The sequence below is a fragment of the Typha latifolia genome, chromosome 13 (assembly GCF_019914945.1).
Source record: "Typha latifolia isolate L0001 chromosome 13, TyphaL0001v2, whole genome shotgun sequence".
Classification (NCBI taxonomy): domain Eukaryota; kingdom Viridiplantae; phylum Streptophyta; class Magnoliopsida; order Poales; family Typhaceae; genus Typha; species Typha latifolia.
In genome coordinates, this window is record NC_133098.1 from 5,331,214 (window position 1) to 5,453,492 (window position 122,279).

At 36.4% G+C, this 122,279-nt stretch overlaps 4 protein-coding genes across 4 annotated transcripts; 3 read left to right on the forward strand and 1 right to left on the reverse strand.

Moving 5' to 3' along the window:
- Window positions 1-33,917: 33,917 nt before the first annotated feature.
- LOC140800450 (calmodulin-like protein 6) lies at window positions 33,918-34,941 on the forward strand. The gene has a single exon (XM_073155255.1). It carries the CDS (start codon window positions 33,993-33,995, stop codon window positions 34,665-34,667), a length of 675 nt encoding a protein of 224 aa, XP_073011356.1. The 5' UTR covers window positions 33,918-33,992; the 3' UTR covers window positions 34,668-34,941.
- Window positions 34,942-44,162: 9,221 nt separating this feature from the next.
- LOC140800412 (uncharacterized) lies at window positions 44,163-74,063 on the reverse strand. Its single transcript, XM_073155187.1, has 11 exons — window positions 73,666-74,063; window positions 71,912-71,980; window positions 68,107-68,199; window positions 67,765-67,883; window positions 63,375-63,570; window positions 62,555-62,730; window positions 57,550-57,679; window positions 53,882-54,042; window positions 53,064-53,155; window positions 52,714-52,810; window positions 44,163-44,670 (listed from the first exon to the last, which is right to left on the reverse strand). Exons 1-11 carry the CDS (start codon window positions 73,954-73,956, stop codon window positions 44,625-44,627), a joined length of 1,470 nt encoding a protein of 489 aa, XP_073011288.1. The 5' UTR covers window positions 73,957-74,063; the 3' UTR covers window positions 44,163-44,624.
- A 20,502-nt stretch (window positions 74,064-94,565) lies between these two features.
- Window positions 94,566-101,238, forward strand: LOC140800089 (serine/threonine-protein kinase PBL34-like). Its single transcript, XM_073154740.1, has 7 exons — window positions 94,566-94,917; window positions 96,896-97,215; window positions 97,286-97,421; window positions 98,817-98,950; window positions 99,034-99,157; window positions 100,526-100,876; window positions 100,955-101,238. Exons 1-7 carry the CDS (start codon window positions 94,794-94,796, stop codon window positions 100,969-100,971), a joined length of 1,206 nt encoding a protein of 401 aa, XP_073010841.1. The 5' UTR covers window positions 94,566-94,793; the 3' UTR covers window positions 100,972-101,238.
- Window positions 101,239-112,695: 11,457 nt separating this feature from the next.
- Window positions 112,696-113,866, forward strand: LOC140799882 (uncharacterized). Its single transcript, XM_073154401.1, has one exon. The coding sequence runs from the start codon at window positions 112,913-112,915 to the stop codon at window positions 113,669-113,671; it is 759 nt and encodes a 252-aa protein (XP_073010502.1). The 5' UTR covers window positions 112,696-112,912; the 3' UTR covers window positions 113,672-113,866.
- The last annotated feature ends 8,413 nt before the right edge of the window (window positions 113,867-122,279 follow it).

The following is a 122,279-nucleotide window of genomic DNA, read 5'->3' on the forward strand; positions in this document are numbered from 1 at the left end:
CCCCGCATGTGCCCCAATTTTTATTTGGATATGTTATAGAATTAAGTCATGTAAGCCTCTAAGGCAAGTCCTAGTTCGAGTCCTATAAGCCTTTAGAGTTAGTCTAAGGCAAGTCGTAGTTCGAGCCGTATAGGCCTTTAGGGTTAGTCCGAGTAGGATTCATTGTACCCCCACCTCTATATATAGAGGGGTAGGACTTATCTGTTATTCATCCAATAATCCAGGTATATACAAGCATTAAGAATTAATTGAGTTTAGTTATGTTCTTATTACTGCATTTACAGTTTTTATCATAATTGTTAGATCATCTTTATTTTCCTAGGACTAGATTTAAGTTAGAAACCTAACTTCTACCTCCAACACAGCCACTATCACCTCTAGCCATCAGCCTACTTGGCTGTCCGCCACTTTCTAACGACCGCCACAATATCAGATATTTACCGTTTTGCCTCGTTCTGACCTATCTCCACTGTTTTATTTATAACTTTTAATCTTGACCTCGAATTTAGATGAAACTAGAGTCATTAGAACCATAACTCATGAGGCTACAACACCTAAATTCTTATAATTTTCTTAAGTCCGAATTGGTCTAAATCTAGTTTGTAAAATTGATATCACAGCCAATATTCCTCGGACATCAGTGAACATGTGATCCAAAGCTACCCCAGGAGAGATCACGACCATGGAGGACCAAAAACTCATCTACATCCTTGCGGAGGTTTTCTCGGCACAATCAACAACAATCGATGGTAAGCTGTCGGCATGGGCGAAGGCAATTTTTAAAGAATTTTCCAATGATGTCGCTAGATCCATCGAGAAGAGCTCCGAAAGGATCGAGAAGGTTCTCCAAGCCTTGATGGGCAGCGGTTATATCTGCCTGAGGTCGCCTCCCCTCCGCGCATGCCGACGGTGGCGTGCGCAGGGTGGGGGAAGGGCTAGGCCTGCCCTCCTCCCCTCACCTTGGCCCGACAAAGGATTGCCTTTGTTAGGCCAAGACCTGCGAAGGGAGGGGATGTGAGGGTGGGCACGTGCTCCGCATGTGCCCCAATTTTTTTTTGGGTATGTTATAGCATGTGCTAAGACCTTGGCTCGAGCCACCCATAATTAGGACAGACTATATGGTGGGCCTTAAAGAAAAACCCACCACGGGCCCTTCCTCGTGGTAGACAAGACCGAGACGAAGATCGAGGACATAAACTTTAAGAGAGAAAGAAGGTTTGAAAACCACTATGGACACCTTGAGGACAAAGTAGTTGGAAGTATGGTGGGTTGATGGAAAATTGGTCAGATTGGAGCCTAGTTATCTTATCTGCTTATTTGCTTTAGTTGGAGTTTTATTAGGTTAGAATTTGTTAGTTAACTAATTCAGCTTTGCATAATTTTGGAAACATATTTAAAGGATATTCACAAACATCTGAATAATATCAAACTAGTTGCTCTAATTGGAGTCTTATTAGGTTAGAATTTGTTAGTTAACTAATTCAGCTCTGCACAGTTTAGGAAAAATATTTAAAGAATATTTTACAAAAGTTTGAATAATATCAAACAAGTTGGAGAAGATCGGTGACGTCCTCACCTATAACTTTCTTATTCAAGGTTACTCCAGATTCAGACTCTATCTATGGCAGAATGAAGAATCATTTTGAGAAGGATAAGAAAGGCAAATTTAGCTAAGTTATGTTTATCTCTTATGTAAGCACTTAAGGTAAGTCTAGTTAAGTCATGCAAGCCATTGAGGCAAATTCAATTAAGTCATGTAAGCCTCTAAGACAAGTCCTAGTTCGAGTCGTATAAACCTTTAGAGTTAGTCTAAGGCAAGTCCTAATTCGAGTCATATAAGCCTTTAGGACTAGTCCGAGTAGGACTCATTATACCCCACCTCTATATATAAATAATCAAAGTATATCTAAGCATTCAGAATTAATTAAGTTTAGTTATTTTCTTATTACCGCATTTACTGTTTTTATCATAGTTGTTAGATCGTTTTTATTTTCCTTAGAGTAGATTGATACACTTAGTTAAGATCTTTTCTTATTGCATTAGGTGTTTATTTTTATTAAAATAAAATTCTTTTAGGTCGCGTTCGAATGTCCTTGTGAACACCTTGCGAACGCCTGCGTTCGAATGCCTTGTGAACACCTTGTGAATGCCTATGTCGCGTACGCAAATCCAGAGAAGGGGCTTTTTGAGTGCATTCGAATGCGATCGGGTGCGTTCGAACGCGATCGATGGGAATCCTCTAGAATTAGAGTGTCATATTATTTTAGGACTTCTTGGCTAGCCTCTATAAATATGTGGATGACAGCAACTTCATTACAGAATTGGATTATTGATTTCTTGCCTCTTATCTTCTTTTTAGACTTCTCCCTTCTCCCTCTTCGCCATCCAACTTCATTATGTGGATGGCAGCAACCTCTATCGTTGGCTAGGTTTCTCCTAACTTCTAATCTCCTTCGATTGTTGAGCCACCCCTCCTCTTTGGGATCTCGACCACTTCGTTCCCTTCGTCTACATCCTTTAACCATTTCCAAAATCCACCTTCATCTCCATACCCATCCATAACCCTAATATCCACTCCACCCGTCACCACCACCATCACCCATGTTATTATGTATTTTCATCCCTGCTACAGTTTGAATCTGCGAAGGGCGTAAATACAAAAGTTGTAGATCAGGAAGTTACGTATTTAACTCAATTAGTTTCGTAATTGTATGACTACAAGAGAATATTTGACGAATATTTTTCCACGATCACGCATACTGATTCTGGTAATACATCCAGATCTTGAAGAAATCATTGCGTATTCTTTGGTATCGAAACTTATCAATTTTGGTATCAAAGCTTATCAAGTGGTATAAGAGCCTATCATAGATCTAAGTTAGAAACTCAAATTCTACCTCCAACAAATAGCCACCATCATCTCCAGCAGTCACTCTACTTTACGACAGTCCACTACTACCCTTGGTCGTCCACCAGCCTCTGACGACCGCCACAACGTCGGATATTACCGTTCTGCCTTGTTCTGACCTATCTCCACTATTTTACTTTTAACTTTTCATCCTAACCTTCTATTTTGGTGAAACTAGAGCTATTAGAACCCTAACTCATGAGACTACCATCATCTAAATTTTTATAATTTTCTTAATTCTAGATTAGTCTAGATCTGGTTTGTAACAAATTGCTTCTATTTATAATTTTTGTGTATTTTGGAGCTTGTTGTGGCCTATGCTATTATGGACTTCCTTCTGTTTTGTATTATTTGTGAAAATATGGACTTTTCTCTTGTTTATTATGTTGAAACATTGACCAATAGGTCATGTTGATTAGCATCATTTAGGTTTTTACCTTTCGAATTCATAAAGTAATTGAATAACTTAGAAAATGGCGGTTGGTAAGTTCTTATAGTGGAGCTACACTATTAAATCAAATATTTTGCTAGCTAATTATTTTTTTAGCATCGTGGAAGTAGGTGTGTGACTGTGTTAGAAAGAAAGAGTTCGGCATGTTGTCGTTCTTCCTTCATGTGTGGTGACTCATGTAGAAAATGATGTAAAGCTGCATGGTGAGGTCTAATCGTTGTTAAAAGGAATTAACAATGTTGCATTTACTAAACTTTATATGTGTCGTTATTAGGGGTTTCTCAATAGGGTATAGACCCTATTATGTTTTCAGTCTATTCTAATAATTAAGCAGGTCTAAATTACCTTACGTTAGTATAGTGAATGATTGTGGTTCGATGAGTAATTTAGCGCTCAAATTCTTGAGTTTTGATGTTAGAGATGTTAATCGTTCTATTCAGTATTGGCAATTGGCCCTTATTATACCTTAATGTGTTTAGTTCTTTAATTTTTATTTTAAAAAAATATTGTATATTCTCACGGATTGGCTTTTATGACAAGTGACTAAGTTGGTGCATTAGGTTTACCAAAATAGCTTATGTTGGCTAAGAGTGAGTTATTGACATTTAGAGGAGATCACCTTGGCGTAGGGCTTGCACTGGGTACCTGTCACCTACCTATTAATGAGTGTGTGTTCATTACCTTAGTTTTCAAAAGGTTTAGTCGCGTGATGATAAATGTCTAGATGTTAATTAAGTTTCTTTTACCTGCCTTTATTTACTAATAAGTATGTTAGACGAGTTGACTTCAAAATGTCAAGTATTAAATTAGGATTGCATAATTTCTACCGATAAGTGAAAGCTGACTCGCGATAAATTCAGACTTGTGGATGATATTAACTCTCTTGTTACTGAATATCCGAACTCTTGATTGTTGCCTCAAGTAAAATTTCTAGGTATTGCATCACGATGTTGTGTATTTGAGATGTTAGAACTTCTGCAAAATAAATTATGAGGGAGTGCAATTCAAGCTTATAGTCAATGTCTTTTCTTAATTAAATTTAAGTTTTGTGGAACATGCACCACCTCCACCTTCAAGTACTAATAATAGTGAAACCGTGAAGACCATCCAAACCGCGGCAACCATTCTTTCTCCGATTGCGGTGGAGCACCCTCTATCCTTGCAGATCGAGCCCTCCATCGTAGCAACACTGGAGCAGCCCCCAACAATAATCGTGATGTCGTCTTCCTCACCCACGGTGGAAGCTAGGGCCAAAAACTCTAACTTTCCATCGATGGTGATCCCAACACTTCCGGTCCAAGCCACCACCGTCAGCAACTTCCTTAGACCAGCTGCACCCGAGCCATGGCCTAAACCTCATGTGTAACACCCCAACACCGCCACGTGGCTCTCACGGGGCTTACCCGTCACGTGAGGGCCACATGGGGATTTAGAAGCTCGACAACACACCATCAAAATAAGGAATCCAAATAATTTAAGCGCAAAACAGAGAAGGACCTCCAGGCCACAACAAATCCATCCATAATACAATAGAAGGGTAAACGTCCCCGACGAGAGTATATGATCAAAGTAGCTACGTTTTATAAGTTCAAAATAAAACATGAAACTAAAAAAGGGGCCATCGCCTTACTAGCTGGCAGCTGCCAAGCCTCTCGCTTAGGGGTAAGTCAATCTACATCCAATGTCAACACGAAATAAGCCTAACACTCAGCAAGTGGTACTATCCCTAATTATTCATTAGCAATAATTATCACATCTGGCTCAAAATAAGATACAAGAAAGTGCACAATATAGGATGATATACATCGTAACATAGAGTATATATGTCAATAACTTGCAAGCATGGTCCAACATGATTACAATTAATTTATCCATTCTTTATGCATGGTACGCATCCTAACACAAGCCCTTAAGGGAGGGTAGACCTTAGCGGTAAAATCGCTTGCCCATAACCCGGTGAACAGCATGATCGGTTGTCCGCCCAACAAATTAAGGACCCCAATCGTAAGCCCACATCGAGATCGGTACTGCACATCGGTACGACCCCTCCAAGCTCACGGCTCCACATCATCGCACTATAGTGCGGAAATCTCATAAGCCGTCACTCACGGATGTCTTTATCCTACGTCATCGAACACTGCTAGGTCTACGTCATCCTACTCTTATTTTCTGGTTTAAGCACCCTTAATGAATGGATTCTCATCAATCGATAGTAAATCACTGATCGCTCGGCAAAACGGTTGCTTGATTGTCTCAGATCCACAGATTGAGACCTCAGGCGTAGGCCCTATTATATATACTATAAAATATCCTCCGTTCCTAACCCTGGCTGAGGAGGTGTTGGGTATTGCCGAGACGTAGAATCATCCCCTTTCGGGTCGTGTACACGTGCAGGTGTCATGACAAGGTAATTAAGTTTAGCATAATAGGATAGTAAACCTGGTTACCTAAGCATACGATACATCCCATTAAATAAATAACAAATTATGTCAAGCAACGTACTAATTAGATAGATTTTGCTAGAATGCAAAGACTAGCATGTCATATATGCTTATGCTATCAGATTAAATAATAAATCAAGAATGGATAGACTACTTGCCTAGATTCGCTAAAAGGTCCCTAGCAAAGAGCATTCCCCACTTGATCACGGCCGACCCTGAGTTGAGTGCTTATCACAGGGTGCTCTGCGATAGGATCACCAAGCCTAGCCCGGGATGGGCACAACGCACTCGAGCCAGCCCGAGGCAAGTGCCCCCTGGCTGGCCCAGCCCAGGGCAGGCACAACAAGCTCGGCGAGCTGGTCCAGCCCAGCCTATGGCAGGCGCGCTTGAGCACGCCTGCCACACAGGGGCTCGACCTGCCCTGCCCGAGCTTGGCACACTCGGGCTAGCGGGAGCTGCTTAAGGCAGGCACGCCTCGAGCATGCCTACATCACTCGGGCTTATCCAGGCTCATTACCACCGCCCTGCGCCACCACTGCCTTCAGCCAGGCTAATAAGAATGTTAGTGGAGATTGCTTCTTGTTGTTGAATTACTCCTTGGTTAATTCAAAGGGAATTGGCTTAAATTGTGGACTATTCTTTCATTTGCATTTGGATTTGATGATTATAAAGTAATTTAATAATTGGAAGCAGCATGATGTGGGTCCCTATGGAAGCTTCCTCGGGCACCACCACCACCAACCATCATCGTCGATGAACCACTCGTGTGGTAAAGGCGTTGGCAGAGTCCATGGAGACGTTAAAAGATTTATTGAAGTAGGCCAATAAATCTGCCATGGAGAACACTGAGAGGCTTGAAAAGATGATCCAAGCCTTGATAGAGGCTCTCGTGACCTAACACTATCACCCACCACACACCACTGCTAGCCATGGCAGAACCGTCGCCCTCATGATCACCATCTTCAATTCGTGAGGGAGGTGGAAAAAAGCCCCAAGCCACGGCCAAAACCCCTCATCTAGTAGCGATGGAGCCTCGGCCACCTCTGCAGTCTTTCCCTGTTGTAGCAACGACGATGGAGCAAGCCCAAGCGATGGCACCTGCACCCGCGTCGTCTTCCTCAACGTAGTGGAAGCTAAGGCCTGAAATCCTAATTTTCCATCGGTGGCAATACAAGCCCTCCCAGCCCAAACCACCACTACTAGTACCTTCCTCGGACCCTACACCCAAGCCATGCCCATGCAACCTATGTCGACGCCCCTAGGCCAAAATTAAATTTCAGGCCTAGGATTAGGGTTAAGGCATATAGTATAGGATATTAAGTGTATTTATCTTGAGGTGAGCTAAATTTTTTGCGAACTAGTTTGACCACCTCACGCGACTTAATTCTAGACTCATGAGCATGACTTGGAACTTGAGTCCCGAGGATGAACGGTGGAACGACCTAGTGGGCCTGCATCAACTAATTGAGCTAGACCTGCATACAGCCCGAGTATGACGTGTGCCAAACATGTAGTCCCACGAGGACAGTGTGAGCTAGAAGGTCCAACTCGTATACAAGTCACCTTGAGGACAAGGTGTCTATGATCCGACCATGGGGGTCAAGTTAGTTATATTAAGTCAAGTCGAGTTTAGTTGGTTGCTTTCACTTATTACTTTTAGATTTGAATTAAAGCAAATAATTTGTGTATGTAAGCCCAATAGAGCAAGTTGAATCCGACCCGCTATATTTCTACTCCTATAAACAAAAGTGATTATTGTTTATTTGTGATTATGAAATCATGCAATGAATACAGAGTTAGTTAATTTTATTATCTTTCTTTTACCATTTAATTGTAGTCGTCTACTTTCCTAGGAGTAGATCTTAACCTTAAAAACTCTACCAAGCTACAGAAACCTAATCCACACCTCCCCTGACGACCTAAGGCCATGCTCCACCATCCCTTGGTTGTCCACCTCCCTCTGACAACTGCAAATAACATGGATTTGAGGTGGTGTATGGATGCACGGCTCCGACGTTACGTGTTTATGATCCACTGGCATCGACAGATAGAACGAATGTGGATTTAGCGTTGATGGATAGAGACACCACATTGAGGAGGTTGTGTGCTCATCTTAAATTTGCTCAAAACTGCATGAAGTAAGTTTATGATCGTAGCCATAAGGAGCAAGAGTTTGACATCAGCACTTGAGTGTTTGTGATGGTGCAGCCGTATCGGCAAGTGACCTTGCGTCTGATGCGTAACCAAAAGTTAGCACATTGCTACTTTGGTCTGTTTTGGGTGTTGGAGCGTATTGGTTCGGTTGCATATCGTTTGGAGCTGCCGGAGTGGTCGAGAGTGCATCCTGTCTTCCATGTTTCATTGCTGAGAGAGCGGATTGGAGATCACGAGGTCGTTGGATCAGTTCTACCGAAGCCATTGGAGGAGATAAAGATTGTAAAGCCAATTTGTGTACTTGCTAAGCGCCGACAACGACATGGTACCAGATTGGAGATGGAGATTCTAGTTGAGTGACTTAGCAAGCCATCTGATGAGGCGACATAGGAGTTGAAGACTGATATCTTGGAGCGTTTCCCTAACTTTTCACCTTGAGAATAAGGTGGGGGAAGCGTGGCGGGCTGATACATTTAGTTAGGATTTTTTTTCTTATTGCATTAGGTGTTTATTTTTATTAAAATAAAATTCTTGTACGAATGCAGAAGGGGTCACGTTCGAACGCCCTTGTGAACATCTGCATTAGGTTCGCACATATAGAGAACGCATATTGCGCCTTTGAACGCGGTCGGGCGAGTTCGAACGCCCGCGTTCGAACGCCTGCATCGCGTTCGCACATCCCTAGATGGAACTTTTTGAGTGCATTCGAACGCGATCGACGGTAATCCTCTAGAATTAGGGTTTCATATTATTTTTAGGACTTATTGGCTAGCCTCTATAAATATGTGGATGGCAGCCAACTTCATTATGCTATTGGATTATTTATTTTTTGCCTCCTATCTTCTATCTAGACTTCTCCCTCCTCCCTCTTCACCATCCTTCCACCTCTACAGTTGGCAAAGTTTTTCCTAACTTCTAATCTTTCTCGACTGTCGAGCCACCCACTTTTTTGAGATCTTGACCACTTCGTTCCCTTCGTCTACTTCCATTAATCACATCCACAATCCACCCTCATCTCCATATCCATCCATAACCCTAACATCCACTCCACCCGTCACCACCACCATCACCCACACTATTCCGTGTTTTTGTCTTTGCTACAGTTTGAATCTGTGAAGGGCATAAATATGAAAGTTGTAGATCAGGAAGTTATGGACCTAACACAATTGGTTTCGTAATTTGTTGACTACTGGAGAACATCTGACAAATATTTTTCCATAGTTGCGCGGACTGATTCCTGTAATACATTCAGATCTTGAAGGAATCATTGCGTAACCTATCTTTAGTTCTAGATCTTATCAATCTGGTATCAGAACTTATCAAATTGGTATCAGAGTTTATCAGAAACTTTGGAGAAAACTCCAAATCACTAACACAAATTTTAAATTAAACTTACCTAATGAGGGAGGGAGCTCTGGTGCTTCGATCCCCAGGGTCGGTGAGCTCGACGGTGCTCTGGCCCGATGGTATCCTCTAAGAGGAAAAAAGGAGCTAGCGGGGAAAAGGAAGAAAAGAAGGAAGAAAGAAGAAGAGAGAGGGAGGGAAAGAGGAAAAGGGCGCACGTGCTCCGCACATGCTCGCCCTTAAATTCAGGGCACATGCCGAGCACGTGCGCACCCTTTTTTTTGGGTGTTACAACACTCCCACCAAAAGAAAAATTTTGTCCTCGAAATTGAAATATAACTCACAACTAGAGCAAGATTGAATGACAGATCCAAAAATAAAAGTCTTAAAGGTTAACATCCTGAGTTAAAGGTCTTAACCAACTTACCAAGATTAATCATCGATTAGGAGGAACATTGACGACAAAATTAAATATACTAAGAACTTACTCTTATACTATAGGCGACTACAAAGATACAACACATAATAAAATTCCTCAAAATAAGACCAAAACTGAAAGTTACCGATAACTGGTCATTATAGTGCACGCCCTAGCTTGGGATACTACACCACCAATCCTTAGACTAACTTTAGACATTAGATCCAACTCAAACTCTGCTAACGAAGTGTACCTTATCATTGTCTATGGATAAAATCTACGATTCCAGAGTACCAAACCAACTAGACACCATAAGGAATTGTAGTCACTCGGTATCAACCAAAACTAAAAGTCATCAAACTCATCCTAATAAGATCAAAATATACATCTCTTCTAGATTGAAGTGATCCAATAATTTGCAAACCTTTATTTCCACTTTCTAGCTTGTTTCTATCTATCAGTCTACCAACACATTAATTTACTAACACTATGTCATCAATAATTTGAATCTTTTAGATAACTATCTACTAAACTTTCTACAAAGGAAGATTCATACCACACCAATGAATTAAGATAAAGCGCACACGCTAATAATCAAATGATAAACTTAGATTATGACAAGACCGACAACAAACACTAAGCTCACAGAGTCTCACTTCACCCAAGGTAAGGGCATGATAATACTCCAATAATTTATGTATTCTCAAAATTAGCAAATCTAAATGAAACAATTTTCTATTAAGTCTTTCATATATCATCATTTCTCAATGCTTATAGTACCATCAGATGATACTATAATAAGTTAAGTATTCACGAAACTAGTAATCTAAATGTATCAATTCTCCAATAAGATCTTCATGTCAACTACTATAAGTCATTAGCTCCACAGAAATCATAAGGTAACTCTTTTCACCAATAACAAACTGGATATTCACTCGCAACCACATAACTCTCAAATAACTCTACCTTTAAAAGAAAGATCACACTCCTGATATCATTCCTCATTCACCCCACGACTATTTTACTAATTACACAGAATTTTCAGAGTTTAATTACTCCATCCAATCATGATTAGTTATCAGTCATCAACCAATTGAGATTCAAACCTCACTAATCAAATTAATGATTATCACAACTGCCAACTGAAAATTGATAAACTAAACTCAATATTCATTCCACATTTTCATAATCCCAAATAAATAATAACTACTCCTATTTATAAGAATAGACACATAGTAGGACGAATCCAACTCACCCTACTGGGCTTACATACGCAGATTATCCGCTTTAATTCAAATCTAAAAACAGAGCAAAAGCAACCAATTAATCTCGACTCGACTCAACCTAACTGACTCGACTCCCATAGTCGGATCGTAAAATAGTCTTTTGGTTCTCAAAATGAGCTTTCTAGATCTGGGAAATGTTGAGCCTCTCTCTTTTTGTAGAGTAATAACCAGGAGAGGAGGGCTAAGGTTTCGATTAGCTTTAGCGGGGCTTTGGCCTTTGAATCCTAGCTCCATACATTCCCCAGTAGCTCTATAATTCATCTTGAGTGTACTGGATCTGATCATGACCCTCTTATGCTTAAATTGTTTTCTAAAAGACCTCGGTTTATGAAATATTTTCGATTTAAAATTTTTTCACACTACTACCCTTATTAGAAGAAATAATTGTGTTAGCTGTCTTTTTATGGGAAATGGTGATACAATTAATAATTGGAATGCTTTTGTGAACTATTTTAAAGATTTGGGCAAATTACTCTTTATCCTATGTGGTTTGGCTTAATTGTAAGTAACATTTATATATTTTTTTAATTAAGCACTTAATCCCACGTGGTTCAATCCAAAGTGCAACCGTTATCTTTTCCATCCATATTTAACGGCACCAATTATTGACTGTACCAAGATCATTGACGCCAACTTCTCCTGTCAAAAAAAAAATTGAAATGACCAAATACCCCTCTATTGTTAAGTTATGAGTTAATATGTAGGGGCAAAAATATTATTTCACATTTTCGTTAAAGGCAGACTAACGGTTGCACTTTGGCCTAAATCTCGAAGCTAAGGTAAAACTCATATTACTTTAATCCCCAACTCTTAACCCTTCCATGGTTAATGATTGGCTTAAATGTCGTTAACAGAAGCACTAAAATATTACCTTTCTATCCCTTTATAGTTGGAGAAAAATATTAGGATTTATCAGTTGAAAATATAAGTTTACCTATCTACCCTTACTTACCACCAACTCACATCACCAGTTGAGAGAAGAGAGAACAAGAGAAACCATCTTCTCTTCTCATCCCATCTTCTTCTCTTCTTCCTCCCTTCTTCCCCTCTTCTTCTTTGCTTCTACAAAATCGAATAATAACTTTGAGAGTCATTTATAGACGGTACATATTATGTTTACATATTTATGTTTTGCTCCTTGGGTTGCAGGAAGCCTAATTTGATGAAGTCCTTTCTTTTTGTATATAACAAGAGATAAATTTAGAGGTGCAGATTTAACTAAAAAATGCTTGGGAGAAAATGACATGGGAAAGAAGAGGGGAAGTATAAGAAAGAAGATGAGAGCAAAATTGTCTTGAAATTATTTTTTTGGCCTTCATAAGGGTAATTTAGTCTATCTGAAAATAATATATTATTCATGTGTTTGACACATGAGTTTTAACTCATGGAAGGCTAACATATGAGTTTAGTTATAGTATTTCAAAAGTATAGGGAGTATTTGTACGCTTTTATAGTACACGGGGGTAAAGTGATACATGATCAAATTACAGGGGGGGTAAAATATAATTAAGCCTTAATGATTTTAGACCTATCTCCCTGTGTAATGTCATGTATAGACTATTAGAAAAAAATTTGGTTAACCGTACAAAGGCTTTATTGGCCAATTTGGTGAGCACCAAGTAGTCTGCATTTGTGACAGGTAAATCCATCATGAATAATACGATCCTTGCCCAACAGATTGTGTATTCTATGCAAAAGAGGAATATAAACCATCCGTATATGCTTGTTAAGTTGGACATAAAAAAAAATTATGATAGGATTAACTAGAAACTGATCTTTGAGGTCATGCAAAGAATGGGTTTCTTTGATATTTAGATTTCTTAGATCTGTGCTTGTGTTGAATCGCCTGCTTTTGCCTTCTGTAGTGTCCCCCTTAGATTGCTTCGACAAGCGGAAGCCCTTTCATCTTATTTGTTTATTTTATGCGCTCAAGTCTGAATGATGAGATGAACAATAGCATGTTGGAAGATTTTTAGATTATTGAACCATGTAATGTATGACGAGGGTATCCTTATTATGACCAAACCTGATAGCATAAATTGTGATATTCCCAATATTTTATTTTTGATAATTACCATGTTTTAACAAATCAACATGTAAATAGGAGCAAATCCGCTTTTTTACCTCCCTGACTTAGGTTCACCCTTCTCTTGGTTCGTCTTTGGCTGAGTTGCTCAGCGAGGTTGATCATTCTTGCTATGGTTTCTCCTTCCTTCCATTTAAGTTTTTTCATTCTCTTCTTTTTCCCATGACAATTAAACACACATGAATTAATCAAGTGGGAAATAATGTAATTATTTTGTGATGCTTCTTTCTCCTTAAATTTATTGGTAATAAGGGATGGTTAGAATTATTGCATAGGTTGCATATTTTACGACAGTTAGATGCTTTTATTTTGTTCTCTGCTGAAGCTTTCTTCAGCACAGAAAAAAAAGAAGGAAAAATAATATGATTATTTCCTTTTGTGGGTTCTTTTGCATGTATATCAATCTAAGATCCCTTATATATATATATATATATATGTATACCTTCTAAAATTGATATTTATATATATATATATATATCATATTAGTAATTTGATTAGTGGGCTTATATGTTTAATAAAATGTATATGGCCTGCTATTTTATGTTAAGCCCACTTAAGCGATCTATAAGTTTAAATTTATTTTTGACTTTAGAAATATAATTAAGTTGATATGGTTTCAAATGTGTAGAAGCCATGTCATAATTAATGGGCTTGTGACGATAAATATTTAAATGGGAGCACTAAAATAAGGAATATGGTATTTAAGAAAAGTATCAACTTTATTATTATAGACACTTCTATTGATATAAAGGTTGATATTATCATTGTAGTAAATTCAGATAATGTAGTGAACTTAAACACTATTGTGCTACCTTTAACCTAGTTGGAGGAAACATCCACTCAGGTTGAAGAATCACCTTCAGTGATAGCATCTCAATCACTTCAAACAGTAGTGCCTTTAAGGAGATCTACTAGAGAAAGGAGATCAACAATTTCTAATAATTATGTTGTCTTTCTCCAAAAGCATGAATTTGATACAGGATTGGAAGATGATCCTACATCTTTCAATCAAGCCAAACTATGTGCTAACTCTGAAAAATGGATCGAAGCCATGAAAGAAGAGATGAAATCTATGAAAGATAATGACATTTGGGACCTTGTAGAATTGCTTGAAGGTACGAAACCGATTGGTTGTAAATGTGTTTTCAAAACCAAACGGATTTTAAAAAACAATCCCAAAAGGTATAAAGCACATCTTGTTGCCAAATGCTTCACTCAGAATGAAGACATTGATTACAAAGAGACTTTCTCACCTATTTCAATGAAAGATTCTTTTAAAGTAATCATAGCACTCATGGCTACATCAAATGGATGTAAAGACTGTGTTTCTCAATAGAGACATTGACGAGATAATTTATATGGTGCAATTAGAGAACTTTGAATATAAGAATTCAAAGCACCTACGTATGTAAACTAAAGAAGTCCATTTATGGTTTAAAACATGCATCCCGTCGGTGGTACCGAAAATTTGATCAAGTGATTAGTTTTTTTAATTTTTAGGAGAACACTATTGATCAATGTATATATCTCAAGTTTAGTGAGAGAAAATTTTATCCTAGTGCTTTATGTAGATGGCATACTATTAGCAAACAATAATAATGCCTTATTGCATGACACCAAGAAATTTCTATTCAGTCATTTTGAAATGAAGAATCTTAGCGACTTTTATGATGGCTATACAGATTCATTGTAATCGTTCAAGGTGTATACTTAGGTTATCACAAAAGACCTATATTCAAAATGTGTTTAGTAGATATGGCATGCAAAACTATGCACCTAGGGATACACCAGTGCCAAAGGGTGATAAATTTAGTTCACAACAGTGCCCTAAAATTGAATTTGAGATAAAAGAAATAGAGAATTTATGCTTCTGTTATAGAGAGTCTCATGCATGTTCAAGTATATATGCTTCCGAATATAATGTACATAGTAGGGATGTTGGGTAGATATCTGAGTAACCCTAGATTGGATCATTGGGAAATAGCAAAACGAGTTATGCAGTATTTGCAAAGAACAAAAGATTTTATGCTCACATATTAGAGATCTGATCATTTGGAGATTGTTGGTTATTTGGACTCCGACTTTGCTAGGTGTTTGGATAGCAGAAGATCCACTTCAAGCTATGTTTTCATGCTAGTAAGAGAAGTTATTTCTTAGAAAAATGTCAAATAGACACTTAAAGCCACTTCTACCATGAAAGTAGAATTTATAGCTTGCTATGAAGCATCCTACCATGGAATATGGCTGCTGAACTTTATCACCAGGCTATAAATTATTGATGGTATTAAGAAACCATTGAGGATCAATTGTGATAATAAAGTTGCTGAGTTCCAAGAAAAATCGTAGCTCGTCAAAGTTTAAGCACATTGACATCAAGTTCTTAGCTATGAAAGAAAGAGTTCAGAGTCTTCAGGTGTCAATTGAATATATCAGCACAAATTTTATGATAGCTGACCCACTCACGAAGGGTTTATCACCCAAAGTGTTTCATGAGCACGTGAGTCGTACGAGAGTTCTCTGTTTGGACGATATTCCAAATTAGTGGGAGCTTGTATTGCTTTTATGTTTTAATTATTTGACATTTTTTTAACATTAAGATATTTTTTGTTTATTATATGTACTAAAGTTCAAGAATAATCTATATGTTCATCTTGACAACTATGACATAAAAATCATGATTTACTATTGTTGTTTAGCGTATGGTGCTTGTAAATATGATCATTAGACCTTTTGAGTCATGAAAAGGATCAGTTGGATATGGGCATGTACAGATCATTTTTTTATGTAATTTTTATGCTACACATCCATATTTGATCTATGTCATTAATTGCATTAGTATTGATTTGGCATTGTTACAAATATAGTACAAGACCACTTTAGTCCTATACTTATTTAGTTAATGGACCAGATTTGTTTAAAGGATATTTCTACAGTTATCTTTACCATGTGCATTATCAGGTGACATATGCAGCCCAAGTGGGAGATTGTTAGTAATTTGATTAGTGGGCTCATATGTTTAATAAAATGTTATGAACCAAATCTAAAATGATCCGTCCAGAGGATGATAATGAAAATTTAGGTGAAGGTAGCTTCGTGAGTTAGGGTTCTAATGGCTCTTGTTTCACCTAAATGGATGTTGCGATGAAAAGATAAAAATAAAATAGTGAAAATAGGTCAAGGAGGGTAGAACGGTAATTTTTGACGTTGTGGCGGTCGTCAGAGAGTGGTGGATGACCAAGAGTGGTGGTAGATGGCCGTACAGTAGGGTAGCTATTGGAGGTAGGAGGTGACTAGGGTTTAGATGCTTGAAAGGGATCTACGGTTATGATCTACTCTTATGAAGATAAGACAATCTAACGGCAAAGGTAAAAAGATAAGGAAGAAAATAATAACTGGCTAAACTAGATTTCTCTCCAATCAATTCCATGATCATTATCAACCATGTCCACCCCTATTTATAGGAGTAAAATTTCTAGCAGATCGGATCAACATGCGAATTATTCGATTTATTTAAAATTCAAAACAGAAAGATAAAGCTAAGTAACTAATTTGACTCGACTCGACTTGACTCGACTTAACCCATGTGGTCAAATCGTAACATAAAATGTATATAGGCTAGCATTTTATGTTAAGCCCACTTAAGTGATCTATAAGTTTAATTTATTTTGAGCTTTAGAAATACAATTAAGTTGATATGATTCCAAATGTGTAGAAGCCTCACAATTAATGGGTTTGTGACGATAAAAGCTTATTGGGTTGTGATTCCTAAGGGTGATTTTAATAAATACTCGATCAATTCCTATTCCCGAATATGTGTGAAACTGAAAGGTATGAAAACTCATCCTTAGAAGTTCCTAACTATCTCCTTCATCTTCCTTCTGGCATCAATAGCAATGACTATCGATTCAGGTAATTTTTTAAATTATTTTAATATCTCTAGAATTATATCTACATGATTCAACTAATCCTATTTGGATTTTAGAAATTTCTTTCATACCACTCAAAACACTCCATTCACTTGTGAAATAAGAATAAGCCTTGTTATTATGGTATAGTATCTAAATAACAACTTAACTTCTAGTATACTAATTTATCATTCTCTTTGAAACATCCATCTCTAAATACACGTGCCCCTCACGTGAGTAGAACTCACGTTATTTTCACGTGACTTGTTAATCAATATTTTTACATAACATATAGAATAAAAACCCAATATTTTCACCAATTAATACAATCTTATTATTGTATAGTAACTAAACAACAACTTTTTTGGTAATTTTATTCCATATATAGTAACTAATTTTATCATTCTCTCTCCTCTTATTCCATACAGCCCTTTAAAAATCAATTTAATAATAATATGAAATTATTATTTTGCCCCTCAATTAGATAACACCTAATTACTACTATATTTTTACATTTAATCAAGAGTGTCTTCATCATTTGGTTTAAAATATCACCAATTTCTAATACAACTTCACTATTATTTATTATTTTAATATCAATTTTATGTCACATCAAATATAATTATTACTCCTTATACTAATATTCAACTAAATAATATAATAGTTTATACTTCTTCTAGAATTGACCTTATTTGAAAGGGCCGTTTTTTTGTATGAAACCTTTTAAAACACTTGTTTTTGTATAAAGTTAATCAACCGATAAATTTTGATCTATTCTTTTTTGCATACATTGCTCTCAATGAGGGAGTTCTCTGTCATCTCATCTATTAAATGCTTCAGATTTTAACATATAGTTATAAAGAAGTAACTACATCCACGCAAATACAGTAGATTTTGAAGAGTATTCACGCAAATTAGAAATGTAGAAGGCTAGAAGAGCAAATAAGAATATTTTGAAGGGTATACGTGCAAAAAAACAATTTCCTCCGAAGCCAAATGAAGAAGGGTGGTTTAAATCTAAGAATAGAAACAATAATTCATTTAGAAGTACAGGATTAGTACAAATAAGAATTTATTCTTAGGATAGAACATTTTCCCAGCTTTTTATCAGAGATCGATATAACTCTTAACTATTTCTAGATGATTTTATCATCTATGGATGGTTCCCAGCTTGGAGAATTAGATACTTGGCACTACAACCACAAATAATTTGCAACAAGAATGGCATATCAAGTAAGGTGAGGATGCATGACTAGGAATGGATAGGAACCTACCTTTTGTTATTCTGTCAATGTGTAGGCAGCTCCTCAACCAGAAAGCTCTGTGAGATAACCTTGTCATCCTTTTTAGCTAAAATTATGATATCGAAAAGCAATTCAAAAAATAATTACCACTGACTTGGATTAGCATGAATAATTAATATATTGCTAATAGGAACAACAAGAATTATAATGGGGATACAGGTTTCAATAAATCCAAAAGGAAAGACACTGCCAATAGTGAATTATTTAACACTGCACATTAGCCAAATTCGCATGATATAATTGAGAAACAGAACTAAATGGTAAGCAACACATATATCCAAAAAATTAAGAATTTTTCTGGTATGGATAATTTATATTTATATCTTATTATTATTTTTCTAAAAAATTAAAAAAATTTCTGTATTTTAAAAATTATTTAAAATTATAGGCCAATACTGTCGATACTGCTGATACCGTCGATACCGCCGATACGTATTGTTTTTATAGATAGCCAATCCCAATTCCGATACTTAGAATCTTAGGAAGGACCACAACGTCAAAGGATTTATACCAGATGAATCACAGGAATGTAACTTTAAGTTTGCAAACTTGTTGCAGTAAACAAAGACTAAACTAAGCTATATGCAGATTGCAGAAATATCAGAAAACAACCTTTTATCATAGGCCACAATCAGCAGACTGAGTTTGTGAAATGTTGCTACAAAAGTTCATCATTTGGGCTCTCTATGATACTCTCCTTGATTAAAATCAGAACAGCGACCAGCACTGGTAGGGACACCATTAAGAGAGCTTGCAATATATTAGGTCTTGTTATATCCGGAAATAATATGCTTCCGTACTTTACTGCTGATGCACCACCAACTGATCCAGCTGCTAATTTCCATAAGTAACTCGTATCATCCTGTTTTAACCGCAAAAAGGACTCATATAAGAAACAAAGCGGAAAATTTTCTTGCACAAAACTAAGGCTGGGTGAACAGCAGAAGATTCTTAAGAAAAAGAGTATTAAAAGCTCTAAAGATCAGACTACAACTGGAAAATTGTTTCCTGAACTCAAAAATCAAAGCTTACGGTCCTTATAATATTTAGCTAGGAAATCAGTTAATTGCAAAGTTGCAATAAGTAGGTGGAAATGAGGGAGATGCACAAGATTCATCCCTATAATTATTCACCACTGTGTCTTTCACCAACAGTTTGGAATATGATGTTCAAATAAAAGAAAATTCTTAGCTGTTGCATCACAGATATAGTAAACTGAGGCATGAGAATTCCATCGAAAGATATTGCAGTGTGAACATATCACTCTCAGCAAGAGAGGCAAATGCGTACATGTTGAATAATACTAAACTAAGGCTCACAAGCATGTTATAGGTGGGCAACACAAAGTACCTATGTAAGCAAGTGCATATGGGCATGCTCATATGTGGTCCTTGTAAAATTGGTGTCTTAGCGGATTCTAATCCCATAATACAAAGTCTAAGGAGGTGAGACATATACATTCTTACACTAGTCAAACACCACAAAAATATTGTAGATATGATAGAAATGAAAGAATATGCAATAAATAGAATGACACAGGTAAAGAATCAAGAATATAAACCCCCCTCTATAGTAGGATATTGTAAGTTGACAAATATTAGTTGACAGTTCGAGTGACCAAATGCAAGCAAAACTGAATGACATAATCAAAAATAAAATCCCAAGAATTTAAGCAGCTAGTTCTTTAATTCTATGCTCAACCCACTTGGATCTACCTATGAAGAAGGAAAAACTGGTGAGCAAAGGTGAATAATTATATTTGGAAAGAAGGGAAAGGAAAGGAAGACAAAAAATGGCAAAGAGGACAGTTGCTTGCACTTTTTCTAGAACATATCTGTCTTACAGTGCCATACTGCCATCATGATTCATTTGGAATCATCAAGAACTTGATTAAGCGCAAAACAAGACAATTTGCAACCTCAAATTTTGAGTTTCTGCAAGGACATAAAAATTAGGTTTTCAATATATGGCACCTGAAACTTGTATCTATATGGACTATATTCTTAAAAGAGTTGGATACAAACTTTATGTTGACTTCAAAAAAGTTCAGCAGTTAGTTTCCACTAAGAACATCTTGAGATTCAAAAAAAAAATCCACCTCAAGATGAAAAAAGTTGAGAGTACTTCTTTCTCTCCATCTTGGGATTGGTTCTTCACAATCCTAAGGAAAAATCTACTGCTTAAAAGGTCCATTTTACTTATATATGTTCCATTCAGGTTTAAATCTCATAAATCTTTAAAGGACATAAAAATGTCTTCATCTTGTCTTCATCCTCCCTCTTATATCCCATCCAATCACATGGATCCCAAATATCCGACCTTCTTTTCTCACCAGCCTTGGTTACTATCCTCTTACCAATGCTCACTGAATCTCCCTTTTGCTGCCAAAGGGATCTCCAAAATCATATAAAACAATTGACTATATATCTAAACACACTATCATTTAACTATCGCTCACTATTAGTTACGAATTAAATGCGGGTATGGTGGAGAGGCCAGATAAAGTGAAAGCACAGAGCAAAGGCAATTGCAGGAATTCAAAGAGTCTCAATGAAAATTATTCATAGAAGTCTAAGTTGCAAGAAGAGATTGTTTTTGGTCACACGATAAAGAAGCAATATTAAATGATTCTTCTAGAATGAAATTATTTATGCTCAAGTGTATAGCTTGGATTAATACTTCATTGACTATGTTCACATTGAAATCATAAATTATAAGCTGCAAACTTGACCAATCTGGTTTCAAAACCAAAAATTATTTAACCTTACAAAAAGTGCATGGAAAAAATTAAAGCTTGTAGGTGAACAAATATGTCCCGATATTGAACCCATATGCAGTAACTCCCCATTTCGTTAGATGGGTCCAAGTCAAATTCCAAGCACAGACATTGAATCAATAAGTATATATAAATATAGATGTGACAAATTCAGTAACACCCAAATAGATTTCCCTTCTTTCTGGGAACTTTCCCAGGTGACTTCTTTCATAGCTTCACAGTAAATCATCAAGAAATTCACCAGAAGACTATGAACATAAACATATACCACAAACTGAAAAGAAAAGAAAAAGGAATTTTGAAGAAGGAAAAGGAGAACTGGATGCTGACCGAAGAGAGGAGCGAATCGTTGCTGGTTTCCCCTGATTGCTCGTCGCGCTTCAAGGAGAAGGATACGCTTGTCGTCATATTTCTCTTAGAAAATCTAAGGAAAGAGCGGCTTACGGGATTGAAATCGAAGCTGCGCGGATTCCTTAAGTGAGGGCGGGAACGCGAGTGAGCAGAGGACGAGAAGACCGCGATTGCTCCAGTGCAAGCAGCTGCCATTGCTCTCGATTCAAGCGTTGGGTGTGGTTTCCAGCTTCGAGTAAGAGGGGACACAGCCACATAAGGTAAAGGGTAGGTAGGGAAGTCTAGGGGTGTAAACGAGTTTGAAACAATTTTGGGCCCAACCAGGCTTTGGGCCTTCGCGTGATCAGGCTTTCCTCTTCTTCTTTTTCTTTCTTTTTTCTAGAGTTAAATGCATTTACCTCTCGTGTACTTATGTCAAAGTCACTTTATCCCCCTTATACTTTAAATAGTCTCAAAAGTAAAACCGTTAGATATCAAAATGACCAAGATGCCCCTATCATGTTTGTTAAAGAAGACATACAGATTTTGAGTAATGCAGCAAAAATACCAAAATAGTTATAATACTCAGTTAAATTTAATAAAAAAATTAATAGTCTCACTTTAGTTATAAATATAGCGAATGGTTTGAAACTCTTTAAAGTATAGGGAGGTAAAATAATTTTGAGCAGAGGTAAACTATATTTAACCTTTTTTTATTTTTTTCCTATCTTTTTTTTTCTTTTTTAACTTTGTTGTCATTTGTTAGAAGATATATCGATGGCGATATAGCATTCTATTCGATTAATGTGATAGATGAGAATTGGTCCCGAGTTGCTTCTTGTTAGGGCTGTCAAAATAATCGAGTTCGGCTCGATAATGCTCGATCAAGCTTAGCTCAAAAATATGCTGAGCCGAGCTTGATTATTAAAGCTAGGCTTGAAATTAAATTCGAGCCAAGCTTGATCTCGACCCGGCTTGATCGAGCCGGCTCGATAAGGCTCAAATATATATATATATATATATATATATATAATATGAGTAATATCAAACTAATATGAACCATCAGATCAAAACTCTTTTACCCATTTAAAATTTCAGCCATTATTTTCTGACACAATTATCTTTATTGTTTGTAATTTATATTTTGGTTGCTTGTAGTTTTTTTGACACAATTATCTTTGTTATTTATAATTTATATTTTTGTTCCTTGTAGTTTTCTAACCCATTTATCTTTATTGCTTGTAATTTATATTTTGGTAATATTTATATCTTTATAGTTGAATTAGGTTTTATTTCAAGCTTGATTCAAGCCTAAATTAATTCAAGCTTGCTCAGGCTCGAAAATGGTTTAAAATTGATAAGGCTTGAAATTATTAATTGAGCAGCTCATTTAAGCTCGTTTAAGCTCGAAATTGGCTCGAGTTTGAAATTGGCTCGGATTGAAATTATTTTAATTCAAGCTTGATCACAAAGACAAGCTCGAAATTAATTTCAATCCAAGCTTGATTAGAGCCAGGCTTGATCAAGCTCGGCTTTTTTACACCACTACTTCTTGGCAACTAAACAAGATTTTTTTTTTTCATTCTTGAAAATTCGAGAATCAATAATGATGACTAAAGAGGAGGAAGGAGAAAAAAAAGAGAATGTATAAGATCGTTAAACCCTACCCTCTGCTTAGGTAGGGTATAATAATTATAGTCTCATGCAAACCACTAAGCTATAAGCAACAAAGCAGCTAATGGGACCTATGATTTGGAACTAAATAGGAACTCGAATTCCACCACACAAATTTTTCTTTTTTTTTCTATGTAGATTAGGAAAAGCTTAAACGTGATAGACCATACCTATTTATTATTAAATTAGGAAAAGCTGATTTTTGCTTTTTTTCGATCATATTTGGCCATACCATAGGTTGAATTTGAGGATAATTTTATAGACAAAATTGTAGATGATTAAATAAGCTTTTCAACGTATCTAAAATAATATCAATTATATTTTGGATGACAAAGACATAATAAAAATATCTATCTGCTCAAAGTATTTGATATATCTTTATTATATAAAATCTAATTTGTATTATATTTTAGATGGTCTGGAAAGCTCATTCAATCTTTATAAATTTTTCTCTAATGGGGATCTTCAAATTTGATTTTTAATTTAGTTTGATATATTGAAAAAAGTTTAATAGTTGCAATTTGTCTAGACTGCAATGTAGGGGTGTCAAGCTTGTTGAGCAGCTTGGGCTCGGCTTGACTAGAGCTCGAGTCCAGCTCGGCTCGGTCAGAGCTGAGCCAAGCTCGAGTCACTGAAAGAGGCTCGAAATTAATATCGAGCTGAGCCTGAGCTGAAGCCGGCTCGCTTAGGCTCGGCTCGATCGGCTCGATATAAAACTAAATTATAAAATCTTAATCCCCAAATCTAAGTCCCACATCCCCTCCCCGTGCCAGTCGTCTCCTCTAAGCTCCGCCTCACCTTCCTTCTCCAAGCCGCCGCCACCACGTCGTCCTCCTCCCACGGCAGTGGTCTCCTCTAAGCTCTGCCTCACATTCCTTCTCTAAGCCATCGCCGCCGCGTCATCCTCCTCCTACGGCAGTCGTCTCCTCTAACCTCTGCCTCACCTTCCTTCTCCAAGCCGCCGTCGTCGCGTCGTCCTCCTCCCGCAGCAGTGGTCTCCTCTAAGCTCCGCCTCACCTTCCTTCTCCAAGCCGTCGCCGCCGCGTCATCCTACTCCTGCGACGGTCGTCTCCTCTAAGCTCTGCCTCACCTTCCTTCTCCAAGCCGCCGTCGCCGCGTCGTCCTCCTCCATCGGTCGGCAAGAGGTATCTTCTATCGTCCTCCTCCATTAGAGTAATTTTTTCTTAGAGTATTTTTTCTTTAGAATATTTTTTCCTGTTTCTGGTGGTATCAAAATCCCTACTTATTGACTTGTTTTTTATATTTACAATCATTGATTTGAACTAGATAATATCTAAGGTACAAAAAATAGGGTCCAGTGAAGAGGGCATGGTGAGAAGAAAGATAGATAACTCTGCATGAGTTAGGCTTCCATTTTTTTTCCCACATATTGAACAGGGTCTATGGTAGAACAGTGGCTTTAATTGTAGAACAGTGGCTTTAATTTGTCATGTTTATTAGAATAGAGTTTTCAATTGCCTATTAAATTGCTTTGCTTATTTCCTTTAAATGCAGATATTAATTTGTTGCCCGAAGTCTTAGAGCCATAGACAATTCCCATTTTGCCTCGTGCCACCAAAAATTTAATATGCCAGTTTGTTGCATTAACTATATAAGCAAGCATCGTAAACATGTAATGAATATTAGTTTGCCTCCATGTACAGCTGATTGACAAGATAGCTAAACACTTTGTACTATTTTTGCCACTTTTTGGTTGTTTCCTTTCTCAAAATCAGTGATGGTTCATTAAGTTCAGAATACAATTGCACAGATAAACCAATCCGTCCCTGAATGAGTACACCTTATTTACATTGTTTTTTCTTATTTCTAGCCTGCATTAGGTTGTTGCACCATAACAAGCTGTCCTTGTAGATGATCTGATATGCTGTTTCCCTTGGCGATTAACTATATCTGTCATATCTATTTTTGTTTTGTACTAATTAAGTATTATAAAAATTTAAGCAGTACTTTTGTTTTTGTTTTTTATTTTTTTATGTAGATGTCAGAGTTAGTAACTAAGAATCTTTCCAATGCTGTTAGTGAAAATGAACCTATTGAAATTGATATTGGTGAAGAGAATAATAAAACTAACAAGGAAGAAGAAAGTAATAGTCAAAAGAAAGGGAGAAGAAGAACTTCTAATGTATGGTTGTATGTCAAGCGGGTTAAGGTGAAAGAAAATGGAGAAGAGGTAGAAAAGTATCGGTGTAATAATTGCCCGTCATTATTTAATGTTCCTAAGCAAGGCACCACTTCACACATAAAAAGACATGAAATTTTGCACTAGTTTGGTAGGCAAAGGACAAAAAAAATTTCCTTTTGCTTCTGCATCTAGTATTACTGGGGTTTCAACTATAGAAGAAAATTATCTCAAAACTATTTAATCAGAATACAACCAAAATGTGGTGAGAGAAATAATGGCAAAAATGATGATGGTACATGAGTATCCTTTTAATATGGTTGAGCATACATGGTTCAATATTCTTCTGAAGGTTCTTAATCCACGTTATGAACGGATTTCTAGAAACACAATGAGAAGTGATGTCATAAAAGTATATGAATCTGCAAATGAAGAAGTGAAATTGCTTTTGAAAGGAACTAATAGAATTAGTTTGACTTCAGATTTGTGGACCTCAAATCAAAATATTGGGTATATGTCTTTGACTGCTCATTTTGTTGATTCTGATTGGAATTTACAAAAACGCATTATCAACTTTTGTCAATTGGAACCTCCACACACTGGAGTTGTTATTTCAGATGCTATTATTGATTGTTTAATTGCTTGGGGAATAAAGGATAAAGTATCAACTATTACCTTAGACAATGCCTTCGCCAATAATGTTGATGTTAAGTCTATTATGAATAACTTTCAAGTTAGAGATAAATTGTGTTTCAAGGGGCTTATTTTTCATGTTAGATGTTGTGCTCACATTTTAAATCTAGTTGTTCAAGATGGGATCCATGTCATTCAAGATGTCATTGAAAATGTTAGATGCAGTGTTACTTAAAAAAGAGTTCTTCACGTATGTATAAGTTTGGTGAAATTGTAAGATAACTCTCTGTTCCTATTTCTAAGGGTTTAACTTTGGATGTTGCAACTTATTGAAATTTTACATATGTTATATTAGAGCATGCTTTTGTGTACCAAAAAGTTTTTGAACAATATGCAACGATAGATGCAAATTATAAATGGCTACCTTCAGAAGATGATTGGTTTAAAGCTACAAAAGTCTGTAAAGTTTTGAAAAAAATTTAAGATGTTACTCAAATTATATCAGGAAGTTCATATCCTACTGCAAATATATTTTTGATTGATTTATGGAAAGTAAAAGAAGCTTTAAATAAATGATTTGAAAGTGAATTCTACTTTTTGAAGGACATGGTTATAGAAATGAGAAAGAAATTTGATAAGTATTATGGAGAATGTGATATAATGTTGGCAGTGGCAGCAGTATTAGATCCCCGATACAAAATGAAGCTGTTAGTCTCTAATACCAATTGTTAGGCTCTGATACTAATTTGATAAGATCTAGAACCAAAGATAGGCTATGCTAAGATTCCTTCAAGATCTGAATTTATTATAGAAATCAATCTGCGCAATTGAGAAAAAATATTCGTCAGATATTCTCCGGTAGTCATAAAATTACGAAACAAATTGGGTTAGATGTATAACTTCCTGATCTACAACTTTCATATTTATGCCCTTCACAGATTCGAACTGTAGTAGGGACGAAAATACGGAATAACGTGGGTGATGGTGGTGGTGATGGGTGGAGTGGGTGTTAGGGTTATGGATGGGTATGGAGATGAGGGTGGATTGTGGAAGTGATTAAGGAAAATAGACAAAGGGAACGAAGTGGTCGAGATCCCAAAGAAGTGGGATGATTCGACAGACGAGGGAAATTAGAAGCGAGGAGAAACCTTGCTAACGGTAGAGGTGGAAGAATGGTGAAGAGGGAGGAGGGAGGAGTCTAGAGAGATATAGGAGGCAAGAAATCAAGAATCCAATTCACTTATGAAGTTGGTTGCCATCCACATATTTATAGAGGCTAGCCAACAAGTTCTAAAATAATATGAAACCCTAATTCTAGAGAATTCCCGTCGATCGCGTTTGAATGCGCCCGATCACGTTTGAATGCACTAAAAAAGGTCCTTCTCTGGATTTACGAACGCGACACAGACGTTCACAAGTCGTTCGAACGCGGGCGTTCACAAATGCATTCACAAGGCATTGACAAACGGGGACGTTCACAAGGCGTTCACAAGCGTTCACAAGGTGTTCACAAGGGTTACAAGCGTTCGCAAGGTGTTCACAAGGGTTACAAGCGTTCGCAAGGTGTTCACAAGGGTTCACAAGCATTCGAACGTGGCCTATAGGAATTTTATTTTAATGAAAATAAATACCTAATGCAATAAGAAAAGATCTTAACTAAGTGTATTAGAAGCTTATTAACTTTTGTTTTCTAAAAATATATTACTTTGCAGAAGCTCAAATAAACATGCAAAAGGTCAATAGAGTGTTGTATACTATTTTTGAATTATATGAACTTGAGAATGCATCAGGTGAAAATAATGGAATGAATGATAGATCTCAACTTGATAAGAGTGATGAGTTGATTGGTGCTAAAGGATCAGAAGGTCAAGCAGAGTTTAAAATTTTTTTGGAATCAACAAATGTAGTTGAACCTCTAAAATCTGAATTAGAAATATACTTAGAGAAGCATACTACAAGTTTGATTGACAAGTTTGATGCTCTAGAATGGTGGAGACTAAACATATTGAAATTTCCTATTATTTCTAAGATGGCTTGAGATATCCTTTCAGTTCCTGTTGCCACTATTGCATTTGAATCAGCTTTTAGCGCTGGCAGTAGAGTTCTAAATGATTTTCGAAGCTCTTTGTCTTCCGAGACAATGGAGGCTTTGATATGTGGAGGAAATTGGATTAGAGAATCATCAAAAAAATAAATCAGCTCCTCTAGGGTATGTGTTCTATACTTCTCATAATAAATTTTTCTCATTTTATGCTTTTATAAACTATTGCTAACTCTTTTTTTCCCATAATAAATGTGTTTGTGAAAATTTCAAATGTAGTTTGATCTTTAGGTATCATACATTGTATGTCTTTTCCATTTATATAGCATTTTCATTTGCATAGATGATAGAAGAGGCAAAGATATATTAAAAATGTTGTGAATTGAGAGCAATGATGTTTAAGTTAATTAACAACTGAATTTTCTAAATTTTCCCATCATTGTTTGTTTATACTGGTTGCAATGATGTTTAAGCTGCAATTAACTTGTTTCTTTTTTTTGCAGTTATAGGATAAAGCTTCTTTGTGGTATTGAGACTTGAGAGTGCCAAATAAATTTAGTTATAATATTTGGCATGCTATCAGATTTTATTGTAATGTTTGGCAAGATATAAGTTAAGTACTTTATATTGTAATATTTAGCGAGTGATAGACTTATGATTTGGATGTCAAAATTTGGATTTGCTTTGAGCCAAATTTTGATGAATGGTACTATGTTAATATTTTGCAATTGGTGTGATAATTTGATTGGCTTTAGTAAAGTTTTGTATAATTTAAGTTAAGTTTATTTGGTTGGCTTTTGTTATATTTACTGGTAAAATTTTTAAAATTGGTGTGATTGCTTTGAGCCAAATTTTGATGAATGGTACTATGTTAATATTTTACAATTGGTATGATAATTTGGTTGGCTTTAGTAAGGTTTTCTATAATTTAAGTTAAGTTCATTTGGTTGGCTTTTATTATATTTACTAGTAAAATTTTTGAAATTGGTGTGATTGCTAATCACTGATTAATTTTAAATTTTATAGTCAATTTGGTTGGCTTTTATTTTATTTATAGATTAAATTTGTTATTCAATTTCAGTTTTTTTTCACTTTAAATAGGTTGTGGCTCAGCTTGAGCTCGAATTGGCTCGGTCCAGCTCAGCTCGAATGAGGCTTGATAATAGGCTCGCTTAGGCTTAGCTCGTTTACACCACTACTGCAATGGAGTAAATTGACACAGATAAAATAATATGAGGTGAAGTAAATTTAGGCCTAATCATCGGGTAATCCTGCTCAAGGATATAGTACTTTAAATTTTTTTTTTAAATTTATTAATTTCCATTTATTTTCAATAAAAATTTATAATCTTACGATGTGATCTGAACCTGATGGGGTCACATTAGGGGATATTGGGTTCACTGATCGAACTTGTTTATCTTAGTTGATTTCTAGAGGACTACTAGAGGTTTAAATGTCCGAACCACAGGCCAGATAGTCCTCCAAAAATCAACTAAGATAAATAGATTTGACCTAGTAAACCTAATATCCTCAATGTGACCCCATTAATCTCGAATAACATCATTCCACTATGCTTCTGACCACCTTGTTCTCAAGGTGTCTATGGTAGTCTCGACACCTTCTATAGCTCTTGGAGATTTTCCTCCATCAAATCCTAGCCGTGTTGGAATTGTCTACAAGTGAGTAGCTTGGGCCCGATCAGGCTCGGCTTAGGCTCGGCTCGAGCTGAGGCGAGCTGAGCCTGAGCCCAATAAAGAAGCGTCGAATCACTCTCACTTCCGCTTGAATATCATGGTGGAGTCCACCAATGGAACTAATCTCGGTTATGACCCAAAATGAAAGTGTAACCCGACTCGAACCTAATGGATCTAAGAGCCAACCAAGGTCTAGATCCAACCAAGGTCTAGATCTAAAGTGAGCTCAATGGGATAGATCACAACTAATCTAAGCATCTTGAGTCCGTGTGGCTGTGTCCTTGGGCTAAGAGTGATTGACACCATCCTAGGAAGCGTTAGAGTAGTACTCAACTCAATGGAGATGGGGGACTAAGCTCGAACTCAACTAGTGAATTTGGTAAGCATGGGTGCAGTCAATTTGGATACAGATAGTGTCCAAGTGCTTTGATGCATTATGTGTCGAAGAAAGTGCATCCAAACCTCATAGTGGGATGATTAGAGTGGTAAGCCCCTTGGTAAGTGTTGGACTAGGGCTTGTCATGTCTAGACTTGGGCAAGACCCAAACACAAGAAGTTTTGCTTGGGATTGTAGGTGTGCGTGCAGGTTGGTTTGAGTCGGTTGGACCAATGATACATCCGAGGCTTTTCCAAAGGTGTGTCTAGGGTGAGGAGATGGTCGGTCATGCTGGTGAAGACCCTATGAGGAAGACACGACTCTATGGTAGGGCCATTAAGGCGCCAAATCATCGTATTCTTCCTAATCTTCGATTCGTCGATTTGTGATTGGTGGCAATTGTCGGCTGTTTCGGAACACCTTATTGCTAAGTGGGCAGTAAGGGCTCCCTTGGTAGTGGTGTACACCTTAATAACCCTCCACCTTGTGAAAGAGATGGTGGAGGTATGGGTGAAAATGGGTCGGATATGAATCGGATAATGCTCAATCCACATTTGGATTCATATTTTTTGGTACAAAGATGGATTCGAATATGGATTTTTGATGGATAGAAAAAAAATTAAAACCATATTTTTGATGGATAAGAAAAATTAAAACCATATTTTTTACGGATAAGACAAATTAAAACTATATTTTTGACGGATAAAAAAAAGTTGAAACCATATCCTAACTAAATTGATATAGATAATTTTTTTAATACGGATGAAATCTTAAACAGGTATGGCCTTCCATTTTCCAATCTTCTCTTTGCTCCTAATACTTGCATTTATGTTACTACTAACTACCAGACACAAACACTAATGCAATTAGAAGTCCCTCGTTACAAGTAGCACAATTTTCTTCTATTCTATACAAGTGATGGTGGCTAAAGATGACTTGCATGGAAGCTGCCATACTCCATGTTATAATCATACATAATACTAATAAGTTAGCAAGTTACTCATTAACAAACACAAATTCTGCCATAATTGGCCAACTTCAGCTACAACAAAGAGATTTAGATACCACTAGTGAATCATATCAACAACTAGGTCAACATTAATTAGCCAAAAAGAAAGAAGAATAAAAAACTTAAGAAGATTTTACACTTGGAAATTCAACCATAACAACCATAACAATTACATCTTGTATTATGAATCAGACTTACAATTACCAAAATAAAAGATTGGTGAATAACTACAGTAACACTATGAATAGATGAATAAATAGATGAACAATTACTCGAGGAGGGAGGACCGAAAGAGGAAGAGCTAAAGGTGACAGTAAGCTCGAGGAGGAAAGATCTGAGGAGGCGGAGCTTACTGACGATGAACTCGAGGGACTAGAGGAGTTGGAGTTTAGTGACACCAAGCTGGAGGAGGGATTGGAGGAGGTGGAGCTTAGTGATTGGTGATCAGTGATGGTTGATGGCGAGGTGAGATTTTAGAGTTGGGGTGGTGGGAGAGATGGAGAGGATCAAGTTAGGCTGTTTAGAATTAGTTGAGTTGGATATTTATATAAGTGGATAAACGGATATTCATTATTTAAATATGTATCCAATAATATTAATTATACTCATATCTGTATTCTAATCCGGATGTTTTCTTAATAGATTATCCGTATCTATATCCGAATTTGAACATTTTACTACATTCCTATCTATATCCGTATTCGAATTAGAATTAGATAAGATTTTTTTATCCGTATCCAATCCGATCCGACCCAGATCGGGTAGTGAGTTGGGTCGGACTTTATCCGACTAGTTTCACCCCTAAGTAAAGGGGTTTGATTGTAAGGGAGGGAGCTCCGCTGCTATGTGTGTCGCGACGAGCTAATAAATATACCCCTAGGATCGAAACATATTATTTGGTATTAGAGCTTGAATATGCCGGTCCATATCATCCTATAACTATTGTAAGATGGCCGGTCCATGTCATCTTATAACTATTGTAAGATGAAGTATTATAAGGGCCCCATTCAATTGATATTTTTGTCTAGGGCCTCCTGCCGTTATAAGCCGGCCCTGAGTGTCCCATCCAAAGATACTTCACCTTTTGAATTTCTTATAATAGACGCCAGTCCTTAAGTATCAAGGACATAAAAATAATAATCTTGAAGCCATTTGCCTAGTTATATATGTGACAAAACTAGAACTTAAGCTTAAAATATAAACTATAAACCCTGGATAAGTTTTGAAATCAGCTCATGCCTAGTTATATAATATACTCTCCCAAAAGGCAGCAATTCTGTCCTAAACTAATAGGTTTCACCTATGTTAAAAATTACAAAATGTGGATAATATTTTCTTCTAGAAAGCAATATTCTTTCCTAAAACTATGAACGTACACGTTTTTCTAATACGAGAATTTAGTTCTGATTCTTTTATTCTTTTGGGAGAAAAGAGAAGAAAAATCCAAAGAGACGAGGAGAGGAGGTAGAGAATAAGAGAAAGTAGAATTGAAAGAAAATGAGATAGAAAGAAGATAAGAGAAAATAACTTTCTCATTTTATTTAGATATAATTGATAGAAGAAGAACGAAAATATGTTTACTTTGTATAGTTTAAAAAGAAAATAAGAGAAAAAATAACATGTTTACCATTATACATTATATATAATATTTGATTATTAAAATAAGTCAATAAAATTAACATATACGAGCTGTATTATCCCCAAGCTATATATCTAATATTGATCATTCTCCTTTAAATTTGTTAATAGAATCTAAAAAATTTAAATAAATAGTATTATAAAATAGCATTATATTTGAAATGTTAAAATATAAAAGGAATATAAGTTTTTTTTTTCTTTCTTTCTTTCTCTCACTTTCTCACTAATTTTGGAGAGGAAAAAATGACTATTAGAGACTATATTTTTCTCTCTTCTTTTCTCTTCTTAAAACTCAATACAAACAAAAGAAAATTAATTATTTTCTCAATAAGAAGTTTTGCTGCACGCTAGAAGATTGCCTCTCTTTCTAAAGTAGCCACCAAAGAATCTCGGCGATGATTTTGGAACGCAGTCCGAGATTGTGGACCGAGGATTTTTCTTCTCATATCTTTATTCTCTCTTCTCATCTTAATTATTCCTTATTTGCTTTAGCGTTTCTCTAATTGGAAGGGAAAGTGGATGCTTGACAAAAGTCTTTCAACGCGTTAGATTCGATGTACTGAGGTCTATTAGTCCTACCCAGGCCTTCTAGATAAGAATAAAGTATTATCTTAAGTAGTCATAAGAAAATTAGATAATTATATCTAGACACCCATTTTTCACATAAGATCCTTTTAATTATGAATAATCTCAAAAATATCCTTTTAATTATGCGTTGGAAATCATTTTACTATAATTTTAGAGAAAAAAAAGTGATAAAAGTTGAGGGTAAGATATCATTTGATGTTAAAAATGGGCTATAATTCATAGAATTTAAGTGTAATTAACTGTATGTAAATTATGATAAAGATGACTCATTTATCACGGTTTATTATCACAACATAAGATCCCATATTTAATTATAATTTCTTGAATAAATAAGGAGTTATTTTATTTTAAAAAAAAATAATTTTAATTTAAACCTCCTAAACTAACACTATTTTTTAAATATACCTTCCAGAGTTTTTTCTATTACTCACATACACCCTCTAGATTAATAAAATTATTTATATTTAAGTAAATTTTTTTTTTAATTTTAACATAGTCATGCTGACATCTAGGGTGTCCTAATCATGGGTAGTATTTAAAATTTTTAAAACGAAGTTATAAAATATCCATGGTCTTTACTATACTATTTCTTTTTACTCTTTTTCTATAGTGTGCTGGCCACATAATTGACCGTTATTATAGTTTCACGCGGTTTTGTGGGACCAGCACGCGTTTTACCATCCCTTTCCCGTTGCCCTCTTTATTAATCCATCGCCTAACCACCATATGTTTCTTCTAAACAACTTCTTCTTCTTCTTCTTCTTCTTCTTCGCTGTCTCACTCTCTAACACTCACCATGACACCTCTCATCTTGTTTGCCATCTTCTTCACTTGCGGCCTCGTCATCAACTCCTACCTCCTCTTTCTCTTCCTATCTCCCTCGAAGCTTCTTGCATGGGTTTCCTCCCTCCTCTCCCTCTGCCCTCTCACGCGTAGCAAGGCAAAACTAGATCCCAAGACCTCCAAGAAAGAGAGCAAGGATAAAGCGGTCTCCACAGCGACAGCCAACGAGCTCCATCTTGAGACGGTCTTCTCCACCTTCGATCGCGACGGCGACGGCTTCGTCACCTCGGCGGAGCTCGAGGAGTCGTTGAAGAGGCTCGGGCTCTCCACCACGAGCGTCGAGGTCACGAGGATGATGGAGAAGGTCGACTCCAATGGCGACGGGCTCATCGACCTCGAGGAGTTCCGCGAGCTCTACGAGTTGTTTAGCAGTGGGAAGCAAGAAGGAGAGGAGGAGGGTGAAGAGATGCATTTGAAGGAAGCCTTTGATGTGTTTGATGACAATGGAGATGGGCTGATCACTGCCGAGGAGTTGGGGTTGGTATTGAGATCACTGGGGTTGAAGCAAGGAGGGTTGGTGGAGGATTGCCATGAGATGATAAGGAAGGTGGATAAGGATGGGGATGGAAAGGTCAACTTTGAGGAGTTTAAGAAGATGATGGTGTTGAAGGGTGGAAAGGTCTTTTGACATGATAAAATAATTACCTCGAAAATAGAGATCGATGTGGGTATCATGACAAGCTAACAACTCTTCTTCTTCTTCTTCTTTTAATCTTTTTCTTTTTACTTCTTGCATGGTGTTATTTTGTTTCATTTCAATTCCCAGCTTGATCTCCACCTTGTAAAAATATTTTCTTCTCCTGTTAATATGTAAGCTTGTTGAGGACGACAGGGTTATGTGTGTTTCACTTCTTCCTTTTTTGTGATAAATGGGTTCATATGAATTTAAAAGTTATTATGTCTGAGATTTTCTCAATAAAAACTAATTGATAAGTAATTAGATAGCCCTCTTTCTCAGATACACGTAATAAAACTTTCCTTATTTCTGTTCATTTTGTGTATGAATCTTTTCAATATAAAAATTTTACTCTTCTCTTTCATATCACTGCTGCCTGATGGAGTTTTAGGTTCAAATTAGTTATAAATCCAGGTATGCTATTAATCAATATATAATGAGATTGTGGTAGAGATGGTTAAATAAGGTAGCTCATCTTATATAAATATTTCTGAATTCAATTACAAGTGGCCGGCCACTCATTTAATACGGTCAAGTTTCTATTTCTCCTAAAGTAAAAATAAGGAGAAACTATATTTTACCCACTATAATTAAGTCTAAATTTGCTTCACTCTTCTATAGTTTTATTAGTATCACTTTACTCCCTTATATTCAAACTAAAACTATTATTTTCTTTATCATTTTGACGGATCTATAAGATGCACTTAAAGTACAGGTAAAGTTATAGATAGTTGAATAAATTTTTTAATACATTTAAAATATTATCGATTAAATTTTGGATGATAAAAATATAATAAATATTTTAAACATACATATATTTCTGTAATATTTTTATATAGAAAAGTAGAGATTTTAGTCAATTTATGTCTAACCATATGGAAGTAAAATATAATTTTCTCTAAAAGTAAAAATGAAACCAGACTAAAGCTGGGTAGTGTTACTGTATTTAAAAAAGGGCTAAATTAGGAGAAATCAGATTAAACAGTGAAGGGTGTGTTTTGGTCAAAATAGAATAATGATATTGTAAGATGTGAAATAGAAAGTCTTCTCTAACTAAATGTTTTCGTTATTAGATGAAGCATTGCTTCAAAATACGTTTTCAAACTGTTTAGTTGATTGTCCTCTCAATAGAAAACTGACTCTGAAAACAGTCTCCTTTTAATGCATTAACACTTGCCATCAAAATATAAAGGCATGGATTGCTTGCTTCCTCCAAGACAAACATTGACTGCCAAGAATCAAATATTAAATGCCTGGTCCAATGAAGTATTTTGCCGTACCAAATTAAGCCAAAGCCCTTCTCCTTGATTGATCGTGGCTTGTCTATGAAGATAAGAAAAGGTCAGCCCTTAACATTTTGTATATGGGAATATTGCAATCTCTGTCTTTGAAGCAAAGTGGAGGACTCATTCAACTTATTTGTCTTTGCTTTACCTTTAAGAGGAATTGATGCCTCTTTCCTTTCACCCCTTGATTATTTTCAAAAAGATTTTGAGAAGGAAAAGGATTTTACAGACCTCATTAATTGGCACCAAAGTCCATATTCTAGACTGTAAAGGGTCACAATCCAAATTTGAAATCATAATCAACTATATAGTATAATAGATATTAACTTTCCAAACAAATAATATAAAAAAATATAATTAATAACTCTAAATCAATAAACAAAACCCTAGCCTTTAGTCACGTTGGAATAAAACTTGACTTCTCTTATAATAAGTCTTTTTATACTGGTACAGTAGCTAAACAACCATGTTGGCTCATTCTGGTACTATTTCTAATACTATCTCTTCTCACTTTATACATTCAAATTATTTTAATTTAATAATAACAGAAAATTACATATCGCCGTGAAGATGAGTGGAAGAGAGGAGTTTACCGTTAGCATGATTCCATAATTTTCTTTGTGATATCATAATTGAAAATTTCAGAAGAGATATGATTCCTAGAAATATAGAAAATAGAGTTCAAGTCAAAATCAAAAGTAAAAAAACCAAACCAATTTAGTTTAGAAAAATGAATCTTACTAAGTCTAGAAAACTGATTAAGAATTAAACTTTAAAAATTGAAACGGAGTAGGAGATGAAAATTCAAATACTATTCTAATTATGAAAACTAAATTCAAATCAATGAATGAAAATATGAATAAGATTAGAAAACTAAAATTTAAGTAAAAATAAGAAAATGGCATAGACAAACACACCAAGACATATTTTTAACCCCTCTCGCATAGAGAGGGAAAAACCACAAATTCATCCAAAGACGATCAATCTTCTTTTACCAATTGATGAAAATAAGACCTACTTACGATCTCTTCTAACATGCCAATAGTGTAGTACTTAAGTAAACTTTTTAAATACGAACCGCATGATTAACTTTTCTTAAGAAGATTAGCTCTTTTTAGTAAGCACCTGAGTTATGAATCAACTCCTAGAGGAGTCCTACTTAGACTTAACCCTAAAGGCTTATACTACTCAAACTAGGAATTGCCTTAGACTCATACTATAACTCTTAGATGCTTACATGACTTAATTAAATTATCTTAGATGCTTACATGATTTAATTGAACTTGCCTTAGTAGTTTACATGACTTAACTAGGCTTTTCTTAAGGATTTATATTAAAGATAAATATGACCTAGAGATAAACATGACTTAGCTAAATTAGCCTTCTTTATCATTCTCAAAATGTTTCTTAATTATGTCATAGATGGAGTCCTAATCTGAAGAAACTTTGAATACAAAGGCTGTAGATCAAGACATCTTCGATCTTCTCTAAGTAGTCTCATAATATTCGGTCAACTGATAAATATCTACAGAATATTTTTTTTAAAACTGCATAGAAGTTAACAAACTTAGCTAATTAAATAAACTTTAACCTACTTAGATTCTAACTAAACTATATAAGCATAACAATTAAAATAATTAGACTCAATCCATCAAATCCAATGTCCTCATGATGTGATCCGATCTAACCCGGTTCGCATCACAAATAGGCTTGAGTCGACTCTTACAGTTAACAAATCCTAACTTGACTAGATGCCCTTGGTGGCGCGACTAGCCTCCTTAGCTAGTGCGGATCAGACCACCCATGCTTTCGTGAACTTGTTTCCAAGGTGTGAAGTGGATGGTCTCACCTTCTAGTTCTGGGCTTTTCGACGAGGAGTTGGAGTTTGCTCTTTCTCCCTCACTTTATGGTGGTCCATACACTGATAATTGAATGTTATCCTAACTTGGCTATCATACACATCCTATAGAAGGTTGGCAGTTTAAATTGGAATAAGCATTCAATCTCCTCTACAATCATTAAGTTTGTTGTCTTCGTGAGCTTTCGTGATCGGATGTTGTTCTCAGTTTGAGCTACCAACCCATCAGGTGTCCTGGTTGGTAACTCAAATTGGAAAAAACACCAAGTTATGAAAACAACAAGCTCTCCCTATTGTTCTCCATCTTTGGTCATTGTCGCCTAGCAATACTTTGAGCCAGTGATGGAGTGTTTTTCCCACTCTAAGTAGTCAACTTTTTGATATCAAAGTTTGGCAACTCGAGTTAGGAAAAATAATCCATTGTCGGTATCATTGCTCCCTCTTTGCTGCTCCTTAGGTGGAATTGATCTCTTTTTATAGATCGGTGGCGTGATCAAAAGGTTGCCGCCCCATGCGATCCCAGAACCACCTCCGCCCCTTGGTTTCCCAATATCATTGTTGCTTGCCACTCCCTCGAGTTGGTTCACTGCTTGAGTCTATATGGATTTATACCCCCAACCACTTCACTCCGGTTTGGCTAGTCCACTAGACTTTAAAGTCCACGCTATGTTCTAACCAAACTGCTTCAATTTTAGTTCTCATTTCCTTCACTTGAGGCAGTTAGCCGGGTTTGATCCTATGGAGCTCGAGTAGTGATGGCTCGATACTGGTCGAGATGACCACCACAATCCCGAGCTTAATCCCTTTGGGCTCCCTTAGATAGCCCCTCCTCTAGTCTGAGGACCCACGTAAAATGTGATATAATTAATTCATCCAATTGATTAGGTCATCTTGGCATAGTATGATGGGCTTCATCTCTTGGTACTTAGGTCTGTCTTCAAGTTGCACTATCTTGACCTCCTTAGACCTCCTTGCCTTTGGGATTTAGTTTAGGTTCAACCCCACACCTTGTAAGTTCAGTTTGGAACCGAATCACGCCAATATTATGGAAGTTCCAAAGTGGGACTAATTTAGAAACATTGGGCAATTTAATTTATACCTACTATTTTGTCTGGTTTTTGGTTCCGAGTCTAATTTTATTAGTAGCTATGATTGGGGTTATAGTACTGACTATGCATAGGACTACAAAAGTTCAAAGACAAGATGTATTCTGACGAAATGCATTCTCAACCTATGAATGACTCCCATCGTCTTTCTATGTACTGGAATGACAACTATCATACAGGATCCCACCCCTCTATCCATCTTTAAAAGACATAGCCTTCTTATCTTCTGGCTTAGCTCTCCCTCATTCAACCGGCCTACTTTCAAGTCTTCCAGCTGTTGGTTCGCTTTGACAGCACTCCAAAACTGCGCTCATACCTCAATCTTATTCGGTTTTTTCCATTGGGGTCAAGGAAATGGATGAGGAACCTGCTTTTAGAATGGAATTCATTCATTGCCCATTGCCCATAAAATCTTTATCCAAGCTATTCTCTTTGCAGTCGACTGATTGAAGTGGGGAGCACCCATTCACATCAGAAAAATTTATACCAACATTAGAATTATTGACTGAATTTAGGGCCCACTCATATCCTAGACTGGATGTCAAATGTATAATGCCTTGCTCTTGCTCGAACGAAAAATTGCTCCTTACCTTATTCTGTTGATATTTGAATGATAACCAGTGCAACACATTATCTCCTCGTTTCAACTTGGTCGAGTTGAGCCCACTTCTCACTCGTGTCTACTCTCAAGCAGCACACTCTTGGTCCTTCTAAACTTCCTCACCTTAGATTTGGTTTGGGTCCAATCCGCCCCGATACATTTTCAGTTTCTACAGTCTCAATTTGGTGCGGCAACATGGACTTAGCCCATTCGCGATCGTGTTCTAGACCATTGAACTAGACCATGTTCCGTTGTCTTAAGGAGTCTGAGTTCCCCTACTTGAACCCCAACTAGATCACATCAGGTCCTACCAAGTTAGCTCTCCTCAGATTTGAAAAGCAAGAAAAAATTGGATACAAATAATTGATTAATTCGATTAGGCTAGATTGGTGACACTCGGACTTTTGCCTCCACATGATTTCACCCAACTTGAGCTTGAGTGAAGCCTCCAATTTTGCAAACTCCATTACCATCATCTCCTCTACCTCTAGTGGCCGAGATAGTACCTCCATTGTACGCAAAGTTGGGCTCACCCTTGTCTTCTCATCCTTTAGCCTTGTGCCATTATCGATTGCCACTTCGATCTCGATAGTAGGTTCCACATATTCTTCCATTATCCAAGGTTGTTTGGTCTGACTTCGAAGCCACCATGATATCGCCTCTTTCATGACCTCGGGCAGAGCTGCTGGTGGCTGAGGCCTCTTCAATTGATATGCTCTTCCTTCGAGCTAGTTGTAAACTACAATGGGTTTTGCTGGATATAGTTTTGAACTGATTTTAGGTCACCTCTAAGTCCAAGTCTAACCATATTGGGGTATTGCTAATGCTCCATGTGTTGTATCTTCTTTCTTTCTTTCCATTTGGTCTTAGCATAGCTCGTACTCGATTGGTTCAGCCCAATCATCTTCTTTGACACAACGATGCAAACCGATTTGATTCTCACGTCTGACATTGATCAAACCTTGTAGTCCACTATTGTTGCTGTGGCTATATGGGGTGGGGCAGTAAAAGCTCTATGTTCTGGTATGGAGGGGCTAGAGGTGTTTGGATGGTTGGTGGTGGATTCAGCATGAACAACTCACCTTCCTTCTCCCTTAACCCTAATGGCGTGGGCAGCAAGGGATCTTTAGCTGGTTGAGGATGTTCTCCACCATGGCCCTTGGTTGAGGTTACCATGGTGGTGGCTATAGGAGAAGGGCTCTATGTAGTGATTCTTACTCCTATAGTGTCGGCTAGGATCTTCATTATCCACTCTTGCGCTACCCGATCCGCCTCTAGAGATGCTCTACGTGCCTCGCGATCCACATGTATCTTCTCTGTTAATCCAAGAAGGATTAGGTCGAATGTTGTAGTTATGTCCTCCATCCAATCTTCGTAGTCATGGATCTAGTGTTAGCCATTAATGGTGGTCCAAGGTCAACTAGCTATGATATCAATTGATAGAGCCTCCTTCAATCGATGATCCGAAGGTGTCTACTAGTTCTCTCGATCCACACAAACCCAACGATAACTTCGGATATGAGATCCAATCTCCGAAGTGAAAGCTAGGTTTATCGTGAACCTTCAAGGCTAATGGTGCCCTTGAGATTCAATAGTTGAATCAGCAAATAATTTTAGAGGTTTGGTAGGCTTGAGATGGTGGATGAATCTACTGGAATAAGTGATGGAGTGGAGGCCGACTAGGGTGTAGGGGTGCTCAACCTAGATAGGGCAATTTGGTGGAGATGGTGGGAGGAATAGGTGTAAGTGTCGGATAAATGGGAAAGGAATAGATAAGAAGAATGGGTTGTCTCTTAGGTTCGAGAGGTGCCAACAAAGATAGGAGGTAGGCAGCGATGGTCGACCCAGATGGTGGCTAGGTTTCCTTGGAGGTAGTCAAACAAGCAAGAAGAAGATAATCTTGCAAATTAATTTAATAATCCAAGATAATGTGATTGGAGGCGCATCACATAATTTATAGCGGCTCCATAATCAACTTAGCCTAGCTTGATGAGCTTATGTCCAACCGACTTTCTGGCTACCTAACCCTACTCAATTAGCCAACTTGAACAGGCTTGAGTCAACTCTTACAATTAATCAAATCCTAACTTGACTAGACCAACTTGACTTTAAGAGCTTGGATCTAACTTCCTACGTAATGCCTAAAAATTATAACCAATTACAGGTGCGCATTCAATTAAATTTGTGATGGATTGGATGTGAAGTTTTCCAACTTTCTCTTTGCCTTCAATGCCCTTAGTGGCGTGGCTAACCTCCTTAGCTAGTGTAGATCACCCGATACCACCATTGAAGGCTAATCTAGCTTTCAACCATCTATTACATCCACATTCCCAAGTCACCACCGCCATCCTTTCCTGTGGCCTATCACCTACATCCTATACCTAGAAATTCATTCCTCTATCCACAAAATCCCCTCAAGGCATCTCAAGATCACCCTCATGTTGATTTGTCGCTTCCAACCCGTGACCTCTGTTTGATTGATATCTCAAAATCTATCTAGTTGATTTTCGACATCTTAGATTTGTTGGAAAGTTCTCGTTAAAAAAATCTATATTTTAGAGAGATCCAACGGATAGATCGTCCGAAATCGCTCTCACACATTCTAAACTAAAATTTGTCCAAAGACCACTATTGAAAGGATCGAGCTAATTTGATATATGTAAACCATGAATTCGATGAAGAGTTGAATACTAAATTTGTAAATCGGGAGTTACAAAGCTATTCCAATTAGTTTCAGTAATTTTTTGCTATTCAAATTGGTTCATATCAAAATCATAATATCTAAATATGTCGAGTAAAAGTCAATACGAGATTTGGAAATTTTCAATTTTTGTCAATTTTATATGTTCCAAAAAAATTATTTAATTTAAATAAAAATATATTGGGCTCTAATTAAAGACATCCAACTCAATTAGAGCATTTGAAAATCAAGAACTTTTCTATTATTTATGATTTTAAGTACTTAATTAAAATAAAATCTAATCATGTACTAATATGTAAACATAGGTCAATATATGATCAATCTAAAAGTCAAACCGACTTATAATATATGCACAAAGATAATTAAATTTGCAATGATGACTTTCACGCTTAAAAATTTAAGGTAATTATTTTCTTGAATCTTTCAAAATAATTTCATACATATATTTTTCAGTTTTGACTCAAAATATTTTTTTTTCTTTTATGGTTTTCAACTAATTCTTTACTCTATGAAGCCACAATGAATCTAGCCTATACAAACTAGTTGATATGCATTGTGCAACATATACAATTGTTACAATTGTTACACTACAGCTACATCAAGGATTGACATCTTTAGTCCATCAATATATCTCAAGACAAGTTGCTCCTAAGGTTTGACAAGATCATTACACGTCAGGAGTTTGTAAAACCCCTCGGTGCAGTCACTCACACTTTTTGAATCTTAATTAATGTTGCTAAATTGTGAAAAAAATAATTTGAGTAAACTTCATTAGTCTTTGCAAAGTTTATGTTGAACTTTATCTCACCATGCCAGAGAGCATAGCCGTGGTATTATTGCCACCAACTTTACACATTAGTTTTCTAGTGTCTCCTTATTGTCAAAGAACTTTCATTGACACTTGAAACATCTCAAATTGTAGACATTCATGAAACTCTAATAATGTGATCTCCAAGGTATCAAAATCCAAACGTGGTCTCCTTTCCCTGTGTCGAAAAATAAATTTCATCAGATTCATCACTAGAATATCGACAATTTGATTCGCGACACTCTCTAAGAGTTCACTGACACTCAAGTTACAAGGTAAGTTGCCCAACTTGTAAAGTGATTGAAATTCAATATTTCTCTCATCTTGTTATGTCTTCATTTACCTCGTGTCACCATGGTACAAGAGAAATGAAGATAGTCCATGTTCATCAAATAACTCTTATAAAAAAAGATAAAATGCTCAAATCCAAGATCCCTACCGTCCCCTCACATTGGGTACAATATAATACTTCTACTATAATTATCTAATTAACTCTAATATAACCTTCAAAAAGATATTTATTTATAAGACACAACTCTAAAAAACACTTCTCCAAGTGTCAACACGTCATTTACAGTCACTACACAAGCCAAACACAATTCATTAGCGACTTCTCATTTACTCTAAAGCCAGCCTTTTATTTCAAGCCTAGCCATCCAAGTGACATAGCTGCTGGACATAGCAAGCCTGATGCATTGAGGTGCACTTCATCACACGATATATAGATTCATATAACATCTTCTATCTATATCCTCGATAAGGTATTCAGAAATGGACGAAAATTTGATTCATGTCATACAAACTAAATCCATATCTAGCCAAACTTGAATGCAGAATATGATATTTGATAAATACGTGCAACCCCTCTTAAACTCTACTAGTAATTTCTGCTCAATATGCTATGCTTATCAATAGTAGGGCTTATAATGTAATCTTCATCAATGAGAGATAAAACCAACAAAACTCTTATCTTCTCTGCTCTTCATTCTTGTTACATATTTGTTTACTAGGATGACGCAGAGCTAAAAGAATGATTTGTGATATCGGAACTTATTGAAGAGGAAAAAAGCACACTCCTGTACAAGTCTTTCCTTTTAAAACTGTCAATATATTATGAGAAAGATCTAGAATTCCTTTTAAAACATAGTATATGAAGAGCTATCTATATCAGAATATCGGTGAATTCTACATCAAATAGTATATATCTTCTGGAGCATCAAAGAACCGAATTACTAAGAGATGAACCTCAGGTTTAACGAACTTGGATCTTGTAACATCTTCTGTTAGCTGCTAAAAGAAGTTTACAGTTCCATTTTAATTTTCTGCCAATATTGACCATGGAGAGTAACTTTACAGGAATCAGGAAAAAAAATGATGGCTGAAAAAGAATAGCTTGAGAGGCCTCTGATCCATTAACTCTTGAATACAATCCTCCTGTGTGCAAAGTTTCTTGGTAAAATGTCTGGCTCCCGGAAGCTTCAAAAAAAGCGCAACGAGATATGCTGTGGCCCATGAAAAATATCATATATACAGTGTGAAGAAATAACACCTAAAGATTGTCTTTAAGCCATTTGACTGCTCCATTGGCAACCGACCTGAAAATTTTGCAGAATCTTACTTGTCAAACAATAGCAAGACATAAAACATCAAATTAACATCAATATAAGTAAAGAAATATTGTGTTTCTTTTGTGAAAATATGTGGTGTTTCTTTTGTGGATACTTCTCTTTCCTATATACTTATTGGATACTTCTGGGATTCCTATCAATATGACTCAAATATAAGAAGACTACTACCTTTTATTTCTGATCATATATAGAAGTTCTCTTTGTGAAGAACTTGAGTTCGCTTGTTTATTTTAGGATTTATATTAAGTCAATTTCTTTTGATTTATAGATTGAATTCACTTATTTATCTTACATCTTATTTAGTAATATGCTACATAATATATGAGACATTTGTTATGAATAGTTCTTTTAATGGAAAAATTGGAGATCTCCTTATATAAACTATCATATGTAACAATAATATATAATTTCTCAATTGAGAAAATGCAAATACGCAGGTTTCCTAAACCCGAAACCTTAAAATATACATATGTATCATAAGCGTATTGTATCCTTATTTTTCAAAATTTGCCATATCGATGAATCTGTATTATATCCTCTTCATATCCCATATCTCTATCCAAGTTCCATAGCAGCCAAATAAAATGACATTTTCTACTAGTCATTTACTCGGCAGCAGGAAGACAGATTTTCTAAGGAGGGGACTTCGAAATTTTCAGTATCTTACATCAACCATTAGGATTATGCCTAAGAACTAAAATTCACTGCCTTGATCTGGATTTGGTCAACAATTGCTAATGTAATTGTTCATTGGCATCTTGTCAAGCTTATTTCATGATTAGAAGATTTCAGTAGCTCTTATATATTAACAAGTACAAGGCAAAACAACAACAGAAATCCATTCGGTAATCCAAAATTAGAGAATAATTTGCAAGTTAACCTTACTTCATAATCACCAGAACTCATGTTGCTTGCAAACAAGGTCTACTTTGCTGTAATCATATGTTAGACAACTATACACTGCACATATTATTGCACAAACAAAAAGTTCATACTGCTTTCACATTATTTATAGAAGTGCATTCTTTCTGCTTGGAGAAACATGTGTTGTGCATGAAAAGTGTATAATGCTTACAAAAACGCCAGTAAGCATAAAAAGTGTACACTGTAAAGACAAAACAGCCCTGGCTAGCAAGTCATGGGTTTTGGTCCATGTTCAATGAGAAATTATAAAGGGAATTATCTTGCCAATCATCCCAAAGTTAGAATTCCCGATATTTAGACAACAATTAATATTACAAATTTAGAATGAGAATTTATGTGATAAATAAACATACCAAGACGCCAATGCAGTACAATTACCAAGAACCTGATTTTCAGTAAATTCATCTGATCAGCAAGCTGATTCATTCATTTATACAAGTCAACTTACTCTTCTGAGTACTTCTCTCCACAAATAATATATATATAAGAAAATAAAGACACGTGCGCCATATGTCATTTAATACCATAAATTTCTTCATTGACTTCATTGTCGATGCCTAAGTGTCTTGGAAATATATAATATGATGGACAGCGTGATCATTAACTGGGTTGGCAAACTCTTTCAATAGACGGCAAAACAAGCCTGTTCCCAAGGAGTATATGAAAAAAAAATTCACAACAAAAATATGTATTCTGTAGATTAAGAAGGCTGGTGACCTACAATCCTGAAACAATTTTTGTGAAGATGAAGTCCATCAGACTTCTTCTCTCTAGACTGTAAGAATCTGGCATTACAACAATTATCAACACATCAGTTTCCTCAATGTTGCTGGAGGACGAAAGTCTAGTGGATTTTATAGAGTTATACATTTCCCGTTATTAGTTTTATTTTATTTTATTTTTTTGAATTATGGCCACATTTTATTGTAGAAGCTTACTATTTGCAGTATTCTAGCATAGGTACAGTAGCAATGAATAGTCTAAATTAGGGCTTGTTCAAGTTATCTCAAGAATCCTATTAGATTAAAAGTTCATTTTAGGTTAGGCTCGTTAGGGTTTCTTTTCTATAAAAGGCTATGAAAGGATCAAATATGAATGAACAGGTGATCAATTTATGAAAAAACATTTTTTTTGGCTGTGTCGTCTTATTTCCTTCTTTCTCCCTATTTATTATCTTCCTCCCTAAAATATTACTCTCTCTCTCTCTCTCTCTCTCTCTCTCTTCTCTCTCTCTCTCTCTCTCCATCTTCTACCTTTTCTCGACTCCTTATTCATCTCAATCAGAAGGTCCACCACAAGATCATAAGACCCCTACTTTGTCCTACATAAGTTTGGTATTAGAGTGAATATATTAAACTTATCAACTGGTTCTCTTCCTTGATCCTCGAGAAAATTTTATGGCTGAAGATCTTCCTCGAGAAATTTGAAAGCGATCTCATTGAAGCCATAGGATTGATAAAGTAAAAGAAGATCATGGTGTAAATTATCATATTATTTTCTGATCAGGAGAAGTGTCAATACTAAGATCCATTATACAAGTCAACAAATTCTCCTACTTTTAATGTTTATCAGATCCTCCAAAAATCCATGCCCATTAATCTATGGGTAGTGGTTTCTTTATTGCTACTATTGATCATGAGAAGAACTCAAGTTGACATACACCATCAGATTCCAAATGTTATACAGTGCTGATTCAAGATTTAGCAACTATCAGGATGATCTTGAGGTTGAGGTACGAGCAGCGGAACGAATGGACAAAAGTCTAGTCATTTATATAGTTTTAGACTTAGGATTGTTAGTTCTATTTTTACTTGTTTACTGAATAACTGTAGCATCATACTATCCATGGCCGTAGTGTTGGTACAGTCGCAGTCGTAGTGCTGGTTTCATTATTTGTGAAGGAGTCCTAAATAGTCTAGATTAGGGTTCATTTAAGTTACCTAAAGAGTCCTATTAGTTAAAAGTTTGTTGTAGGTTAGAGTTGTCCTATAAAAGGCTATCTGAGGCTCAAACATGAATGAACTGATGATGAATTTATGAAAAGAAGTTTCTTTTAGCCCCCACAAGGCAAACAAAACACTTCTTTGGAAGGATCGGAGGTAGGGGATGACCTCTAATCATGGTTCCTAGTTTCGGCCGATCCCGAGTGGGATCGGCTGAAACGGATCGGGATCGGCCATATTGATTGGTTTCGGTCAAGTATCGGCCGGATACCGATTCATTTCAGGTTAGGATCGGCCGCGATCCCACCCGAGACGAGCATGGGTAAGAGAGAAAGAAAGGGGAAAGAGAGAGAGAAAGAGAGGGAGCAAGAGAGGGAAAGACAGGGAGGAAGAGAGAGAGGGAAAGAGAGAGAGAGAGAAATGGAGCAAGAGAGGGAAAAAGAGAGGTAAAGAGAGAGAGGGAGAAAGAGATAGAGTTTGTGAGTTGCAGCAGTAAGAGGGAGGGGGAAGAAGAGAGGGGAAGAGGAAAGAGAGACATAGAGAGAAAACAAAAATTAAAAAACTATATTAAAGAGGGAAAGAGGTGGTAGTCGGTGAGGGAGAGGGAGAGTTTTTAAGAGAGAAGGAGAGAGTTAGTAGGAGAGAGAGTTAATTAGGGAGAGAATTTGATAAGAGAGAGTTAGTGAGAGAGAGAGTTTGATAAAAAAGAGAATTAGTAGAGAGAAGATAAATTTTTTAATTTGTGTGGGAGAGAGTGTGAGTGGTAGAAAGAGAGAGAAATAAAAATTGAGAAAATAGTAATCTCTAATGTTGATTCTTCCTGAGTGAAAATGTAAAATGTGTTTCTACCCCCTTTTAGGATAATATGATTGGATCCAATTTAACAGTTTTCTTGAGAAAAGTTTTACACTAGCTGTCAATCTACCTAACACAACACTCCATGCTCATCCTGTCTTGGGAAAATCTTGTGGACAAAAAGCAATCAGCGATGGAGTTGGTCAAATTAACCTGAACTCACAATTATGACACTTTCAGAAGTACTCATAAACTCAATCTGAGGCTCACTGAGCAATTGAGAGAGGTCCCCAGACGAACTTATATTGGGATCTTCAGGAAAATTTCAGAAGAATACTAATAACTTCCATTAATTAAACTAGATAAAGAACACAACAATCTTATCTAATCTGATACTGGAATTGAGACCAGATTGTCAAAGGAAAGGAATAAGAATAGAATAGAGAAGGTACATAAAATGATATCTTAAGTCAACAGCATACAGCACAAAAAGCTGCTCTTTATTTAGTGTATTTCTTTGGGAATATGGCCCACTATAGCCCAATAACTGGTTACTTTATTGCCTAACTTTTCTGGATATAAACAACAGAACTCTTCTGCTTTCCATATCTATAAAAGACTTTAAAAATTGATGCCTTCCTCAATAAAGCATTGAAAGCATATTATGTGTGCATAGTGTGTAAAACTCGATGCTTGAAGGCACTTTCCTTTCCGTCTCCAGTCTAGCTGCAATGCTGTTACTCTTTCCAATACCTACTAACACACAATGCCTTCTCCGTCATCCTCATTTCTTTATAGTTCCATCCAAAACTAGCCTCACTGATGCAACACTTTTATTTGGTATCTTTTCATTTGCTATCAATTCTCTTGGTCTTATATGGTGAAGGGATAGGTTATGTCTGATATGACTGGTGTTTTCTGTATATGTTCCTGAATGTAATGCACTGGGCCCTTAGTATTAGGAAATGGATGTTATCTCAATCTTGCCTTGCTTGTGTGTTAATAACTTGATATAGCAGTTATAATTATCTATTATACATCACATATATAATCATACTTTCAATGGCCATAATGAGTACAAGGAGAAACAGTAAGGCCTGTTCAATTGGAAACCTCTATAGTAAGTATCAACCAGCAACTTTCATGTACTACTACTATTACTTAATAGAAAATTCATAAAAAGAACCAACAAGAAGGTGGTGTGATTAAAAAAATTAACATGCATATCTGAGATTTTAAATCTGGACATGATCTCATTCATCAATTTTGTCACAAAATACGCAGACTAAAATGTATAACTATCTTCTGACATTTGAGACACTTCAGATGCCACATTGTTATCAAATTTGTGCTGGAGTTGCTATAGAATCACCTCCAGAATCCATGCTTCTCTTGCACTTCTGAACAGCATAATCTTCTTTTCTCTCTGGTTCTATTGGTTTCTTAAAAAAAGTATTATACATAAGATGATTATATCCTACTTGAATTGAGAAATGAATCATCAAATGATGGTCTCTCTAAAATCAACCACTCTAATTGAAGCCTTTCTCTACAAATTGATGTGCTTTGCAAATGCTGAATAAAAGAAAACAAGTATGGTTTGTCCTCTCAGCCACACTAAAACGAAAAATTGTTCTCAGAAGGCAATCAGAATATGGAGGTGCAAATTCAAACCCACAAAACTAAAATTTGTGTAGGTAAAATTATCCCCATTTGGAGGTCTTAAATATTGCAACTTGCGACGATTTAGGTTCTACATTGGCCAAGAAAATATGAGACGGAATAGAATATGTTCCAGAGATGAATTTCAAACAAATGTGAATTAGTAAGCCAGTTCCATACTAAGTTCTTTTAGACCAACCAGGTCATTCAATTAGCTAACCTAGTCAAAAATGATATACTTCAAAAACTCATTTACTCAGGTCTAGGTCAGTTCCAAATCGTATTGTTTAAAAACTATATATAAGTTAATTCACCAAAAATAGTTATTTATGTCAAAGATAACAGGGACAGGCACTACTTAAGGTACCCCCTTGAATTTTGATTTGTTGCACTTCAGACAATGGGATTCGATTGATAAGTCCCGCTAGTATATCACTACTTCTCTCCAACTTAACTGTACCAGCGTTTTGGTGAGCTATTTTCCTTCCAAAAACTAAAAATGGTGATTAACATCCCCTTTTCTCTATTAAAGCACCTTCCAAGGATTTAAGGCCGCCGATACACTGCCGAGAATTATAATGAGTGTAGAGAGAGGCAGAAAAGGAAATAATGACAGCGGCCAAATGAGGGTAAGCAGAGCGGGGAGAGAGAGGGCTAAAGGAAGACAAAAGAGAGACTGGAGGAGAGATTGGTGGCAAAAAAAAGTCGGCTGGAATCCAGCCACTGGAGGGGATGAAGATAAAAGTGAGAACAGGTTGGATCAAGTTTGAGTTGTGTTTGTGCTTACCAACCACACTGAAACCCATTAATCTTAAGTAAAAGGAGTTTCAGTGTGGTTCATATTTTATTTGGCCCACCTGACCTCCACAGAAACGAATCAAATTTCAGGGGGATACCTTGAATTTGGGACTAACCTATGATAATATAGGGAATAAGATGGAGCAAAGAACATAATGCCAAAAGTAAACGACTCCCCCAAATGGATATGGAGTGTCGACATTGTAATTGTTTCTTATGTGATATAAATTTGATTGCTTTGATGTTCAAAAAGATATGTATTCACACAATGGAATCTCCATCTTAATGGATGAGAAGACGGAAATTTGATTTAACATGTATAACTAGACAAGAAAAAAAAATACATGAAAGACAAATAGAAAGTGTGTAGGTTTACCATATGAAGCAGGTTCTGCAAGATGGTTTATTATATACTCACACATTAATAGCTAAAGGTATACATAATTCAAAATTTAACTTCTAGATATTAAAATAGTAACACATGCAAAAACAAAGGTTTTTAACAGGTATACATGCAAATAAGATATTTAGTAAGGATATACATGGAAATAAAGGAATATTAAGGGTTACATGCAAAAACCCCAAATCATATAATGAATTGAACAAATGCCAGAGGTGTTTTATATTTTTATGAAGAACAAACTTTAAAAAGGATACTCTAGCAACCTTGCATAACAACACCAGGCATAGACTTTTCATCTTTCAATACAACATTCACTAGACTTTTTAATTAAAGTTAGAATAAACCTAAAGGTTAAAAAGAATCCCAGTGCACAAGGCTCTCAACTATGCAAGGTCTAGGGAGATGACATACATGCAGTCTTACTCTCACTTATTAAGACTAGAAACCATGACCTCTAGGATGCAAGGGGAAAGCCTTACTACCACACAAAGTGATGCCCTCATAATAAAGTTAAATGTTGCGTTTGGAAAAATTATGGTACAACTGCAACGTTGTAAGAGTGTTGATATTATTAATCAGTCAAATTTACAATCTACAGCATATGCGATGTCCTATCCTTAGATCTAATTCCTTATCTTGTTCCTCTCACTCATTTCCCTTCTTTCTTTTTCTCTGAAAAAGTAATTTGCTGCCTGAAAAGAAAGAGAATCTTGAGTGCAAGTTGAACCAATTCAAAGAAGATCTGTGACAAGATTAAACCAGACCACAGCAGCCTCAGCTGATTTATTCCGATGGTATTATAGCTTATAGAGATGATAGATCTGCCATCTCATCCTGATGCACTCCAGCTCTAGTACTGTGTAAAACAGATTTTACTGTCTTACAATATAATAGACATACAAGATATAAGTATATAGCAACACATAAAAGAGACAGAGATCCAACATCTCTTCCATTTCTCTTGGATACACACAAAATAAAGCACCTTCCATAAAAGCCAAGTACAGAAGGAGAGATGTACTTCCAAAATAAACTCTTTTGGATGTTCGGTACAACCACCTACACTTACCTTAGTCAAGTAATTTGAAAAGCCTCCTAAAAACAAAACCCTAGGCTAGCTCTTGTTTCTAAATTGTCCAATATTTGACTCAATAAGAGGCACTTGACAAACTTCAGTTTGACTCCAACCCACATAATATTGAGATATTCTAGCTTGCTCCGTGGAGACAAGCAAGAATTCTCATAAAATGGATTTCTTACCTTTAAGATAAGAAATACTTAGATGGGAAGAAATCCATGTCTAGAATGCAGTCAAGTCACATGTATACTTCGACAATGCATCTACAATTTCCTAAAAGGCTAAAACTTCATAGGTAAAATCTTGGATTTAGTTCTTTGCCTATTCAAGTCAATATATTCATCATATGAAGCCACTTATATACTTGGTAAAATATTATTCGTGGAAACATAGATATTAAGACTTACCCAGCAAAATCTTTTAGTTGCTGCCAGAAGTCCGTCTGCCCACCATTTTGATCTGAATCCTCAGGCTCAACAATTTGTGGACTCTCCATTCTTTTGGCTGCAATCAGAATTATACTCATTAGCTTTTAAATAAGACATGAATCACATGATATTTCATAACTCAATAAGTTTTGAAGTTAATTTGACAAGAAATATTGAATTAATGATTTCAAATAGACGCTTTCAAATAGACGCAAGTGCAACAAATCCAAATAAATTACAACCAACCATTATAACCATTTAAGTATTCAATACTCCTAAGTACCTGCAGAAAGAACCAATTGTGTGTACTTGAAATGCTATAAGCTTACCCTGTGGTTGGGTACTACTACGGGGACGTGCACGGTTGATGCTACCATTTCTTAGAGAAGCAAGTTCTTCAAGCAAGTCACGCTCATGTCCACTATGAGAGAACAAATATTAGAATGAGGAATGCAAAATATGGTAGTGAATAGTGAGTGAACAAACAGGTTTTCTGAGTGCCCAAGGCTCCCATATACATGAGATTGAACTTAATATATCATAACACTAATAAATTGAAAGAACATAAATAGACAACATGAGATTGAACCTAATATATCAACCAAAACGAGTGCCCAAGGCTCCCATATACATGAGGTTGAACTTAATATATCATAACACTAATAAATTGAAAGAACATAAATAGACAACATGAGATTGAACCTAATATATCAACCAAAACGAGGATCAATAAGTGTGTTTACATATAACAAACCAGCTTCGACAATTTATAACATAAAAATATATGTCTTATTATGTACACTAACTATTCCCAAGTAGACATCTTTGTGAAGGACTGTGCCAAAAAGAGGTTTACATTGAAATACTTTTTCTCTGAAACTGGAAAGTCATATTTTTATGTGCCAATCTTTGTTCATAACTGTTTCTAGAACTTTTAAGATCAACAACTTTCCATAACCAAAATCAATCCTACAATTAAGTGGCCATTTAATGTTAAACTGAGTTATTATATGGAGATCTATTTTTTTATTTCTAAAATGCAATCTCCTGAAGTTAAAACAAAGAAACAGGTATTGCATTTCTCATTCCCTTCTTCCATAGAAAATCTACATGGAAAATAGCCCATATCCAAAACTATAATTTTCACCTGATGCGGTTTGGTATAGTGACTTTGATAGTGAATAAATGATCGCCACGTATTGATGGGTTATTCAACTTAGGAACCCCTCGCTTTGCTAAAACCACCACATCACCTGGTTGGGTGCCCGAAGGTATTTGAAGCTCCGTAGACCCATCAACTGTTTTCACCTACTTAATACAATATTTTACATTAAGAAATAGGATTTCAGCATAATAGTAGCACATAGATGACAGATCACATATGGGAAAAACAATGATCATGACACCAGTTAATTCTCTACTTCTTAAATGAACTGATAGTAAGTAATATGTCTAGCAATTGGTCTTGATTGATCAGCCTCTATAATATTGGAGCAGCATAGGCCTGTTCTACAAATAAAATGGATGTTCTAGTAGATGTAAACTAAAGTTAATTTTAATGAAAAACGGACAGGTTTAGAGCCTCTAGGCTGAAATTTAATATAAACTCTAGTCCCTTTTTTCCGGACTTAAAAAGTAAAATTGCTCAATAATCAATACTCATTAAAGTATTCAATTAGATATAGAGATCAAATTTTAAGGCATGCTTGCTCTTTCACCTTCTAGGGATAAAATTAAAGATAGAGTAATGTACTAAGTAGATAATGTGAAACCTTCATCTCCTAGATATTCATTTTCTAGATTGTTTCTAATTTTCACATATTTACACTTTTGCAATAAGTTTGAAATGTTAACACAGCCAAAAAGTAAATCTAACAAGACCAGATTAGAACTAGTAACTGTAACCTTGCTCAAGATTATACTGGATAAGCTTACTATATTAGCAGATTATACATTTGCTGTAGTTTCTGTTGTTAGCCCTACGACTTCATCATCCTTTAATATTATCATTCTTCTCTTCCTTCTCTACTCATTACTGAAGATCATAATGCTACTAGCCTTGTTGACTGACATCCATAGCTGAACAACTTAGTTGCACCTTGAAGTCCAACCACACTACTGCACTTTTCTCTAGGTAACTTTTCAGGTTGCATTTCTTATTGATAGAAAAGCCCATTAAAAATTATTATGATTTATTCACTTGGTATGTAGTTAGCTAGAGTGTAATAGTTATTACTTATTAGCTTACATGCATTTATATAACTTCCTTTCTTGCTGGAAGAATCACTTAAGAGTATGTCCATATATAACTATGGTTAGAAACTTCACACTTAGACTACAAAGTTTATGGAAAATCTTTTACATCTTTTTATCCACCGGATGTGTCTTGGGAAATGAAAAAAGTAATCGTCTTTTTTCTCCCTCTACCTAAGGACTAGTATTTTACAATTGTCAGGTGCAATCAATGGGAAAATACATGTTTGGAAACTTTTCCAAAGGTTTTAGTGTAAAGTTGCTAGTCCCGCTCTATATAACATATTATCCTTATTCATTTTTGCAGAAGAATTACTTAACAGTAGCCATAGTTCGGGTTTACTAGAACAAATGCAAATATGCATTATAAAGAGATAACTTAGAGTCAACTTGGAATCTTGGTTTTGACTTTTGACCAAAGAATATCCAGGAGGTACCATCATTCAGCAGATAACTCAAGTCCATTTATCAAGCATTGAGCTTTTCAAGTTACACTTTTGCTATTTGTTGCTTCATTATCTCCAAGGAAATGACCTATTAAAATCAACTCCAACATTTTTACTTGAGAAAGGTTACAACTTATAAGAATTATGGATACTGGATTGGGAAGAAAAATTGGAAGTGATCTTCACTAGAAATTTTCTAGACTTAAAATAACAGGGAAGATTGACATGCACTGCAAGATTATTTTACATACCAATCCAAAGGCTTAACCCTTCCAAACTTCTGGATTTCAATAGTTTGTATCCTCCATTGTTCAATTTTAAGTTCCTCCAACAACAAATTAAGAGGCTTCTGGAGAACATCACAAAGAAAACATAATGAATTTTACCTTCTTCTGTTTCTCTAGTTTATAAATTTATTATCAGCGCCACTAAAACTATCAAATGTGTCATCCAAAATGATTGAGTCAAAGTATATATTGACTCATTGAGAAACTGACCTTTCTTGCTTTCAAAGAATTAACATACATTATTGGACATGCACTCGTACAAAACCCCTTGCTCCCGTGAAATATTCGAGTAATAGCTATTATGGTATCTTATTATTGGATAAAAGACCTGATGTTGCAGCATCCCAGGTAACAGCACTGACTTTTCCCAGAAAAGTTATTCATAAGTAATATAATTTTATGTCATTTTTACAGAGTATCTGATGATTACATGTGAGAAGAGCTCATGTTCAAACTACCAATTGACCTCTGTAAAATCTCGAACCTCTGATGTATGCATGGAAACCTTGCTCCATCCTGTTGCAATATTTTAATTGAAAGTTGTTCCTCCAATTATGAAACAAAGAAGGAATATCACAAGTATCGCTGTGTTTGAAGCCACTGCAAGAAATCTACAAACTAAATCCAGTCCATGAAGGATCTAGAACTATGTGCATCTAGAGCCTAGAGCATCTTTTACTGCAGAAATATATGTAAACCTAGAGAAATAGAATGACAAAGCTCAAGGAAGAGCAGCAAGAGCAACATTTCTATTTGTTAATGACTTGCAGGCCCATATATTGAACAACTTTTGCAAATAACCACAACCAAACCAACTTGCTGATCCTAATGAATATTTAATTGGGAAATTGATTAGATTTTGAGTTACCATGCATTAGAAGATGAGAATTTAAGTATCGGGCAAAACAGTACACCGGTCAGCACAGGCATAACACCTGAAACTCTACAGGTACTCTAAACCTCTGCATGTCTGAACAAGGCTCTAGCATGTGCAGGGACAGAATACACCACGTAGCACATGGGCTCTAAGCCATGTATCTCACTATCAGACAATGAGGTCTAGAGTCCCAAACAGCAACACCAGCTGGTCCAATGCATGTCATCTACAGTAATCCTTGTTACCAGTTACAGCGGATTTCTTTCACATGCACCTAAACTCCTATGTTGAGTTGTATATATGAGATGGCTCTCATTGTAACTATCCTAATGAAGATGTTCTTAGATGACCATTCTCGACCCCCCCAAAGGAGTAATATCCATAGCCAGCGATTCCCTTCTTCTCATGGCCTTCTTGTAGTACATAGCACTTAACTGGAAAAGGTTTACTGACTGGTTGCTTTAAATTTCTACTTCAATCTTCGCATAATTTGTTACAATAATTATAATTAAGCACCCCTTATGTGAAGATCTATTACACGCAAACCAGAGCCATGCACTTGCGAACAAAAGAGCATATATAAATACATAACAATAAAAAAGTCAGCAGTAAGAAAGTAAACTTATTTTTTGCAAGAGGATCAAGAGGTCAAAGTAAGGAACTTATGCAATTTCAGAAATGCAACCACACATCAGTTAATACCAAGAAAGGGTTGAGCATTACATTTATGCTTCAACCTACAAGTTTTATAAACTGAATGTAAATCTTAACAGACTCTTATAGAGGTCTCTTGATCATCTAACTGAAATTGTTGTACTGCATGGTAGTTAACACAAATCATGCTAGAAAAGGAATGCTTCAATAAACATTAATTCAAAGTAGACAAATATGTTGTTGCAGAAATAATTGTGGACTATTTATCAAAAAGTTGTTAACAAGCTCTAAGTTTCACCTTTACTATAGCCCCCAGAATGGCTTCTATATAACTTATTGAAACAGTCGAACACAAGTTGATTCCATCTCTTTGTATCTCTGGTATCTCCTCTATATCAAGGCATACGTAAAGATCTCCAGGAGGTCCCCTAGTAATTAAAAGGAACAGCTATAGCTATTAGATAGCTAAAAAGCAGGAATAATAACATTGGTAGCTTCTCAGTTATGCCAAAAGAAGATAACAAATAAAAAAAGTTAATAGAGCTGCAGTGACAACATAATGGAGGCACATGTTTTAGAAGTCATCAATTACAATCACCTTAAAGTACATAAATTAACAGAGCTGGACGAAACCAAATCAAAAATAAAAAGATGAGCACTGTGTATTGTTCATGTACACTGATTTCTTCTGCGCATAGTCCAAATAAACCATTTGAATATTTTCTCATTAGGCAAAAGTTGTCATTTTCTTCCTTCTCTAGACTTTCTAATGCACAGAGGACATTCCAGAGGGTTTCTCCTAGTTTTCATGAGCCTTAACTACAACAAAGAATTTAGATCATTCTATCAGCCAAGTTGCCTTATGTAGCTTGTATGCAAATAGCAACCCATGACCTGCCAATCATTCCCCATGTGCCATCCTGGCATGTGGAGAGTGCATTGCATGTTCTGGCCTTCTGGGTGCTCCACCTAATGATATCAGAACGTAGGGTATAAAGATGATATGGCAAAACATCAAGAGTGATATATGTCACATGTTTAGGGTTCAAAATTTTGAGGTAACCCAAGGAAGTAGGGCATAGAATTTACCCATTGCTGAATTGTTAAATTAAATAAAATTTTCAGATATTAAGTTTTAAGTTGAGCTGGCATGCCATTAAGAGAATAGACACCTGGTTATATTACAAAATAAAAAATATAAATCTCTAGATGATCAATTTATGTGGACATATGCATTAATCAGTGACGTAAATGTTGCCTGGAGTTAGAAAGTGATCCAATTAGATATCACAGATATCTCTTTTTAGGCGCCTAGCAACTGGAATAAGATATCATGTGACAATGAGATTATATTACAACTATATGGACGAATCTAACTAGTCATTCAATTGTAATTTCTGCAATCACATGAATATTGATCCAACATGTTCAGTTAGGATAGATTAGTCAATCTACAAGATAGGGCATTGTGCCATTAGTGGAATTATTTGGAAACTTGAAACACCACATGAGCATACGGCTAAATTGTCTGAAATAGGTTTTAATATGGTTTTGTTATTTAACATATGATTTTCATGATGTAGTATCACAGAATTAAAAGTTTTGAAGATTTCACACAATAACCTAGAATGACAGACAGAGAAAACCTAAATAAATTGATTAAGGTGGCTAGATGACATAGTTGTACTCATAGTTCCAACAATCAGTTGATCCCAATCTGAACCCCCATCTGACTCAAGGACATCATATAATCAATGTATCCATCTTCTTCCTCTCACATTTTTCTCTCTTTCTCTTTCTCTTTCTCTCTCCCAAGCAAAGTACCAGTTCTTCTCTGGCATAAATCAGGGTGCTGTTGACAAAGATCTAGCTCCGGCGACCTCAGCTATGTAAATTTTTTTCCTCTCTCTCTCTCTCTCTCGTCTTTACTACAAAAGCAGAAAAAAAATTTCTTGCATTTCTTCTCCCTCTTCTCCCCTCTTCTTCTTCACTGCAAAGGCAGCAGAAGTTTGTTTTTCCATTTTTTATTTTCTTTCACTCTCTCCCTCTCCTACTCTTTTCTCTTCACTAAAAATCACTACAGAATACTGATTTTTTTATTCTTTCGGTTTTTCCACTCTCTCCCTCTCTCTTGCTGCAGTTCCTTCACTATTCTTGCAATTTGCAATGCTGAATAGTGATGTTCAGTATTACGCATCATAGAACAGAGAACATTTCTTTTACATTTTGCCTCTCTTCTCTCTCTCTATTACCTTCTTTATTGCAGGGTTAGAAAGATTAGATAGCAAATAAGAGAAAGATTATTATCCTCCGCAGACAGAAGTCACACAACAAGTGGGGCAATTATTTGATATGACTAGTTCAACCTCTTTTTATAGTACCCTTAGGCAACACTACTTACAAATTTATGATGATAACGATGATGACGAGCGCAGGAATTTACAAGATCCAGCTCAGAATTCATCATGATTTTAAGCAAGTGAATACTTTTTTTAATTTTTATAGTTTATATGTGAATAATTATTTTTTTTATTTTTCTGTCATTTTTTAAATTTTTTATATATAAATTTTTCTGTATTTTTAAATAATATTAGAATTTTACACAATTAAAAAATAATTTAATCCGACATAGGTGCCCAATATGTATCATTTTTTCAGGAGACCAATCCCTATCCCGAAAAAGATACATGGAAAACCTTAGTACTTGTACTAGCATAGGTATCTATGCGATAATCTAAAGAGTGCAAGGGATGTTATTGACTTTGAATTAAGACTTGGATAAATAACTTAATTGACATGTACATTTTACTTGGATTCAATTGTTGTTTGTTAACTAACCAACTATCTCAAAAACTTCAGCTATTAGAGAATAGTAATTTTAATATTTTATATTCCAACTCTCTCACTTTTGGAATTAAGATATGTTTAATAAGCCTAAAAAAAGTGGACTTGACTTAATTGACAATATAGACCTAGCGGGATTCGAACTTAGAACTTCATGCTCTAATATCATGTTAACTCGGCAACTACTCTAAAAACTTAGCTTCCGTTCATTCCGGAATATTTTTTTTTTCTTATCCTGAAATACAACTCATTATTCCATAATAACAACTAAACATCATAACAATGCTATTTTAGAATACAAATATTATTTATCAAAATTGCATCTTATACCACACACTAACCTAATTACTAATTTACCATTAATATCTATCTCATCAACCTACTTTATATTAAATCAAAAGGTATTAATAGCAATTTCGTAAAAAACAAAACACATTTTTTTCTATCTTTTCTTTTACTTTATATCATATCAAAGGTAATTATTACATTTTTACTCAAGAATATAAGTGAATATAGGAATACTTATTCTTAGAATAAAAATCTCATTTTGGGAATAATAAAGACGAATACCTATTCTATAATCAACCTTATTCTTAAAGTAAACGAGGTCATAAGCTGTTAGAGAATGATAGTGTTTATATTTTATATTGTAATACTTTTTAATAGAAGATACTTAGATAGCAGATCCTAATCCTATTGTAATAAAAATAGTATATAACAAATCCGTTAAAGTTTAAAGCTACTGGCTCCTGGATACCTTCTGAGTAAGAAAGAAACAAAGTTTCTTCAAAATTTAGTAGCCTACTTACCTGCTGCTCTGATAGTAATCACTTTATATAAGTGAATAATAAGATATCTTCTTCACAATCTAATGTATAGTGTCAGTCATGCAAACTAAAGAGTAAATAACACAAAAGAGCAATGACTAAGTACTGAACTATTTATTGACCAATTTGTGTATTAACTTTTCCAGGTATGTTAAACTTGGAGTAGTCAGCAAAGAAGTTGGAAACTACCATGAGAATATGTGAATTATCGACAAGGAAACACATTCTAGCTGTGGATATGTAGCTTGGGATTCATCACTCTTACCGAAGGAGTTCCCATGGAACATAAGAGTTAAGACCAAGGAATGCAACTTTAGATGCCAAGGTTTGCACAATGGTACTTGTTAAAGAAAGGGTAAATTATAAATTTACCCCTTGTGATTATGTCCAAAATCAAACAACACCCTAAAATCTCATTTGTATCACTTTGGCTGCACGTAATCCAAACTAGTGTGAAATTGTCATATTTTTCATCGAAATTCAGAAATTTTCAGAAAGCTCTTAGCAGAATTATTTTCTTGCTAAAATGGGCCTCAGAATGACAAAATTGCGCTTCTTCCATTAATGAAACCAACATTTACTCACCATTGCTCCTCCTTCACACCTACAACAAACTGCCTTTTCTGAGTTTTTCTCCCTCCTCTATCTTCCTCCTAAAAAAGACAGTCACAGACCTTATCTAGCATGTATCTCTCATATACATCATTATGGGTATAAGATCTGACTGCTAACGCTATAGGATAATTAATTAAATCGCAGGGTATTACAGAAACTTGATGGCTCCATTAACATCCATTCAATTTTCTATACTAATTTGGACCAGAGGGGTCCAAAACGATACAAATGGAAGTTTCAAGGAGAAATTTAATTTGGACCATTCTCCTCCTTCACACCTACAACAAACTGCCTTTTCTGAGTTTTTCTCCCTCCTCTATCTTCCTCCTAAAATGACAGCCTCAGACCTTATCTAGCATGTATCTCTCATATACATGATTATGGGTATAAGATCTGATTGCTAACGCTATAGGATAATTAATTAAATCGCAGGGTATTACAGAAACTTGATGGCTCCATTAACATCCATTCAATTTTCTATACTAATTTGGACCAGAGGGGTCCAAAACGATACAAATGGAAGTTTCAAGGAGAAATTTAATTTGGACCATTCTCCTCCTTCACACCTACAACAAACTGCCTTTTCTGAGTTTTTCTCCCTCCTATATCTTCCTCCTAAAAAGACAGCCTCAGACCTTATCTAGCATGTATCTCACATATACATGATTATGGGTATAAGATCTGATTGCTAATGCTATGGGATAATTAATATCACAGGGTATTACGGAAACTTGATGGCTCCATTAACATCTGTTCAATTTTCTATAGTAATTTGGACCAGAGGGGTCCAAAACGATACAAATGGAAGTTGCAAGGAGAAATTTGACTTTGAGCATAATTACATGGGGGTAATTTATAATTTACCATTTAAAAAGTTAAACCTATTATTTTAGTAGCCTCACATCCAAAGATTCGTCACAGATTTATTAGGTATTAAGACACGCATGTTATAGAATCAAATACTTAAAAAAGTATTATTATATATAAACTAGAACCTATAAAACATATCCTACATACCCTTTTGGTCCTGCATCACCTTCACCACGTACGCGAAGAGTACTACCTTTGCTAACTCCAGGAGGAATCTTTACTTTAATATCCTTTCTGACACGAATACGCCCTTCTCCAGAACACTTTCGGCAATACTCAGAAATAATTTCTCCTTCTCCTCCGCAAGTTGGACAAATCGAAACCTATTTATTAGAAACAATAAAATATACATATTATATAGCATTTATAGGTTCACAGATCATTTTACAAATTGGATTGAATAGGTAATAATTACAGAAGGATAGTGTAGAGACGAGAGACAAAACTACATACAGTCATGCAATATAATGATCTTAAAAGTAGCTTTAAATAAATTTGTCATAAGATTATGGTTAAATTCAACTAGAAATTTTAAAAGCTTCAGCTTCCAAGATATGAGTAAAATATATCAAATTTGATTATAGAATTACCAGAAAGTAAAGACATTTGTAACAAATTAGGATGAAACCAGGATTAAAAAGCCAATTTTCAAGCAGCTCAATTATCACCATTTCTCAACATAATGGGAAGTTGAAACATTACATCAAAGTACAACTGAGTACACTTTTATAAACCCTGAGATGTCTAAATGTTCTTTCTCATACAATAATTTCACAAAATATGTTGAAGCCTTTTCTTGTAATGTCTTCTTCATATGATTTACATATCGCTAGTTATATTCTTCAACCCATTAATCTCTCATAGAATGCCAAATCTATCTGGATTTTTTTCCAAAATACTGATTTTTCTTTCTTTAATAATTTGAGTCTTAAAGATCGTTTGAAGATAAGAGATTTTTGTCAGGTACCTGAGAAAATAAACCAAAAGGTGTTTGCTCAGTTCGCATTACTTGACCTCGCCCACCACAAGTTGAGCATACTCTCATCTTAGAGCCCATCTTTGATCCGGTACCAGAGCACGTGTCACATGTTTCCAAGTGAGACAATACAATTTCCTTTTCTGCTCCAAAGATAGCCTCTGAAAACTCCAACATCACGTCATATCTGAGGACAGACTTTGGCATCACTTAACAACTCCAATAAACTTTCGAATGGAAACCAACAGTGAGTTCCTTAATGTAATATAATATAAATTGAAAGTGCAGTAATAATTGGATTCAAAGAAAACCCATGACATACATATACGTGAATAAGAGTATCTATGACACAGGTGTTCAACAAATAAAGAGATGTATTTTGCAACATAATGGATCATATCTCATGTCAAACTTGCTTCAGTCATGCTGCAAGATAACTTGAAAGATCAGAAACTTTGTCAATAAAAGGATGAAAGCATATACCAATTGGGCAAAAGCTGCTACATTCACCCAAATAAAAATATTTCTGAAACAACACCATTCTCTTTGGCTCCCATGTTTCATATCTATAACTGTAACGTCCAAAAGGAAAAAGAAAGTGAGAGACAGAGTGGGGGTTGGGTCACGAGCTGTGACCACCACTCTCCTTTACTCATTCCTCAACTCCACCCCTACCATTAATAGAAAACACCAACCTCTCTTCCATCCGTGTTGCCATCGGTACGAATCTCGCAAGCGAATTCCTAGTGAGCCCTCTACCTTCTACCTTTAATTTGGTTTTGGTGGTGTGATTAACTTTTCAACCGTTCATCACCGTCGTGCTTCTACGGCAAAATAGGTCGGTGGGTTTAAGTTGGTGACCTTTGTGGGCGAGCAGCTTGCCGGGGTGCCGTGATTAGGCTTGGAAGCCTCTTTGATTGTCAACGTCCAACTAGTCCCACCTTGGTGCTCTCCTATTGCTAATTCACCTTCCATTATCTCTCGTTGTTGACCTTGCCGGAACCCGAGGACCTTCCCTTCATTTTCCCCTACCTTCTCTCTTGCCCGCATATTTGGTCGCCAACCAGTGGTTGCTAGCATCCCCATATCCCCAATCGACAGCAGGTTGTGGGCACAAAATGTAGGAAGGTGTTATGGCATCCGCTCTGCATTGTGACCTAGACCTTGTGGGCCAGGGACCTGATGTGGGCATCATCTTCAATTTGACCAAAATAAAGTTGCTTGAGTTCAATTTTGGTCTAATTGATCTAATTAGGCTCAACTTATTTTCACATTTAATTTGTTGAGTTGATTTTTAATTCAAATAATCAATTGAATTAGTCAATTGATAGATATGGTAAGCCTATATGCAGGGGATGTCCGCATTGAGTTATTACCTAAATTGGGTTAGTCAATTTAGGTAAGACATTATCAATTAGGATCCTATTAGGAAATGAATTCCTATTAGAATCTCAATTGATAATTATGGTAAGCTTATATGTGGGGATATCCACATTGATTTATTATCTAAATTGAGTTAGTCAATTTAGGTAAGATGATCAATTAGAGTCCTATTAGGAAATAAGTTCCTATTAGAATCAGTTAGAATCAAAGTTGTTAACTTATTTAAGGGTTATTGCATGAGAAATAAGGGACAATTTGGAATAAAATTTATTTAAAATCTCTCATTTTCTCTCCTGCGGTCTTCTTTTTTTTTCTTCTTCTCTCTCTCCCTTTCTCTCCCTCTCTCCCTTTCTCCTACTCTATCGTAAGATTCTCCTCTAATCTCTTCTACTTCCTCTCTAAACCTCTCTCCTTCTTCAATCTCTATTTTTTCGTTGGTTACTGTTGCTATCCAAAAGATTCCAGTAGTGAAAGAGAATCTTTGGGTGCCCGGACGTGAAGAGAAGGATTTGGTTTCAAAATAAAAGCACTACTATTCTATTTATTGATAAACCTAAACTCTAAAATCTTTCCTTACACCATATTTTAGGCCTTTCTACTATCAATGTACCTATTTGAGAGTTGAGGAAGCTACTGCTTTATCTGAGTGGTTTTCTCTCCTTCCATCTAGTAGTGATCCTTTTAATCAATTAACTTCTTATCAATTATTGTTTACTATACTTTTCTTTAGTTACTTGTTTGGGTCGATTGTTCTCCAAAACATTGCAGGGAGCCACATGGGCATAGGGCCCGACCTCTGGGCCGAGCAGACTTGCACGTTGGCGCATGCATGGCGGATTCAATCCGCGTGATGGGCCAACCCTAGCCTATGTGGGCTATAGGGAAAAGCCTAACCTGAGCCCTTGCAGGTTGAGTTTTAACCCGATCTTGGGTTGACCTAAGACCTATTTTTGGTTCAAGTCGGCCCACGATTTGTTGAAACATGCAATTTTCCTACTTTGGGCCATATAATTTTGCTAAAATATAAATCCTTGAGTAGGTAGCACTATAAGGCTTTGTCGTGGATCTCGCTCAAGTCAATATTGACCCCAAAGGGGTCTGTGATAAGTCCGAAGTCTTATCGCCACTAGGGAACTAGCAATTTCAAGAAAGTAGACTATATCCCGTGAGAACTAATTATTATTCCAACAGTGATTAGACTTGCATCGTATAAAATATCTCATGAGCAATATTCTAGGCCCCCTAGATCACTACACAGCATGTCAATTTATCTTGCTTGCCTATGATAACTGTGTGTTTATTATATCATATCTTCATATGATGATTTTACATATCCTACGATGATACTTATGTTATATCTATTGACTTCATTAACATGCTCACATAATAACATGCTACTAGCACCACGTGCATGACCACAAGGGATACAACCTCTATATTTCGACAATATCCTTTACCTCTCTAGCCAGGTCAAGGAGTGGGAGAAATTATATACTAGAATTATATATTGAGGCCCATGCCTGAGATCCTAGTCTATGGATTTGAGACAATTAAGCATTTTGTTCGGCAAGCTTAGATGGGCAATTACTGTTGTAGACGAGTTAAACCCTTCTGGTAATAAAATTGGATGTGTAAGGGTAAGATAACGAAGATCTAATGATACCCGATTGGCAAAGGGTGAGAACGCCTTTGCAAAGCCAGTGACTCAATGTTGTGGACACTTGCATCGGCGCTCAGTAGTTGTAGTGTTTGTGGTGATAGGCTTACGACTAAAGTCTTTGGTCAATGATTCGTCAAATATAAATAGGCAATGTTACCGCTAAGGTTTACCCTCTCTTGGAGGTGTTTTTAATGGATGAGTATGGTTGACGAGTCGGTGGACCTAGAGTCAAGGATGGCTTGTGGAAATATATAGTCATCAACAAAGTCCAATTATATACAGAGGTTGTTTTGTAAACACCTGTGACACATGTACCTGTTTATATGATGATGTGCTTGTTGTTATATTTTATTATGCAAGAGATAATTGCCACTTGGCAAGTGTTAGGCTCCCTGTTTGTTTAATAAATAATACAGATGACTATGGTTGGAGAAAGGAGCATTTTGTGGCAATTTCATCTAGTGAGACATTAGAACTTGTTTTACTTCTTTTGGAGTAGTGATGTATAAAGGGGTGTATACTCCTGTTGTTGTACCTTGTTTCAGCATTTACTCTTATTTCTGAGGAGCCCACCAGCTCTTGTTATGCTTGGTTATGATGCTGATGTTGTTAGTCCTAAACTACCCCATTAGTATCTCACATGAGGGAAACTTCACGTGTGGGGATCACACGGTGGGATTTGGGGTATTTCAATAACTATACATAATCCAGTATTCTTGCCATCCTCTTCTGGCACAAGAAACAAACTGATAGCCTAACTTTCTGGCTCTGCCATCTGAAATAAGATCTAGGATCTCAATACATATTTGCTGACTAATTAGTTACTCCAGTTAAATGGATAGGCCCTTGCCTTTCAAGCATTTCTCCTGTTCTATGAACTCCAATGAAGCACAACTAATACTTCAATAAGCCGAAGAATTGAAAGAATTTGCTGACCAGAAAATTTACTTGATTGTAAGAGAAAAATTACATATACTACACAAGAAAAAGAAATATATCAACGGAATACTCATTATTGACAACATATTCCATGCAAAATTGTTTGATAAGCAAATATACGATATGCACTAATAGATGATTAAATGCATACAAGTTATAAGTATTTAGAACTTGGAAGCTGTGGGGATGCAAGCACAAGATAAACCATTTTGATGCAGTATTAGACTGAATTTTGACCATGAAATCATTTTATTCATAATTTCACACTCATTCTATATCAGAAAGACTGCAGCAGAGGATATTTCAAACCAAGCTTGACTCCTTGTGAGGTTTAAAACTTTAAATAAGTTGATTCAATCAACATCTCTAATGAAAATTAGTTGATTCTATGCAACTAACCGTATATCTTCACCCTTTACAGCAGCTCGTTTGCGAGTCCTAAAAGCACTTTGGTCCATACCAGAAAAGTTACCCATGCTTGCACCGAAGAAAGTCTCAAATAGATCAAATGGATTAGTCTGCAAATAGAAGTCATAAAAACATCAACTAGAGAATAGCTAGTAAATATCAGTATATCACAATGCAAATTCAAACACCATATATTGTTGCTTCAACAGTCTAGGAATATTTGACAATTAACTTTAGAAAGGTAGCAATTCAGTACCCATCAAGTATGACCTTGCTAAAAGATGATGTAACGAGATAAAAATATCACAGCTGATGTCTTAGTTACCAACTTACTGTATATGCTCCAGCTGAACCCCCTGCTGTGCTCTTGACACCAGCTTCACCATACTGATCATACAAAGCCCTCTTTTTATCATCTGACAGAACCTGACAAAGTAATGATCTAACTCAGATTAAGAAAGGGCATATCACAGTCCACATAACAGAAAATCTAAAAGTCATCCCAAAAATGATCTATCATATGATTATTCCTTATCACATCCTTGGTTTAAGAAATTCCTGTATTGGTATGCATGCACTATGTCAACCTCGTATCTCACATCTGTATCCAACTATCCATGTTCAGGAGCTGAAATGATAAATTTCAAAATATAACTGACATGTCCTTCTTTGATAACTTAATCTTCCTTGTTTGCAACCTGATAAACCCTTTATTCCTTCTTGATTTACAAAATACAAATGATACAACTGAAGAAATGCAAATTTTCTGGTATGTAATGCTAAAGCAAATAGTAAGATCTCGACAACATTCTACCTAGTCAGATTTGTTAATATAAAAGAGACACAACTAAAGAAACAGGATTCACAAACTCATTAGTAGCTTGACAATCAAATAAAGACTTGGGTACCATATCAAAAAACTGCATATAAAAGGTAAATAACAAAGCTCTTCTCAACAATCTTTCTGCAATCTAGAAACACAGCAGTTCAAAAATCTGTTTATACTGCAAGCAGATGCTGTCACCTATGAGGAACAGGCTAATGTTAAATTGGATGTACCAAGGAAATAAGATATAAATCATTTTCTCTCCTCACTTATTAGTAAGGCATATTGATGAAAGAACAAATTGTTCAACTCATGAATTTCTAATTTTTGTCTAGTAGTCAGATATTAGATAAGTTCAAAACTTACATTCTTTCTTCTTAAGATGTGAATTATTTCTAAATTTGCTCCTTTTATCTTAAGACCTAACACCTAACTTAGGACCAGATAGATCTAATGACAAAGATGATGCAAGAAAATCTGCCGAATTAGTACCCTTGAGATTAGTTCAGAATTTTCCACTTTGAAGTGTGTTTTGAAATTTGACCTGAGATAGAACAGTTCCAGCCAAAACTTATTCAAAACTAAAGCCTAAACTCATTGTTCAAGACCGAAAACCAGCAATACTTACTGATTTTGAACTTGGTTTCAGAACACTATTGGTCAAAATGGACCATTACGATTTACGGCCCAAGAAAATTTTCTAAAGATTATGTGTATAAGTAAAGAACCCATCATCTTCTTCAACATCTCTAAGGATAGTTCAATAACAAAATGCTTGAAAAGGACTTCAACCCATGTTAGTTCTAGAGAAGAAATAAGTTTTGTTGATACTCCTATATGAAAATCATCAAAATCTTCTTCAGCCTTAAAAAGAATTTCAGCATCAAGATACTCAAATGAATAGCTGGGACTACAATGGTACAGTGTTGATGAGTCAGGAAATATATGAAGAGCTGAACAAAGAAACCTAATCAGGAGGTCTATTGATCAAGTGCTAGAAGAGCCCGTCAAGGTCCTCTTAATGAAGATTCTTTCAGAATTAAGCTTTTAAATGATGAAAGAGCAAGATCAGATTTACAAATTTCAAATGAAGATGTGAAAATTTTATTCAAAAATTAGACATTATTGAGTCCATTGTCATTGAGAGGTCTAAAACAAGGTTTTAATATATTGGTTTCAAGATCAGGATGGTCTGCTTGAAAAAATGATACATATTGACCATATCAATTATATCAGCTTTCCTTCTCCGACATTTCAGATTAGAGATCGACCGATACTTCAATCTATAGTCTAAAACTAAATTACCAGAGAATGGAACAATGATCAGTTGAAACCACAAAAGATGGTATTTCGAGATTGGTAATAAAGAGCCAATAAATCAGTCAATCGGAGTAAGTTGTTCAATATTTGAAGTTTTAATTAAATCAAAGGTTCATGATGTGCCTGAAGAAACTCATATGGTCACCATTATTATTACTCAGTATTTGGTGTATATCAAATATGTTAAGACCTTTACTATTGGGAATTTTGCAAAGAAGAGTACTCATCCAGTGATTTGCAGGTTCCATATGAATGCAACAAGGTAAATTTGACTTATCTGACATCTTTGACTATCTACATAATAGACTGGCAACGCATATTAATTTTAATTTTATTAAGATGTCTATTCAATGGCTTATTAGCCGATGGATTGACTGCTATGGTGTCAATTCATAACCTCAAAACTAACTACCACCCAGTAGAAGGAGTTCATGCATGAGCAAAATGATTGAACACAAATTTACTTAGATAGTCTTATACTCGTGTTGTTGTATTTTGTAAAGTCAATTTACAAAATAAGTTATTTGAGATTTTTTCTTTTTGTAAATTTAGGTTATTTACATATTTTGTAATTTTCTACTTGGGCCTGATTCGGGCTCACTTTATGGTGTTCTAGGTCAACACCCTCTTTTCTTTCAATAGAAAACTCATTTTTTGCAAAACCTAGAACCAAACACACATTGAGCCAACAAATTGTTACCAATTTCATACTTAATACAAGATTCTGAAACTCGGAATCGGTCATTAGAAAAAACGACACATATCGACGGTATCGATTGTATTGTGGTCAGATCGGCCGTATCGGCCGTCCGTATCAGATCGAACTATTTTTAATTACGTAAAATTTTTAATATTATTTAAAATGTAGAAAAAATTTGAAAAATTTATAAAAAATAATAGCAAATTAAGAAAATGAAGCCTAAAAACTAAAAAACTCACTCAAAACTATAATAAATTTTGTTGAATTTTAAAAAAAAATTATACTCACATAATAGTACTACAGAACAGCAGTGACGGTAAGAAAAGAGGAGTTAAAAAGTGGATGAAAAAAAGATAAATGAGAAAAAAAATACTTGCCTGAGTTCATCAAAGTATAGAGTAACCGGAAGGGCTCATCGAATTGACCGTCAAATAAACTTGGTAAAGTGTGAGAGTGGGTGGAGAGTGTGTGTGTGACGAAAAGAGAATAAAAACTAAAAATTTAAAAAGATAGCAATTAAGGACATCAATTAGATACATTTTAGATTCGATATGAATATTAAAAAAATTAGTTTCAGTCGATACGGCCGATCTGAGACTGCAACTAGTCACCATACTAGTTTTAGGTCTGGATCAGAATCCACTGATTTTGGGATCCATGACTTAATAAGTATAATATTGTCCATAGCTCTTGATGTACTATTTCGTGATGTCGCCAACTCTCCTTTGATAAAAAATAGAGCAACATACAATAATCTAAACATCTTCATCACTAGAAAAAAAAAATTCTTATATTTTTCTCTCATGGATAACACTTTGCTTACCAAATATATAGTTGCTCATCATTCTTAAATATGATGAATATGAATTATTTGCTTTTATTATATATATTTGATAAGTAGACTCAATCTAGCAATCATTTCCTGTTTTAGCTAGACAACTATTCTTCAAAAACATTAAATTCTCCACATAAGCTCATTTTTTCCTCTATAAATTGGTAAGTATGATTAGTTCATTTACTTGTATTAGTTAGTTGAAAACTGGCTTCAAATTAAAAAAGTAAGGTATCTGTATCTGCAAGTACTTACTAATTTGCAAAGCCTTCTGTACATTTTGGGAATGTCCACAACATATTAAACTCAGCAACATGCAATACTCACGAATGTAATACACAAATCATGAATATTGAATCAGTAATAGGAGAGAATTGGCAATTTTAATATTATTTATGCACCAGGCCCCATGGATCTTTAAGCTTATGCAGGAAGGAAATTAATGGAATAAATCTGATACCTCATATGCAGTGCTTATCTCCTTGAACTTATCAATTGCGCCAGGTTGCTTATTGACATCAGGGTGATACTGGACAGATGAAACACAAAATCAGTAAGCTGTTGCAAATCCAACATGCAAGAATATAGCATAGATCTAGAGTTCTATGAAAAATGAAGAAATTATTGTTAGATCATGATGCTTTTAGTTTTAATAATGTTGACCATTCAAAATGCTTAGTGAGATGACATGATTAGATAACAGAAAAGTTTGCATATAATGCCCTCCATAATGGGCCTCCTTTATAAAGATGGTGATCTTCAACGGTCCATCTTCTATTATATATAAAAAACAAATAAAAACAACAAGCCACTAATCATCCAACTTTGCTTCTGTGCACTTGATGTTATATCTTCTTAGTACCAGTTCCAAGCTCAGAAAGAGGACAGTAGTGTTAGGTAGCTTGACGGCCATCAGAAAATTTTAGTCAAGAAACTATGAAAGTGGATCCTTATAGATTTAAATATAAATTATAACACAAAATGATGAACAAAAGGTGTCTATCAATAATCTATTTTTTGAAAAAAAAGTGAATTTCAAATATATAAGAGAAAGTGTAGATTCAACCAGAATTACATATACTTGGTTTTTATGTGCCTCTCACCCCAACTCTTTATTTCTATTTTGGTTTCTCACTTCCTTGACAACACCACCATCTTTCTATACCCTCTCATCAATGCTTTCCTCAACAAGACAGACCAGTGCACACAAATATAGTCACCCTCTATTGCTCTACCATATCACACTCATCAACATTGCCTCCTCAGTTCCAGTTCCTAAATCACCCACTCTGGCTACTCCTCTCATCTTGTAAAGCTCTTCACAATCAATGCCTTCAAGCAAGGGCAGAACCAGGATTTGTGACTATGTGAACCGGTTTCTTTAATGACTTACAACTATAGATTAAAGTAATAATCTTTTAGTGGCGATATAGTTAAAATAATGTGCTATATTTAAATGAGGAAAGAATCTCAAGGATTAAAGCTTCCCTGACATAATGAATATGGAGTTCATATTACATTTAGTTATTTCCGAAACATAATCGATTGTTTGGAAAGAGAACATACAAAAGTATGGAACTCTTTAGATCCAAAGGAAAGAGAGGCAATGAGAGAGACTAATAGGAATTTACCAATCGCCTTATGGTAGGACATTAATAAAATGGAAAATCCTCCATTCAAAGGATGGCAAAAGCCCACCCCTCTTGAGACTACATGACTCCTCATACCTTCAACCCTAAGCCTGTGTTACTAACTTATCAACAACATTGTAATCAATGGTAAGTCAGGCTCCTTATATCATACTTCTAGAATCCTTAGCCAAAGATGATTAGGCAACAAGAGTACTCTGTAGAAGTGATTGAGAAATGCCCCTCTCTATGGCTTTTCACTCTGGGAAAAGTCTAAGTTTGATCCTACATTGAACAATCACAAGAACACTTTTAATTTTTGCAAGTTTGGTGCTTTCTCTCGGCCATGCCTAGAGAAAGTGCAAAACTTCTATAAATTTTATGAGTCCAGTATGAAAATAAGAAATCTCCTCCGTAAGCAATCCGGCGCATTGGTAATGTTCACAACTCTTCAGATAATTACGGCTATTCAAGATTGTCGCCACAGATATTTACGAATGCAGTACCGGAAGAGCATCTAAAACTCAAGAGAATTTGCACCTTTGAAGAAATAAAGGAGATTTTGAAGAGCACAAGCGGCAAATACCTGGCGAGCCAATTTTCGGTACGCGGTCTTTATCTCCTTATTGCTCGCCGACCTGGGAACTCCAAGAGTCGAGTAGTAGTCGGCCGACGCGGAGATGACGCTTGAGAAGCCAGCGAAGCCCCCGCCTCTCCTCCGGCTCTTCCTCCTCTTCGCGTAGCGGAGGGTGAGGGAGTGATTGGGAAAAAGGGAGGAGGAGAGGAAATGGATGCGATGAGTGGAGAGCTTGTAGGCGAAGGTTCGGGGAGAAGGGTTGGAGGGGACGAAGGAGAGGGAGGAGATGGCAAGCGCCATTCTCTTCTCTTTCTGTCTACTGTGGGCGGTGTGGCCTGTGGAGCTGGTGGTGATGGAAGGTGTTCGGTGTTACGAAGCTTATGGACCAGAAGCGTTGGGGGGTGTTCACAAAGAGAGGATTAAAAATGTGGGTTTAAGTATTTTGTGGGTATAATTACACTAACACCCTCTAAGCTATTGACCATTTTGACATGCATCCCTCACTCTTCTTCTTTCCTTTTTATTTTTTTTTTATTGAGTATTTTACAAATCACTCCCTATATTTTACTCCTTTTATCATTCACACCCGTCTTTGACAATTTTGTAAGTCAAACCCTCTTTTTTCTCTATAATTCTCATTTAACATCTTGACATTATTTTGACTAAATGAATATGGACTAAATTACTAAAATACCATCACCACTATTTTTTCTCCTCTCTACCCCTTCTCTAAAGAAGATATGAGTAATTTAGGTATTTATAAATTAATATATATATTATGATAGAAGATTTTTTTTTGTTAGTACCGTTTAAATTAACGGAGGGTGTTAAATTAGAATTATAAGAAAAAAATAGGGGTCGAGTTACAAAAACCTGAAAGACAGGTGTGAATCACAAAATAGATAAAATATAGAGTGTGATTTATAAAATTACCTTCTATTTTTAATACCCTAACCTATGAAAATCTCTCATCATCTATCACGGCTAATGGAAAATATTAAATTCTTTAATTTTTGTCTAATTTTCTTCTAATGGGCCTAAAGGGCCTAAAATTAATGATGTGACATTTGCCAATCATATTTTAACGAATAACTTATGAAATAAGGTATTTCAAAATTTTGTGTAGTTAAAGAAAGTTAATCGTTAAGAACGAGCTTGATCCAATCCGTAATGATTTTGGACTCGATTATGTTTGCAACTTTCGAAGGAATCTGTGGACAATTTAACTAATGGATCTTCCTAAATTTTGGATATGTTGTCTCTCTTGGGAAGAGTTTTCCAACAGTAGCTGAAGGTCAAATAAACCCTAGCTTGGTAGCCCTTTAATGGCTAGGTAGGTGCTAGACTAATTTCTTAGTGTGAATGGGGAGAAATTGTTATAGAAGAGGGGGATTAGGAGTTAGAGGAAGCCGACCAAAGACTTGGGCGGTGGAAGGAGGTAGGAGAGGACGCCAATGGCTAGAGCAAGAAGAGAATGAGATAAAGGCACAATGCCGATTTCAATTATCAGATAATCCAATTAGGATTTCCTTCATATATTTATAGAGGCTCACCCTAAGGACCTATCAACTAAGTTAAAAAAATATTAACAAACTAACAATTTTCGTCGCAATGCGTTTGAACACGCCCGATCGCGTTCAAACGCGGAATTACAGTTCTCTGTCGTTGGGAACGTGTGTGGGCGTTCAAACGATCACGTTCGAACGGCCTGATTTTGTTCAAACGCACAATTTGCATTCTCTGTTTTTGTGAACGCGTGCAGGCGTTTGCATAACCCGTTCAAATGCAGTCCCTGCATTCGAACGCCTCCCGGCAAAAAATCTTTTTATTTCTTCAAACAAAATCAACTAGATAAATAGGCTCATCCCAAATGAACCCAATGTCACGATTAGAGCCAATATGGACCGAGTCGTATCACTCTAGACGCTTTCGTTCACCTTGCCCTCAAGGTGTCAGCTCGGGATAGTGGTCCATGAAGCCGGATTCGAGCATCCAAGTCGCCTTGTCCACTGTGTGTCCTGGCTACTCCACAAAAATCTCAATCACCCACTCGTCCTGGTCTCGAGTGCATCGTCTGGCTAGAATTTGAACTGGAATAGGAGTACTCAATTCGGCTTCTGACTCGTCGGGTTCAGCCCTTATTGGCTTGTATGGAACAACTCCAATCAGCTCGGTAGGGGGAACTCAAGCCTTAAGGCTTAAGATGTGAAAAACTGGATGTATCCGCGCCTCCTCAAGTAAGTCTAGGTGGTACACCACGGGTCCAATCCTCTCGGTCACCTAGTATGGTCCATAAAACTTTAGAGCGAACTTTTGATTAGGGATGGGTCTAACCGAGCTTTGCCAATATAGTTGGAGCTTGATGTAGACCTAGTCCCCAATCGAGAAGGACTTCTCTTGGTGCTGCTGGTCATAGACTTGCTTCATCCGATTTTAGGCAGCCTGTTAGGACCGTTTTGTTCACAATGTCGGTCTTATTATATTTACCATTTTTTGAGTCTGTAAATGGGATGCCAACCCCATGTCTTTTGCATATTTTTGAGTGTATTTTGGTTTTCTTCAAGAGCTCCTTATGAGGCAACCTTGGGATCACAATATTAGTGTCGTCGCAACACTAGTTTGGAATTTTCCCCGCACATGTCTACAAAACTCATGGGTCAAAACCCAAATGGGGCTTAGTTTCAAAACGTAACACCCCACAAGACCTTTGAACCCCCCGGGTTGTAGAATTGGGGATGCTTATACTTAGCAATATAGAAGAACTATCGAGAAGCATTAAGTGAGCCAGCTTCGCAACCGAAGTGCCACTAGTTCAATGGTATTCATTTTGCCCTCGATGGCTATCCTGCCCGTTTAAATTTCTTGTCGTTGGCATGTCTTGTAACTTCTTTTCCAATCAATAGAGAATCACAATCTTTTTGTCAAACTGTGTATTTTGCTTGTCTTTGCTTTGTCGCAATCCAAAACAGGTGCATCGCTTGTGAAGTGAATGGCTGACTTAACTTTGCAACTTGAAAGTTGAGTGTCACGCAATCTTTGTCCATCTCAAAGACTTAGTCTGTGATAAGTGGTATCAAAGCGGGTCGATAAGAGCAACATCCTTGCAAAATAGGGCACCATAAGCAAGGCGGAGAGACAAGTCAAGCGGCAAATGTAGCAAGTTTGGGCAAAGGACCAGTAGTGCTAGTGCTGATTACAGAGCCACATCTGAGCGATTCTGAAAGGCATCGAAGTAACAGGGAGCGGCTTGACGACATGGAGGCACACATCTCGCAACTAAATGTCAATGTTGCTCAAATATACACTCTTGGCGATAGGCCGGATCGCTTGGAGACGTATCAGCAACACATGGACGACAAGGTCGAAACGTTGCGAGACAATACCAAGGAAGCTGTCCAACATCTCAAAGAGCAGCTAGCGAACCTCTCCGCAAGGGTGATGGTGCTCACGCAAGCCATGAGCACTGTGCAACCCGCCACACAAGCAGAGGGACATTCTAAAAGGGTCAGAGTGTCGGAACCACGCTGCTACAAGGGCGCAAGGGATGCCAAAGAGTTGGAGCTCTTTTCGATGTTGAGCAATACTTTCGGGCGGTGCGACCGAACTCGGAGGAAACAAAAGTCACATTTGCAACGATGTACTTCGACGGAGATGCCAAGCTGTGGTGGTGGACTCATTACGAGGACATCCAAGGTGACCGCTACAACATCAATACTTAGGAGGATTTGAAACGGGAGCTGAAGGTGTAGTTCTTTCCTAAAAATGTGGATTTCATCGCAAGGCGAAGTTTGCGACATCTCACACAAACAGGGTCGATCCTAACTTAGTAGTGGCCCAAGCTGCGGCGAAGCGCTTGACGTATTATTCAACACCCTAAAAACCCAAAGAAGAAATCTTCGATGAGCAATGTAAAGCCCTAAAGGCCGAAAGGCAAAGGAGTGATGCAAAGCAAAAAGAAGGGATCATAGCAGAAGGATGCGAAGCCGAACAAGAGTCTCGAGGAGGGGTGTTTCCTATGTAGAGGGCCACATTTTGTGAAGAATTGCCCACAATGGAAGTCGCTCAATGCAGTGCAAGCCCAAGAGCAAAGTTTAGAGAGCGACGATGAGAAGTCGACGGAGGGCCCTCGCATGGCGGCATTGTGACTTCTAAATGCACTCAAGGCTCAAGTGGGGGAGAAGCGAAGATCTTTGCCTTCGAAGAACCAAAAGCCTAACGAGCTAATGTTTGTCGACATTGAGCTCAATGGAAAGTCGACCAAGGCGTTGGTTGACACTGGTGCCACTCATAACTTCATAGCGGACCATGAAGCACAACAACTTGGGTTGCTCCTTTCAAAGGTGATAAGATCTGAAACCAAAGATAGGCTATGCAACGATTCCTTCAAGATCTGGATGTATTAAAAGAATCAATACACGCAATCGTGGAAAAATATTCGTCAAATATTCTGGTATAAGAACCCATCAATTTGGTATCAAAGCTTATCAGTTGGTATTAGAGCAAGCGAACCTCAGACCTCTATTAATGGTTGAAACAAGGAAGATGATATCAACAAGGAGACCTATGGAGAGCACACCGACAAGGAAAGACTCAATCCACGATGACCCTAACCGTGAGGTTGATTCCTTTGGAGTGACCACGGCAGGACGGAGTCAACCAAAATCCATGAGTGCGAATATGGATGAACTTAGGGGCATGTTCCATATATTGATGCATAGAGTTGACTCAATTCAAAAGGATCACAATGATTTCAAGGAATATGTCATGAAATAATTTGATTCATTATCTCCTCGACGATGATCGGAGTTTCAAAAAAGACCAGCGGTGGGACCTCATCGAACTAATACCCCACAGGTCCAGGTGCATCATGTGAGTGTCAATGATCCCCTCTTACCTATGCCCACACATTGTTCCCTACCTCCGTTGCAAAACCCAAGACAAGTGGTGGTGGAACCCAAGAGGCGTGCGGCACCAATGCGCTTCGTCGATTAGGAGGATTGGCACTATGAGAATGAGGTTAATCCCTATGGAGATGGTGATGGACGTGCTCGAGGATTTAAAGAGGGTGATCAACCTGCACAAAGGTTTAGACCTGAACCAAGGATCTTTCGCGAACCCGACAATGCTATTTGGGAGAGAACCGCACACTTGGACTTTCTAAAATTTCAAGGCGGTGATCCAACAGATTGGGTGTTTCAAGTTGAACAATATTTTGATTGTCAAGGTACAGCAGAAGATGCAAAAGTCCAAATGGCAAGCTTTCACCTCTAAGGAACGGCATTGCATTGGTATAGATCGGTTATTTGTGGTGGTGGATTTACCAGATGGGATGATTTTTGTAGGAAGAATACACACAGATTTGGGACAGTGGCATATGAAGATTTTGCTACCACATTAAATAAGATGGTTTAGAGGATGACTGTATCGAAGTACCAAGCTAAATTTGAGAGAGTTAGTAGTCGTTATAAGCCACCTTGGCCCAAACAGACATTGATAAGCACATTTATTTCAGGGCCGCGAGAGGAGATACAACCGGATGTTCGTGCTCTAGGTCCTACTACTCTTGAGGAGGCCTTTGAGAAGCCCATGAGGATGGAGCAAAATATAAGACGCTAAAGATGGTAGCGAAAACCAATTGGGGCAACCGAGATAGGCGGTTTGCACCTAGAACGCCAGCTAAAAATTTTGCAGTTTCAAAAATAGCGGCTGGGAGTACTAGACCACGACCACCTTTGATACCTTCTTCCGATGTTAGAGAAGGCACAAGACCCCCCGTTCGAACTCTCACACCTGTTCAGGTGGAGGAGCGAAGAGTGAAAGGCCTTTGCTTTCGATGTGATGAGTGTTTCACCACCGGTCATCGGTGTTCTAAACCGATCGGGAGTGTGATGCTTATCGACGGTCTTGAGAAGGATGATGAGGTTGTTGATAATGGAGAGTGTCTAGAGGAGGTCCATGAGAAGACCGTTGAGGAGAGCGTGGATGAAGATATCCAAGCTGAAATATCGATGCATGCATATTTAGGTACTTCCGCGCCGAGGACGTTACGAGTAGACAGACTCGTTAGAAAGCATTCTGTGTACATCCTCATTGATTCGGGGAGTACACGCAACTTTCTAAACGAGAGGTTAGTGAGGAGATTGGGTTTGGATGCCGAATCGACCACGGAATTTGACGTTGCTATTGGAGACGACACGAAGCTTAAGGCGAAGAGTTTATGTCGCCGGGTCGGTATACGGGTGCAAGGAAACGACATCATTGTGGACTTGTATCCGTTGGCACTGTGAGGAATGGATATTATCCTTGGTTCTCAGTGGTTACAGAGTTTGGGACCCGTCACATTTGATTTCCGGAGCATGTGGATAAAATTTAAATAAGGAAACAAAGATGTGTGGCTGGATGGTGTTCGGTCTTCGCTGATTCCTGCGATGCAGCCTATGATGGGGCTATCTTGTGCGTATGATTTGGCCTATCTTCTTCAGTTAGGATCAGTAGGAGATGAGCCTCAAACGAGTTCAAGTACTACCATTAAATTGTCTAATTTATTAGATAACTTTTCTACACTATTTGAGGAGCCATAGAAGTTGCCACCGAGGAGAGCGACGGACCATCACATAGAGATTGTATCCAGGGCTGCACCGACGAACATGAGGCTATATCGGTATCCACATGTGCAAAAAGAACTTATCTCAAAGATGGTAGATGAGATGTTGGAGCAAGGTCTCATTCAACCAAGTCATAGCTCATACTTATCCCCCGTGCTATTGGTGCAAAAAAAGGACAGGATATGACATTTCTGTGTCGACGATCGGGCACTAATTGCTATTACCATCAAGAACCGGTATCCCATTCTGGTTATCGAGAAATTGTTGGACGAGCTTGTAGGGGTGACTATATTTAGTAAGCTTGACTTGAGGGTCGGGTATCATCAAATTAGAGTTCACCCGACGGATGTGCACAAAACTGCATTTCGGACTCTAGACGGTCATTACGAGTTCCGGGTGATGCCTTTTGGTCTCATCAATGCTCCAACTACCTTTCAAGGCCTCAGGAATGATATATTTTGGCCTCTCTTGCGAAGGTATGTCTTGGTATTTTTTGACGATATTTTGGTGTACAGTAGGACTGAATTGGAGCATTGGCGGTATTTAGTTGATATGCTGAATTTGTTGAAGCAAAACTAATTGAAGATTAAGAAGTCCAAGTGCCTATGGGGAGTACCACAATTGGAGTATTTAGGCTACATCATTTCAGCGGATGGTGTAGCGACGGATCCTCAAAAGGTTGCATGTATGACTGCTTGGCCTATTCATATTACTACCACCGGATTAAGAGGATTTTTGGGGCTGACCGGATATTATCGATGCTTCATCGCCGGATATGGCAAGATCGCTGCTCCTCTCACTTCTTTGTTAAAGAATGACTCTTTTAGATGGACGGATGAAGCCACTTCAGCCTTTGAAAAATTAAAAATAGCAATGACGACGGCACCCGTTTTAGCACTATCGGACTTCACCAAAGAGTTCATTGTGGAATGTGATGCGTTAGGTGTTGACATAGGAGCTGTACTAATACAAGGAGGACGTCCCATAGCCTTTCTTAGTAAGGCTTTGTCATAAAAGTTTCAGCAATTATCGACTTATAAGAGAGAGAGATGTTAGCAATTCTTCATGTGGTGATATAATGAAGGCCTTATTTGATCGGTAGACGATTCATTATTCGAACCTATCAAAGGAGCATTCCATACTTTATGGGATAGCGTATACACACTCCGGCACATCAGTGATGGGTCACAAAATTGCTCGGGTTGGGCTGCACCCAGCCCAGCGCGACCTGGCACTCGAGCTGGCCGCACTTAGCCCCCACTCCGACCACCCCTCCTCAACTCAGATTAGTTAAGGAAGAGAATGAAAAGGGCTACCGATGAGCACCGCCGCCGACAGCTAAGCTAGTATGCCCACCGACTCCCCGCTAGCTGAGGAAGGCACAACGGTGCCAACTGGCCGACGGAGGAGGCTATAGCTGCCAATAAGGCAACAAAACCCCAATAGTGGGGAGGGAAAGCTACCGGTAGTCTTGGCCACCGACAGCCTCGCCCAACCCCGCCAGCACCCTCCCCTTGGCTAGCAAAAGTTAGCTGAGGGGGAGCCTAGCTGCTAGAGGCGGCCGACGGTGAGAATCGCCCTCGCCAAGGCCGCCGGCCAAAGCAAGGGGTTGTGAGAGAGAAAAAGATGGAGGAGGGAGGAGGCTCACCGGTGTTTGAGGGAAGGAAGATAGAGATCGAGGGGGGGGGGGGAGAAAGAGGTTTAGAGGGGAGAGAGAAAGGTGATGGGGGTCATTTCTATGATGGTGGCTATGGGCCCTATGGCCAAGCCGATAGCTGGGGGTGCATGGCGCCCTCAACGCACACTTGCTGTTGCTTTTAATACTCGTTTGAAATTTTCAAAGATACTATTTCACCACTATGTTGAAACCTTTCTTATACATCACGATTACTTGCATTTTGAGATAACGTATACAAAAATATTGCAACTTGCTCTTCAATTGCAACACCTCTAGTATTACAAAGAAGATTTTTTTCTTTTTTAAAAAATTCATAAGGGTAAGAAAGATGAGAGCATCTATTAGAAATTGACTTTTACAATGACTTTTATAATCTTTAGGAATTTTTGTAACATATGTTGCACCTATTAGAATTGATTTATGCAATGATATCTATTTGATTGATAATCAAACAAATCCAAAAAATAGCAAATATCATATCATCTTCATCTTGATTTATTCGTCTCCAATAATTCAAATCTATGAATATGTAGAGTATAAATTAAAAAAATATATTGAGAAATAAGTGGATGCTCTTATTTTGAAAAAAAAGAAGATTGGTCATATTTATAGAGTTTATTGTCATATATATAACAGGGTAAAATTAGAAAGTCTTTTGCATGTCTAGTTTTGTAAGGATTAGTTCTATCTTATCTTTATAATTTTTTTAAATTGTTGGACAAAATTTTATATAATTTTTATAGCTCATCCAAACACTATATAGTTTTAAAACTCCATTATATTTTGACTCCATAGTAATGAAATATATACATTTTTTTTTACCATAGTACTAAAACTCTATTGAAAAAATTTACATCATATCCAAACGGGTCTAACTACCATTTTAGACTACGGTTTCAGAGTCCACAACTACAAGGTACAATAATATATTTCTTTCTTTCTAATAGGGGCTGTTTTGGACAACCATTTTTCTTATAGTGAAAGTTTGGGGATTCCAAGCTTTGCTTCTCAATGATATCCGAGGGAGGACTTGAAGCAACGAAACCAAGCAAGAGAAATAATAAATTGGGAAATTGAGCATGATAAAACTCACCACAAATAATCAAGGAGTTACTATAAGGAGGGAGTTGTAAGTAAAAATAATCATCGGGCGAGCCAGACTGAGTTTAAGCCGAGCCTTTTAGGTTAACTAGGCTTAAGTATTTGTTCGCAGTTTGACCTATCAATTACTTAGGCCAAGCCGGGCTATAATACTATAACCTATTATTGTCCACTAGCCTATAAGATATCGGGCTTGAGTTGAATATAACGACCTAATTATGTTTTATAAGAATATATATAGATAGTTTATTAAATATTCGATTTGAGACTAAAAATTTATAAGAATTAGCAAGTATAATAAGCCTGAGTCACGAGCAAACATAGGCTTGGGTAGGTTGAGCCCAATGATTATCTCTAATTATAAGTAGCAGGTAGCAAAGGTGGTCCACTTAATTTTCTTAAAAGTAACCGGTAAATTTTTAGGTACAGTTTTTCATATTTTCTCGAGCAACGGAAGTCGCGGACACAACAAATTCTCTATCTCATAGAATCCACTTTGAATGATAAATTTTATTTTATAAGTAAGATTAGAGGTTTGATTATATTTGTCATCTCATAAATCCACAATCACCTCTAATCTCTTCTCATTCAATATAAGAATAATATTTATCTCCCAAAAACAAGAATAAAAATAAGAAGGTAGAAGAAGAAGAAAAAAAAAATTAGACTTTAATCCAGACAACAAGGAAAAGCCTCGACATGATTTCAAACAAAACACAAGTAGCAACGATGATCAAAATACATGACAAGGTACTTCATCTTTTTATATACTTTAAAGCTATTATTTAATTATTATGATTAGTCATAATATTTTATTCCATTCTTTTAATCTTGTGATTACTAAGACCGTAAATTTGAGCTAAGAAAATATGTAACCAATAGTTACGATCTTTAACTTCTATTATTACTATTATTAGAGTTTTGTTTTAATTATTGAATAGGGGCCCATATAAATCGGTGATAAGCTAAATTTACGAAGAAAAAAAAATCATGAAGGAGTTGACATTCAAATTATTGGATGTAGGACTAAGAATTATAATATCCGTCACATATAAAATCAACTATAATTTTTTGTGATTTTTAAAATGAATAAGTATTATTTAATTATCCTGAATGGAAACTTTGTTGATATTTATTGAATTAATTCATTTTATTATTTTTTGCGTTTTGAATGCTTTAATCATATAAAAACTCATGGAATTTTTCATTGCATAAGAGTATCTCCATATGAAATTTGGTGATTGTACCTATCGGATTAACTCTGATTCAACCCGCTATCCGGCTCGATTTAGATTATATTCGGATAAAAAATTTCTATTCAATTTAGATACGGATAAAAATTTTAAAAAAAATTCAGATACGGATTTGGATACGAGTCGGATTTAATTTTCGGATTCAAAAATGGATATCGGATATCTTTTAAATAATTTACAATTTTTAGTTTGCTTATTTAAATAGTGAATATTGATATTGTTACTAACGATGTGTTATATATTATTTGTAGAGATTAATTTTCCTAATTTTATATGTATTTGTGTTACGAATCGGCTTAATGCGATTTGTAGTGGTTGAGATTCAAGTCTACACGGGATTTATTTGTAGAGATTAATTTTCCTAATTTTATATGTATTTGTGTTCCAAATCAGTTTAATACGATTTGTAGTGGTTGAGATTCAAGTCTACACGGGATTTGGGATCTGTTGGGTCGAGGCACGATTCCTAGGTATATGATGGAGGTGATGATGGAGTGGAGGCTAAATAGTTGATGGAGGTGGCTCGGCAATAGATGATGGTGGTGGTGGTGGTTTGCGGATGCGAATGCGATAGAACAGAATGTTATGATTGGTCTATAACTGTAGTAAAAACCGAAAGAAGTGATGCTGATTGGTAAAAGAGGAGAGAGATGTAAAGGCTGCCGGCCTAGTTGGGAGAGATACCATAGCCAAAACTAATTAATCTTTCATTCCAAGCATGCATAAAGTACAAGTTATAATGTAACAACCCAATCCAAAAAAAAAAATTAAAATTAAAATTAATTTTGCATGGGCACGACGTGGCCGGCCACAGTGTGACCGGCCTTGTGCCCATGCAGTGGGGCTGCGTGAGAGAGGTGCTATGCACCCCCCTCGCGTCGCCGCAGCCAACCGGCTGCGGCCATCTGGCAGCGACGGGCCTAGCGCCGCCGCAACTACCGCCAACCTCCCACCGCCTTCCCTCTCTCTCTTTAAATTTCTCTCTCTCTCTCTCTCTCTCTCGCCGAGGCCGGACTATCGCCGCCGCCGCCACCTCCACGAGCGCCGGTGAGCTCTTTCTCCTCCTCTCTCTTCTTCTCTCTTCCTCTCTCTCTCTCTCTCTTTTTTTTTTTTTCTTACCTTGGGCTCGGGCCCGTCGGAGCGAGCCGCGGCGAGAGGCGGCGGTGGCCGGCCACCACCGCCCAGGTGCCCTCCCCCACGCCGGCCGGTCCGCACCTCCCTCTTCCTTCTTCCCTTCTTCTCTTTTCTTCTCTTCTCTTCTCTTCTTCTTCTTCTTCCTTTCTTTCTTCTCCTTCTTTCTTCTTCTTCATCTTCCTCGGTTTTTTCCCTTCTGCAATAGTGCTAGGCTCGGCCCGGCACTCAGAGCGGCAGTGCCAAGCCCAAAGACTTTGTGACAAGGGATTGCTCCCTTTTAATTTGTTTATATTAATCGTATGATTTAGTTTCTAAAATATAGGTAAATCAGTTATCTAGATGATAGATTATTTTGATAATTTATACTCACTAACATAAGTATTAGCTAAGTATTATTAGTATAATAATTTATTAATTATAGTTATAAGTACTTGCATATGATTATATATAGTTTTGCCACTGTTTATTAGATTAATACATGTAATCATATTGATAATAATCTTATATTTTATATAGTTAGTTCTATTAAAAATAATTAAATTTTATAAGTTTCTATTAATGTTTATGTATGCTTATACATGCATATATTTAATACATTTGAGTATACAATGTGTTTCTAGCACCTTATTATTATTATATATTATTTTCTATGCAATAAAATGCTGAGCTTAGATAATTACTTTTGTATTTATGAATAATGATTAATATATGTATGATTAGTAACTAGTTAAGTAAAAGTAATAATTGCCAAATAATTGAATAGGGTTATCATAATTATATATATATAAGGTATATCAAGTTATTTAATAAAATCAAATAATTTATTATATTTTACACCAATGAATTCTAAATGGGATAAACGGCTAACATCATATCATTTAAATATTTTCAGACCCCGAACCCCTTATGGATCCTGACGATGAGTTGATGTTTGACTGACGGACGTGAAAGATGTGTGGTTCGTGTCTTCTTATCAGACGGTGAGTAGTCTTATCCTTTAGACGCCTTTCTCAAATTAGGTTATATTATATATTTGTGTATATGCATGTTTTGGCCTCCAGCATGATTATATGATTTTATCTATAGATGATTATAGTCGAGCATATTTTATCATGCATTCGATTATGCCGATTTGGAATAAGAGTACATTGGTGATATATATAGAGATGATCGAGATGATTCTACTTGTTATGATTGTTTACCGAGTTGATCCGTAGCATGAGTATGCATGTAATAGATTAGCATGAGTATGCATGTGTTGACGATACAGTTGGAGACTACATTGCATCATTTTCTCTTGATTTCTATTCTACCTAAATTCCTGTTATGCATTGACTTGTTATCGTACTGGATATATGCATATGATTTGTCATTTAGAAGGAAAGCATGAAATGTGATTGATAGGATAGTTGATAGAAAGCGTGAGGATACCCGAGTGGGCGTGAGGGTTAGAACGCGCTTGGTGGATGATTGATCGCTCGACATGGTCGCGATCCTGTTGGCCTTACGTCTGAGGTCGTTAGTCTGTGTGCGCAGCAGACATTCGGACACATGCCGTTCGCCAGGGCATATGTGGCGAGTTATCCTCACGAGGTTTCTATCAACTATGTGGGTGCCCGGTCCGGATGGATGTTGATACCCTAGCGGGTGGCGGGGTATGGTTATATTAGAGATACTCTTGCGGGTGGCGGAGTATGCTCTGAGCATTTGGACATGATGTTGAGACCGGGTACCGAGTATTGACTGTGCATAGTGGTCTAGTACGATGATATTATACCGAGATGTCGGTGATGATCGTGATGTTTAGAAATGCATATGATTTCATTTTTATCTGACATACCTGATTATTGAGTGGTCAATATATATCATATATGGTTGCATTTGATATCATCGCATGGTCATGGTCGGCATGCATCATATATCATATTTGATAGAGAGTTATGATGATCATATGACATGGAGATTTGTTTATTCATTGTCGAGGATTGTATACTTTTATCAGTATGACATATTATCTACTTTTCAATTATGTATTATTGAGGTTGCATTCATATACTCATTCATGACATGATGTTACTTTCTAATTCATATTATCCAGTACATAATTTACTCTCTGTTTGGCATCACTGATTCGAGGTAAGGTCTATTCACTGAGCCTTTTGCTCATGACTCTCTTTATTTCTTTTCTAACCCCTCAGATTTGTGGTACGTGATAGCGACCTGAGATATTTTGAGAATATATTTTAGAGTGATGATAAGGTGAGCTATAGATGCAAGATGGTATAGATGATGGTTTATATAGAAATTGAGTTGTACCAGTATTTGATATTTGTACTCTTTTGTATTAGACGATGATTTGTATAATACAGGTTGAATCATAGTGTACTCTTGTATCAGTTGTTTAATGGTTTCTTGATGGTTTGTTGTGGCCTGTGTGGGCCCTGCTAGATTGTGTAGCAGTCTAGTGTATATTATATTAGATGTAAGCTTGTTGAGGTTTGGAGGCTGGCATGAAGTTGGGACATTTCTGGGACGTTTTGCTTTAGTTTCATTTATAGTATATTTTGGGTAGTATGTTAAGAAATCAATTTTACTTATTGCTTATGTAAAGATATGGGAAATAAGAATCCACGTCTATTTTATTCCTTATTGTTTTAGGTAGTTTTATTTTCTATATTTGAATGTAATTCAAGAATAAAAGCAATGAGAAAAATCAGAAAATGGTGCGGCTCTTTTGCACAAAAGGAAAAACTCTTCTTCTCTATTTCTCTAAACACATAATTATCTCTGAAATCCAACATTTGGTATCAGAACAAAACCATGGGCGATGATGATGCAAAGGCGGCAGCAGCAGCGGCTGCAGCAAGTATTGGACCAAGGATAGTAGTCAAGGGAGGAGGAGTCCCAGTTCAATACCCAATGTTAAACGACACGAACTATGGTTTGTGGGCAGTGAAGATGAAAATTTTGCTGCGTGCATTGGGAGTATGGGATGTAGTGGAGTGCGAAGGTGAAGTCGACAAGGAGAAAGATCAAGGTGCCATCGCAGCAATATCTCAAGCAATTCCTGATGCGACGATCATGGCGATCGCAGAGAAAGAAACAGCTAGAGAAGTCTGGCAGGTAATCAAGCAGATGGCAGTTGGAGAGGACCGTGTCAGAAAGGCAAGGGCACAGGTAGTAAAGAGACAATTTGATCGATTGGTGATGTCTGATTCATCAAGTTTGGTTGAATTCTCACAACTGTTAGTAAGCACAGCTGGTGAATTGCGCTCTTTAGGAGTGGATTTGAAAGAGAGTAGCGTAGTTGAAAAGCTCTTTAGTGCTGTGCCAGATAGGTTTCTGCCTATTATTAGCACTATTGAACAGTGGGGTGACTTGGCTACCATGACAGTGGCTGAAGCAATTGGTAGATTGAGAGTTTTTGAAGAAGGTTTGAAGGGTCGAAAGCAGCATAAAGAGGCAGAAGAAGAGGAGAAGTTGCTTCTTACTCGTGCACAGTGGGAGGCCCTGAACTTGAAGGAGAAGACAGAAGGAGAAAACTCTGAAGGTCATGGTGGCAGTCAAGAAAGAAAGCAGAAAAAGAGGTTTGATAAATCCAAAATAAAATGTTTTAATTGTGGCATTTATAGGCATTTTGCATCTGAGTGTCGAAAGCCAAAGAAGGAAAGGGCATTTGTGGCAGAAAAGGAAGATAATGAAGAACCAGTGCTACTAATGCATGAAGTGGTTGTTGGCACAAAAGGAAAAGGTGCTGAGATTGATGTTGTAGAACTAAATCTGGGTGAAGATGTGAGTCAGAAGAAGCATACTTGGTATTTAGATTCTGGAGCAAGCAATCATATGACAGGTAATATTGCCTGGTTCTCAGATCTAGATTCAAGTACATGTGGTGCAGTGAAGTTAGGGGATGGACATTTGGTACACATTGGAGGAAAGGGGACAGTGTTGATTAAAGGAAGAAGTGGTGAACATAAGGCACTAACTGATGTGTATTACATTCTAACTGATGTGTATTACATTCCCAAATTGTCAAACAACATCATTAGCCTTGGCCAATTAGAAGAGAAAGGGTGTAAGGTTGAGATGTGGTTAGGTGAACTCATTGTTTTTGATACAGATGGCAAGTTGTTAATAAAGGTGAGAAGAACTGAAAATCGGTTGTATGTGCTAAAGTTGGAGATTGCTCAACCTGTTTGTATGTTAGCAAGTACCAATTCCAAAGCATGGAGGTGGCATGCTCGATTTGGGCATTTGAACTTTCAAGCTTTAAGAAGGATGAGACAGGAGGGATTAGTGGAAGGGCTACCTTACATTGACCATGTAGAGCAGGTCTGTGATGGTTGTCTAGTTGGCAAACAAAGAAGGGCATCATTTCCACACAAAGCGCAGTTTAGAGCAAGTGAAACTCTGGAATTGGTGCATGGCGACCTCTGTGGACCAATACAGCCTTCAACACCTGCAGGCAATAGGTACTTCTTGCTCTTAGTTGATGATTTCAGTAGATTCATGTGGATAGCTTTACTGTCTAGCAAAGAAAAGGCATTCACAGCTTTTAAGGCAATAAAGGTGATAGCTGAAGTTGAACAATGTAAGAAACTGAAGGTTTTGAGAACTGATAGAGGTGGAGAGTTCAAATCAGGTGAGTTTGAAGAATTTTGTACAGAAAATGGCATTAAAAGACATTTGACTGCTCCCTATTCTCCTCAGCAAAATGGAGTAGTAGAGAGGAGGAATCAAACTGTTATGGATATGGCAAGAAGTATGATGAAAACAATGAAGGTGCCAGCTGAGTTTTGGGGTGAAGCTGTTACAACTGCAGTATATATCCTGAACAGATCTCAAACCAAGAGTGTTGAAGGGATGACTCCTTATGAAGCATGGTACAAGCACAAGCCATCTGTGCATCATCTGAGAACTTTTGGCTGTCTTGTTCATGTTAAGGTGACAGGAGGACAAGTGAAGAAGTTGGATGATAGAAGCATTGAGATGGTGTTCTTTGGCTATGAGAAGGGTTCTAAAGCCTATAGAGTATACAATCCTGTTACAAGGAAGGTGGTGGTAACAAGAGATGCTGTTTTTGAGGAAGACAAACCTGGTCCTTGGTCCTTGAACAATGAACAGGTGAGTAAGGAGAATGAAGCAAGCCAAATGACATCCTTTCAGTTGCAGGATGAAAGGGTCATAGTCAATGAGAGCAATGGTGGAACTTCTGAACTTGGCATGCAGCCCACTAATGAAGACGATGGAGATAACATTGTAGGCTTGGATGATAACAGAAGTCACCAGCAAACTCCTGTCAGACTGCGCAGTATTGCTGAAATTTATGAGGAGACTGAGCCAGTCAGTTTCTTGGGTATATGTTTGATAGGCGTAGAAGAGCCAACATGTTTTGATGAAGCTAGCAAGGAAGAGAGTTGGAGACAAGCTATGAAAGAAGAGATTGACTCAATCAACTCTAATCACACATGGAGTCTTGTGGAACCAGTGAAGGGCAAAAAGGTCATTGGGCTCAAATGGGTCTATAAGCTCAAGAAGGATTCAGAAGGCAAAATTGTGAAACACAAGGCACGTTTGGTTGCAAAGGGGTATGTGCAGCAGCAAGGTATTGATTTTGAAGAAGTTTTTGCACCTGTAGCAAGAGTTGAAACAATTAGGTTGATCATTGCTTTGGCTGTGCAAGAAGGTTGGTTACTACATCACATGGATGTCAAATCGGCATTTTTGAATAGTGATTTGAAAGAAGAGGTTTATGTAACTCAGCCACCAGGCTTTGAGGAGAAGGGAAGTGAGAATAAAGTGTTGAAATTGCATAAGGCACTTTATGGTCTAAGACAAGCTCCTCGGGCTTGGAATTCCAAGCTAGACAAAACATTGAGTTCTCTTGGCTTTGCAAGAAGCAAGGTGGAATATGCTGTGTACAAGAGAAAGCAAGGTGTCAATTATATTATTTTGGGCGTATATGTTGATGATCTCATCATCACAGGGACAAGTGAGCAAGAAATTGAAAATTTTAAGTCACAGATGAAAGAAATTTTTAGAATGAGTGATTTGGGGCTGTTGAGTTATTATCTTGGTATTGAAGTCAAACAGGAGAAGGGTGAAGTCATGTTAAGTCAATAAGGCTTTGCACATAAGATTCTAAAGGAGTGTGGTATGTCAAATTGCAATTTGACAAAAACTCCTATGGAAACTCGGCTCAGGCTAAAGAAGAATACTGTTTCAGAGTTAGTTGATCAAAACAGGTATAGGAGCATTGTGGGAAGTTTGAGATACTTGTTGCACACAAGACCTGATTTGGCCTATTCTGTAGGGATTGTTAGTCGCTTTATGGAGTCTCCAAGATCAAAACACATGGCAGCTGTTAAGCAAATTTTGAGGTACATTAAAGGTAGTGCAAGTCTCGGGTTGTGTGTATAGAAGATCTCTTGACAAAGAGTTATTTTTAACCGGTTTCTCAGACAGTGACTTGGCAGGAGATTTGGATGATAGAAAGAGTACCACCGGTGTCATGTTTTTCTTAGGAAATAATCTCATCGGTTGGTTTTCTAGAAAGCAAAAGGTTGTTGCTCTATCTTCTTGTGAAGCTGAATATATAGCAGTGCGTCGGCGTGCTTGTCAAGGTGTGTGGCTTGAGGTTCTTCGTTCGATTTGTTGAGTCATAATTTGAAGAAGATCAAGCTCAAGGTAGACAATCGCCGCCGATTTCTTTGAGCAAGAATCCAAGATACCATGATCGAAGCAAGCACATTGATACGAGATTTCATTATCTCAGAGAAAATGTTGAAAATGGCAGGATTGAAGTTGAACATGTGGGAACTCATGACCAATTGGCAGACATTCTGACAAAGCCTTTGGGACGAGTTAGATTCTATGAGCTGTGTGACAAGATTGGTTTATAGGATGTGAGAAAGTGTGCAACAAGCTTAGGGAAGTGAATATTAGATGTAAGCTTGTTGAGGTTTGGAGGCTGGCATGAAGTTGGGACATTTCTGGGACGTTTTGCTTTAGTTTCATTTATAGTATATTTTGGGTAGTATGTTAAGAAATCAATTTTACTTGCTTATGTAAAGATGTGGGAAATAAGAATCCACGTCTATTTTATTCCTTATTATTTTAGGTAGTTTTATTTTCTATATTTGAATGTAATTCAAGAATAAAAGCAATGAGAAAAATCGAAAATGGTGCGGCTCTTTTTGCACCAAAAGGAAAAACTCTTCTTCTCTATTTCTCTAAACACATAATTATCTCTGAAATCCAACATATTATTGTGGACTTTGATATTCATATGTTAACAGGTTTATTTAGTTAAGAGTATGATTTATTTGGCGATGGATTATGTGATCATGGATATGTTAGCAGGTTTTATTTGATGATGTCATGATTATATGTGCACAGGAGAGTATCTTTGCGTGACGGGCCCCGCCCGACTTGTCGCGTGTGCCGTGCGTGCCGTGTGGGCGCGTGGGCGTGCACGTGTCGTGCCGGGCGGGGGCGTTACATATAAGGCTCTATTTATAGAGATTAACTCAAAAAGTATTAAACATGTAAAGGCTGCCGGCCTAGTTGGGAGAGATACCATAGCCAAAACTAATTAATCTTTCATTCCAAGCATGCATAAAGTACAAGTGATAAGGCCCTATTTATAGAGATTAAATCAAAAAGTATTAAACAAATTTAACTAAACTAGTCTTCCTTATCTTCTCGATTGACCCTTCGTTTTGTCGCAGATAGATTCTAAGAAGTCGTGAATACCAAAGTTGTAGATCTGAAAGTTGGCGATCTTATTCAACTAGTTTGATATTATTTAGATATCTATAAAATATTTTGAGAATATTTTCCCAAAACTGCACATGGCTGATTTAGTTAATTAAATAAAATCCTAACTTACTAAGGCTCTAACCAAGCAAATAAGATAACTTAGATGCGAGCAAATAAGATAACCTAGATCGCATCAATTTGACCTGCAAAAATTTTATTTTCTATAAAACTCTTAATATTTTTGTGTTAATTATGTCTAAATAAAATCTCATAATTCATTTAAAATTTAATCAATATCTATATAAGATTCGATTTTCTATCCGAAAATTATCCGTATCTATTTAATTAGGATATGGTTTTAAATTTTGCTATTCGTCCAATATCCGTATTTGAATCAGTATCCGGATCCGGATCCGAATATAGTTGAGCAGTATGTGGTTCCTAGTTATTATACTTGCTTATACATATATATAATTATTTTCCCCTTCTCTAACAACCAAATAGGCTATCTTGTTCCTTGCTTATCTCTCATTATGCTTGCTTATGTCATGCAACGGTGGATGTTAATATTTGTGTGCTTCACATAATCACATGTGATGTACCAAAGTTTTTGATAAAATGATAATTCCTAATAGCGGTATTGGTATTTGCAGCATGTGCAGGTTGCCAAGTACCCGACGACAGAAGATTCCTACTACCTGAGTTGTAGAGGACCACTCCCCTCCCACAGTGGTGCATCACAGAAAGAGAGTTTTTGACTATTTTAAGTCTCCATAATTTTTTTTATCACGTATTTAATTCATCTTGAAAAAAAAATCTGGGATATAGCAATTATTTTATATAAAACTTTAAAAATATTTACCAGGGCTAGTTTGGACAAAAACTCTACCTATAGGAAGATTGAGTTTTTGTCCGAATTAGATTTTTTTTTAAATTTTTTATTGAATAAATCTATTAAATGAGGTCTAATTCTAGTTCTAATAAAAATACTAAGCTAATAAGTATTTTTAAAAATATTAATTAATTCTATTTTTCTTCAAGATAAAAGCGCTGAACTGATTAATATTTTTATTTAGATATAAAATACTAATTAATTTAATATTTTTATTAGGACTATAGTAAATTAGATTGTATTTGATAATAAATATAAGGTATAGTCTATATTGATAAAAATAAATTAAAAACTCTACCTACAGAGAGATGCTACAACGGCGTCAAATGCAAAGCGAAGAAAGATAAGAGCGTTTGGAGGGCCCCAACCGTAAGTGCCGACCCCCCCTCCCTACACTTTCCCCAACCCCACCCGCCAATAGAAATCCAACAATAGATGATGGTTGGCCGAACACCATGACCACTCAAAAGACACGAAAAAAAGGAGGGGAAGTAAAGCATAGCCTCTTTTTCGCATATACCTCGATGATGGTGGTGACGACTCACACCACCCCCACTCTCGCAGTCACACCTTTACCTTCCTTTCCTCTACTTCTCCTCCTCCTTTTGCTCGAGACATTGGAAGGCATGCAGTCGGATCTCTTCTTGTTCCTCAGTATCTACTCTTCTGCTCTCGAATAGGTTCTTGGTTGATGGTGTTGGTGGTGGGTTCAGATGGAGGACAGATGTGGGTGCTGGTCGGCGGTGAGAAGTGGCATTCGAGGAGCATGTAGGTCCTCGGACGCGTCGACGAATTCACCCAACACACTTCCCAAGGCCAGTCTGGTCTATGATGCTGGTATTCATGATTGCCATCTTTTTCCGTTACTTTGCTCTTTGAGCCACGTACTTTGCTTTTCTGATCAATTCTCAGTTGAGATGAAGTCTTGCTGCAATTGGGTTGTCCAATGTCTGTTTAAAAGTTTACCTTTTTATAGACACCAAACATCAGATCGGGTTGGGATTGCTCAAGAAAAGTGACGTATCAGCAGAAAATGATATCCAATTCGTACTTTGACCAAGTTTATGATTATGCTTTTCTACAATTTGTTTGCTAGGAATTCAGTAAGGGGTCTTTGTATTGTATTTTGAGATGCACAAGTAATAGGAGATGCATGCCCATATATATGCTGAGTTTAGAGGTCCATACTTAATGTTTGGTTGGTTGTAAATTGTAATGGGTGAACAGAGAGGAGAGAGATATAGAGTTTGAGTTAATATTTCTCAAGTTTTGGGTCGAACTTTTCCCGTTGACACAAATCTTTCATGGGTGAAAAGTGAGTTACCTGGGTCCTGGAGGATTGACGGGGCAAACTGCCAGATTTAGGATACGTGATATTCATCCTAGCTGCTATGGACATATTTATCCAATTGATATGTCCAAATGAATGAGTGATGGACTTATTGGATTCTTACCTATTCATGTGGGATTGGATGCGGTCAATAATTCCTTCCTTGAACTGTTGCAAACTGACATATATGAAAGTTACATTAATAAGCTAGCCCTCATGCTGCATTTACTTACCAATTAGTAAAATTACAACTTTTTAATCCTTACAGGAGCTCATCTAGAATTTTTCTTGCATTGTATTTATCTCTTTTTCATTTTTTGGACGGAAGCTGATGAAAAACTTTTCAAGAACTATACATTGCTAAAATGGTAAAATAAGTTTGTTAGTTCTTGCTTCGTATTGGAAGTGGTTGCTTGTCTTATGATTTAATATGCACCTTCTGCTTAGTTTGTGAATATGCAATAGATGGGTATAGATGCCCTTTTTCTAATATTTGTGACTTATAAGGAAGTAAACACCTTTTGCATCAGAAATTTGTTCATTGTGGTAGCATAGGGTCTTTACTTGGCATTAATGAGAACAGAGAAAATGTAGGCATTGTCTCTGCAGACATTATAAACTGACTAAGTTTTTTTAACTTTTAAGAAAATCCTGTAGCTTAGAGAAATTCAGTTACAGGAAAAAAGAAAGAAAGAAACCTTCTGCTATAGTGGTATAAATCTAGGTGTTTTATCCCTGGATTAATCTGTCTCTTTACTCATTAAGGTCTTTGCTGTTGTGTAACTCTTTATATTGTCTGATAAAACTAGTTTTGCTACATCAATTAAGAAATTTGCTTTATTGTGCTTCATTGAAATTAAGTATTCTGCTAAATGGAGGAATGACCTGAGAAAAAAATAAAAAAATGTAGTAATACACATCTTACTTCCTATTTATTATGTACTGTAATTGAATTGTCTTCCGAAAACTGACCAGAAAACATTACTTAAAGAAAGAAGGCCAAGCTACTGAAAAACATTGCTTAGTGCCACAAAATTGTTTCCTTTTCTTTATAATCTGTCCAGTCTAATTGATTTCGTCTTTGTCCACACAACTTTAACTAAACATTTTTCTTCGCGTTGTTGCGTGGGATTATGCATCGTACATTTTCTTACTAGTCAACTTGTTGGGTACTCTAGACAACTGCCTAAGTGGTTTAAAACAAGGATTTCCACGCCCATGGCATGGCCCTTGCCGGTAAACAGATGGCAAGGTACTACTTCCACGACATCTGGGAGATGATCAACCACCTGATGGAACTTAAGAGAAGATGGCATTTTACTAGGCCTTCCTCATTCTATGTGGCCAGCCAACAAAATCATGGTTCAGAATACAGTTTGATTTCGTAGTTTTTCTTCAACATTTTATGACGAGATGAATAATTTGTTGTAGTTCACAGTGTCATTTATCTGAGTTGGATGTTAATGCAATTTTCTTGGAATGCAGCAACAGAGGCCAGATATCTAAATGCTAGTAATCGTGAGCTTGCCGCTCGTCATGAGACCGATTTCTCTGTTGAAAATGTTAATAATCCAACAAGTGAAAAGAGAACACCTTGCCAGTTACTTCAATTTACTTTCCAGGAGCTAAAGTCTGCTACTGGTAACTTCAGACCTGATAGTATTCTTGGAGAAGGTGGATTTGGGTATGTGTTCAAGGGTTGGATTGAGGAGAACAGCACAGCTCCTGCAAAACCAGGTACTGGTATCACTGTTGCAGTCAAGAGCCTGAAACCCGACGCTCTTCAAGGCCACAGGGAATGGGTTGTAAGTATTACGACTATTGGAATCTTAGACTTTATGGAATGGCCTAGTAACATGTCATTCATGGTTGCAGGCAGAAGTTGACTTTCTTGGGCAAGTGCATCATCCTAATCTTGTGAAGCTTATTGGATACTGTATTGAAGATGACCAAAGACTGCTAGTTTATGAATTTATGGCGCGAGGGAGCCTTGAAAACCATATTTTCCGAAGTATGTAACTAATATGAAGCTTCTCAAAGTTTTTATGCAGCACTACTCATGATAATAAATTGTATCAAACATATTTGAGTGGATTCATTAATATTGCTCCACTTATTCCTATCAAGCACTTTGTTGTTCTTCAAATCTTGTTGCTTCAAGATCTTTTATGTCCTTATATCTATTTACATTCATGTTTTCCAGTTATTCCTGGTTTCTTGTTGTGCATGGCCTTAGAAGTGTGACTTTCTAGTATCTTTGTCCTTGATGCGCTAACTCACATATCTTTTACTAATGTATTCGTTTTTTCAATATATCCATTACTATATTAAAAGAGGGAGTTAGGCTGGTTTGTCACTTTTGATTGATATTTTGTCTCTCTTGTTCAAACTCTTTCATCATAAAACAACTAAAAACCCAATTCTCAAATATGGCAATCAACTCTCAGCTCACACATCTCTCTCTCTCTTGTTGTGATGTTCAATCAAAGTTCCTTCTCTCTAAAGCTCAATTCCCTAAGAGATGGTCGTTGATTTGATATGACGATTCATGAGAGATTATGGTTGATTTAATATGATAATCATATTTTCATTGTGACACTTCTAATCCTTATGTTTGAGTTATCCACAGTATTTGGTTTACATGCATTTCCATCCTTAAAGTTAGTTTAATTGAGTATCAAACTTAAAATTGTCATTCTTTCAACTTCCATCCATAACTTTTGTTTGGAAGCCTTACATTAGAATGTTAAACATTAGCCTTATTACTGTTTAAAATTTTATCTTTTTTCCCTACCACTCTTTGGCTTATTATTGGTTTTGAGATTAAAATAGCTTCTCCATAACTCTCTTTTTGCACACCTTCAAAGGATAAGAAAACTTCTTGCTTTACTTTCTAGTTGAGAGTTTTTGCTACGATTCAGAAGGTACCTGTCTAACCCATTAACCAGCTTCCTACATTCCAGTTGTGAGGTTTCTTCTGTAGTTCAAATTTCCTTGCTGGGAAGAGAACTTTTTCATGAAGCCTTCTCGACTTATATGTATTCCTTACTGTCGACCCCTTTTGATTGGACAAAATCTTGGATTATGGGATGATTGAGGTGCTATGACCAAGTCTAAAAAACTATAAGACATGGCATCACCTTGGGAGACTGGAAGAATTTCTTAGCATCAATATGACTACTATTCATTCTCTATAATAGCACCTACAATAATTTGATCATGGAATTGTTATTGTGTATTTTGTTTTCATCAATACTTGCATTGCTCGACCACAAGATTGTAATCATAGTATATTGCTTCTATTTTGAAGGCAGCATTTACCTCCTATCTTATTCATCATTTTAAGCCTTTTTACATGCTACCATCTCGCGTCTTGTAATCTTACTGGTTTTCTTGACTCTTGAAGGGTCTCTTCCTCTGCCCTGGTCCAGCAGGATAAAGATTGCACTTGGTGCTGCTAAAGGCCTGGCATTCCTCCATGGAGGTTCTGAACCGGTTATTTATAGGGACTTTAAGACATCAAACATTCTTCTTGACTTGGTAGTTGGTACTTCTATGTCTAACTACTTATCTCAAGTATGCATATGCTTCCATTCATTGAGAATTAATCCATTCTTTTGCAGGAGTACAATGCAAAACTTTCAGATTTTGGATTAGCAAAGGCTGGTCCACAAGGAGACGATACTCATGTTTCTACTCGAGTTGTTGGCACGTATGGCTATGCTGCACCAGAATATGTGATGACAGGTATGCAGCCATAGTATGGTTAACCAAATAAGAAGAAAATTTATGTAGAATAAGAGAAGTACTGCTAGGAATCTTGTATTTAGTTTGGAGTCTAAGCATCAATTTCTGTAATATGGCTAGAGTTTCTAATGTTTATACGGTGGTTGTTAGACTCTTCTGTTAACTTCAAAGTAAACAGCGAACAATTATACTCATATCAAAGGGGAAAAAGATCAATTTAAAAGCTTCTCAAATTGTTTCTTGACATTGATTTCCTCTTTAATATGTTTGCTGCTACTGTTGTGGTTGACGGTCTTGTTAAAGAATAGCTAGTAAACTAATGTTTATCAGGAAAATGGTAGCAGTTAAGTGATTTGTACAGTGAGGAGACTGAAACATATATTATCTTTATATGTAACTAAATGATGGAAGGAGAAAAGGAACATGATAATCAGATCTACTCTGGGATCATGATTCATTTGTTTATTGACTCGACTCTAACTTGGAAACAATGACAAATTCCTAAATCAGAAGTCATCATCTTTGTCCCTTATCTGTATTGTTCCCATATTGCCTAAGCTATAAACAGAGAAGTTAGATAACTGAACCTACAAGCTGGCCTCTTAGCTTTATGACAAGTTCATCATCATCTGATTTTGATTTGCTGGGAATTTGCCACTAACTTATAAAGGACTGATGTCAGTTTGACAGCCCATGTTAAAAGTTTGTTAATTATAATGGAGCCTTCTCATCTTTGAGTTGTGGTCTAACTCACCTTTGTATTATTGCAAATAATGCTTAATGATGATGATATTATTCAAATTCATGTATCTCAGTTAGTGAAGGATGCATCTTGACGTTTATATACTAGGTAAGCTTCAATTGATGAATAGATTGGAGTTGTTATTTTGGGTTTTTATCACAGGTCGCAATAACTTCTCAGTTAGCTAAAACATATTATTTTATATGGATAGGGATTTTCTCGGTGAATAAAATAGAAGCTTGTATTGCTGTATTATTTTAAATGTACATGTGTTGTTATATTTTTGAATACATGTATATGAATGTAGGTAAATGCAGTGAAGTGGAGTTTAGTCTACTTTGTACAGGATACACATGTAGATAAATGCAGTGCAGTAAGTGCGGCATTGTCTGCTTTGCACAGGACATACACATACATAAATGCAGTGCAGTAAGGAAACAGAGTCACAGATGGGTGCATGGTGCACAATTTAGGAAATTGTATGAGTTTCCATTGATTTTAAGCTAAAAGTTTTTTTTGTTGAAACCCGTTCTGTTACTTTATAAATTACTGATTGATTGTCATTTTCTAAAAGTTATTTTGGACAATGTTTTAATCAAAAACCTTCATTTGTAAATGTTACCCAGGTCACTTGACATCTAAGAGTGATGTCTACAGTTTTGGTGTTGTGTTACTTGAGATTTTAACTGGCCGGAGATCTGTGGACAAAAAGCGACCTCGTGCGGAACAAAATTTAGCTGCATGGGCTAGACCATATCTAAGCGATAGAAGAAGGCTCTACCAGCTTGTAGATCCTCGATTGGAGCTCAACTATTCAATTAAAGGAGTACATAAGGTTGCGCAGATAGCCTATTACTGCCTTAGCCGAGATCCGAAATCTCGCCCTACAATGGATCTGATCGTTAAGTTTCTTACACCACTGCAAGATCTAAATGACCTGGCTGCATTATCCTTTCGCTCTCGTTCATCTCAGCGAGGTCAGTGAATATCATAATAGACTGTAGATATTCCTTATGTAAATGTGCTGTTCTGAAATGTTAATTTTTCCCCTATAGGCAAGATGCGCCGGTGAAGGTCCAAATTTCCCTGAATAATGAAGAAATGAGATTCTTGTGATCACTGAACCTTCAACACAGTTTAGTACATAAATTATTATGCATCAAGGTAATCATCAAAACTTGGATATGTAACCCAATATATCATACTTTTAGGAGATATTGTGAATTTCCCATACTTTTTTTTTTCTTGATGAGTAGTATTGCATTCATGTAAGACAGTTCAGCATAAATTTGCTTTCCTGTTCCAATATTGAAGGAGAACATTGTTTTTTTGCTAATAATTTTGTCTTTTATTTGCTTTCCTCAAAATGTTTTCTCTTTCAACTTGGTGGTGTTTTGGTGATTTCTATTATGGTTCTTGTTGCTACGATTCTTTTCTTGTCAAAAGTGCTAAAATCTGAATTCAAGTTTCATCAATAAAATTAAGGCTAATTTTACATTTTCACCCCCTTGAACTATGACCGAGTATCATATAACACCTTTGAAGAATAAAGCTTATAATCTGCCTCTTAAACTATCTGAATGTACCAACTTGCACCTCTTTGTTAGTCTTTGTTGTGAGATTTTGAGATAACCTGCTACTAGAGAGCCCAACAATTTACATTATCACATTACAACATTGGTGCTAATAATTAAGCTTTGGGGATATTGCATTTTACTCCCATGTGGTTTGCCTTATCTCCCATCAAAGTCCAAGAGCTTAAATCTCATAACATTAGAGCATAGCTATATGTGCTTCCAAAGTCAGAGCGCATCAATGTGCTAAGAGTTACCGAACATCGATATAAGCGGCATGCCACATGACTCCGCAAACACATAAATAGAATTCTTCTAAGTGCTTCTATAAATTAAACACACCTATTATACTAATCCACTAAGAGTTTAATTCAATCTTACTTATTTATTATAGGAATATAGCACTTACCAAATAATTTATGAATAAATCTAGATAGCGTGCTACATCATTACCGTTCAAACGTGTTTTCTCGTTGGACCTAGAGCATGGAAAACGATGGTTTAGCTAGGATTTGTCATCCTTTAATTGTAACGCCCCCACCCGGTATGAGCACGTGCACGCCTATGCCCCTATACGGCATGAGCGATGCATGCAATAGGACGGGCGAGGCCTGTCACGCATAGATACACCTGTACTCAACATAATCTATCTCAAAGATCAATCATACTATCAACCAAATAAATCTATTAACATATGAATGTCCAAGTCTACAACAACCATACTAAATAGCTATATAATTTGGCAGGACCCACACAGGCCATGATAAACTATCAAGGTACAACTAAAATTACTAATATATGAGTACACTATAATCTGATATGTATTATAGAAATCATCGTCTATATAATGGAGTATAAATATCAAATAATGATACAACTCAATATTTGGATAAACCATCTTCTATACCATCTCACGTTTATAACTCACCTCATCTTTACTTTAAAATATCTTTTTAGGATATCTTAAGTCGTTATCACGTACCATAATATCTAGGCGATTAGAAAAGAGATAAAGAGAGTCATGAGCAAAATGCTAAGTAAATAGACCTTACTCCAAATCAGTGATACCAAACAGAGAGTAAATCATGTACTGGAATAATATGAATCGAAAGAGCATCATGTTATAAATGAGTATATGAATGTGTCCTCAATAATACATAAATAAAAAGTAGATAACATGTTATAATTGATAAAAGTATATAATCCTCGATAATGAATAAATAAATCTCTATGTCATACTATCATCATAACTCTCTCTCAAATATAACATATGATGCATGTCGACCATGGCCATGCTATGATATCAAATGTGACCATATATGATGTATATTGACCACTCGATAATCAGATAATTAAATGATAATAAAATCATATGCATTTCTCAACATCTAAGTCATCAATGTCATATCTGTATATCATCATCATACTAGACCACTATGCATAGTCAACACCTAGTACATATTCTTAACATCATGCTCGAAGGCTCAGAGCATACTTTGCCATTCGTAAGGAGTATCTCAAATATAATCATACACTGCCATCCGCTAAGAGTATCAACATCCATCCAGACCGGGCACCCTTCAAGCTGATCGAAACCTCGTGAAGATAAGTTGCCACATATACCCTAGCAAATGACATGTGTTCGAATGTCTGCTATGCACACAGACAAATGACCTCGGTCGTAAGGCTATAGGATCGCGACTATATCGAGCGATCAATCATCCACCAAGTGTGTCCTAACCCTCGTGCCTACTCGGGTATCCTCACACTTTGTATCAACTATCCTATCAATCACATTTAATGCTTTCCTTCTAAATAACAGATCATATGCATATATCATGTACGATAATAAGTCAATGCATAATAAAAATTTAGGTGGAGCAGAAATCAAGAGAAAAATGATGCAATATAGTCTCCAACCATATAGTCAACACATGTATACCTATGCAAATCTATCACATGCATATTCATGTTACAAATCAATTGGACATAAAATTATAACAGTATAGTCATATCTAATTATCTCTATTTATCATCATCATACTTATATCCAAGATCAGCCTAATTATATGCATGATAAAATATGCTCGACTGTAATCATCTCTAGATAAAATCCTATAATTATGTTAGAGACTAAAACATGCATATATATAATATATAATATAACCTAATTTGAGAAAGGTGTCTAGGGGATAAGACTACTCACATATGATTAGAAGATACAAACCACATATCCCTCACATTCGACAATCGAGTGTCAACTCATCTCTAACAGGGTCCACGAGGTCTCACATAAGGGCTTCGGTATCTAAACATATTTAGGTAACATAAAGTTAGTCGTTATCCAATTGTAATCCGTTCGAGTAAAATATGATGATTTATTAGGTTTTAGAATTTCTACTTATCTTTATAAGTAGTTAGATTTATAATTAAAAATAAAAATATAAACATTAATATAGATAAAAAAAACCTAATTATAATTAAGTTGTGGTTCTCACTCTATACTATGTAGTATTTACTTTATAAAATAATAAATAAATAAGCCTAGTATTTCATTTGTTACAAAATAATAGCATATAATAAATTATTAGAATTACTTAAAAAGTATATCATAAGAATAATAATACATAAATCTAATAATTATAATTTATAAATCAATATATTAATTTAATAGAGATATAAATAAATAAATATAAGTATTACCTATATCTATGAGTAATAATTTATAACCTAATTAATTATTAATTATACTAATTATAGTTAATAATAATCATATTGAAGAATATATATTATTATTAAAATAATTAATATCTAAATAATCTATTTGCATTAATTTAGAAAGAAATACCTAAATAAATAACATAAATAAAATAAAATAAAATAAATAAATAAATAAATTGAAAAAAATACTTAGACACACGTATGTATCTAAACCCTAGGCAATGATATCACTTGTTTTCTTAAGTAAAAAGTGGAAGAAATATTAAAAAACAAAAGCAATGATGGACATCAAGATTTTAACGTGGAAAAATCCAAACGGGAAAAAACCAATCACTAGAATAATGACAGTTACAAGATTGACTCACAAAACAACCCGTCGATCCCCATGATTTTGTTCCTCTTAGTCTTGCTCACTAGAACCCACGATTCACCGCTTCTTGTAATTGATATCCAACCTCAGTAGCCCTCGAGATTGATCCTTCGTCTAGATAGCTCTTAAGACGAAAGTTTAATGCCTTGTAGAAGAGATGGACCTTGTTGGTTGAAGAAACGATGTAGCCTCAAGAATTCTCCTTCAATTTGCCTTTTTTCAACCACCCTAGAGTTAGGGCATCACAATGCTTATATATGTACTCAAGATAGAATCAAATCCAAGTCATAACCAAACACACGAAAGTCCAAAATTTGCATATCACGTAAGTGCGTTCGAACACGGCCCGAGTGCGTTCGAACGACCTAACTTGTTCTTTGGTGCGTTCGAATGGGCCCAAGTGCGTTCGAACGCGGTGGCTTGATTTTCACAAGTTGCGTTCGAACGCACAAAAGCACTCCTTTGTATGTGTGAATGTGCTGTGAACGTATGCAGGGTGCATTCGAATGACCCTTGACACTGCGTTCGAATGCACGTAAAAACAACACTCTCTGTCTGTGCAAACGACTATGCTCGCGTTCGAACAATTGTGCTTGCGTTCGAATGCGCGCAAAAACAATACTCTCTATTTGTGCGAACGGCTATGCTCGCGTTCGAACGCGCGCAAAAACAACACTCTCTGTCTGTGCAAATGACTATGCTCGCGTTCGAACAACTATGCTCGCGTTCGAACAACTGTGCTCGCGTTCGACGCGCGCAAAAACAACACTCTCTGTTTGTGTGAACTCCTAAGAGCGTGTTCGAATGCGGTGTGAACGCGAAAACTTTTCTCCTTTAATGTTGCAATTCTTCAATCCAAATACTTTCTAGACTTATATAAATGCTCATGTACATGTATAAAAACACTTAGAATATTTTGTATATAATTGCCAACACTAAAAACCTAACACAAATAAATAACACTGCCTGCTACAGTGCTGCAGAAAGAGAAGGAGAAGGAGCTGAGGAAGAAGAAAGAAGAAAGAAGAAAGAAGAAAGAAGAAAGAAGAAGAAGAGAAGAAAAAAGGAAAGGAAGGGAGGAGGAGGACCAGCGTCGGCAGGGAGGACACCGGCCACCGGCCTCTCGTCGGCGGCTCAGCTCCGACGTTGACGAGAGAGAGAGAGAGAGGGAGAGAGAGAGAGAGAGAGAGAGAGAGAGAGAGAGAGAGAGAGAGAGAGAGAGAGAGAGAGAGAGAGAGAGAGAGAGAGATGGTGGGGACATTAGCGTTGCGGCTGTGCCGTCGGTGGGCCCATCGGAGCTAGTTGGCCGGGCCGACGACTAGGGGTGCGTGGCACCCCTAGCCCATGCCAGCCCATCATGGCATGAGGCCGACCATATTGTAGCTGGCCACGTCATGCCATGCAAAATCTTTTTTTTTTTAGTGGGATAGGTTGTTACATTAGTGATATTAATTAATTGGTTTTAAACTTATCTCATAAAATGTTTTTCTAGTTATATTTTTGTGTCTAAGGATTCACTAAATTTGTGAACAATAAATGTGATCTATGGTGATTACTTCATCTTCTAATAGCTATGGCATAATATTATGTTTAACATATATATCTTAACTTTTCATTATATGACTTACTATATACCCATGATAAAATAACTTGACTATCACAATAAATCGAAATAGAAGTCATAAAATTTGGCCATATAGGCAAGTCAATCAAAAGTTTTCTTAACCATTTAGCTTGTTGCTTTCAAAGCCACTAAGTCACACTCCATAATAGAATAAATTAAACAACTTTGTTTTTTTGGATCCTTAAGAATTAGCAACACCACTAAGAGTGAAGATCTATCCATTGCAGATTTAGAATCATCATCTAGATAGTTATAATTTGCATCACTATATCCTTCAATAATAGATAAATATTTTCCATAGTATAGTTCGTTACAAATACCCTAGCTAATACAACTTTTCAATGTTCAAAATTAGGATAATTAATGCATCTACTCAATTTTCTTACGACAAAAGCAATATATAGACATATGCGATGTATTACATATACATCGGGCTTCCAGCAACAATTGAGTACTCAAATTCTGATACTGTTATGAGCCGATCACGAGGGTCAAGTCGAGTTGAGTCTAATTAGTTAATTTTACTTATTATTTTTAATTTTGAATTAAAATGGATGTAAGCCCAATACGAAGAATTGGATTCGACTAGATATGACTCTACTCCTATAAGATAGGAGAGGTCATGAGTTATTTGGAGGTGTGGAATGAATATTGAGTTAAGTTATTTTTATTATCTCACATTTACCATTTATTTATAGCCATTAGATAGTCTTACTTTCCTAAAGCCACCCTATCTTATGGTTGTTCTCTACGACACTTGACGTTCTGCCATTGTAACGCTCTCGCCCGGCAAGCACATACACATCCAAGCACCCACATGGCACGTCCAGCACACGTGATAGGATGGATGGGGCTGTCATGCACTAGAGATAAAGTTGTACACAGGATAATCCATCCAAGAGATAAATGATATTATCAACCAAATAAATCTATTAACCTATAAAAATCTAAGTCCATAATAATATACACTAAATCACTATATAATCTAGTAGGGTCCACATAGGCCATGACAAACCATTAAGATACAACTAAAATAATTGATAAACGAGTATAATATACTTCGACCTGTATTATACAAATCATCGTCTAATATAATGGAGTACAGATATACTCAATAATGATACAACTCAATTTCTATATAAATTATCTTCTATATCATCTCAAGTCTAGCTCACATCATTTTTAGTCTAAAATATTTTTTTATCAAGTCACTATCAGGTACCATATATCTATAGGAGGATGTTAGAAAATAAAGAGTCATTATCTAAAGGCACTGAATAGACCTTACCCCGAATTAGCATTGATGTATGATGACCACTCGATAATTATGCATATAAAATGATAATGGAATTATATGTATTTCTCATATCTCAATCATCAATGTCAAATCTGAATAATATTATTATACTAGACTATTGTGCACGGTCAATACTCGATACCTGATCTCATCATCCTATCTATAGGCTCAAAGTATACCCTATCATTCGCTAAAAATATCTTAGTCATAATCATACCAATTTATACTCTAAAGGTATATAAACAACCGTCTAATGGAAATCACATGAGAGTAACTCACTACATGCATGCCCTAGTAAACTAAAACAATTCATCTGTGAAAAAAAAAAAAATTTTGGGCATGATGTGGGTGGCCACACTATGGCCGACCTCATGTCCATGCAAGCAGCTCACGTGGGGAGGGGGTCCCGCCACCACCGCAGCCGCTGCACTCTCTCTCTCTCTAAACCTTTGTCATTCTCTCTCTTACCCTTCGTCTCTTTCTCTTTTCTGCTCAAACTCTCTCTCATTTCCCCCAGGATTCTCGACGCTGCCCCTTGGAACCCCCCGTTGTCACCAGTTCCACCACCAAACGACAGCTGTTGAGCTTCTCCTTATTCTCTTTCCCTCTCTCTCACTCACACACACTCTCTCTCTCTCTGTCTTGCTCGCTTGCTTGCTCAATTTCTTTCCGTTGGGCTTGGGCTTGTCGGAACTGAGCCACCGGTGAGAGCCAACCAGCCATCGATCAATCCCCTTCTCGTCGGCCCGGATCCGCACTTCCCCCTTGCTCCCTCTTCTCTTCTTCTTTTTCTTCTTCTTTTCTTCTTCTTCTTCTTCGGTTCCACCTCCACCTCTCTACAATAGTACTGAGCTCGGTAGTGCTAGGCCGAGCCCAGACTATAACAAAGTTTCCAAATTATTTTATTTTTATTTGATTTCTGTTAATTATTCATTCTATGTTAATTACTTAATTGAAATTAAAAGTTTGAGCATCTAATTACTTTAAGATTATGCACTCATTAATATAATTATTATCCAAATACAATTACTACAATTAGTAATTAACTATACTTAGAAGCATTTACATGTATATAAATATATATCTATAAATTATATATTATGAATAGATTAATAATTATAATTTGATTAATTATAATCAAATTGTGTATATTTCTATTACTTATAATTATGTAATTTTAATGTCTAATGTATATTATTAGGTATAAAGGAAATAATAGATAACCTATTTATTATACATGATGGAATATTTAATGACTAGTTTACTCATATTTTATCTACAATCATATATATATTTGGCCTTTTACTTTTATTTATAACTATATACTTAGACTATTTTTATGTAAGATGAAAGAACATATTATTCTTATTTTTATGTAAAAATAATAGTATAGTTATAACATTAAAAGTTTATCTATAATGTAAATCTAACTAATTAATAAAGATAAGTAGTAACTCTAAAAATCTAATAAACCATCATATTTTACACGAATAGATTCTAATTAGATAAACGGCTAACTTAATGTTACCCAAATATTTTTAGATCTTGAACTCCTCATCTGACACCTCGTGGACCTTGTTAGCAATGAATCGACGGATGTGAAAAATATGTAGTTTGTATCTTCTGATTGGATGGTGAGTAATCTTACCTCCTAGAGAGCTTTCCTATATTAGGATTTATTATACTTATATGTATGCACGCAGTTTTGGTCTCCAGCATAATTATATAATCTTATATAAAGATGATTACAGTTGAGCATGTTTTATTATTTAGTTGATTACATTGGTCTTAGATATGTGTATGCTGGTGATATGTGGAGATGATTGAAGATGAATAGATTATCTTATATATTGAGTTGACCTCTAGCATGAGTATGCATATGTCAAATATATGATTGGAAACTACATTGTATCATTTTCTCTTGGCTTTTTTACCACCTAAATTTTTGATATGTATGATTTATTATAGTATTGAATAAAATGCATATAATTTATTATTTAGAAGGAAAATATGTATTTGGTTGATATGATAGTTAATAGAAAGTGTGAAGATACTCGAGTGGGCGCGAGAATTAGGATGCAATTGGTGGATGATTGATTCGCTCAATATATTTGCGATTCCATGGCCTTACGTCCGAAGTTGTTAGTGTGTGTACGCAGTAGACATTCAAATATATGACGTTCGCTAGGACATATGTGGAAAGTTATCCTAATGTGGTTTTTATCAACTAAAAAGGTACTCGATCTGAATGGATGTTGATACCCTTAACGGATGGCAATGTATGATTATGATTGAGATACCGTTTGCAGATGACATGGTATGATTATAATTGAGATACTCTTTGCGAATGATAGGGTATAATTATGATTCAGATACCCATTGCAGATGGTAAGATATGCTTTGAGTTTTCGGAAATGATAATGAGACCGAGTACCGGGTATTGGCTTTGCACGGTAATCTAGCACGATGATGTTATTCAGAGTCGATATTATTGACTGAGATGTTGAAAAATATATATGCTTTTATTATCATTTGATATACCTAATTATCGAGTGGTCATTATACATTATATATTTTTGCATTTGATATTATAACATGGTCATTATTAGCATGCATCATATGTATCATATTTGAGAGAGTTATAATGATACTATGACATAAAAATTTATTTATACATCGTTAAAAATTACATACTTGATTAGTTATGATATGATATTTACCATACATTTATATATTATTGAGGATACATCCATATGCTTTTTTCTGATTTATATTATCTAGTACATAATTTATTGTTTATGACATTACTGATTTATGTCTATTCTCTAAGCTTTTAGCTCATGACTTTCTTTATTTTTTTTTCTAACCCCTAGATTTATGGTACCTAATAGTGACTTGAGACATTCTGAAGAGATATTTTAGAACGAAGACGATGTAAGCTAGATGTGAGATGGTATAGAAGATAACTTATATAGAAATTGAGTTGTATCAATGTTGCATATTTTTGTATTCCACTATATTAAACTATATTTGTGTTTGTATAATAGAAAATATTGTACATGTTAGACGGTATTGTATTTATTGTATTTTGATGGTTTGTGATAGCATATATGGGTCATGCCAGATTATGTAATTGTTTGGTATGATTGTTGTGGATTTAAATATAAATATATTAGCATGTTTAATTTGATGATGAATTAATTTATTTTGTAATAGATTATGTGGAGTATGTATGTATCTATGCATAGTGGCCCCGCTTGTTTTGTCGCGTGTGCCGCGCGTGCTGTGTGGGCGCATATGCATACACGTGCCTATGCCGGGCGGAAGCATTACGCAAACTGTAGATGTTCGATTGTTTGTACGTATCAAACTTAATTGACCTTTGACATGGGCTACGAGATATTGCATATCAGTGACCATAATCATTACATTAGGCACCATTAACCCTAGTGCCTACTTATGTACCCTCATGCTTCTACTTTTAACCTTTTTATCTGTGAGAATTATGCATTTCCTTCTATATAATAGATTATATGCATTTATCCAATACTATAATAGATAATGCAGAAAATTAAGGTGGTTAGTCAAAGAAAATATAATACAATATAATGTCAAATCATATATCTATCACATGCCTACTTATGCTAGACATCAATTTGACATAAAAATGTTATAATATAATAATTTCTATTTATTTTATATACTATTAGTATATTCATATCCAAGATTAATATAATCAAGTGAATAATAAAATATGCTCATATGATCATGCTAGAGGCCAAAAAAGAATGTGTATATATAATATATAATATATCATAATGAGAAAGCTCTCTAGGAGGTAAGACTACTCACTAACTGATAAAAAAATACAAACTACATATTTCTTCCATTCGTCAATCAAACATCAACTCATCACTAGCAAGGTTTACGAGGTGATAAAGGGTTTGGGATCTGCTCGATAGTGGCAGTAGCAGAGTTTTAAGTTGGCCAAGCTGCTCCTTCAAGCCAATCTCATCACCGAGCCATTAATTGAATCAAGCCGTTGAGCCAAATTATTAAACTACTAAATAATTTTTTTATAATAATTATTTGGGGTTGGAGTCGATCTCATGACTATGCAGCTTGCTTCCCCAGATCCATCATAACGAGGAAAATGAATTACTTAGATTACAGTCCTAGCTCTTTTCTAGGTGAAGCACGTGCGGTTTTGGCAAGTATATCAGAAGTAATCAACTAACCAGGTGTGTGAACAGAGATGAAGCCTGGCTCTTCAGCAATTGTCAAACTGTGGTAAAAGCTATCAATGGTTTTGAGGATAATATTGACTTAAAATCCTCCCTATAGTATAAGATTATATGGACATACTTTTTTCCAACGATTTGGGTATATTGTTTATGGGCCAGTGTAACAACACTGCCGCTCGTTACCTAGCTCACCATGACATCCGCTCTCATGTCTCAGCAGAATGCCATCTCCATGAACTTTCTTTCGAAAAGGAAAAAAGAAAGAAGGAAAGAAAGAAAAGTATATACATGGGCAATTTTGATATTTTGGAAGTTAGGGTTTAAAGAAGTTGAAAATATTTGATAAAAGAAATGTCATTCGTCTTGTTCTGCCATGTTACAGTTAACTTAGAGAGTTTAAAAAAAAAGAAAAAAAAGACTAACGTTCAAATGTAAGGTTAGACTTAGAGGCCAGGGTGAAATTAAGAGGAGGATTTGGAACAAAAATAGCACAAATAAAACGGGGCTAAATAAGACTTTTTTCCCAATATTTTTATTCTCTCTACATTGTGAGAGGAATATACACTGGCTAACAGCCATAATAAGATAGCAGGCAAGTGTTAGGACTACTTAATCGTTACACAAGTGTTATAGGACTACAATGGAGAACGGTACGGGAGGCGAAAGAAGAAGATTTCTCCCCGCTTTGCTTTATGACCAAGCTCATTCTATTTCTCCACAAAGAAACAATCTAGCTAACTCACCAGTGCTGCTTATAAGAAGATTACAGTGTACATAAAATTTTAACACAAAAACTCTCTCAATATATAATTTCCAAACATTTACAAGAGCTGATCACTCTCCGTCAATTGCTAGAACCTTCAGCTCTACCTACCTTTTATTATGGCAACTGGCGATCGACCCCATCTCAATAACAATACCGTAATGCATGTAGACAAGAGGAGAAAGAGTTCCAAAACTTAACGTAGCGCCAAGGACTCCCTTCTTTTGTAGTAGCTAGCAGCAGTCACGGGCTTAACAGGCCAAGACCCTCGAGATGACGTGTCTTTACAAGACACCGACGACGTCCTCTACGTGTCTGATCTCAATAATATCTTACCACTGTAAACCCTCCACCTTCCTCTCTATATATACTGCCCTACTTGTTTATTTGTAATTAACCTCAGAAGCTGCATCACTAGCCATGGCTAGTAGTCTCTTCTCTTTCTCCCTCCTCCTCCTCCTCTTCCTTCCTCTCTCTTTTGCATGGCAGCACGACTGCTGCCCATGCCCAAGTCCTCCTGGTGGTGGACACCATAAGCATCCTCCTAAGCACCCTCCAAAGCACCCTCCAAAGCACCCTCCAAAGCACCCTCCAAAGCACCACCCACCAACACCAAGACCATCACCTCCATATCCATCACCATCACCATCACCGCCAACACCAAGACCATCACCACCAACACCAACACCAAGACCATCACCACCAACACCAAGACCATCACCGCCATATCCATCACCACCACCAACACCAAGACCATCACCGCCATATCCATCACCACCACCAACACCAAGACCATCACCGCCATATCCATCACCACCACCAACACCAAGGCCATCACCGCCACCACCACCATCACCATCACCGCCAATCTTACCGCCACCATCACCACCAACGCCAACTCCTTCGCCGCCGCAGGCCTACTGCCCGATCGACGCCCTGAAGCTCGGCGCCTGCGTCGACCTGCTCGGCGGACTAATCCACATCGGCATCGGCCGCGAGGCGAAGGCGAAATGCTGCCCGTTGCTCCAAGGAGTCGCCGACCTTGACGCGGCCTTGTGTCTCTGCACCACCATTAGGGCCAAGCTGCTCAATATCAGCCTCGTGCTCCCCATAGCGCTAGAGCTGCTCATCGGATGCGGGAAGCACCCGCCTCCAGGATTCCAGTGCCCGCCGCCGTAGTAATCCATAAAATGCATGGCATCGAGTAAAGTTTGGAGGGAATAAAGCTACCTGTGTCGTAGTGCCTAGTGGGAACTGGGAAAGCTTGTAGAGTGAAGCTGTGGTGCTGTTGTTTTGCATTATTTATTTAGCTCCTGTTCACTTCCGTGACAAAAAATAGCCTTCCTCGCAAATAAACCTCTTGTTCTTTTGCCACCTTATTCTCGGGCAGTAACTAAACAACTTAGCTTTTTCAGATATATTAATTTATTATTTTCTCTTCTTTTATTCCATACAATTTTTCAAAATTAATATAATAATAATTAAAAAATTTATTTTATTTTTAGATTAGACAACATTTAATTACTACTACTATTTTATATCTATATATTTTTATTATTTACTCATTTACATCCAATTAAAGATATTATTATCATTTAGTTCAAAATGTCACAAATTTCTAATAGAAAAATTACTATTCTGTATCAGTTTAATATTATTTTATGTCACATCGGATATAATAATTAGTTTTATATTAATATTTAACTAAATAATATAATAACTTACATGAGTATTAACTCTTTGTTTCTAATATTAAAAATTAAAATATTTCTTTTAAAATTAGCCTGCACAATGAAATGGAAGTACCGAACGTTTTATCCCAACTATCCTTTCTCATAAACTTACTTACCCACCCTCCAAACTCATTATTTTTGACTGGGTTTAGACACCTCAGCTAGGTCCGATATGGATATATATTGAATTTATCCATGTTTTAAAGCAGGATATAAAATGCTAGTGTAATCGCGCTAATTTATCTTATATAATTAGTAAAGACGGAGAGAAAATTTAATCTATATTTATCTTCTCTTAATGTGATTATAATAATTTTTAGTTATTTCTAATATATCTACTTAGTGAATATTATTAATAAGAATAAATCACCTATAAAGTTCGCCTCTCACAACTTACTTAAAATCACTTATTTAAATTTTGATACTTAAAATCTTGATAAATTCAATATATTTTTATAAAGACCATGATGATGTGATTCAGTCGGATCAGATAGATATTATGTTCGCTGGGTCGAACCAGGTTATCATCGAGATTTTTTTTCAATAGTAATAGTTTCAGGCTATGGCATTCGAAAGTCACAACCCAACGTTCAAATGTCACAGTCCTATCGAAAAATAAGTATTCTCAGTTTTTGGTGTTCAAACGATGGTATCGTTAAAACCAACTAACTACTCTTAGGTTTTAGCATCCAAATGGATGTCGCCCGTCGTTCGAACGCCATAACCTAAGAATGTAATCGGTCCCATAGTGTTTGAATGCTAGTCCAACGACTTTCACCTGACATTGAGATCATTGTGTTAGGATTAATTTAAATTAATTTAAATTTTGCTTAGCTTCTAGAAGTGTGAAAGATAGTTGTTTTGGGAGATTATGAAATATTATTGCTTTTTTTTTTCTATCTTCTTCTTCTTCCTCTAGGCTCCTTTTATTCCTCTAGTCACCGTCCTCTTCAAAGATATCATCCTCCCCTCTCTCCTTGTCTACTGCATCTCCCTAGACCTGTAGAGCCGGCCCTTCCTCCCTCGTCTTCCCTTCTCATTTTCCCAAATCCACTAATACCACCCTCTATCATCACCATCTATATATCTGTTGCCATTATCATCACTATCATTGCATCCACCACTTAATTATCTTAACCCGATTCACAACACATGAGTTTGGTAGCTCACGTGTTTAAAATAAATATAATATTTTGTACTAGGCCAAAATATTATATTAATTTTTAGTTATGTCACATCAATTGATTACTAAATTAAAATAAGATCCGACAAAAATACAAAGAAATACATAAAATTCGACATAATAAGCTTACCAATATTTATTAATAAAAAAATATAAGACGTCTTTAATTTAATAAATTATAATGCAATAATAGAGTAAGTTATATATTAGATATATCAATTTGAAGCATAATAATATATTAACACTATTTATGAACAGTAAGTGACAAACTACTTTAAGATAGGCATTCAGGATTAAAATGTGCACATTTCATCAGTTATTCTGGACAAACTTCCTTAAAAATAATTAGTTTTTTTTTACATGATCTCTAATTTTTCACACTAGGGGTGATCTTTAAAAGAAACCTAAAGAGAATTTATAGAATGCTTCTTAGTGATAGCTATTTAGGAGATTTGTGGTGGTGTACCTTTTTATCTTGGTAATCTTTTTGAGGACATCTCAACTATATATATAGGATTATTAGGACTGGGTTTCATTCACTTGGGAATAGGTGATAGAAAAGTGAATTTGAGATTGTGTGACAAAGAAAGACGAAAAAAAAAAACGAAAAAAAAACTTACCTAAATATTTTGGTAGGCTTTGATACTAATTGAAAAACATAAGAAACATCTCAAAAGATGAGATTTATCACATACTATTAAAAAATATATACGAAAAATAAAGCGTGAAAAAGACATTTTCAAACACAAAACATTTTACATGGAAAAACTCTAGACCGGATAAAAAACCACAGATCAAAACTCGGATCGAAACTAATTACTAAATATATAGCAGTTAACAAGAAGCTTACAAATCTCTTCTATCGATTCCGACGACTCAATCTGTACTAACCTTGCTCGCTAGACCTCGCGATGCACTGCTTCCCGCGATAGGTTTTGAAACCTTGGTGACCCTTGAGGTTGATTCTTCTATCTCAGTGACCATCGAGACGTAGTTCTTCTAGATCTGATGTAGATGCATTGAGATGAAATCGATTCAGCATGTTTCGTTTAAAGTAGAGAATTGATCTTCAATGGTGTAACAACCCAATCCCAAAAAAAAAAAAAAAAAAAAAATTTATGGGCACGACGCGATTGGCCACACTGCGGCCGACCTCGTGCCCATGCCAGCTGCTCATGCAGCTTGGTAGGGCACCACGCGCCTGCGGCCGCTGCCGTAGCCAACCGGTTGCGGCCATCTGGCTGCGGTGGGCCCCGACGGGCCCCGACGGGCCCCGACGCCGCCACTACTCCTCCTCCACCGCCTTCTCTCTCTCTCTCTCTCTCTCTCTCTCTCTCTCTCTCTCTCTCACAGCCACCCTCTCTCTTAGCCATCCTCTCTCTCTCTTTCTCTCTCAGCCACCCTCTCACTCTACTCTCTCTCTCTCGGCAACCCTCTCACTCTACTCTCTCTCTCTATACCGACACCTTACCTAGAGCCGTCGCCGCCGCCGGTGAGACCTCTCACTCCCCCTCTCTTTCCTTCTCTCTCTCTTTCCTTCTCTCTCTCTCTCTCACTCTCTCTCTCTCTCTCTCTCTTTCTCTCTTGCCCGAGGTTGGGCTCGGCGGAGCCGAGCCGCTGGCGAGAGGCCGGCCGCTGGCTAGCCAGCAGCGGCCGGTGCCCTCCCCGCCGGCTCGGGTCCGCAACCTCCTCCCTCACCTCCTCTCTTTCTTCTCTTCCTCTTCTCTTGTTCTTCTTGTTGTTGTTGTTCTTCTTCTTCTTCTTCTTTCCTTCTTTCTTTTTCTCCTTCTTCCTCAGCTCCTTCTCTTTCTTTCTGCATAGTGTTGGGCTCGACCCAGCACTGATGGCAGATTTAATTAGTTTATTTATGTTATGTTTCTTCTTAATTAATGCAAATAGATTATTTAGACATTAACTACTTTAATAATATTATATATCCTTCAATATAATTTTATTAATGATAATTTTTATAATTAATGATTAATTAGGTATAAATATAGGTAATACTTATATTTAGTTCTTTATTTACATATCTATTAGATTAATAGATAGATTTGTAAATTATAATTATTATATTTATATTCTAATACCCCCATCATATATATTTTAAGTATTTCTATTAATTTTATGATTATTCTGCAACAAATAAAATACTAAGTTCATTTAGTTATTTATTTATTATTTTATCGAGTAAAGACTGCGTTGTCCCTAATTAATCAAGATAGTGTATGAATTATAAAATTAATTAAAATTAGATCTTATCTATACTTATTTAGCCTTTTATTTTATTTATTTTATTTTATAATTATATATCTAGAAATACTCTCATATAAAAGGAAACAGGCCTCTTCTCCTTATGTTATAACTAACATTTTATAATAATAAAGAATTATAATATTTGAATCGTATCTATATTATAGACCTAGTTATGTAATCAAAAATAAAGAAAAGTGATTCTAAACCTAATAAACCTTTATATTTTAACTGAATTAATTCTAATTAGATAAACGGCTAACATCATGCTACTTAAATATTTCAGATCTCGAACCCCCTTATTTGAGACCCCGTGGACCTTGCTGGCGATGAGTGTCACTCGGTTACTCGATGGACGTGAGAGATGCGTGGTTTGCATCTTCTGATCAGACGGTGAGTAGTCTTATCCCCTAGACGCCTTTCTCAAATTAGAATATATTATATCTTATGTACATACATGTTTTGGCCTCCAGTATGATTATATGATTTTATCTAGAGATGATTACAGTCGAGCATATTATATCATGCATTCAATTATACTGATTTGGGATATGAGTACATTGGTGATATATAGAGATGATTAAAGATGATTCTACTGTTATGATTATTTACCGAGTTGATCTATAGCATGAGTATGCATATAATAGATTAGCATGAGTATGCATGTGTTGACGATACAGCTGGAGACTACATTGCATCATTTTTCTCTTAATTCCTATTCCACCTAAATTCCTATTATGCATTGACTTGTTATCGTACTGGATATATGCATATGATCTGTCATTTAGAAGGAAAGCATGAAATGTGATTGATAGGATAGTTGATAGAAAGTGTGAGGATACCTGAGTGGGCGCGAGGGTTAGGGCGTGCCTAGAGATGATTGATCGCTTAACATAGTCGCGATCCTGTTGGCCTTACGTCTGAGGTCGTTAGTCTGTGTGCGCAGCAGACATTCGGACATATGCCGTTCGCTAGGGCATATGTGGCGAGTTAGCCTCACGAGGTTTCTATCAACTATGTGGGTGCCCGGTCTGGATGGATGTTGATACCCTAGCGGGTGGTGCGATATGGTTATATTAGAGATACTCTTGCGGGTGGCGGAGTATGCTTTGAACATTTGGACATGATGTTGAGACCGGGTACCGGGTATTGACTGTGCACAGTGGTCTAGTATGATGATATTATACCGAGATGTCTGTGATGATTATGATGTTGAGAAATGCATATGATTTCATTATGGTTACCTGATTAACGAGTGGTCAATATATATATCATATATGATTGCATTTGATATCATAACGTGGTTATGATTGGCATGCATCATGTGTCATATTTAAGAGAGAGTTATAATGATAGTATGATACAGAGATTTGTTTACTCATGGTCGAGGATTATATACTTTTATCAGTTATGACATGTTATCTACTTTTCATTTATATATTATTGATGATACATTCATATATTCATTTATGACATGATACTCTTTTTGATTCATATTATCGAGTACATGATTTATTCTCTGTTTGACATCACTGATTCAGGATAAGGTTCTATTCACTGAGCCTTTTGCTCATGACTCTCTTTATTTCTTTTCTAACCCTCAAATTTGTAGTACGTGATAGCGACCTGAGATATCTTGAGAAGATATTTTAGGGTGATGATGATGTGAGGTATTGATGCGAGACGGTATAGAAGATAGTTTAACCAGACTTTGAGTTGTATCGTTGTTTATTATATTTGTACCTTATTATATCAGATGATGATTTGTATAGTATATATCAGATTTTATAGCACTCGTGTATCAATTGTTTAGTTCTATCTTGATGGTTTGTTGTGGCTTGTGTTAGGTTTTTATTTATTGGCAATTGTGTACAAAATATTCTAAGTGTATTTTTTCATGTATATGAGCTTTACACAAGTCTAGAATATCTCTAGTTTGAAGAATTGCGAGATTATTGGAGAAAAATCGTCGAGTTCACACCGCGTTCACAAACGCGTTCGAACGCGGAATCTGCGTTCACACAGACAGAGAGCCGCGTTCACAAACGCGTTCGAACGCGGGTAATGCGTTCACACAAACAGAGAGCCGCGTTCACAAACGCGTTCGAACGCGGGTACTGTGTTCACACAGATAGAGAGCCGCATTCACAAACGCGTTCGAACGCGGGTACTGCGTTCACACAGACAGAGAGCCGCGTTCACAAACGCGTTCGAACGCGGGTACTACGTTCACACAAACCGAGAGCTGCGTTCACAAACGCGTTCGAACGCAACCTAAAGAGTTCAAGTTGTAGTGTTCGAACGCACCTGAGTTCAAGTCATGCCATTCGAACGCACCCGGGCCGCGTTCGAACACACCAACAAAGTTTGATAAAATTGGACTTTCGTGAGTACAGATAAGACTTGGATTTGGCTCTATCTTGTAGATCATATATAAGGATTGTGATGCCCTATCTTGAAAGTGGTTGAAGAAGCATTATCGAAGGAGACTTCTTGAGGCTACATCGGTTCTTCAACTATCAAGGTTCCACTCATCTACAAAACTTAATCTTTCATCTTAAGGGTTATCTAGACGAAAGATCAATCTCGAGGGTTATTGAGATTGGACTTCAATCACGAGAAGCAGTGAATCGTGGGTTCTAGCGAGCAAGGCTGAGAGGAACAAAGTCGTTTGGATAGACGTGTTGTTTTGTGAGTCAATCTTGTAATTGCTACTATTCTAGTGATTGGTTTTGATCTGAGTTTGGATCCGTGGTTTTTTCCCGTTTGGGTTTTTCCACGTTTAAATCTTGGCGTTCATCTCTGCTTTCGTTCCTAATATTTCTATGGACTTTTACTTAAGCGAACGAGTGATATCATTGCCTAGTATTTAGATTCATACTTGTGTCTAAGGTTTTTTCAGCCTGTGTGGGTCCTGCCAGATTATATAGTGGTCTAGTGTATATTATTATGGACGTGGATATTCATATGTTAACAGATTTATTTGGTTGATAGTATGATTTATTTGGCGATGGATTATGTGATCATGGATATGTTAGCAGGTGTTATTTGATGATGTCATGATTGTATGTGCACAGGAGTGTATCTGTGCGCAACGGGCCCCGCCCGACCTGTCGCATGCGCCGCGCGTGCCATGTGGGCGCGTGTGCGTGCACGTGCCCGTGCCGGGCGGGGGCGTTACAAATGGCTTCCAAAAGGTGATCTAAATATTATGAATGATGGGCACTTTTAAGGTTAGATTAAACCTTTATATATACATCTAGATATAAAATAAATATCTTCTAGAGATGGTAAATATCTCTTAAAGATAAGTCAAATATCTTTTCTAATCAACTGCTTGATAAGGCCAATTCAAAGTCAAATGAGGTCTCACTAAACCCTAGAATTTGCAAATTTCCATGACTTTTATATATGTGAACGTTTTCTAGGGTGCATTCGAACGACAGAGTGGATAGTTGAATGTAGAATGATCGTTCATGTGCCCTTGGGTATGTTTTCATATTACTTCAACTGTAGTAACATTATTTGAGTACTTCAATAATAATTTTAAAATTATTTATAGATGATTTGATTTTAAAATTAATCTTTCATTTTAATAATTTTTATCAAACATCTCATAGCTTGTGTATATGCTCGTATATAAAATCTAGACATATAATACAAATTATTATTTGAAATATAATTTATCAATTACATAAGTACAAATAAAACCTAACAAAAGGCTAAGAAAAAAAATATAGTTTCATGTCGTGGCATTGAAGAGTAAGTATAAGACTTATAATTAATATATTACAAAAAGTAGGCAGATCTTTTAGAATCTCAACCTTAGAAGGGTTGGAGGCCATACAAATATCGTATCTTTATTAGAATTGGGAATCCAAAACCTTTAAAATAATATAATTAATCCAACTACTTTTGTAACACATGAAAAAAAAATGTAAAAAAATTGAAGAATAAAAAAATATAAGCCAAAATAAGAATAAAGGAAATTATTGAGAGATCAACCTAGGTTAATATGAACTTGGACAAGTTAGCCAAGGTGAAAAGGGGTTGCTACCTCCTTCCGCAAAACTGGGATTTCCATGAATATGATATCTATCTAATGTTATATAAGAAATATATGACAAAGGTGGAGACTTAATTGCCTAACTTTTTAATCGCCAATAAACTTCTCTCTCTCTCTCTCTCTCTCGTGCAAGACCATCCTCCTTATCTTGCCAAGAGAGCTTTCTTTGCTATTGCCCACTCAAATTAAGATGCTGAGATCTTGCTCCATTCCTGCGTTCTCCCCCACAACCTTGTCTATTTCTCTAGCAAGAAGTTAAACCGATGGAGCAAGTGGATCTTTAGGACCAAATAGTCAAGCTAGGTAGGTTTGTCACAAGGAGCGAGTAGGATATATATAAAGTTCTTGACTATGCTTCACGAGTAGCATACAAGCTTATACTATGCATTTATTTTTGTATCATATGATTTACGTAAATACGTATTAACAAGGATACATTTATATGTTCATCATGATATGATACTTCTCATTCTAATTTATATTATTCATTATATGAGTTATTTTTTATTTGACATCCTTGATTTGTGACGTGTCTATTCACTAAATCAAGTC

What these genes read in the sequence shown, in the direction of transcription:
- LOC140800450 (XM_073155255.1), top strand. Translation starts at nt 33,993, where the DNA reads ATGACACCTCTCATCTTGTTTGCCATCTTCTTCACTTGCGGCCTCGTC.
- LOC140800412 (XM_073155187.1), bottom strand. Translation starts at nt 73,956, where the DNA reads ATGGCGCTTGCCATCTCCTCCCTCTCCTTCGTCCCCTCCAACCCTTCT. An exon ending in CTTTTGGTTTATTTTCTCAG is followed by an intron (nt 62,731 to 63,374) that starts GTACCTGACAAA and finishes TCTAATAAATAG; the next exon opens with GTTTCGATTTGTCCAACTTG. An exon ending in CAACTAAAAGATTTTGCTGG is followed by an intron (nt 44,671 to 52,713) that starts GTAAGTCTTAAT and finishes CAAAATTTTCAG; the next exon opens with GTCGGTTGCCAATGGAGCAG.
- LOC140800089 (XM_073154740.1), top strand. Translation starts at nt 94,794, where the DNA reads ATGGAGGACAGATGTGGGTGCTGGTCGGCGGTGAGAAGTGGCATTCGA. An exon ending in CAAACATTCTTCTTGACTTG is followed by an intron (nt 98,951 to 99,033) that starts GTAGTTGGTACT and finishes ATTCTTTTGCAG; the next exon opens with GAGTACAATGCAAAACTTTC. An exon ending in ACCAGAATATGTGATGACAG is followed by an intron (nt 99,158 to 100,525) that starts GTATGCAGCCAT and finishes AATGTTACCCAG; the next exon opens with GTCACTTGACATCTAAGAGT.
- LOC140799882 (XM_073154401.1), top strand. Translation starts at nt 112,913, where the DNA reads ATGGCTAGTAGTCTCTTCTCTTTCTCCCTCCTCCTCCTCCTCTTCCTT.